The sequence below is a fragment of the Pogona vitticeps genome, chromosome 6 (assembly GCF_051106095.1).
Source record: "Pogona vitticeps strain Pit_001003342236 chromosome 6, PviZW2.1, whole genome shotgun sequence".
Taxonomy (NCBI): domain Eukaryota; kingdom Metazoa; phylum Chordata; class Lepidosauria; order Squamata; family Agamidae; genus Pogona; species Pogona vitticeps.
In genome coordinates, this window is record NC_135788.1 from 88476826 (window position 1) to 88594520 (window position 117695).

A 117695-nucleotide genomic window follows, 5' to 3' on the forward strand; every position below is an offset into this window, starting at 1 on the left:
AAGCCTGGGTTTTCCATCTCTGAACCTCCAGCCCAGACTTACACCAGTCACAAGCCGTCAGGCTGAATGAAGCCCGCTAATCTACCATCTGGGTAGTCTATCTATTGTTGCAGTGGACCTGAGGCTGGAAAAAGATGAGATTGCTGAGCACCCATTATGTAGTTGGTGGGCAATCAACTTCTCTTTAGGCAGTCTGATAGCTGGTTGGGTTAGGAGGGGATGATTATTGAGAATGGGCGCTGTCTTTAAACAATTTTCTTTTTTGTTTGTTTTAAAAAAATTGGGATTTGGACTGCTGAAGCTCCATGTTGCAATCACCACTCAAAGTAACATTAGGTGATCTTGAGTGCACTTTTGTTTCTCAGCCTAACTTACCTCACTGGAATGTTGCAAGGATGAAATGTACATAGTTCGGAGCTTCTTAGGTAAATTTAGGGAGATATGCAGATAATAAATAAAATAAACTCTATACAGCGTACAAGCCCAAGGAAAAATATTAAATATTTGCAGAATGCTCTACAGTGTAAACCTCTGTAAACTGAAGAAGAAATTTCTGTTGAGATATTTAGGGGTTATTTCTTTCTTTGATTTTTACATCACATTACACCATTTTAGGAGGAGATTAATTTACACTGTATTGGAATGACAGTTCTGTGGCATCTTGTTTGAACTTGCCAGAGGCTTAGTTTAAACCAATCCTTCTGAACCTGATGCCTTCCAGATGTTCTTGGACTACTGTTTCAATCATCCCTGACTACTGGCCACAGCTGGAGTTGATCAAAAACATGCTAGTCCAAAACGCCAAGTCAAAGAAGCATGGTTTAGATATTTTATCTTTTTTTAACCTGCTACCACATTCATGTAACAGAACAAAGATGCAACAGGAATTGAGTCAACTCTACACCCATATTTGTGAAGATATAATATTGTCAGGAAAAGAGAGGCCCAAACCCTTCCTCCTCTGATTTGTTTTTTTTTTCTGGCTCTCACAGGATCTTGCAAAACTATAAAGTTAAAAAGCAACATACAACCCCACTGATCACCCCATCCTTGTTATTCAAAATATTTCCAAGGAATTATTATCACATACAGTAATATCTAAAAAGAATCTGTGTACATTTTTTTAAAGAGCAGATTTGATTTTGGGTGCTTCCAGATAGAGAGACCTCCTCATACTATTAGTGGTCAAAAGGCATTGTGCAGCTGTTCCACCCTTCCCTTCCTTTGATGGGTTGGGTGGGGTAGTGGTGGTGGTAAAAGAGAACAATTAAAGAAAAATTATGGGGAAATATGTGAGGGTTAAATACAATTACATGTGGACTCCTCTTCCACCTCAGGAAATTTCATGAATGAGACAGGCATAATAAAAATCTATTCTCCGGAAACATCCTCAGTTTCAGGCAAGTTTTTTGAGATGGGGGAGGGATAGGGGTTATGGAACCAAGTCTCACTCAATGGCAAAATTTCACATTTGACTGGATACAATTAAATGGAACAAACCTGTCCCCTCAAATACACGCACGCAGGCACGTACACACACACCAAAACTTCAAGCCTTTGATGGATGGCATAACACAGCATCACATCACTTATTACTTTTGAGATACTTAACATTTGTCTTTCTCTTGCCCACAATCACATTTGACTTAGGCATCTGGACATGAACACTTGTAACAAAAGCTGTGTGTCCAGTGACTGGTATCCAAGGGAAACAGAATAAAGACTTGAGCATCTTCACTTTTTTCTTCTCTTTGCACATAGACCGTTCATGCAAAACATACAACATTTTAACATGCAGTGTTAAGCAGAAATTTAGCTTTGCACAGAACTTGCTACATGGATTTTGTTTTTGAATGTCCTCCCCCCACAAGACTTTATCATTTGTCACATACATACAAAATCTTCCCTTTTTATTCTCTCCCACCCCTCTTTTCTCCTTCTGTTCTCTCTCGCCTTTTTTTGTCACTCTGTCTAAGCAGCATGATGCCACAGCGACTCTTGTTCTTCCAAACTCCACAATGTTATTCTATCCTCCGCAGCAGAATCCCGCACGCCATCACCCACAGAGAAGTGCTCTGAGTTCTTTCCTTAATAGAGTCCCATGATTGCGATGCCAACGTCTTTTGACGGTCGACGGTCTTTGACCAAAAAGTTGATCATGCTCTCCGATTTGATGAGCAGATTGCAGCCCAGAAAGAAAACCCCAAAGAGCACAGTCAAGGAGAGGACGCAAAGAACTGCAATCTGGACCACCCGGGTGATGAAAAGGTTCCTTTCATCTGGGATCAGGACGGAGGCCCCCCCATCACTGGCAACCACTGTTCCTGTCCCGTTGCAGCAGCCAATCAGAGTGCTGCCCAGATCTTGGGATTGATTGGAATACACCCCTTCTTCTACTAGTGTTTGGTTAAATAAAATCCCATTCATTTTTAAGAAATTGTAATCCACCAGAATTTCCAGAAGGTAAGAGCAACAAGTGAAATCAGAACTGCTTCTTGCAGCTAGCCCTGTAAAGATGCGAAGACTCCTTCACAAGCAGTCGGTCTGTTTCACCCCTTGATTCCTTTTCACTGTCAGCACAGGAGAGTGGAGAGATGGAAAGCGTAGATCAGGGTAAGGAAGGAAGAGCCCTTTCAATAGCACTGCTTTGCAAGATCTTCAGGAACAACAAGGCAATTCCAGAAACCAAAATTTCCAGTCACAGAGAGATGTGTGCAGCCAGTGAGGGGCTGGAAACTCAGGAGATCCACACTGCATTGTAAAGTCTCTAAGCTGCATGATATATATATAAAAAAACTAAAAACACCCAACAACTCATTGGAAGAAGGGAAAAAAACCCTCCACCCCAACAGCTCATAAGCACCACCTTCATCCCCCACCACAGGCAGAGAGCTGTTTGCTCAGATTCCTCTCCCGCCCAGGAGAAACAATTCAATTCAAATGCAGAAGCAGGCAATACCTTTATTGGACGACTGAAAAAATGAAATAGGTAGCTAGCTTTCAGTGGTAGTCCGTCTTCCTCAGGCTCTGCCCCCAAATTTCGTGGCCATAGTTGTTGCTAGTGCCAGGTAACATTTTTCTTAAGGTGAGCTGTATACAAACAGCTTGTGCAAGGTGGGTGGGTGCAAACTTCTCTAAGAATTTATCTCACATCTTCAATTCATATCCACATATTCAATTCAAATAGTTGATGTGCTCAGAAGAGGCAGAGCACTACCAAAATACTTTGGAAGACACCTTCTGAAGAGGCAGTGGAAGACATAACTCCCATCAGATCTATGTGGCTTCTGTGATTTGTGGATGTAAGTGAACCCATCTTTACTAAATACCTGTTCCAGTGACTAGTTGACTACAATATTCCTCCTGAGGTCCGCAAGCAATGTATCCTCTCCTTGCAGTTATGACAGTTAGGACTGCAAAGAAGTTATTTTCCTCACACTTAGGATGCTTCCAAATAAAGCTTTTGTCCTGCACTTGGCCTGCCACAAATTCAGAATTTTGTGGGAGTCCAGATGATGCTGTCTTCCATTTGTAACAGATGACACCGGTTCTGAAAGAATTGCACTGGTTTCCAGTCTGGGTTCAGGCTGTTGATGATAACCTATGAATCCTTGAATGGCTTGGAACATATATATCAACAACAACAACAGGCTGTCAAGTCAATTCTGACTTATTGTGACCCCTTTCCAGGTTTTCCAGATAGGTAAAGGTTCCCCTTGACATTTTAGTCCAGTCGTGTCCGACTCTGGGGGGGTGGTGCTCATCCCCATTTTTCAAGCCGTAGAGCCAGCGCTTGTCCAAAGACAGTTTCCATTGCCATGTGGCCAGCATGACTATGACCCACTGAGGTGGTACCTATTTATCTACTTCCATTTACATACTTTTGAACTGCTAGGTTGGCGAGGAACTGCTAGGTTCCAGATAGAGAGTCCTCAAAAGTGGCTTAGCATTCCTTTCTTCTGGGGGCACCCGGGGACTGTGCAGCTTGGCCAAGGCCACATAGGCTGTGTGTACTCACAGGAGGCAGAGTGGGAAATCAGGCTCCCAACCTCTGTCCCTGGCACCCAATTACTAAAATCTGCTGATCGATGGTGGGGGTGGGGAGTCGCTTCTGTGTCCCACACAATTGATTATATGGGGATACAGGGAAGGGCTTTCTTAGGTATGGCTCCTCATGGAATGCTCTTTCCTTAGAAGCTTCACTGGCACTGACACTAATCTCATTCTGGTACCAAATTAGGTAAAGGTTAAAGGTAAAGGTTCCCCTTGACAATTTTTGTCCAGTCGTGTCCGACTCTAGGGGGTGGCGCTCATCCTGCTCTTCAAGCCATAGAGCCAGCGTTTGTCCGAAGACAATCTTTCCGTGGTCACATGGCCAGTGTGATTTAGACACGGAACGCTGTTTACCTTCCCACCGAGATGGTACCTATTTATCTACTCGCATTTGCATGCTTTCGAACCGCTAGGTTGCAGGAGCTGGGACAAGCAACGGGTGCTCACTCCGTCGCGTGGATTCGATCTTACGACTGCTTGGTCTTCTGACCCTGCAGCACAGGCTTCTGCGGTTTAGCCCACAGCGCCACCACGTCCCCTGGGTACCAAATTAAAACACGATTATTCAGCAAGGCCTTTGGGGATTAAGGACGTGGCTTTAATAAGCTATGGAGGCTTCCTTGTTGTTATTGACTTTAATATATGTGTGTAGTTTTTAATGTTTTAAATTGATTTAAAGTATTTGAATTGTTATAATTGTTTTTATTGCTATTCTCTTGTACCCCAAGATCGCAGAATATACATTTCCTAAACAAACAATTTCTAGTGTGGTGTAGTGCAGTGTTCCCCAACATTGGGCCTCCAGATGTTTTTAGAGTAGAACTCCCAGAAGCCTTCACTACCACTTCTGCTGGCTAGGATTTCTGGGAGTTGAAGTCCAATAACATTTGGAGGCCCAAGGTTGGGGACCACTGATGTAGTGGATAGAGTGACAGACTAAGACTCTGAAGAACAGGGTCTGAATCCCTGCTTAGCTATGGAAACAGGGGAGCAGAAATGGTAAAGCCATTTCCTGTTTATCTCACTTACCTTGAAAGTCCTTTCAGGGTCACTCTACATTCGTTAGAATTTGACAACACAGAACACAAATAAAACAATTTTCATCATTCTGGTTGTCTTTTTCTTTCTGTGGAAAAGGATGAAACAAAATGAAGGAATAACTTACCTCATGCCTTTTGACTGACAGCATTAGGTTCCCTGTCTTGGGAGTGCACTTCAAGCTGAGCACTACTCCGATGTAGGGAATGTTTAACGTCATGCTTCCGGTTCACCATGTGGTCAGAGTTGCTTCTCAGTTGATGGGTTTATTACAGGGAAAAAGTGCAATCATTATTCTTCTACCGCAGATGCCTTTCTCCATGCTTCTATTTTCAGGAAACCTAGACAGCTAGCTTATCCATATTACATTTTTTAAGTCCAATTTGTCTTTTAAATGCAGTTAAAATTCAACTTAGAACAACACTTTGAAGTGCATATTAAAAATGTCCAGCATAAAAATATCTGGAGAAAATGAAAGGGTATAATTAAGAAAGGTAGAGCACACACAATAGCTCAGAACATTAAAAATTCAGGTTTTAAAGAGATGTAAAAGAATAAGAATGATGATGAATTGGCCTTTCTGTGCAGGGCATTTCTAAACCAAGGTTTTGGTTTAGAAATGCCCCGGAATAAGGAACGAATAAGAACACCCATTCCTTGGACCCACCCACTTCTCACAGTGGAGACACTCACAGCAGGACTGCTTAAGAGGATCTTATGATTATTATGGGCTTGTATAGAAGAAGGCAATATTTCATGGCTGGCACATCTGACAGAGTGAGAATGGAAGCTCTTGAATGATTTCTTGTTCTCTCTTTCTGCCCCGCTTCCCTCCAGAAGTTAAACAAGCACACACGAAGACAGGCAGGTAAACATGTATTCACAGACAAATATATCCGTTGGGTAAAGAGGCAGGCAAGAGTGGGATGACTGGAAGCAGCATGAGCCAGAGGTGAGGTAGCACCCTAGCTGCCCTTATGGACGAGCTGCTACTGATGAAACGTTTATTATGTAGAAGGGTAGAACCAGATAGGGAGTGTTTCCTGTGTTGATTTGGGTTGATTCACTGTGGTAGTTCAGTTTGCCAGGTCAGTTCTATTCTCTTTTCAGTAATGTTTCCCCAGGACCGGTCAACATCTTTGAGATTGTGCTTGCTCATTTTATGGGTTAATTTTATTTAAACTTAGACTCGTCAGCCTGGGAAGGCAGCCCATCTAGGAGAAGGGAAACTCTGATTCCAAACCTCCACTGCCTTGTGGCTATATCCACTGATGGAAAAGGCTTCAGGAGTTAACCTCGAGGCAAAATCTGGAGCCGGAGTCCCAGAGGCAGTTTGTGTCGTTCTGGCAACTCCTACGACGTCACTGGAACCAGTTGTATTGGCCCTTGCCTTTCCATTGGACTATTTCAGCGAGGTGGAGAGGGGGGATTTGCTGTTTGGGTAACAGCTTACCCTCCATATTATTCTACCCAGGCTTCATGCCCTGGAGAGGACACTCCAGCTTTGCATACAGCGACGAAACACTAGACGCTGTTCCAAGTCCTCCATATAGAGCACATTACCATAGTCTCTCAAGACTGAAGGAAGCCTATGTATAAAGCATTTTAAATACTGCTTGTTTGTCAAAAGGGCTCCTGGAATGACTAAAGGTGCAACTGCTCTGCACTTTACTCATGGTTTATTCTAGAATTGGCATGGTTCAATTAAATGTACTTTCTGTCAACTATATGACTAATTGCAAGTAAGTCATTTTGCAAGTACATCCTACTAGTTACACACACGAGTGTAATGTAAATTTTGGCAGCAAATTGACACAAGTTAGGAAGTCAGTATAGGCATTGGTTATGCTCCGGGCCATTTGATTCATCAGGTGACTGCAGAGGCATTTAGCCCACAGTTTGATCCATTGAGAGGACATACTGGTTCATTCCTGAAGCCGCTGATTAGATGGTATCTTTGCCAGAATGAACCAGCCTGCCCCCCAGAGCATTCCAGGGGGAAATATTCTATTTGACTTTTTAAAATGATACAGTGCATCTGTGCTGCCCTAATACACTTTTTAAAAAATTCTCACAATGGAGTCAAAGAGGTGTTTCATTCACCATTATCCTGAAGTGGACCTCTTCTGAAGTCTCTTCCAAACACTGGCAAATTGACATTGGGCTGCTGCAGATCATTTAGGGGTTCTTGAGGTCCTTATGTCATTTGGATCGCACGAAATGGCAAACCAGGCTTCCTAGCCACCCTATTCAACCTGTACCAACCGGCTCCAGCCTAGTCATGTAGCCAAACCCTCAGTGTGCAACAGTGATGGTGTCTGTGCTGACGTCTCAATTTATGCATCATCAAAAGTTTGTGTTACACTAGCACTAAAGGACAGTAGAATTTTGTTCCTATGTATATTTATATTTGCCTTTGACAAGGAAGTTTCTCCCCTATACATGCATAAATCTGCTTGGATGTACTTATCACATATAATCACCAACTGTCTTTGAACAATGCTTAATGACTACCCATTAAGATCAGCATTTGTCATCTTCTAAGATGTTAAATAATCCTTGGCAACTATTGTCAAGGCCATATCCTTGGCTGCAAGACCTTCTGTGTTTCTATTATATTTCGTGTAAGTCCTCTCATGTATATATAATTGTTTATTGAGGCAACACTCCATGCATCTGAAGAAATGGGATGTACTCCACAGAAGCTTAAGCTCATATTAAACTGTCAGAATCTCACAGACAACATGCTCTGTGAATATAGACCAACATGGCTGCAGAATATAGAATGTTTTCTAACCTGTTCTCCCCAATACTTCTTTTTAAAAATTCAAATTTTTTCCAGACACCTTTTATATAGATTCCATCCCCTACCACGTTGTTCACGTAGGTATTCTTGTGTGTTGTTAAGTGTCATTGAGTCAAAGTTTTTTGCAAGTGACATAGCACTGAATTGGTTTTTAAAGTATGCAAGAAGTTCACAGAGCTCTTTCTGTTTGACATCCCCTAAGTGAGTTTCCATGACCAAAGGAGGGAATTCAGCAAAGGTCTCCCAAGGCCTAATCTAAATGAAAGCTTCTTCCCCCTGCCCCATAGAGGAAGAGACAGGAGAGCATAAAGAGGGGGATCTGTTTCTGATTTTTTTTGTCTCTTCCCCCCCCCCTAGTTTTCTTCTTCTTTTCTTTCCCTTCAAGGGAGAGATAGACTACATACAGTCACTTGAGGTGTGGCATGGTTTTCTGCCCCCAAACCACTCAGCCCTTGCATGTAGATCCAAGGATCACCCCAAATGACATACATCACCTCTCTGTGACCTTCAGCGACCCTCTTTAGCCTGATCCAGTATGGCCATCTAGTCTCACCCTAACGCTCGTATGTTTCAGTGTAGTAGTGTTATTGATGGGAGAAACTTTAAAGCTGTAGATTCAGTTTCACAATGTGTCCCCCTGCATTCTCTTTGACTCTTGCTTTGTCTTTACTGCTCCATTCTCCTTCCAGAGAACAGAGGATCCTTCTCTCCCCACCTCCTCCCCATTTCTATCTCTCTTCTTCTCTTCACTGTTCTGTCCTTGCATAAATTTTGATAATAAGGCTCTCAGAGTTTGGGACACATTTATCTCCTTCTAGAATGAACATGGCTCAATAGCTTAGGTATCTGGCTGCAGAACCAGAGGCTGCGAGTTCAATTCCCCATTGTACCTCCCGCAAGTTGACCTACCCTGTGTGGCCTTGGTCTAACTGCACAGTCTCAAAGTGTCCCCCCCCCCCATTGACTTGATGGTACATTATTATTTGATTTTAGAATGATTATGGACCATTATTTTTTTTAAAAAATGAAATAATAGCAAAGAAGAACAATCCCTTTGTTCAGTGGGACTGGGATCTGGAAAGGATTAATTTCTAAGAATGCCAAGCTCTGAACTGCCCTTAAGTGGGGTAGATGGAAAAAGACATGAAACCATGAAATCCAATTTGTGGAGGGGGTGGTGGTGGGAGGGAGCTACTTTGCAAAACACACCTATATGGCTGTGCAGCCGTGAATAACCATACATTTTATTTTTAGAACCTACACTCCTGCACAACAGTAAAAGTGCACAGGAACCTATAGCACATAACCTATAGCTGTGAATAACCATACAATTTATTTTTAAAATCTGCACTCTTGCACAACAGTGAAGGTGTACATGTATTTACAGCATGGAACCAAAGAAAGAAAGAGGAACTTGAAACAACTACACGTCCTGCAACTTCTGTAATCGCAATCCTGTGCGTGTGGCTCTTGGTCATGTCATTTATACAGCAAATACCAGATGGTATCTTAGAGGTACGCTTGTGAGATAGCAATGGTGCTTGATAAGGCTACAAGGAATGGTGGCATAGAAACAAACAGGGTTCTGGTATAAACCCATCCAACCAATGTCTTATGTAAAGCTTGCATTTCTGGGCACAAGAGGGCAGTAAAGAAATAGCATGGAAAGACCAAGGCAAACTGTGGGCAAGTTTTTAGGGGAAAAAAATACACACCTTCAAATATACACTGTTTTGCCCAATTTGCTATTCTTCTATTTTTCTTTCTGTTCAGGTGCGGGGGGGACGGACACAGATTGATAACATATATTTGAGGGATACATATCTAGTAACCTTTATGTAATTTCCTAAGTTGCAGTCACCATGTATTCTCAAATTGTTTAAGCTTTCTGGAGAAAAGCCATGCCATAGGACTTATTTGCAAATTATAGAGAGGCTATGATATCTCCACAAGATTGGGTAAAACATATACCTCCTCCACATAATCTAAACAACCTTGGTGATATATGGAATTTGACAATTCCTGCATTGAGCAGGAGTTTTGGACTTGATGGCCTTGTAGGCCCATTCCAACTTCACTTTTCTATGACTGTAATCAAGGGAGTAATTGCCTTATACATGAGTATATATGAAGAAGTGCAGAATGTCTTAGTTCTGAGTACAACTTCCTGAGAATCTTTGTGTTCTTTTTGTAATAGAAATATTCTGATCTCTGAGCCAGCCTGTGCAGCCTTGGGCAAGCTGTACAGTCCCAGGGCACCCCAGAAGAAGGGAATAGTAAACCACTTCTCAGTACCCTCAATGAGAAAACCATGAACAGAGTTGCCATAAATCAGGACTGACTTGATGCCACATCATCACCACCACCACCACCACCACCACCACCATCATCATCATTAAACACCAGGCACAGTCAAAATTATAAAACCATTGAGTGGTATTATATAACAGATACAAATTGTAATCAAAAACCTAAGTATCTGTTAAATATTGACACAGTATGTATGCTGTTCCTAATGCCATTTTTTGTAGCTCTGATGGTGTGATTTCTGAGATCTGCAACTGCTTATAGTACTAGCCACCTAGAGTGGTCGTATTCACCAGATAGGTAGGGTATAAATAAATAAATAAATAAATAAATAAATAAATAAATAAATAAATAAATAAATAAATACTACGTGAAATGTCTTGATATTGTTCCCAAAGCCTCAAAGACTATGGAGATCATTGAAGTGTGTTTCTTCCAGAGATGAGATGTTTCGGTCTCTGTACTTTGTTAGTTTTCCCAATTCTTTATTTTCAACACCGGCATCCCCTGGAATTGCAATGTTAATGATCCAGACATTTCTTTGCTCTATTACTACTATGTCTGGTGTGTTATGCTCAAGGTGTCTGTCAGTTTGGATCCAGAAATCGCACAAGATCTTGACTTCCTCATTTTCTGACACCTTCTCTGCCTGAGGTTTTTTTTTTTCCCCATAATGACCAGTTCACTAATTTTACCAATCTATCATGTCTAACTCTGTAATCTGTTTGTGTAATCTTTGGACATTTACAGATGAGTTGTGATACAGTTGTTGTTGTTGATGATGATGATGATTACTACTGCTACTGCTGCTGCTGCTGCTGCTGCTACTACTACTACTACTACTACTACTACAGTACTACTACTACTATGGATGTGAGAAGACGCTTGGAAGTGCATGGGGAATAGCAGACTAAGTGTGTGAAGAATGCCAAGGCTCAAGAAGCTAGAGGGGACACTGCAGAGTGTTGGACTGGGGCAGAAATTCTCAGTAATCTAGCATCCTTATCTAAAAATTCTGACTTAATAGATGGGCATCAAGGGAATACACTAATGGCTTAGTTTGAGCGGGAATCTGAATCCGCAAGGCCCCCTTCCTTTTCGTTGGCGGTGCTGACCTATGACTTTATGCTGCTGGAGGCAAAGGATGTGACGGGGCTCCTCCCTCATTCCTGGGTCAGAGGGTGACAGGAATCACAGTTAAATCTTAATTTAACACTGAAGACAACAAACTAATTTTGGGGTGCGTGTGCGCGCGTGCGCGTGCGCGTGCAGGACACGCTATGTGTCACATACCGCTTGATAAGAGAGGAGGGTGACTGGGGGCTATCATTGCCACTGCCGCCCCCCCAGTATCTGCAACCTGAGGCAGCTGCCTCGTTCTACTGAAGAGAGGAGGTCCTGCTGATTCGTATGGCAAGCTTGCTGCTCCTTTGTTTTAAACGGTTACAACCACCGAAAAGGGGAGCAAAGCCAAAAAAGGCTTAAACAGGGACCGATTTTTCCCCCTTTCTTTAAGCTCGGGATTTTGTGAAACACTATTTCCTTGTTCAGAGAGTAGCGGGGTGGCGGGGGGTGGGTGAGGAAGCCGTCTCATTTCTTGCTTGTTTTCCAAGCGCAAGAGCGAGTGGGCTCGAGTTCATTTTTGCCGCTGGAGAAAACACCAATAAAAACAAATTCGCCCACGACGTGAGGAAAGAGGAAAGAGAACCTTTGGCCGGCCGAGGCAGACAAAGGTTGTCGGAGCCGGCGGGAAAGTAGAGTCACGAACTCTCTCCCTCCCCCCGCCGCCTCGCTTTGCCCCCTCTCCGGGCGGCGGATCGTGCAAAAAAGCTCCGGGAACCCGAGGCGTCAGACGAGGGCACTCGGTGACCCTTCTGACAGCTGTTTCCTCTCCTCGTCTGCGAGCAGGACATATATTATCTGTCATAGATACAACTCCTCATCCTTCGCTCCTCGGTGCTGGGGGCGCTTCTCCAGCTGCGCCCAACTTCGGTCGCGCTCCGAGCCTCCGGAGACTCCGCACCATGGGCAAACTTGCCTTCCCGACTCTCCGCCCCAGCCTTTGCTTGTTTCTCTTCGCCGCCAGAGTCTGGGGTAAGTCGTGCGCTCACCCGCCGCTCTCCCTCCGCATTGGCGGGAAGTTATTGCCTCCACTTTTCTGTTTCCCCGTCCTCTCCCTCTCTTTCTTCACCGCTGCGCCCCATACTCCCCGGGGGTGATTAATTCCGCTTTTCCATTTTTTTTTTTGGTTGACTCAGCTGAGAACTTTAAAACTTTTGGGGTGTGGGAAACCTTTTTGTTTCCACACTGAGAGCCTGTTTGGAAATTGACCCGGGCAGTTCTGGTCCTCCCTGTGAAAGTGTGGAGGAGAGTTCATTTCACAGTTAAAAATAAAATGGAAATAGTCAAAGAAAACATCTCCCACAGATGTAGGAAGGGGCAGAGAAGACTTTGGCAGAGACAAGGGTGCTTGGGGGACTAACATCTAAGAACACCAAGGGGAACATCAGAAGGTAGAACAGGAATTTTCTGGATCACCTCCTTCCCACCACTCCTTTGTTACTACCTTACTACTCATCAGTTACTACCTTCTCTTACTTTCAAGTAACACATGTTGGAATTACTGATCTTTGGTGACATAAAGTAGTTTAAATAAGCTTAAAACTATTTAAACAATTCATGCCATCAGAGATCAGTAATTCCTGTATGTGTTACTTGAAAGTAAAGGAAGGTAGTAACTAATGAGTGGCGGATAAGAGGTGATCCTAAATAGAATCATTCTAAGTTGTGAATCATGATGTGTTTTGCAAAATTACTGTCCTAACTTTTGATTGTCTGTATTCTATATTTTGAGACTATGATGTGCCTTTTCCATGTTATTTTTCTATTTTTATAGAAATGTTTTTCAGAAATGTAGTAGTGTGAAGTTTGAGTTAGGAGGATCCCCACAGATGATTCTTGGCTGAGAGCCAGGGAAGTTCTATCTGGTTACTTGCAAACAATTCCTGTTACATTTGTGCTGGCACATCCTCCCTCTCTGGGTCCTTCTGAACCATATCAGGGGACACTTACGACTCTTCTCTTACATCATGCGGTATCCTGGCATCCAGCCAACACATACGCCAACCCCTCCTGTGGATCTTTCCTAGTTGAACATGTAAGAATCCTACCCCGTCTGGGGGATTTCTGAGACATTTCAGTTGGAGTTTTGGCTGCTTCATCCCAACCCTTGGGAAAAGTCTCACGGTTCTGTGTGGGTGTCCTGATTGAGGCATAACTTTCCTTGGCTTCTGCTGCACCTCCTCCTGCTCTGGGCTACAGGACTCCTCTGAGGTGCAAACCATTAATGGATCAGCAGAGGCTAGACCAGGAGGGAAGGAAGGAACCAGGGAGTGGGGGAAGCTGTGGGCTGGAATGCAACTTGCATCACAACCAGCATTAACAGTGAACTCCCAAATCAATCTACAGCCCCTGTGTGGGCACTGTTCGAGATTTCAGACGTAATACAAGTTGTGATTAAAACTGCAGCAAAGCCAAATCGTTCTGATTCAGCTCTCCAATGTAGCCACACCCTTACTCCAAGATAGGTATGTCTAAGATTGCAGTCTGTTTACCCAAAGGTTGTTCTTAAACAACAACAAATGTTTCTTTTACTAGAAAGGTGTGTTTTCAAAGTATAGTAAAAAAAATTGTATCTTATCAGATCATAGTTAGCCACCTCCTAAATTTTTTTGTGTACTGTGAAGATGGTAAGGCAATTTGTTCAACTTCTCACTGGTCAGTCTGTAAGTTGAGTATGGTGGTCCATAAGTTTATTCAGCCACCCTCTGTTCCAGACCATAAATACAGTGTGAATGGAAGATACCTCATACAGAAGAGGACCTGGGTTTTCTCTGCTTTCTTGCTGCTGGGCCATTAAACAATCCCTGTGGTCTGTGGGGGAAATCGGCGTACAGGTAGATGCCAGAGAATGAGGGAACCCACTGTTTGCCAGGACTTGGGACAGTGCTTTAGACTCAGGAAGATAATTGAGTAGGCTGAATGTGCTCACAAAGTGATCGCTGGTGGTTATATCATGCTGAGGAGGGCATAGGCTAGTGATGGCGAACCTATGGCATATGTGCCATAGCTGGCACACACAGCCCTCTCTGTGGGCACATGAGCCATAAGTCGCCATAGAGAAATACTTACCTGTCCTCTGATCCTGGATTTTGGTACTCCCTTCTGCTGGTGCAGTGGTCCAGCAGAGGGGTGCAATGGCGACCATTACCAATCTAATCCAGTGGGGGACTGGAGGACCGGTAAGTATTTATTTGTTAATACCACCCATAGGAAAAAAACACAACAGCAAACATTTAACCCTTGCAGTGCAGGAGCAGGTTTTTTTCCTAAACTAAGACCGCAGCATTCGGGTTTTAATTGCAGTATTGGCACTTTGAAATAAATAAGTTGATTTTGTGTTGCAGTTCGGGCACTTGGGCTCAAAAAGGTTCGCCATCAGTGGCACAGGCTATAGGAGAACCATGACCGACAGACAAGGTCAACGTTTGGAGAATGGGAAGGAAAACAAAAAAGGGATGAGAATGTTACATTAATACATTGCTACATTGAAGAGCTGATGGTAGAAAAAGAGTGTACATCTAATAAAATGTACTAAATCACTCAGGCTCAGATCTTGAAGGAACCCTTCCCCATCATTCCCAACTTGGCTACAACTTGGAAGCTCAAGTATGCTGTGCAAATGGTTTTTATTCCTTCTTCCAAATTTGGTCCATTTTCTTCTGAAACATGGGTGTATTTTCCACCAACCATGTAAGAACATAAGAATTGCTGTATGGGTCAGACCAAAGGCATGTCAAATCCAGCATCCTGTTTCCACAGAATCAACCTCTGGGGAGTCTAGAAACCAGACGGGAAGGCAAAAATCCTTTCTCAATCTCCCTTTCCCTCTTTTTCATTCTCTCTCTCTCTCTCTTTATCGGTCTTGTTCCCCTGCTACTGATGCAGCCATCACAATGAGTTGCTGTTAATCATGTTATACCAGGGCATGGGTGAATCACCAGGAAAAAGTGGCTAGACTAATTATACCAATGATAACAGAAGTCCCAACCATGAGAAAAAGAACAAGAAATATTCAGAGATTTGGAAAGCCTTGATTTGTGTTGGTGACTCTCTCCACGCATGAGTTCATCTGTAGAAAGAGTCATTCCTAAGGCCATGATTCCTATAGGCTTCTACCAACAGGTGATTGGGGGAAATGTCATTTCATTTCATAAGGAAAGAGGAGTGATTACCCCATCTGGATCTAGCTGGATGTCTACGCAAAATCAGAAATGTAAATATAAAGACTAGGAGAGGTTGTAATTGCCTCTCCTTGTTCAGTACCTCCAAAACTCTGTCCCTGTAAGCAACCAGAAAAGTTACCAAAAAGTTCTGGCAGTAACCAGAAAAAGTTTGTATTTGACAACTCAGGGCAGAATGTTGTTTCTGATATAGACATTATATTTCTAAAGACTTCCAGTGTTCCCACCCTTTTCTTTCCCACAAGTTTTAAAACCTCACAGTGGTGGTGGTTTTGTTTTTGGGGGTAGCATTTTTCCAGATGATTAGACATTCTGTGACTTGACCCAGCAAGGCCACAATCTAGCTTCATTAGAATAAATGGTTGTGTGTTACCCTTGACCTCAGTAGGATGTAGGTGACGACCACAAGGTTATTATCCTGATGGTTTCAGAGAAAGATGGGAATTTGGGTTCTTTGCATGGTTATCTGTTTCTCCTTCTTTCTGTTCCCTGTTTCTTTATAGACTCCACTCCCTCCCTCTACTATATATCCACATGGCCACTTCTTCATCTATAAACGGTTCCCTACTATCCATACTTGTCATTGAAACAAAAGCAAAATCCAATCTCTGTTATCTTTTGATAAGACAACAAGGCACCCGCCTACCCATTTGTCAGCTTTCAGGGCTATGGGAAAAAATGACCAGGGATGTGAAGTATGGCTGGAGGAGAAAGATTTTGGTAGAAATGGATCAATGGTGTTTTCAGAAACTCACAGACTAAAATCAAATCAAATCAAATCATCAAATTTATTGTCATTGTAAGTATATACATACCCATACAACGAAATCCACACAGGCACCCAGAGACCAGACCCACATGCATACACATAAAAATTCCCCAAACACTCCCCACCTACTAAAAATCCCCCACTAAGAATTACAAAACAGAAGGAAATACCTCATGGAAAAGAGGGAAAAGCTGGATCCCTTAGACAAGCCAACACAAAGTTAATAATAACCCAGGGTGTTAATCAACAGTTTCTCAGAACTGCATAATCTTCAGCCTGTAGGAGCCACAGGAGCAACAGTCTATGAGTCAGCAGACATACGTGGTCATTTGAGGGGGATGTAGCAGCAAGGAAAGGAAAAAAAAAGGAAAAAGAATGAGGAGCAATGAACTACCAGAGTCTCTGGAATACTGTTCTCTCATGCACACAGCCACTCACTCACCCACAACGCGAAGGATAGCTTGTTGTAACTTGTTGTACTAATCACTGTAGGCAGTGTTCATAAACCATTAGGCAGAGGGAGGCAACTGATTCAGATGATTGATTCTGGTGCTGTGAGGGTAGCACTAGGTGTTAAAATACAGAGCTAACATTGCTTTGCTATTTGTTCTCCACCCTTTTAAGTTAAAAAGTTCTTCGTAGGTTTTTAGAAGACACAATTCCATCCCATCAACAGTTATCAGAGCGGTATTTAACTATAACCCTACATGGTTTCTGTACATGGAATGGGAGCAGACATCATGTTATCATTTGCCTCAGGCAGCAAAATATAGTGGGCCAGGTCTGGTAATGTTTTCTGCTGCTTATAACAATTTTTGATCTGGTAGTCCTTGATTCAAATTTGTGAGCGGCTCTACCAACTGTACATGCTATGGCAAACCTAGTTTTCCTCTTATGTGTCTAGTAGTTCAAATTATTATTAGGGTTATTATTTTAAGCTGAAGGGCATAATTTAAGATAAGGAAGATTTCGTTATGTTGATACATTGCTTTCTTCGCTGCTGTTCAGATATTGCAGATAATACCCCAAGGAATGTATCACTCCAGCTATATTGGAATCTGCATACGTAAACTTCTTTAACTCCCTAGATATATTTCCAGATCAGTCTTGCAAAATTTCAAGGAATGCAGAAAATATTATATTGTACAGAGCAAAAATTTCACAATGAATTTAATATCTGGACTTTTCCCCTCTGCACCAGAAACTAATATTTAAAGTGCATACATGTTTCCATTTCAGATCTAGAGACCGGAATGTCAACATTTAGGCTCTTTTAACTGTTATTGGATGACAGCCAAGCATCTTTAACAACAAAACATTCTCAGATCTGGTTTCTGCAGTCTAAATATGTGGAGGAAAGATTCAATATGTTATACCAATTTGCTTCTTGAGGGTTTTTTCTACATGTTCAAGAACTGAGATATATTTGTCACTCTTTAGGGGAGCTGAATCTCAAGATTTATTGTTAGCATTTGAACATGCACACGAACACAGGTGCACACATTTCCATACAAACTGAAGAGGTGAAACTGACTCACTAAAGCAGAAACATATTCAGACTGCAGAAACCAGAAATCATACATTTGGATCCTGACTTTTAAAATATAAGATGCAGATTAGCATATGGAAATTCGATATCTGGGATTTGATTATAGACTAATATCTCTCACAATTTTTAAAGGTCTCTTTTTTTCTTTGCAATTGGAAAAAATTTTGCCTTCACTTCAGTATTCCCTATTTAAATTGTTACTAGGATGAAGACAAGCAGTCCATGAAAAATTCAAAAATCTTTATGTGATCTTAAGCACATTTCCTGCTTAAGTGGTTTCTTATTCAATAGTTTGTATGAGTCTAGGCTTGCTTTGCCATCAACTGACAGATGTCAGAATCTTTCAGAAGAAGGCATTGTGGATAAGTGGATATCTTTCAGTGTGATGATTGTGTAATAGTAGGTGTATGAGTAGGATTTTTATGAGCTTTTCCTGAAAATGAAATGTGTTTTGAGTTATCACTGAAAGGATTCACTGAGAAAGTACAAAGTTCTAACCAGCAAAAGCAGCAACTAAATTGTCACCAGATATCAAGGAGTCCTACACCAGTGAAAGGGGGAAGGTACTTGTGTATCATCTGCTTTGTTGCCGCCAGTCACTCCTGACACCCCTGTTCAGGGTGACAATCCAGTTCTTGTCCGCTTTTTGTGTTTCAGGTAATAACATCTGTGTTACACGAGGGGTGAACTCATGTCAACAGTGCTTAACTGTGAATCCACAATGTGCTTGGTGTTCCAAAGAGGTGAGGCTAAACCAATATTATGTTTACTGTATGTATCTTTTCTGATTTTTTACCTTCAGTTTCTTAGTTAACATCTATGTTTTCTTTTACTTTTGCAACAAACAAGATCCTTCCCTCCCTCTTTCAATCTCTCTCTCTCTCTGATACACATACACACATTCTAACAATTTTATTTATGAATTAGTTTTTGTAATTTTATTTCAGCATTGCATTCTAAACAGGAAAGCCCAAGATAACTAATATTAATAAATATTAAAATCTAATGGAAGGTGTAGAGCAATCATTCAGTTGGTACATGCACCACAGATGTGACATAAAAGTTGAGTTGGGACACTGGATTTTTCTCACAATTCCTAACAATTTACTCTCCCTCGATTCCACATCCATCTGCAAGGAGAGGGCATATCCTGATAGTGCAGTGGTTCCCAAACATTTCAGACTAGCCACTCACTTCATTTACTGACCACTGGCTGCAGCTCCCCTTGCTTGGAGTGGCCATCACTGCCACCAAGGACAAGATCTTGACACCCCTCCCCAGCCATTCCATCTCCTCCCGCATGAATGAATATCCCTGAAGGTCCACCTTCTTTGAGGTCCTGACACAGGAAACTGAGAAGGCCACCTGGAAAGCACCTCCACCAGGAATCGTAGAGATGGGGCAAGGAGAGGCAGGCACACCGCCTTCACTTCTCATTCCTGTTTGACATAGAGCTAGGTTATAAATGAGAGACGAAGTCTCAGGATGTAGAAAGTAGAAATATATATGTGTACACACAGACACACACACACACACACACACACACACACACACACACTCACTCACTCACTCACTCACTCACTCACTCACTCACTCACTCACTCACTCCAATTTATTATAACTGATAAGCATAATAACCCAGAGGGAATTTGCAGCAACTACTGTCACTACACACAGTGCAAGCCCTGGTTTGGTTCTACAAGGGCATCAAGGCACTTTTTAAAAACCACACTAGGATGTCCGCTGCTGGCTGGCCAGTGCTGGGAAGCTTCCCAACTACTGACAGCAATGGAGACATGGCAGCAGAGTCCTTGCCTGCTTGACATGGAGCAAAAATGGCGTTGCTGGAGCTACACTCCCTACCCCCACCCCACCCCGGCCAGAGCAACATTGCCAGGGGGCTTCCCAGATACCATAGCACTGGCTGGCTGACAATGCTGGCTTTGGCGGGGGCAGCAATTCCAGCAGCTCCATTTTCACAATATGTCAAGTAGGTGAGCTGCTGCCTTGACCCTGACAGTGTCAGTAGCATCAGGATGCTTCAAAGCGTGTGTGTATGGGGGGGGGGGGCAGCTGGCAGCTGCTCTATATCCTGCATCAATGTTAAGACTCACATTAAAACAGGCAGTGTAAAAGAGACCATTTCACACCTTTTTGCAGATAACCTGCAGTGAAAAGCTCATTAAAGGTTATCTGCGAACACGTAGTTCCTGCCTTTGTGTCAACAAACTGATATCCTTCTTGGGTTAAAAATGGGTGTTTTGTTTTTGCCACAGTGGAGCTCAAGTTAGTTGATGGGATTTAATGTGTAACGAAAGACTAACATTAAATTAGAACATCCCAACCAAGTAGCTAAACAAGAATGTAATTTACTCTGCCTATCAAAAATAAATATCATATTCTGAATCTATCCAGATAAAATGAACCCCAGCATCGCCTGGTAGCTATACTGCATAATAACATTATCCATACACTGATGCTAACAATAATATGCTGTCAAGTCAACCCTGATTTATGGCAATCCTTACATGGTTTCCTAAATATAAACCATACAGAAGTGGCTTACCAGTCCTTTTGTTGGTGTTCTGAGATGGAGGAGGTTGCTCAAGCCTGCACAAATGGCAGGACTCATAATCCCATTATCCATTCATGCTTAGCCTCCAGATGATTTGGCCCATGCTCACCCAGGAAGCACTGTGGAAGGTCAGTCTCTCAGCCACTGGTTATAAAAATAAAAACAATGAATAGGAACAGAAAATAAATTCAGCACTAAACAGCGGGCTAAGTACAATAAATGCAAACACTAGTCACACAAAAGTCCTTCTACACTTGAATAAACATGTTAAAGTGACATTGGAGTGCAATCCAGGCAAGGCCTGAACAAATCTTCTGGAGTAGATAGTTGACTAAGGGTACAGTTACACTATAAAATGAATTGGGAGATGGATTGAAGACAGTTTAAAGTCACATGGTAGTCATATGGTTTTTGGTTCGGTGTGTGGATCCTCTTTGGAAAGTTTTTAATCCATTTTTAAACTGTGTTGTATCTTGGTTGAGGAGGTACATGGGCTTTTAGAAATGGTGCATTTGAGACTTTATCCTCTACCCACCCACCCTTGCATTGGCTGCCTTTCACAGTGACTTGCTGCTGCTACTGTGGTATTACTTTTTTCTTTCAAACTGGGATAGCGCTAGATCAATATTACAGATAGAACAAAAATAAAACAAATCAGACAGCAAGGTTTCCCTATAACCTGACACACACACACACACACACACACACACACACACACACACACACACACACACACGCACGCACACACACACACACACACACACACACACACATGAGGATAAAGAAGAAGGAACCAGCGACTGGGAGAGGGAAGGCAGACTAGTAAGTGGCAAAGAGAAACTGAGCAGAGAAATTGATAAGATTGGCAACTTCCAGGCTTTCAAAGAAGGGAGATTTTGCCTCACCTAAACTTCCTCTCTCTGCTGGCTCTCTTTTCTCATCTTTTAAAAAAGTTAAGTCATACTCCTGTTTTTCTGATTTTCTCTGGGCTTGATTGCAAGCAGGAGGAATGGGGTGAGGGAGAGCAGAGAGGCTCTGACATGGGTGAGCGCACATGCCTTTCACAGCCACTTGCTGCTGCCACCACCAGTGTTCTTTTTAATATTTGTTTTGATTTTTATTTATTTTAAAGTGGGATAGCACTAGATCAATATTACAGATAGAATATATATATATATATATATATATATATATATATATATATATATATATATATATATATATATATATATATATATATATATATATATATATATATATATATATATATATATATATATATATATATATATATATAATATAATATCAGAGTACAAGGTTTCCTTGCAGCCCAAAACCACTTTACTTAACAAATCCCACAGACAAAATTTACACTGAGAGAGATGTTCACATATGCTGAAATAATTCAAAATAAACTAGTTTCACAAGTGATTTAAAATATATATTTTTAAAAAAGTAATAAGTCTATTATGATTTCTTCTGTAGCTTAAATCAGGAGAGCAATAATTGGCTAGCACCAGGGCCCATCCTTCTAAAAGTTCCTCACAAAAGACATATTAAAGAGAGAGGGAGTTGCTGCCAAGAACAAAGAAATCCAATAATGCTCTTCATTTAAGTAATGAAAACTCAGTTAAAAGTGGAATCCTCTTAAAGTATTTGAAGAATGTTTCTCATGGCTGCTAAATCCCATGTAGCAGAACCTTTTAATTCCATCAGAAATCTCCATCCTCCTTGATCTTCTAAGGCATTTTGAATATCTTCCCAGGATGTTTTTAATTAAACTGATGATGCATCAGATTCAGAGCAGCTTGCTTTTGGCAAGGAGGAAATGGCCACATGTGCCTATGTGTCATACCACCAGTAGTTGCTATTATTCTAGATTTGCTGTTAAAAAAACCCCCTCAGTTAACTAGCTCTGTCTCCATCTTGCCCCAGAGTAAACTACTGATAGTAAACCCATTCCATGCTATGTAAAGGTGTTCCAGGAACACTGAATTTGAAAATCACTTAGTACCAGGCACCATATTAGAATGACACCAAGATTATATTGGAATGCATTGATATATATACACACAAACAAACAAAAAACACTTCTCTTTACTTTGGGGAACCATGCCTGCTCCAGCATTCCATCTACCCATCAAATATTTTCCTTATAAGATTGCCTTTTTAAATTGATAAAGCCCTCTTGTGCCATCTATAGGTGAATTTTGGAGCAAAGTGTTGGGGAGCCAAAACATGGCATCTGGGGGGGGGGGGCACCAGGAAGTGACTGAGTCATTAGTTTTTAAAAGTAAAAAAAAAATGGGGGGAGGATTATGTGAAGATGCTGGGGGACACATTTGGGCCTCTGGAGATGCACGTGATCCATAGGATGTACTTTGTTCATCTCTTGTCTACACTAACTGGCAGTGGCTCTTCATGGTTTCACACAGGAGACCTTGCCAGTCTTATCTGGTGATGCCAGGGATTGAACCTGGTGCATTCTGCATGCAAAGTAAGTGGTAGGTATTGCCCACTAACCTATGGTGCAGTTCATCCCCACTGGTAAGGAATTTCCCCAAGGCTGTTCTAGAGTGCATTTTCCATTCATGCCATCTGACAGTGAGGCTGAGCAGGCATGACTGATTATGTCTCAAATGATTTGAAAAACAACCCTAGGACCTGTCTCAGAATCCTCATACAATATATCTGGTGTTTATTGGCCAATATGCAGGAGGGCTCCTGATCAGACAAACTACGTAGTATGAAAGTTAGCCCTGAAAACAGAAAATGTGAATGCCGCTGTGTTTGCTGACTGGTTGGCAAAGGAAGGGACTGTAGTTGTTTACTGGCGAAAATCCTCTTATGTAGCTATGAAAATGGTAGAACTCCTAGAGGTAAATTGCCCCAAGAAACCAACAGAGGTATTCTCCTTTGCATGAGTCATGCAACTTAGTACGCAACTGATATGTCCATAGTGGCTTCTTAACTTGGGTCAATTTGCCTCCAAAGGTTGTACCATGTCTGCTATGCTAAGATGTTTAGGTAAGATGATTTTGGCCATTGTCTAAAAACAAAGGTGGCAGGGACTAGCAGTACCCAGAATTGTACTGTCTATCCTGGGACTCGACAATTTAATCTTAAAGCTGTAACCCAATGTACGTTTCACTTGGAAGTAAGTTGCTTTTCTCGAGTCACATTAGATGGGGTAGGAGTTTGTAAATGAGGAAACACAAAGATTGTGTGTGTGTGTGTGTGTGTGTGTGTGTTTGTGTGTGTGTGTGTGTGTGTGAGAATATGATACATCATTCATCTGGAGGTTGGCCAAGCATATTGCTGGCTGGATAATATATATAAACATTGGGAATCTATTTTTTTCTTTTTATATGCTTTTTATCATTATTTATGTCACATAGTTATGTTGTTTTTTTTCTTTTTTGGAAGATGCCCAAAGTAGTGGCTTGTCTACTAAATGGGCAGAGTACAAGTTTTAAATAAATAAATAAGTGGATTTAATTTGGATCCAATAAGCTAACAGTATTTGGTGGTGGTGGTGGCAGTGGCAACTTTCTGCTTTTGCTGATCTGATGTAGATATTATTAGGGTTTAGCATGGATGTTTAAGCTGTACATCCCCACCTGCGCACAGCTGACATATTTGTTAATAAACTCAAATACTACAAATAGGAAATAGCCAGTCTCAAGTGACCTCCTTCCAAATACAGATCACTGCTTTGCCTTTGAAACTTTTGGCTGCTTAGGCAAGCAAGGTGAGCACAGCACCTTTTTCTTTGTTTCATATTTCAAATGTGGGGCCACACACTGAAACAAGGACTTGAAACCAACTTACTTGCCCCTGCTCCTTTCAAAGCAGTTTCAGGTATAGCGATTATTAGTAGCAAGTAGGGTTGTCAGGAATAGGGACGTGGTGGCGCTGCGGGCTAAACCGCAGAAGCCTGTGCTGCAGGGTCAGAAGACCAGCAGTCGTAAGATCAAATCCACGCAACTGAGTGAGCTCCCGTCGCTTTGTCCCAGCTCCTCGCCAACCTAGCAGTTCAAAAGTATGCAAATGCGAGTAGATAAATAGGTACCACCTCGGTGGGAAGGTAAAAAAGGCGTTCCCTAGTCACGCTGGCCATGTGACAAGGGAAACTGTCTTCGGACAAGCGCTGGCTCTACGGCTTGAAAATGGGATGAGCACCGCCCCCTTGAGTCGGACACGACTGGACTAAAAATGTCAAGGGGAACCTTTACCTTAGGGTTGTCAGGTAGTTGCAAAAGTGTGTACACATGCATGATACAAAAACCTAATGAATATCACCAGTAGTACTCTTACTTCCTGCTTTGGTTCAAAGCACACAAAGAGTCCAAGTGTTAACACTCACTAATCCCCTTCTCTTACTCCTGGCTTATTGGCACACCAACATTGCACAACTGTAGCATATATACATTCACACTGAGCCAGTGAGCCCTGGTGTCAGCTGGAAGTGGTTGAACCTGGCTCCCCAGGCTTAAAGCCACCTGAAACAAAAATAAAACTGCCTGTTCCTTTTGTTCTGCTCATCCTGAGATGCCAGCTGATACCCTAAACTTGAGGAACAAGTGACAACACTTACAGTTTTGCCTGCCATTTCTGTAGACCAAGTGGCCACTAAAGGAAAAGTTAGATCTGTCCCCATTCTGGCGGTCTGTAATCCCATTTGGGGATTTGTGCTCCTAGTGTCAGGTTCAATGCTGTGCTTCACACTGGGGCTAATTTCTCAATTAACTGCCGTTATCTGGAGCTGGACGACTTCCAACTGTAGGTGGGGCTCACATGACTGAAGGGGGAACAAAGGAACAAAAAATCCCTGTCCTTGTGCAGCAGACGAAGGGGGAAAGTTAGACTTGACACTTTCCTCCTGAAGTTAATTTTCTAGATGTTTTGTACAGATGTACATAAAATCGTACAAGCCCTCACCTGCAGTTTGAAATGTCACAACCCAGGCACAGTTTTCTATCTCAGTGAAAAATAGTCCTGTGAGAATCCCACATGTAATTAACCAATACATTTTTTTCACAAGAGGTCAGCATTCCTTCTACAGCTAGGGATAGAGTTACAGGGAATGTAAATAAATAGATTAACTAGAAAGCCCAGGATTCCCATAGTTCTTCTCTGATTAATCTGAAGTATTTGCCTCTGTTGTGTATCTCAAGGCTTGGGCCTCATATATCACTGGCTGTTCCTTAAAGGAGATCATTGTGGGAGTGTGAGGGCTGTACCGCAAGGCCTCATGCCAAAACATGCTTGCCAGTCTTGTATATAATGTGACTGGGAGAAAAAAGAAAGAAAGAAAAAAGACTGGCTCAGGGCAATACGTCACTTCTCCACAATCCCACAGTTGCCTCAGCATTTTATCCGTGTTCCTAGACAGCAGCTATGACTACAGGACTGTTTTGCCTACCCCTGAGGAAAGTTTCCAAAAATGGCAATATTTTCTCTACTGGGCCCAGAGCTCTGTTTACTGAATGGATGTAACAATTAGCGAAGGAGGAGCAGGCTCTTGCTTCTTGCCAAAAGGCGAGTCACTCAAAGCAAAGTTTGTTACAAGGTTTGTCTTCTGAAGTGTTATTTTAATTTAACAAATGAGAGTTTTCCCTCCCTGGGGACCTCAATTCCCCTCTGTGTGTTAGCTCTATCCCAGAACCCTCCATTTGCTTCTGTCTCTTCTGCATAGAGCAGGGGTGGGCAATTAATTTCTATGGGGGGTACATGAAAAATCTGAACTGTGTTCTGGGGCCGAACCAACTTTACTTTAAAATAAAATGAAACAATGATGTTATTGTTGTTGTTATTTTAAACGTGTTAATCTTCACAAATACTAAAGAGGTTTTTTGCGGTATGCTAAAGATAAGCAACTGATCAACTTTAGACAAAAGCTATAAATGCTTTTGATGTTCAAAACTGTCCGCGGGCCGGACAGGAGCGGCTCGCGGGCTGTATGTGGCCCTCGGGCCGCACTTTGCTCAGGTCTGGCATAGAGGCACCCAATATATATCTATGAATCTGAACAGAATGGAGAGGGGACTAGGTCTCTGCATTTCCCCCTTCCCTGGTTACCTGTCATAAAATAAATCTTCTCCAGTTGTAGAACATAAATCAAGGGTACTATTAACATATTTTGGAGACAGTAGTGGAGATAATTAATTTACAAGTCCGTGTGTGTGTGTGTGTGTGTGTGTGTGAGAGAGAGAGAGAGAGGACATGCCCCAGGGTTACTTAGTGCAAATGATTCCCTCATGGAACAGTTTTAACTTGTGGAAATAATTGGGTTAGAGAAAAGTTTGGTGACACTGCTCTGCTTGGCAGAACTTAGATTCAGGAGCTTCAGGGTAAAATGCTGAAGCCATAAAACTGAACACTAATACTATGGCTAGCCAGAAGTTTCCTTAAGCACAGCAGAAGCACCTTCTATTCTCACCCCAAATCCAGTCTGCCAGTGCCCCATCCCATCCTAAGGAAGTTTTACAGTCACCCCCTCCTCAGTTACCAGAAGAGAGAGGGGAAAGGAGAAAGGTCTGCCTGAGTACACCCATCTTCAGTCCACTCATGCCTTTCCCACAAAAACTCACAAATATTGAATGTTTTAGGAACAGGCTCTCTAAGTGCCATCTGACTGTGTTCAGTTTTGTGTTTTGCCCGGCTGAACTTAGAGTGAGGAGCAGCAGATACTCGAGTTCTTAGTGGCTTATGCAGGGATGTTGTGCATAGTCATAAATCATGACTCCTAGCTTTCTATGTCAGCACAATATACTATTTGCTGTTACAGCTAGGTTTTCCCAAAACTGAGCAACACACATATGTAGTGACTCACTGTGCTAGATTAGAACAGTGTAACATTGGCTCTTCCAGGGAAAGAGAGAGCAGAATGCTGGCTGGGAATTTTGGACAGATTTAGTACCTTTCTGTCTCACTTTTATTTACAGTGGGGTCTTGACTTGAGAACTTAATCCGTATTGGAAGGCGGTTCTCAAGTCAAAAAGTTCTCAAGTCAAATCTGCATTTCCCATAGGAATGCATTGAAAACCATTTGATCCGTATCTGCTCTTTTCCGTCCATAGAAACTAATGGGAAGCTGCTATTCCGCCTTCAACCACTAGAGGGGGATATTTTGTTTCTTTTTTTCTTAGGTCAAGAAAGGTTCAGGGAAGGCAAGGAAAATACAGTCCAGGCAGTACAGTACCAGGCAGTCCGAAGACTGTCTCCCAGTCCACTCTCTAAACGCTGGGAGGAGTGAGGAAGCAGACAGGCACCCTTTTCACTGGCCAACAGTTAACTGAAAGTTCAAATTTTGCACTTTCCCTGCCTCCCACGTGGTTTTTTTTTCAGTTCTTAACTCAAATCTAAGTACTTAAGTCAAGTCAATATTTTCCTATGAGAGTGGTTCTTAAGTCAAAATGTTCTTAACTCAAGCCGTTCTTAAGTCAAGACCCTACTGTATTTTTGCTAAATAAGGCTGGATATTTAAAGTTTTTTTTTCATGCGCATGTCTCCCTATGAGTGTGTATGTGTAGCCCTGAATGGCATTAGCTGATGTCCTTTCCATTTCATCTAGGTAGAATCTCAGCTTGGCAATTTTTAGTGTTTCAGAATTTTGTTTCTGGATTTCATCACAGAGAACCTCACCATGTTGCAGTGACTGCAGAGGGACTGACTATCTCACCACATTTAGAGTCAAAAATGCCATATTCAGCCAATAAGCCGGATAATACTTTTAACTTCTTTTGCAATAAGTTAACATATATGTGTTTACATGAGAAACAAGCCCTTTGCAGGGAGAAAGAAGGCTCTACCTTCTGAGAAGGGATGACTTTACCCCATTAAAATGTTTTTATGCAAATGTTGGGGGGGTCACAGATTACTTGGCTATTATAAAAGGGGGTTGCGACTTCAAGTTTGGGACACTGCTTTAAAATCTTTTAAAAACTGCCTTCATTCAGCTTGGAGGAAAAGTATTATGTTGCAAATGAAGGCACAGAGGTGTCAGGTCACTGAAAACAGTAGATGGCAATCCCAACCTCATGTATTCTAGAAAAATAAAAGATAAAACCTGGGTGCATTTTTTCCTGAGGAAACACAAAATTATCTTTGTCTCATGTTGATCATTTGTTTCCTTTCCGTTATGTCTCCCTTTTGCCTTCCTCACATAGTGTTACCCTTGCTGCACTCTAGTTCCCTTTTAGGTCCTCTTTTTGTGGGGTGGGGAGGGCTGCAGTGTTCCTGCCGTTTACATACTGGAGGAAATGATAAGACTTTGAGGGCTGGTTGGTTCTCCCTGCCCCATGAGCTTTCACAGTTGGTGACAAAATATCACACTGTATAGAGTTAAGGAACTTTTGATTCTAAGAAAAGCCGGATTTCCTGGCAGTTTTTTAGGGGTTAGTGAGGTGCAGGAGACCAGCTTAGGCTTAAAAAAAACTTTGCAGAAGCTATGACCATTGTATGTACATAATTATTGTGTCATTTTCCTATTTGAGAAGTTTTATTTTGTCCACAATAATTGAAATACTTCTTACTGATGGAGTTTGTCCATAGTTTTGATGAAGGTAGAACTCTGCCTTCAGTTTCAGAGAGTGGTTAAAAAATTTAAAAACTGGCAGATGCAAAAAAAAAATTAAAACCACAAGTCTGGCTACAATCAAGCTAATAAGGATGGGTTATATTTAAGACTATGATGCACACATACACGTTATGATTACACTACATATTCATACCCATTTAACTGTTCATGGTTCCTCCCAAAGAAACTGAGGCAGGCATATATAATTTAGTGAGGCTGCTGGGAATTTTCCATCAGGGAGTCGTAGTGTCCTATGCCTCCCTGGACTATAGTTGAACACACTTCAAAGGCAGCCCCACACAAAATGGATTGCAGTAATCCAGGCAATTTGTAACTAAATCATATGTTTTCATAGCGATATCAGACCATAAACAACGTTTGCTCTGCTTTAGCTTGTCCTGCTTATGTTCTTAAGCAATATCAATCAGGAGGAATGGTGCAGGAATATAGTTTCCAGGAAGACGGAGTCCCTCTGACTCCCCCTCTCATAGCACCTCTCATTTTAGAAGTTACAGTGGACCCTTGACTTACAGACGGCTTGACTTACAGACTTTTTGAGTTACAGACTTCTCTGGCCGCAAAATTTAGGTTTGACTTGCAGCCTGAGATTTGACTTACAGACCAGAAAAAAACCAAAATGGAACAAAAACGGCCTGTTACGGGATTAATCGGTTTTCAATGCACTGTAGGTCAATGGAGACTTGACCTACAGACTTTTTGACTTGAGAACCGCCTTCCAATACGGATTAAGTTCTCAAGTCAAGACCCCACTGTACTTATTGACAGAAAGACCAAGATGGCTGGATTGCTGATGTGAGAATTCTTCTATCTTACTGCTGGTCTTCTCCATTCTTTCTCTTTCCCACAGGACTTGCAACCAGGATTCTCTCGCTGTGACCTAAAGGATAATCTAGTTAAAAATGGCTGTCCAGTTAAACAGATTGAATATCCAGTCAGCAGCACTCACCTCCTAGAAGCGAGGCCCCTTAGTGACAAAGGGTCAGGGGATGAAATCACTCAAATGACCCCACAGAAGATTGAGCTCCATCTGAGGCCAGGTAAGGAAAAATATATTTGGTCGACTGACTGGTTTACTTTATGTTATTGATTTGACTTACTTTATTGTATTTCATCTATTATAGTTATATTATTTCATTGTTAACCACCCATAGTAGTGCCTTGTATTTATCTGGCAGTATAGAAGTTGAATGAATGAATGAATGAATGAATGAATGAATGAATGAATGAATGAATGAATGAATGAATGAATGAATGAATGAATGCTTGATTATTTAGTCTGTTGACATGCTGTATATCTATCCTTCCGTATAAGCCGGTAGAGATGTTCATAAGCATAGCTCTATGGTACCAACATGTTAACTCTAGAAGGCCTCCACCTGCATTCCCACCATCTTCAGTTAAACAGATGTCAAGTACAAGGATTTGGAAAGTAGCCTCTATATGAGACTGTGAAGGGGCACTTCAGTTAGAGAAGGTTATACTGGCCTGTAGGATAATCAGTGGGCACATTCACATCACACAACAATCCAAGGATATGTAGGAACCTTGGCCTGCCATGAGCAGGCAGCATGCATTGCTAATGTCTGCTACTTTAATGCTCCTGCTTTCAGTGTGATAAACTAAGCACATGAATCTAGGGTTTGCTTTTGACTTATTACTTTTGTTGGTTGGGGAAGGAAACAAACCTCCCACTGGGATTATTGCAATGTGTTATGTGTGGGGTTACATTTGAAGAGGGTCCAGAACCTTTGATTCAAGGTGTTGGTGCCAAAGCTCCAAACAGTGTAGGATCAGTCTATATGATGGAATACCACTAAAATAATCTTCAGAAGGTTTCTGTGCGTGCTGCAACCATACTAATGCAGAGAGTAGCTGGCAGAGAAAGAGCCTTCTGAATAGTGACTACTATTTATGGAATGCCTTTCTATGAGAGATCCATCTTACATCTTCATTGGCAGCATTTACACACCAGGCAAAGTCATTCCTGATCGAACAGGCATTCAGTTTTTTATATGTATTTCTATCTTTGTTTTTTATTGCTTACATTTTATAGCTTCTAACATATTAATATTTTAATATAGGGATACTATTCAGCTAGTTTTTTTCTTGTAAAGATAGTGATCATATTTTATTCAGGTTCCATGTTCTGGAGGCATTCCGAGGCAACCCTTTATCAGATCTGCTTTGATCTGAATTCCTGCACTGAGTAGGGGGTTTGGACCCAATGGCCCTTCCAAGTCAGTTATTCTATGATTCTGTGTTTTCTTTCATATTTGTAAACCCATTTTGAGTATTGCCAGTTAGGTGATATGTAAAGGTGCCTTTTTCAAACATAGATATGAAAAGTATCTGAAGCGTAAGAAATAATTTAATGAATAACTTTTAAAAAACATACATAAAAACCAAAACAGCGACACTTTACTGGGAGTAAGTGTGTTCTACTGGAACACATAACTGCTTTTAAAGTAACTCTCACAGTAAAGCTGTGGGGTGAATATATAAGCTTGAATGTCAGCTCAAGTGCCGGTCATCCAAGTCCATAAATTGTCCTCAGGGGACATAGGCAAATGTGTGTCAGCTTCTGTCATTGCAGGCCTATGTCAGTGTGAAATGTTTAACCCAACATTTAGAGAGAGAGAGAGAGAGACTCTGGCCTTGAATTTCTGAGGGCAACTGCCCATCTCCTCACGACTAACCCACATATTAACATTTCAGATGACTCCCAAACATTCTCAGTGCAAGTGCGTCAGGTGGAGGACTACCCTGTGGATATCTACTATCTGATGGACTTGTCTAATTCCATGAAGGATGACCTCCGCAATATCCAGAACTTAGGCACCAGACTAGCCATGGAAATGCGCAAAGTGACCAGCAACCTGAGGATTGGCTTTGGCGCCTTCGTTGACAAGCCCCTGTCCCCTTACATGTATATTTCCCCTCCAGAAGCCTTAACAAATCCATGCTATGAGTAAGTTCTCACTCCAGAGGAAGCAAAGTTGATTGTGATGCATTTCTTTTTTTAAAAAACTTTGCAATCTAGAATTTGGAGGGTTCATATCTTTATTCCTTCCTCACTTTTTGAGGCATCACAGTGAAAATGGAGGAAAATCAGGAATGGGGTATGTGGGTGTTCTTTTGCTTGCCGCCTTTGCTTCAATTAAGAATTAATATGTTAAAATCTCTCAAGTCTTAGTTTCACTCCATTTCTCTGAATTCCACCTGCATTCTCATCCTGTTCTTGATTCATATCAGATTGCGAGACTTTGCTTTCTGCAAAGGAATTTTTGTATTGGGGGGAGGCATTTAAAATCATTTGTATTTTTGTATGTGTTTCCCCAATTGGCTGAAACAAATAAGTGTATATTTGTCAATTTTTATGCTTTATTAGCTGTCTGCTTTTTAAAAATGTGGGCATAGACTGGTGAACATACTTCAATGTTTCCCCAATGCACCATAATTTCATTTTAAAACTTAATTTAATTGTGCAACACCAAGCTGATTCTGACATGGCAAAGCATTTTCTAGGCATAGAGTACTCAGAAATGGTATACCTTTCTCATCATCCCAGGACACCCTGGAGCTGTGCAGTTTGCCCCAGGCTACAGAGTCTGGCTCTTCTGCTGGGAGGCACAGTGGGAAGTTGAACTCCCACCCTCTGGCTGTAAGCCAGGTACCCAACTCACTGAACTATCCAGCCTATTTTGTTTCTTCCACAGGCACCCCCACATGTGTAGGTTTTGAAAGTAAGATGTGCTTCATCTTGGAACAAATCTAGGGAGGTGTGAAACAGATGCCTTCATCCAGAACAATGAACCCAACCAAATTCTTTTTATCCCTACTTAAGAGATACATCAGCAATAATGTTCAGCACTGCTGATGTTAATCAGCAACAGTGATTGTTCTGTAAACCAGTATTCTTGATTTAGCTGGTTAAAGTTCAAGATGGAAGCTGTTAAACCTTACCTGTTTTTAATGTCAATGCTTTTAAAGCAATTGTATTCATAGCCACGCCAGCACATCGGGTCTTTAAGAAGGTTTTCAGATAAAGAGCTCCTAGAACAGCCAATGAAAAGGCACTGGGCAGGTATTGTCCTTCCTTCACTCTATGGTTTTTTAAGGTAGGTGAAAATATTGCAGAAGCAGTGAGAAAATACTAGTTACCAATGGGAGGCTGTGTCCTCTGGACTCCTCCTTTCCCCATGAGAACCCAGTGAACGAGGCAGGGAATTTCACAATAAAAACTTTATCTGGAAACACCCTCTGTCAACGCTTTGGGTACACATTTCAGCCTGGTTGTTTCTTGAAGCTGCATGAGTACAGCTGCACAGGGCTTTTGGTTTGTGTGAAATTGCTTTCCATATGGTTTTTGACAATCTCCTAAAATTCCTATGTGGTTTTATGCTGGCGTGATGAATATTTCCAAGCAGTTCTACAGGAAACCACTTCACACACACTGTGCAACTGGCTGCTTTCAGACAACTGCATTTCAAATAGCCAGCTATCTTGTGCATCACAATTTTCACATAAAAAAAACACTGGAGATAATTGTCACATAAACAATTGGAGAACAGTACATTTTCTCAAGGAGAACAGTACAATTGTTGAAAGAGTGTTTATAGGCTTATTTATAGTGGAGTGTCTGATGACAGTGGGCTTTGCCTGGTAGCTTTTTTTCCTTTATTTCACTAACGCCTTTTAATTTGAATGGTTTAGGCAACCTCTTTTTACCTACCTGAATGCTGTGCATTTTACCTGTATTTCTGGCAGTATGAAAAAGCTTTTGCTTTTCTGTGATCTTTGAGGAGGATGCATTGTTGATTTTTGCAGACTTTTATTCTAGTCTTTTCAGCTAATAATAATAATCATAATGTGCACTCAAGTAAATTCTGTTTTCCAGGTAGCAAATACTCAGAAGTAGCTTACGGTTTCCTTCTGGGGGCACCCTGGAATGGCTCTACTCACAGGAGGAACAGTGGGGAACCTCTGGCTATGCAGCCAGATACCTAACCCATTGGGCTATCTAGCCAACATGGGTGGGGTGGGTTTTTTTAAAAAAGGCTTTGAATGAGTAAATAAAAGGAGACAATTTGTGTTCATCTGTGGAGAGTGACATCAATTGATGATGGACGCAGGAAGCATTGCCTTCAGTTTCAGTTGATGCCCTCAGTGATGTCATGTAGCCAATCTCACATGAGGATGCGTGACATCATCATGATTACCCCAAGATACTTGATTGATTGAGGTTACTCTCAAAATAGAAAATTTTTAAAAAATTAACAAGAGAAAAAGAAGAACTAAGAGGTACCAACTAGTTTATTTTTAGTAATAAAAATTCTTTATAATGGCAAACATTAACAGATTTTTCACTCCCTCGGGAAATAGTTTGCTGTCTTTCCCAAAGCGCTATTTCTGTTCACAGAACTGAAATGGGAAAATATTCAGACAACCTTAACAGTAATTTGGTTTTGTCTACTTAGTGCTGGCAGTGTTTCCCTTAGTGTATCCTTACTCCACTGCTACTGTGGAATTCCTGGCTATATGCCTTTAGCTTACAAATCAACCAGTGTAGTATCATTATATCACATTTGAGGGCTCAATGAACACAAGCTCAAGTCTATCTAGACTTTTGAATCCTCTTCTGCCTACTCTTTTGTTGGCAAGAGTCAGCAATAGGGTTGTGCAAATGGTGCTCAAAGTCTCTGATATGATAAACTGCAAATGTGAAAATGAGCTACATCCTAGCTCAATCCTAACTCAGCTCCAGGCTCACCAAAGCAGCCCTCTTCTGCTTAGATAACTAATTTTCAGCAAAGGTCTTTTAAAATAAAGATGATTTGATCTTTACAGTACTTCAGCAGATGTACAGAAATTCTAACTATTGAATTATCTTTGGCATGCCAGTTGTCCTAAATGGAGTTTCCCCAAAAATCTAATTGAGTACTTATGCTTCAGATGGCCATTTTTGAAATGTTGTCTCTCATGGAATATGATGTAGGAAAGTGAATATGGTGTCAGGTCTCATGTTTCCAAGGCCAAGAAAAATTAGTGATTTATTGTCAATCTTGAACAGGTTCACTTGTTTCTACAACCTACATAATTAATTAATGGTACATAACTAACTAACTAATTAATTAATGGTGAAGGACTGAGGATAATGTGGCTGCATTATGAAGGCTAAGTCAATGCAATATGTGATACTAATTGGTTTGTGGTTCAGATAGTATGAAATTTAAGGAGGCCACTTTTTCATTTCTGTTTTCTTGTAGAGTAGTGAATTTATAAGAGGCAACCAATGTTCCCTCTAAACTGCATGTGTGTGCAGCTGCACAGCACTGTATTGCTGCTGCACAGCCGCAGTTAGTCTTGCCTCCCACCCCGTGGCCAGAACTTTGCGTGTGCAAATTTGGGTCTCCACACAGTTCTGGTGGAAAATTAGAAGTAATTAGAGGGATGCATTCCCAGCATCCTTTGCTTTACAATTGCTTCCCGGAAAATGTGCTGGCAGTAGGCAATACAAAATCTTCCTTCCTTCCTTCCTTCCTTCCTTCCTTCCTTCCTTCCTTCCTTCCTTCCTTCCTTCCTTCCTTCCTTCCTTCCTTCCTTCCTTCCTAACTCCACAATGGCAGGAGTCCAGTTCCCACTGTGCCTCCAAAGCTCTCCCCCTCAAAAAGGAGTGGGAGAGTGATAGATTCATAGCATTGAGGCCCAGCTCCATTGCTTCACTTGTCCCTCACTTCCTCACCTGGGACAGAGTAAAACCAGCCTGCACATTCACCTAGCCATCTCCTCAGATTTCCATCTGAGTGAACTTCATTTCTCCTTCTGACATTACCAGATTGCTCAGCCGTCATATCAACACCTAGGAGTAGATTTATAAAATCCTTTGTCTCAGCTCAAGAAAAAGCAACTGAGGTCCATACTAAAAGGAGGACAGTGACACTGGGGAATGACTGAGTACAGTATATTAATTTCAGTTAGGCCCACAGGTGCCCAGTTCATTGCCTATCTGTATCATATAGTGCAGGAATCCCCAACCCCTGGGCTGTGGACCAGTACTGGTCCGTGGCTTTGGAAAGAACGGGCTGCCAGGACAGATGAGTGGCGAGCAGGAGGTGAGTGGCGAGTAAAGCTCCGCCTCCTGTCAGCGCACTCCTATTAGGTTCTAATGCCGCTGCTGATCTAACAGGAGGTGGAGCTTCAATTGCAGCTCACCTCCTGCTCCTGCTTGCCATTTCCTTTATGAGCTTGATTCAAAGCTATCCTCCAACAACTTGCTGCATAACAAGTACCCCCTCCCCGGTCCTTGGGAGAATGGTTTTCAACTAAACCGGTCCCTGGTGTCAAAAAGGTTGGGGACCATTGATAGTGGTTACAGTATTGACTAGACTCAGGAGACCTGAATTAAAACGCCTACTCAACCATGAGCTGTGCTAGATGACTTTGGTCCAGTCACATCTCTCAGACTAACCTACCTTCCATAGTTGAGCAGGTGTTGTGTGCAGAACATAGTTTACATCCACTTTCACCTGACTTGAATTTCTTCCCCACTTGAAGGTCTCTAATATTTACAGTCTGTTATGAAAATTAAGGGGGAGAAGAGAAAAGGGAACCATGTGTGCCCCCTTGTGCTCACTAAAGAAAGCCTGGCCTATAAATTTAATAAATAAAAAGCTTCTTCTCGTGCCTTCCAGCTTGAAACCACCAGATAACCACTGCTTGCCGATGTTTGGCTACAAGCATGTCCTGGCACTTACAGACGAGGTGCAGCGCTTCAATGAGGAAGTGAAGAAGCAGAGTGTTTCAAGGAACCGTGATGCTCCAGAGGGAGGGTTTGATGCCATCATCCAAGCTACTGTCTGTGATGTAAGAATCCACCCATGCTTCTTGGATTTGCCTTTAGCCTAAGAAGATCTTCTCAGTAGGTTATGCATGCCTTACTTCAACCAGTATGCAGAAGAATGCATAGCTCAGAAAGTTACTTTTGGGGAATATAATTCTCAGAATCCCACAAATATCTACCGTATAGGATGTCAAAAAATAAAAGTAGCTCTCCGGAGCTATGGAAAGTTGCCAGTTGGATTTTCCACTACAGGTATCCAGAATCTCCTGGGGACAGCCTTGGTTTGAAAAATCCATTTCTTTATCAGTTTGACTGTTTAATTGGAGCCTTAAAGACAACTCATTTGCACTCACTGAAGCTGAATCTCTGCCACGGGGTGCTTTTTTCTGAGTCTTACTTTTGTGTGGGTATGATGAAGACTAGACATCTGCTTTTTATTTTTTGAAACAGGACAAGATTGGCTGGAGACCAGATGCCTCTCACTTACTTGTCTTCACAACCGATGCCAAGACACATATTGCTTTAGATGGAAGACTGGCAGGGATTGTGATCCCCAATGATGGGCATTGTCACATGGACAGCAACAACTTCTATGAAGCTTCTACTACATTGGTAAAGACTGGGCAGGATTGCATCAGTTATGGGGACAATGCCATTAGAACTGACAGAATGACTTCCATTCCATTTAGGCAATCACCAGAAAACATAATGTATTCTGAATAGCTCATTATTTATTTATTTATTTATTTATTTATTTATTTATTTATTTATTTATTTATTTATTTATTTATTTACTTACTTACTTACTTACTTACTTGTTTGTTTGTTTGTTTGTTTGTTTGTTTGTTTGTTTGTTTGTTTGTTCGTTCGTTCGTTCGTTCGTTCGTTTGTTTGTTTGTTCGTTCGTTCGTTCGTTTAACCTTGGAACCTCCACATTAGAAGTGTAGCATTTTCCGTATTGGCCCAGTACGTTTGTAGGAGGAGCGACAAAAAGTTGTTCCTGCTTTTGTAGAACAGAGATGGCCAGCATGGGACCTGGAAGTCACATTGAACCACTGGCCTTTTTTTGGTTTTTTTTGGTTTGTTTGTTTTTGGCCCCTTGGCCTCCATCACTAAATTTCAATAGGCCACATAGGGGATGAATTATCCATTCCATGCACTAATTGCAGGCCACACTAAGCCCAGAAATGGCAAAAATCAACCAAAGAAGGAAAAACCTGGAAGTGCTTCTAAACCAAGCATGCACTGAATTTCAGCAGTGTGTGCCAGCAGAAGAGAAAGCCTCTGATGGGATCCAAGGAGTGCCAAACTCAGCTCCAGGCTCTCCAAAGCAGCCCTCTTCTGCTGTAAGAAGCCATGCCAGGTGTGCTGCTTATATACCACCCCATAGTGCTTAAAGCACTCTCTGGGTGGCTTTCAATTTAGTTATGCAGGCTACACAATCCCTCCTCCCCGCGGCAAGCTGTGTACTCAGTTTACCTACCTCAGAAGGATGGAAGGCTAAGTCAACCTTGAGCTGGCTACCGGAGCCCATCGGGACTGAACTCAGGTCATGAGCAGAGTCTTGACGCCTTGAGAGCCTCGTGGCGCAGTGGTTAAACCGCTGTACTGCAGCTAAAACTGCTCACGACCTGGGGTTCAAATCCCAGGTAGCCGGCTCTGGGTTGACTCAGCCTTCTATCCTTCCGAGGTCGGTAAAATGAGTACCCAGCTCGCTGGGGGGGGCAATGTGTAGCCTGCATAATTAAATTGTAAACCGCCCGGAGAGTGCTTGAAGCGCTATGGGGCGGTATATAAGCAGCTTTTGCTTTGCTTTTTGACTGCAGTCCTGCAACTTGACCAGTGTGCCACAAAGCTCATGTAGAACATGGCTTACCTCCACTTTCACCTGACTTGAATTATTTCCCCACTTGATGAAGGCCTCTAAGATTTCTCAGGCAGATTTAGAAAATTAAAAACGGATTACTCCTTTCTCCACTCACTGCCCTTTTCAGAACTCCCCACCTTTTCATGGTGCAGGATCTGCTCCCAAACCATTTGTCGCAGCACCTTTTCTGTCCTGGTGAGCATTAGTTAGAGAGCTAAGGCTGGTCCTGTAGTGCCTTGTCCTTTTGCCCTCTGTGTCAACAACTTTAATGACAGGCAGGGCAACAAGAAACTGTATGCTGTGACAGGCAACATCAGCATCTGCTACTGACTTCTCATTGAAAAGATGGGAATGAAGACACTGTTGAGGCAAGGCAGCGTGTCTCCTGCTTATCTGAGGTCCAACACAAATCCTGAATGTGGGACACATGATACCCATTCGATCACTGAAGCTAGAACCATATTGGTCAGTGGCAGAAGGCACCCTGCTCCCCATGGGATGAACAGCATCCATTAACTGATGTGGGAGATCATAAAGGAATGCATTCTCAAAGGCAGTACTGGAATGAAGGTCAAGCCTGCTCCCTGCTTGTAATAATCTCTATTGCTGAATACATTTGGGCCTGTATAATTCTGCCCCTTGGCAATGCCACCAACGGAGTGCTGCTATCTGGTTTCTGTATATCTATGTAAGTGAGATCTGTGGAAATATCATTAGCAGGGATGGGATTTGGAGATTGTTTCGGACAACCAGAATTCACTGATGATCCCTCAGGGTAGAATTCTGGGAGTGAGAGTCCAAAAATCCAAGCATTCTGTCCCTAATGGTTAGTTTTGTGATCATGGTCAAGTTGTTTTTTTAACCGACTGTTCTCAGCTACTTTGAAAGCTTTTGAAGAAAAACCGGATAAAGCAATAGCATAAATAAATAATAAACAAACATATATCCATTTCTCCCATCTCCACAATGTTGTTTTCTCCCCACCACCACCCAATAAGAAATAAGACATTTCTCTATCTTCCTTTCCTTCCCAAGGATTACCCATCTCTTGGCCTGTTGACGGACAAACTATCTCAGAAAAACATTAACTTGATTTTTGCTGTGACTCATTCTATCGTGGGGCTGTATCAGGTAAGAAGTCTTCATTGAGCTTTGAGTATGGTTGTGATGGTGTAGAAAGAGGCAACATGAAAGAAACTCTCTAAATCAGGAGTGAAGAAAAGATTTGCAATAGGCTGTCCAGGATGTTGTTTGACAAGAACAGCAGCAAGATTACCCTACATCGTACTGCTGTAATGAAGAAAACTGAAAGTAATTGTGCAAAAGCACTGTTGAGTTCCATTCAGTTGCAACGCCCAGAACAAATCTTTGGACACATTTCTAGATTTGTATATTTGGCACTAGTGTCCAATTATATAGTTCTTGAGGTTGTCTTCTTCAGGCAAGCTTTTAAGCAATAAGAGTAACAGGGATTCTACAGTTGTTAAACATAGAGATTTTATCATGTGTTTAATTGTGTTTTTAAATTGGCTTTAATCTTGATTTTAATATTGATGCACGTTGAATTGCTTTTTAATGTGTCTCTATAATATTTTAAAACGGTTGATTATTGTATAACTTTAATTGTTATGAGCTACCTTGGATCCCTGTTGGGAGGAAGGCAGCATACAAACAAACAAACAAACATACAAACACACAGTAAGTTGTACAAGTCTGAAAGCTGCATGCCCCTGTCTGAAAAGTGAGTCCTTCCTTCCTTCCTTCCTTCCTTCCTTCCTTCCTTCCTTCCTTCCTTTAATTCCCTAAATAAAAAATTGAAAATAACATAAAAGAGAAATAACAATTTCACTATATATACTACCCACTTTATAGATTGTTACATTTAGGGGGAAAACACTCATTACTTGCGTATCTGAGAGTTACGTGATTTCTGTTGGTCCATTTACTAGAACTGGCACTATTTTCTTTTGCAGAATTACAGTGAACTACTTCCTGGAACTACAGTAGGAACCCTGTCAAAAGACTCCAGCAATGTTTTGCAGCTGATTTTGGATTCCTATGGGGTGAGTACATAACTATGTTATCAGCAAGGCTGTCCTGATCACAGAAACAACTTAAGTAATCATCTGGAACCCCAAAATTCTAGACACAAGTGCCAAATGTGTTCTTAGGCAAAACCACTGTCTGTATTTGCAGATGAGGTGCATCTGAAAATGCAGACATATTTTATTATATGCTATATTTTTTCATATTAGTAATTCAGATAAATAATGCTATTACTCCATACACCAGGGGACCTGACCCAGAGGTTTCAGCTATCAAACTATAGACAGCATTATTATAAAGTGGAACAACTAAGAAATGAAAGACATTACAAAGGAAATAATAACTCCCTAAAATGTTGGAAATATTATAATGCTCCTCAGGAGCATAGATTTTAAGTCACCTTGGATAGCAAACAAACATTTGTAGTTTAGCTGAGAATTGCGATCCTTTATTCACTTTCTTTGTACAGCAGCCAAACAACATAACTGACAGTTGCATTCTAGTGTTTCCTGTACTTTTCTCTTCAAATTTTATTCCAGATTTGGAACAGTTAGTTAGTTAGTTAGTTAGTCAGTCAGTCAGTCAGTCAGTCAGTCAGGTAGGTAGGTAGGTAAAAACAAGTTGTTAACACTTTGTCCTCTGTAGTCTGGTAAAGTCATATTGAGGCTTGTGGGACTTCTGTTTCTTTAATTAAAAGTTTTCTCCTTGCTGTTTTCTTCTTCTTTATTGCTTCTTGTTGAGCACAGCTTTGACATTCATGATGAATCCCTGTGTACACCTATATAAATATTCTATGTAATTAGACAGACAGACAGGCTATATATTTTATTGAAAAAAATCCTCTCTGGCTTGAGTTTCAGATCTTCTTGCATTCTTGCCCCTTTTCAGAAAATTCGTTCCAAGATTGAACTGGAAGTACGCAATTTGCCAGAGGAATTGTCCCTTTCATTCAATGCCACCTGCCTAGATAACGAAGTCATTCCTGGAGTTAAGTCCTGTGTGGGCCTTAAGATTGGAGATACGGTAGGTTGCAGAGATGCGGCTATAAGGCAGTAAGAGTTGTGGAAAACTGGGATGAAATGGCTAACCACAATAGTCTTAAAAGATTCAGAGCAATTGTATCTATAGTCTAGAGTAGAGATGGGTATATTGCTTTGTGCTGGGCTGTCTCCAGTTGTCAGTGCAACACCATAGGTGCCACACACACACACCCCCAGAAGCCCTGATTGACTCCCCCACTCATGAGCCGGCGCATGCTGCCTATCTTCTCGTTGTGTGACTGTCTTGCTGTGTGACTGTGTGCTTCCCTGCACCACCTCCTCCATTAGCCTCCCACTTGAAGGCTGCGCTGCAGGAGTCTCTGCTCCACCTCCTCATCTGAGTGGGAAGCTGCTGGAGGAGGCAGAGGAGGGAAGCATACACTCCTGCTACAATTTGAGATGACCTAGCATGAACTGATTCATGCCCATCTCTAGTCTAGAGACTGGGGAGTGGAAAACTTTATTTTTTTGGATTATAACTCCTAGAAGGCCCTAGCCAACATAACTACATGCCATGCTGGCTGGAAGTTCCTGGAAATTGTAGTCCATACATTTTTTTCTCATGCTCTGGTCTGGAGAGAACTCTCAGAAAAGGCCTTGCAGAAGATGTTTGTGTAAAGTTTTCAACAGCAGTGTATGTTTAATGCATTCATTACAGCATGGAACCTGGTATGTGCCTGTGCATGTTTTCAAGAAAATACTTGCTTGATTAGAGAAAATCTGTCTTGCAGTGCAGAGCAGCATCTCTGTCTTTCCATATTATTAGTTGACAGTTTGTATTTATTTGGTGTGTCTATAAAAGGGCATAACATGGCTGTTATGACATCTCATGCTCAAATGACTATGCACATATGTTTAACATCAGAAGTCCCTAATTTTCAAAAATGATGATAATCTTTTGATTCAAAATGATATAGTTTCAATGTTTTCCTGAAAAAGTGTGTGATCGTTGTGAGTACCTGAGCAGTGCCGCTGCACTAACATTAATCTATGTTAGAAAAATATAAGGTGCGATCAGACAGCAAGGAAGTATCTCGGTCTAGGTCTTTGTGTCCTGTTTCCCCCGACTCCCACAGCTAAAAGAAATTTTATCAGTCTTTTACATATGGTCTGAAGAAGTGAACTTGTTCATGAAAGCTCACATTAAAATATAGCAGTTGTTAAGGTGCCACAACATTTTTGTCTTCTTTTTTAAATATGTTTTAAGCAAGCCATGTGAGAGTATGTGGGAGGGGGCCATCACGCGGCCATTGGCAGCCTTTTGGTCTCAAGAGGAGGGGTGTAAAATCCCAAGCTTTGCTGCAGAGACACTAGAGGCCCAGCCTCAAGAAGACCTGGATCATCTCTCACAGGCATCGATCATCCATTTTTGGACTCTTGTCTACAATTTTTTTGCATTATTTGTGAAAGAGGTGTGCTTAGTCTGAGGAAGTTGATTTTCATGAAAGCTGGCTATTTAATTTTTTTAGTGGCCCAACAAAAGGTGTCACATTTGTGTACTCTTGGGGAACCACACAGCCTATTCCTCGTTTCTTTGGGGAAGTGTCATGTCTGATCATTTTTTTTTAATTTATTTATTTATTAAATTTATACCTCGCCCCTCTAGACCATGTCTACTCATGCTGGAAAGGGTCCCTTTGCTGGAGGTAATCTCCGTTAAAGTGACCTTTCCATCTACATGGAGATTACTACAGCTCGGCCCCCCAAAAAAGAATGTCCCTGTTGCTGGATCAAAAAGGTCCTGCTTGGGCATAGATGAGGATCAGGCTCGTTTGTGATCCCTAGTGTGTTACATGATTGCCAGGAAACAGCTTGCACCCAACCAAAATGCAAGCCATTTCCCTATCTGATCACATCCAAAGACTGCTACATGATTTCTTACAGGAGGAAGATGAATTTTACAGTAAGGAAACACCATACATATAGAAACAGAGATATAGAAACTGAGAGAGGAGAAAGAGGGGATAAGATTATTTTAAGTGTGAGTTTGATCCTTTTTTTTTAGCTTGTTCCATTAAGTTGTAGTGTAAACAGTTCTGCCTGTGTTGCCCTTCCCAGGTGAGTTTCAGCATTGAGGCAAAGGCTCGTGGCTGCCCCCAGGAACAGCAAAAGTCTTTCACCATCAAGCCAGTGGGCTTTGAGGACAGCCTGACAGTCTTGGTGAACTTTGACTGCGACTGTCGGTGCCAGCAGTATGCCCAGCCTGACAGCAACCTCTGTAGCCATGGCAACGGCACCTTTGAATGCGGCATGTGCCGCTGCCATCCAGGCCGGCTGGGCTCCCACTGTGAGTGTTCAGAGGAGGAGTACAGCCCCTCCCAGCAGGACAACTGCAGCCCATCTGGGGGGCTCTCCCTCTGCAGCCAGCGGGGCGAATGTATCTGCGGCCAGTGTGTTTGCTACAGCAGTGACTTTGGCAAGATTTCCGGCAAGTACTGTGAATGCGACGACTTCTCCTGTGTCCGCTTCAAAGGAGAACTCTGTTCTGGTGAGTGGAATCTGCCAGCGTGGGTAGATGCAGTGTCGGAGTGGGCTTTTGAAATCTGAATAAGTGTTGCAGAGTTTTGAATGTCTGGTAAAAAAATTTTTTTTTTTTTTGCTATGCAGTAGAAGCGCAGAGACTCACAGAGAAGAATAGCTTTGAGTTCCCCAGATAGTCCACCCCTTCCTCTTTAACAGACATTTAAAGTCTCAATAGCTCATTCAGAGACATTTGTAGGAAAAAGCATGAAAACATTTCATTACTTAACAGTTGTGAACAGATCAACAATCAACTAACAATAAAGCTGCTTCAGACTAAAGAGAGAGAAAGGAACACTCAAGCACAGAGGTGGGGTTCTCTTTGAATTCAGAGATAGGAAGGAACCATCATTTAGTGCTGGATAAATTGACAGTCACCCCTGCCCAAAAAGGTCCCTCCCAACCAAACAAACTACAGACAGCATGTGAGGTTGTAATAACTCCAGCACATAGCACTCGTCCCCTTTATCTTTCTGGTCAAATAGATTTTGGAGGTTTTCGCAGTGTGCAAAATAAATACTCTACAAAAAGATATTGTGTATGAAATAAATACACTGTTTGACCAGAGCTTGGAAAAATTATTTTTACAGGTGGCTGGGGAATTCTGGGAGTTTTACTTCCACAAGTAACTCGTCCAAGCTCTGAGACAGAAGGATGTGTGTATACTTTGGAAAGCAACACCGCTCGTAAAGCTTTGTAATCTTACATAGAACTTGTTGCAGATCTCCATCCTCAGATTCTGGGAAACTTTGGCTTGCTCTTCAGAGATAATAGTTTAGATTTAATACAGACAAGTGGTGGAAGAGTCTCATAAAATTGTACGGCTTCAATCTTCCTTTTCTCCATCATTAAACTGCAAAAGCATTTTAGAAATGTATGTTATGACTTCCTACACTCAAAGAAATGTTGGCAATGTTAGAACACAGATGAAGCCGTAACCTCTTTTAAGGAAAAGGATTTTGGACTTTTGGATGCCTCTCTAGTATATAAACCCAGTCAAATTGTTTATAGCAATACTTTGTGCACGAATCCAACTAACTGGCCAGAAATAAAGGTGTTCCTAAAGAATAATCATATAAAGTCTGAAACATAGGAGTTCGGATGAGGATGTGCTCTTGCCTTCCTTAAATGGTATCTTTGCTCCACACGTTAAAACAGAAATAGAAATATATAGCCCTCCAGAAATTGTTGCACCACAACTCCCATAACCCATCATTATTAGGTGTGCTGGTTATTCTGATGCAGTTGCCATCAAACAACTGGAGGCCACATAGTACCACCGCTGAACTTTGACATGGTGTTTTGGAATCCTTGGTGTTTGCACAGTAGCAGACTTTTGACTAACACAGAACTCTTCAGACAGATACTACTAACCTTTTAAAAGAAGAGTGCTAGGCAAATTGGAAGCCTTTTCATTTGAGCAAAAGGAAAGATTCCAGCTTTTAAACGTGCAACTATAGTTTTTGATTGTTTGATCCAGACCAGAATTACGTTGGCTTTTCCTGAAGGAGGAAATAAATGTTTGTGTTTGGCTGGCCTATCTGTTCAGTCCCAGAATGCTGGATGCTTGTTTGAGTGACTCAGGGATGATAACAGAAAATGAAGCAACTCTTGTGGCTCTCTGAGCTGAGGGAATCAGCCTTGCCCCTTGTACAGAACCACAGTACGTTCCATTCCATGCGAGTTTCTGTGTGTAGGCTGTAAAATACAACAAGCGTTGTGCAATGTGGCAGTTTGGGGAGTTTACCAAATTTTAATAAAACAGGTAGGCTATTTATTGCTCAACTCAACCATTATGATCTCTTCAGAAAAAAAACGCTCTGAACTTTTATTACTCTGCAAAAAATGCTAAGCCCATTCAGTAGATAAAAAGATACAGGACTTAAGGCCTTGCTGAAAAGTATTGGCCCTGCATCTACCACTGGACTGCAAAAAATGCAGCTCTGCCTTGCATTAAACAGCACAGTACAGTAAATGCATAGCTTGCTGCTGAAAATTGTTTTCTTTTTTACTTGCAAGTAAGCATGTAGGTTCCCAGTCTGTATTTGATCTGTTATGCCAGGATAGGGAAAGGTTACATCTTCCTTCCAGCCATTTTAAAAACTAAATTTGTGAAGGCACTTATGGCAGCAGGTAATAGGAGGGGAGGGGACGTGGTGGGGCTGTGGGCTAAACCGCAGATGCCTCTGTGCTGCAAGGTCGGAAGACCATCAGTCGTAAGATCAAATCCACACGCCGAAGTGAGCCCCCATTGCTTGTCCCAGCTCCTGCCATCCTAGCAGTTCAAAAGCATGTAAAAGTGTGAGTAGATAAATAGGTACCACCACGAGGGGAAGGTAATGGCATTCTGTGTCTAGTCGCGCTGGCCACATGACCACGGAAACTGTCTTCGGACAAACACTGGCTCCACGGCTTGGAAACGGGGATGAGCTCTGCGCCCTAGAGTCGGACATGACTGGACTAAATGTCAAGGGGAACCTTTACCTTTACCTTAATAGGAGGGGAGGATAGTAGGCAGAGTCCACAGTGACCTCATCTCTCCCAGGTATGGATAGAGCAAGGAAGAGTGGCTTTTTTGGAACAAAACTTCGGCCACGCTGGCTTGGGGATTCTGAAAATGATCATCCAAGAATTAACATTTCCAAGTTGTGGTCACATACGAGGTTATATGTGGGGAATAAATCTAAAAGCTTCTAGATTACCGGTAACACCCACCTTTTCCTAGAGACAAATCCTTCCTGACCATACGCTATAAAGCCACACAATTGCCACAAAGGAAGTCGCTGTTTTTAGCTGACCTTTCAAATATGGTCAGAGTACCAGTTTTGAAGTCCAAAATGGGATTTTGTAAGGCTCACTAAGAACTTATGTAATATATGAACATGACCCTCCAAAAAAAGAAATGCGAATTCTGCATAGATTTGCCACTTCTTTCAGCTGGCGCTGCTCTTGAATCCTTAAAAGCAGCCAAAACTGAAGAAATCAAGCAAACAATGATTTTTCTAGCAGGGAAATAGGTGTGGGGTTTTGGGGAGGAAACAGTGTCTACTACATTATATTCTTTGGGCTACTGAAGCGTGTGGTCAAGATAGCAAGGCCGGAAACAAGCTTTGCAACCCAGATCCTGAGATATGGGTTTCATTGCACAACCTGAAATCTGAATATTTTGTATGTCTTCTGTTTCTTAAATCCTTATTTCTGCCATGTGTTTCTATGTTCACATTCTTCCACCTCAGTAGTGTTTGACTAATCCCAATTTCTCCTGGTTCATTCCATCAGAGTCATTAATTCCCAGGCGTGTGACAAACCCACAACCTGTTCTCTGGTGTGTATATATATATGGGTTTTTCCCCCCTCAGTGTCCCTAGTGATTCTTTCCAATCAGCTGCTCCTTTGTCTCCTCTCTTCCCATGATTCATGTGAGTTTCTCATTAACCAGACCTTCCTTATTATTCCTCCCTTGAAGATGGAGCTGCTGCTGCTGCGGCCCTCTGTCCAGAAGTGTGTGGGCAGAGAGGAAGCCATAGGTGGGGGAAGAGGGAGAGATGCCTCAGGGAAAATATTTCCTCCCAGTATTGCAGGGGGGGGGGGCTCTGACCTTTCTCCTGGCCGATGGTTTAACTGCACAAGTAATTTAGAAGCATTAGTTCTCTTTGCAGTCCAAAGAGACTAGCTGAGACTCAGTTCTTAGCTGAGCAGGATTTAAATTAAATGCATGGCAGGCCCTGGTATTTGGCACTAGTGAGGCAAAATATTAAGCCTTTTTTAGCCTTTGCCCTTCCCCAGCCAATGTTTGCACCAGCCAGAGATATTGCTTTTTTATTACTTTTGTATCTCACTCTATCTTTGAGGAAGCTAGAGCAACATAAATGAAAAAGTTTTATCATCACATAAATTCAGGGATAGCTTGAAGGAGAGTAAACTACAAGTTGCCAATCAACTGAAAAGATCGCAATAGCCTTGCTCCTAACCTCTGGACATCTTTTTTGGCCCTATTTTGGGTGAGAGAAAGTATTCCCTACATAATTTGAAGCATACCTGCATGGGTGTCAAGGGCCAGAAACCTTGAGCTCTTTGAAGGAAAGATAGGGGAAATGTTACATATTTTACAGAAAACAAAATCCTGAGTTCCTAATCGCATTCAGGATTTATGCATATGTTCTGGCAAAATCGTGATACATGCAGAGTTTTGACTATTTTCTCTGTACTGCAAATGACAGTCCAAAATGGGAAGTACTGGCTTCCCTAAGGGTGCAATCAGATGGGCATTTGTCCCACTTTTTGGTCTACTGCAGGGATGAAATGGTTTGCTCTTTTTTCTGGTGATCAGACAACATAATTGCTACAGTGAACCAGCCCATTTCCACAACATTACTACTTCCATCTTGCTGGGTTCCTGAAAGGAATTACCACTTTTTGGTATGTTTTGGTTTGTTTCCAGCACATGTGATTGCTGGAAACAAATCAAAGTGAGGTTCCTGCTTTAATTTCCCAGGTGGTTTCAATGTCCCCATATCAGTAGTAGCTTAAACAGAGAGTTTAACCACTTAGCGATATGGGGAAATTGGGAGGTTAAGTTGGGAAATTAAAATCTTCTGTCCTCAGCAAAAGGGCAGTGCTAAGTGTACCACTTAGAGAAATGTTTTTAAAAAACATTGAAATCCTTCTTCCTGAAGCAAGAGGAGACAGAAGGGGACAAGGAGGGTTTCCCCCTTTTCTTTGGCATTTCTTAAAGGTTGGGTTGAGAGCCCGCCTGCAGCTGGATCTACCACCAAGTAGTGATCACTGGTTCTGCCACCACTTCCTCTTCTTCTCCCTTCTCCTACTGCTTCTGCTGCCACAGTGCATGCACACATGCCTGCCTGCAAACAGACAGTTGTTAACAGTTTCTCTGCAGTGGCTTGCACTGACCTGCAACCTCACAAAAGAGGCTTTTAAGGAGGTGGACCAGATAGGATTGTGTGAGGTGTGTATCATATTTGGTTGCAAGGGCTGCACCAAATAGCGTACCAGATCTCTATCTGACCTTAAGCAATCCTGTCCACCCTACCCCAACTGAGCTTGTGTAGGCAAGCCTTTAACAGTCTTCATAGGTATCTGTCCCAAGATGCATTCTGCTTCCTTTTCTTCCTGGAGTTGGGGAGACAAATGAGTAGGTAATTGCAATGCTAAAATGGATCCCTCATAAGAAACCGTTGAGGTTTTTAGCCAGTTTTCTCTCTCAGTTTCCTTACTTAACTCAGACTCCAACACAGGGACATATTCACACTGTGATTTATTTTCAGGTCATGGGAAATGTGAATGTGGTGACTGCGTCTGTGACCCTGACTGGACTGGGACCTACTGCAATTGTACCACCCGGACTGACACCTGCATGTCTAGCAATGGGCTGGTGTGCAGTGGGCAAGGGCGTGGGTACTGTGCCTGTGGCAAGTGTGTCTGTACCCAGCCTGGGTCCTATGGAGACACCTGTGAGAAATGCCCTACTTGCCCTGATGCCTGCACCATTAAGAAGTGAGCAAGTTCTAAAGCTTTACTTTGGTTTTGTAGGGGAAAAGACGCTGGTTCTTGGCATCTGACCCAGAGTGGCAAAGGCTCTGCTTCCTTTTCAGGAGGTCTAAGGCAAGGCCTTAGATCTTAGGCAGAGCTTGGAAAAGTTATTTTTAAAAAATCAGGAATTCCCAGAATCCCCCAGCCAGCATGGCCGTATGTGAGGTTCTGAATGTCCAAGAGTTCAGACTTCTGGCAAAAACTGCCAACTTCCCAGAGAAAAGGAGAGAAAGAGAAAGAAGTGACAGGAAGAAAAATGAGCCATGGACCTTGCACAATTTTTATCTCACTTTGTTTGTGCGACCCCGGGCTGTATTAAGCCATGACCAGGCCTCTAAGGCTTTCAGGTATTTCAGGCTTGCTTTGGCGCTTCAGTCTTCCACCCTGATAAAGCTGAGAACCTGGTCAAAAACCTGAAGGACTCCTAGTCCCTGTGGGGCCCCTAGGCTTCGACCTAGTCAGCCTTAGGAATAATGGAGCCTTGGTTGACAGTGCATTGCATCCACATGTACAGTCCCTCTCCTAGCTGTGATGAAATCCTGAATTAACATTGGTTCTTTTGCTCACCACTTGAGCTTTTGCTCTGTTGGGTTGGTGTTTGGGGGTGTTACCCTGTTTCCCTGAAAATAAGACCTAACCTGAAAATAAGCCCTAGTATGATTTTTCAGGATGCTCGTAATATAAGCTGTGCCCCAAAAATAAGACTCAATTAAGTGAAAGCCCGCCCTCCACCAGAAGAAAAAGGCATGACTGTGTTTGAATAAATGCAGATTGTTGTACATGAAAAAATTAAAACATCCCCTGAAAATAAGCCCTAATGCGTTTTTTGGAGCAAAAACTAATATAAGACCCTGTCTTATTTTTGGGGAAACATGGTAGCTGAAATGTAATAGACATGGTACAAAAGGTAAATGGGTGTAGGCACCAAAAACATGTGGGCACCAACAAGAATTGGTGCCCCCATGTTTGCTCTCATAATGAAACTTTTAAGGGAGCGGAGAGCCAAAATAATGGCTGGTCTCTCAGCCTCTGTGCTCTAGCCAAATGGATCAGCTTCTAACACATGACAGCGCGGGGAGAACAGGGGCCCGCTGGTGGTGGGTCCAAGCCAATGGAGGGAGCCGTGCCCTCTTGGACCTCTCTTAACAGCCACCAGATCAAACGCAAAGAAGTGGCAACTCCCAGTGTGTGATGTGCTGTGGAAGGGACCTGTCCCCTGGCTGAGTGGAGGCCGACCCTGCAGGTCCTGTTAAAACCAGCTCCCGGTGATCAGGAGGGGAGGGGCTAAGAGTGGCTGCCACCTTCCCTTCTGTCTCTGGATTCTCATGGCCTCACTCCTCTTCCTTTTACACAGGGAGTGTGTGGAATGTAAGAAGTTTGACAGGGGGACCCTGAAGGAGCAAGATACCTGCAACCGCAACTGCCGGGATGAGATTGAGTTGGTGCAGGAGCTTGGTGCGTAAGAAACATGGGACTTCTTGCAAGAACTGCAAGGTTGCTCATTATCATCCTCATTGTTCTATTTCGACTGCTGTGTAGACCTCTGCCTATTATTCAGGGTAACTGGTGGATTCTTTTTTAACTACCTTGATAGAGATCAGGTCCTCCTCAGTCATTGACAAATCACCCAGGTCTTGGTTGGGGGATAGCCTTCTTTTCACCTGCTCAATCTGTTGCCTGATTCAGCTACAATTTGTGAATCAATGGGAAGACAATAATATACGTTTAATGGAAATCCCAATGCAATGTAGAGTACATTATAGGAGTCTAAGAAGAAGTGACCAGAACTCAGATAAGTGGAAGGATCATCCTTGTCTGAGAGCACCATTGTGAGTATGCTAGTCTAAGCTGCATATAAGAATATCCCCAGCATCTGTTTCATCATAGGTGTTTTGTGGGAAGAAACGTTCATTGGTTGTTTACCATTGCCGCCCCCTCTGCAGTACTATCAAAAATTAACCCAAGTGTCACCTCCATTGCCTCTTCCACAAGTGTCACTTCCATCTACTCCTGCTGTGCAGGAGCTGCTGCCCCCATCACCATTAGAACTATTCATTTTCATCTGCTGATGCAGCTGTTCCTCGGGAAGACAGTAGATGCATCTTAGTCTAGTGTCTCGGCTGTGAACATTCTACCCTGGGTAATCCTGCTAGGAGTCCAGACTCATAATGGAATCTGGCCTCCTGACAGCATTGTTCTCAAACCCCTTCACATGGAGATGAGACCATGTTACGGTGTGCATTCAAGAATGGGGTGTAAGGATAAATCACTGGACACCAAGGCCAAGATCATCCATACTCTTGCATTCCTATGTGCCACTACGAAAGCTGGACAGTAAAGAAAGTTGACAGTGAAAAATTAAATTTATTTGAAACATAGTGTTGGAGGAGAGCTTTGCAGATATCATGGACTGCCAGAAAGATAAATAAGTGGGTCCTAGATCAAATCAAGCCGCAACTATCTCTGGAGGCAAAAATCCTACTTCAGGCACATCATTAGAACACAAGATTCTCTGAAAAAGACAATAATGCTAGGAAGGGTTGAAGGCAGTGGAAAAAGAGGAAGGCCAAACATGAAAGGAGACCACAGAGTTTAAAAGAGCTGAGCAGGGCTGTTGTGGAGAGGACATTTTGGAGATTGCTCATTCATGGGGTCATAGGATGTCAGAGTAACTTGATGGCACATAACAAGAACATCTGAACCTATGGCTTTAGGGAAATCGTAGGCAATGCCAATTTATGCATTAGGTAAGTAATCTATAGGGTCCCAGGTTATCTTTAAATAAAAGTGGGTTTTTTAAATCAAATTTTGCATAATTGTTACATTTTTTAAAAAATGTACCGTAATTTTAGTTTAGTTCAATTTATTGGTAATGCTATGGGACCTTTTAAACTTATGTCCTAATCTCTTTTATTGATTAGACCATGCATAAGGAACTGAATTCCAAACAGAGCAGGCTCCTGGTGAATGCTGTTCAGCAGTTGCTGGAGCCAAAGCAAAGTGGGATAGGCTGGAAGCATTTCTTCCCAGTGTTGACATTTTCCTGCCAGGAAGAATGCAGTCATAGCTCAGTTCTAAGCTTGTTGACTCAGGTCTTATAACTATCTCTAGCAAAAGAGACCCTCTTATATGGAGGTATTATCACTCCTGTAATTAGACCCAGTCTGCTAAATGCAATTAACTGTGAGAGGGTAAAGGGCAAGAAGGCTAGAAGCAGGCTGCTGCCCTCCAAGTCCTCCTATCTATCATCAAGACAGAATCACTAAAAAATCATCTCACAAAACAGGACCTGACCATGCTCTCTACACTTGCCCAGTTTAAACAGCTATTGCTTGCTCAGAACAGAGACAAGTGGTTTTGTGTTTGAATAGCTATTGCTGCAGCATTCACTTTAAAGCACAAGTAGTTTTGTCCTCCAAGGGCATCACAAACATATTACAGCCTGTGCCTGATGATTCCTTAATGGCTTTCTATGTATTTTCGTAAAGAATCATTTGAATCAGTGACAAAGCTCTGCTGGAGGATGCCCTCAGAATGCGGTGGTGGTGGTAGTAAAGTACTGTTTCTTTTTCCCATCACAACTAGCACAACACAGGTTAAAGAACTAGCTCTCGTCTAGTATATTTCTTTGTATTTGGTGCAGGTCTTTCACTGCCTGTGTTCTAGTCATCTTCCATAGAACCCAGCTTCTTAGGTGAACCAGAGAGCCGACTAAGCTCTGTACAAAAGGAGAGGGGCCCTATAGAGTCAATCCTCTGTTTATAATGAAGAAATCACCTGTGTCAGTAGATGCTGGGGAGGAATGGCACGTACCTTTATCTGCTCCTTCTGATCATCCTCACCCCTGCCTTTATTATTATTTATTATTATTATTATTATTATTATTATTATTATTATTATTATTATTATTATTATTATTATTATTATTATTATTATTATTATTATTATTATTATTATTATCATCATTATCATTATCATTATCATTATCATTATCATTATCATTATTATTATTATCATTATTATCATTATCATTATCATTATCATTATCATCATCATCATCATCATCATCATCATTATTATTATTATTATTATTATTATTATTATTATTATTATTATTATTATTATTATTATTATTATTATTATTATTATTATTATTATTATTATTATTATTATTATTATTATTATTATTATTATTTTGGCTAGAGATAGTTGTAAGACCTGAGCTGACAAACTTAGAACAGAGCTATGCTTGTGTTCTTCCTGGCAGGAAAATGTCAACATTGGTAAGAAGTGCTTTGCTTTGGCTCCAGCAACTGCTGAACAGCATTCACCAGGAGCCTGTTCTGTTTGGAATTCAGCCCCCTATGCATGGTCTCATCTCCAAAAGAGAGATTAAGATTTAAACATTTAAAAAGTCCAATGGCATTACCATTTTCTTTGCATGCTGTGCCCCACCCCCTAAATTATTCTGCTCCTCCTATGATCATCCTATGATCAGAGTTGCAGTAAAATTCAACTGCCAATCCCAAGTAGCTTCTCTGCATGGAATCAGGAGGGAGAGTTATCTTGTCCCTTTGTCTCAGGGAGCAAAAAATGCATTGGGCCAACAGTGGATGCTTAAGAATTATCTTATCAACCAACTGACTCATCACCACATGCCACAGACTGACAAGGGTTTTGATAGGATCAGAGCTTAGAAATGTTATTTTTTCTAGAATCCCTAAATTCCTCTGAATTGGGTGGAGAGGATTCTGGAAGTTGTTCTCTTAAAAAAAAAGTAACCTTCAGGCTCTGGAGAGGTATACCAGTCACAGAAACTGGAAACTCTTCCACAGTTCTTGAGAATCCAGATCAGAATCAGGTTGTGTTATTTGGTCCAATGGGAGTGGGTGGGTGTCAAATGGGCCTACACTCCATATCCCTCACCTAGTAGATTCATAAGATGCCCGCCCCTCTAAACTGGATGATGTCCACAAGCCTCACTCTTACTCAGGGAATGGCAAGATCATGGTAAGCACAAATTAGACGGAACTCCTCTTCAAGGTATTTGAGTCTGTGTTTGATTCAAATCTTCAAATGAACATGAGCTTTTCGGGTGACCCGAACTAAAATGCAAGTTCTCCTTGCATTTAAGTTCTCCTTGCAAGTTTCCCAGTGGATTTTGGGTGACCACTGGTGGGAATACTGTGCTGACATATATAAATTTTTTCTCTGCCCCCTCTTGTAGGTGACAAGGGGAAGGATGCTGTGAATTGTACTTACAAGGATGAGAATGACTGTGTGGTACGTTTCCAGTACTTTGAGGACTCTAGTGGCAAATCCATCCTGTATGTCATTGAGGAACCAGGTGAGGGTAAAAGGCCACTGATAATAAGGTTAGAATGTATCCAGATTTTCTGATGCAAATTTTGGCTACAACCCCCATATATAAAATGTGCATTTTAGAATAAACTATGTTTAAATGTACATAGCCTGAGAGACAATTAATATTTTAAAAAACTAAATGGCATGCAAATTTTCAAAATGACAAATTAATGTAAAAATGGACTTGAATGGAGTTACAAGTAAACATACCTAAAACTAGAATGGAAATGGAAATAGGCTGATTCAGCTATTTCTGATCTCGGCGAAGTGGCCCAGAGTGTTGCCATACTTCATGGTATCAAAGGCTGCTGAGAGGTCCAGCAGAACCCACCTGGGTTATTCTGATCCATCCAGTTTATGACATAAGCTGCTGGCATCATTTGGCACTCTGCCTCAGGCAGCAGCATACTGTATCTTGGGCTGGTCTGGTCATAAATAATTTCTTATCAAACTTCCAAATAAATCTGCTTTCATATTTCCTTTGTGCCAATGCAAGAGCTATTTCCTCCTGTTTGAGAATATGACAGGGCCTCACAAGTCTTAAGAAGGCCCCAAAGAAATCTATAAATCCCCCAGATGGTCCACAGGGCAAACAAAGAGTCAAAGTGAATGTAAATTTGGCTGGTGACTCATGCTACAAGTACTATGTTCACACCTAATTAGTGCTCAGGTAGGCTTTGAGGTTCCTTTCATATCTCCAATTTTCTTGAACAGATCTCTGATTTTTCCCTTTTTATTATTTTTCTCTATGTCTTTGCACTGTTTATTTAAGAAGGCCCTCTTGTCTCTCCTTGCTATTCGTTGGAAGTCAGCATTCAATTTTCTGTAACTTTTCCTATCTCCCTTGCATTTTGTTTCCCTTCTCTTCTCTGCTGTATGTAAGGTCTCGTTGGACAGGCAATTTGATAAAGGACAAAAATGGTAGGGGCCTCACAGAAGCAGAAGACATCAAGAAGAGGCGGCAAGAATGCACAGATGAATTATACCAGAAAGATCTGGATGTCCCGGACAACCCAGATAGTGTGGTTGCTGACCCTGAGCCAGACATCCTGGAGAGTGAAGTCAAGTGGGCCTTAGAAAGCATGGCTAACAACAAGGCCAGTGGAAGTGATAGCATTCCAGTGAAACTATTTAAAATCTTAAATGATGATGCTGTTAAGGGGCAACACTCAATATGCCAGCAAGTTTCAAAAACTCAGCAGTGGCCAGAGGATTGGAAAAGTTCAGTCTTCATCCCAATCCCAAAGAAGGGCAGTGCCAAAGAATGCTCCAACTACCGTACAATTTCACTCATTTCACTCGCTGGCTAGGTTATGCTCAAAATCCTCCAAGGTAGGCTTCAGCAATATGTGGACCAAGGAATCCCAGAACTACAAGCTGAATTTCGAGGGGGCAGAGGAAATCGCTAACATGCATTGGATTATGGAGAAAGTCAGAGAGTTCCAGAAAAACATTTACTTCTGCTTCATTGACTATGCAAAAGCTTTTGACTGTGTGGACCACAACAAATTATGGCAAGTTCTTAAAGAAATGGGAGTGCCTGACCATCTTATCTGTCTCCCAAGAAATCTATATGTGGGACAGGAAGCAACAGTTAGAACTGGATATGGAACAACTGATTGGTTAAAAATTGGGAAAGCAGTATGACAAGGTTGTGCACCAGCTTATTTAACTTATATGCAGAATACATCATGCGAAAGGCCGGACTGGAGGAATTCCAAGCCGAAATTAAGATTGCCGGAAGAAATATCAACAACCTCCAATATGCAGATGATACCACTCTGATGGCAGAAAGTGAGGAGAAATTAAAGAATCTCTTAATGAGGGTGAAAGAGGAGCATGCCAGAAATGTTCTGAAGCTCAACATCAAAAAAACTAAGATCATTGCCGCTGGTCCCGTCACCTCCTGGCAAACAGAAGATATGGAGGCAGTGACAGATTTTACTTTCTCGGGCTCCATGATCACTGCAGATGGTGACAGCAGCCACGAAATTAAAAGATGCCTGCTTCTTGGGAGGAAAGCAGCATCTTAAAAAGCAGAGACATCACCTTGCTGACAAGTCTGCATAGTCAAAGCTATGGTTTTTCTAGTAGCGATATATGGAAGTGAGAGCTGGACCATAAAGAAGGCTGACCGCTGAAGAATTTATGCTTTTGAATTCTGCTCCCACCTAGATCTACTCGGATCACCCGCACGAGCCAGGAGGCTGAGGAGCCTAATGCCGAGGGAGGCCCGGAAGGAAAGGACACGAAACCGGGCCTTCTTGGCGGTGGCTCCTCGCCTCTGGAATAACCTTCCTCCAGTGATTCGTGTGGCCCCTACGCTGGGCACTTTTAAGAGTTAACTAAAAATAGGGTTGTATGTTCAGGCCTTCCCTCCTGTCAATATTTAATTCTTTCTTTATTTTTTCTTTCATTTATTATTTGTTTTATTATTGTATGTGTTATGGACTGTTTGTAAAATCCTTATGTTTTATCGTATACACCTTATTGGAAGCCGCCCAGAGTGGTCGACCAGACCAGATGGGTGGGATATAAATCAAATAAATAAATAAAAATAAATAAATAAATAAAGAGAATAAACCTATCCATTTTGAAGGAAATCAACCCTGAGTGCTCACTGGAAGGACAAATCCTGAAGCTGAGGCGCCAATACTTTGGCCATCTCATGAGAAGAGAAGACTCCCTGGAAAAGACCCTGAGTTTGGAAAACTCAGCAGTGGCCAGAGGACTGAAAAAGATCAGTCTTCATCCCAATCCCAAAGAAGGGCAGTGCCAAAGAATGCTCCAACTATTGCACTCATTTCACACACTAGCAAGGTTATGCTCAAAGTCCTACAAGGTAGGCTTCAGCAGTATGTGGACCAAGAAGTCCCAGATCTACAAGCTGGATTTCGAGGGGGCAGAGGAAATTGCTAACGTGTTGGATTATGGGGAAAGAAAGTGTGAAAGCAAGAGGAGAAGGGCATGACAGAGGACAAGATGGTTGGACAGTGTCATTGAAGCGACCAACATGAATTTGACCAAACTCTGGGAGGCATGGACCCCATGGACCATGCTCTGGTCCATGGGGTCACAAAGAGTCTGACATGACTTAACTACTAAACAACAATAGGCTTTGAGGGGAGCCTGGCCAAACCCTCTGTGGAATGCAGTCTCACATTAGCTAATGCCTAGTTGGAAACCACAAAAGCTGCCACTCTTTTTATGATACCATGGGAATGTTAAGCACCCCACACAAAAGCGGAAAAGAATACAGAACAATGTGGTTATGCGATAGGTGATATGTGACTTTCTAGGAAATTTTTTTAGAAGCAACTTATTCATCTGCATGGCAAAGAAATGACTGCTTGGAAAGCCTTCCAGTTAGTGGCAATAAATTTTCTTGGCAACAATAACCTGGACAACTCAAGGCATAGAAAAGCCTTGATTCCAGCATGTCACTAAAGATAACAATTTTTGCACTCTCATCTAGTTTCCCCCCCCCCCCACCAAACTGTGGAGCAGTGAGCGACAGGCATGGTGAGTGATTTCACTAAGACACTGCAACAATGGAGAAACGCTGTCAGGGCAAATTGAGCCAATCAGTGCATGCAGACTATTGCTAAAAACCACTCAGGGAGGCTTCATTGTCATCCTGAACAGCTTATCTGTTGCTATTGTCTTGTTTTGGTCATGAGAAAAGTTTTGCTGATAATCCACTTGAATTCTGATTCTGTCACTTAAAGCTAGAGGTTCAAAATATCACTTTTCTAGATAACAACTCCTGAAACCTGACAGATCATGCTGACAGAGCGATTCAAGAAGTTACAGTCCCAAAAAATGTATGTTTTGAAGCTCAGTTTAACTCCTTGTCTCGGGCTTTGTGTAAATGATAGCTTCCTTTGTAGTTGGCTGAGCACTACAGTGCTAAATGTGAATTAGAAAGAATATAAGCATAACTGGGGTGGAGATGAAAAGGTGGCGTGTGTTTCATGAAGCTCTTCATCAGATTCTAAAGAGGATCTTCTCTTCCATCAGGGTGTAAAGGAGTCATACTAAAAGTCCTCCTTCTCAACAAAACTTCCTCAAATTGTCCTTCCCTGGCCAGGTTGAGTTTGCAGGCAAATGGGCCAAGGAGAATAATTGCTTGTATAAAATGTTGTAGCACTGACTGACATGTACATGTGTAGCTCTAGATGAAATTACTGCTGTTCTTTTTTCCTTCTTTCATAAGGACTGGATCATGTGTATGTGTGATTACATGCACCAGAGTAGGGATTGTAAGGGTCCACAAAGCTAAGGAAAAGCTTTGCAACTTTGGATCATGATATGGGTTTCTCTTACAGACTGTCCCAAAGGGCCTGATGTTCTGGTCGTTCTCCTTTCGGTGACTGGAGCTGTCTTGCTGATTGGCTTGGCTGTCCTCCTCATCTGGAAATTGCTTATTACAATCCATGACCGGCGGGAGTTTGCCAAGTTTGAAGAAGAGCGGGCCAGGGCTAGATGGGACACGGTAAGAAATATTAGAACAGCTGGATGGTGCAGAAAACAGATCTACATCAATTTCTTTCATTTAGGGTCCTTGATACTGTGAGTCATTCGCATTTCAAATTTATAGTAATTCTATCTCAGTTTTTGGTGCAAACTGAACATTATGGAGAAATGTGTGGCTACCACTAAGCCACAACTCTCCAAGCAGTATGTAGTTGAGAAAACATATGGTTGGCCAGCACTGTATTAGTATTTCTTTCTCCTTGCTCTCTTTCATTGATTAATGCTTGTATGATGTTGGAGGGCAATAATAATGCAGTAGTGACTATATTTTCAATCTTATGTTGCTAGGGAGATATGGGGCATGGGGAATGAATCTCCCTATAGTACTATTCATCAGGACGTGTTACAGTTTCCACTTGTGAGAAGAGAATTCTGATCCTTTGGTGGAGATGAGGATGGGAAGAAATCTTGATTTAGTTGCATGTTTCCAAATACAGTATTACCATTTTCTTCTCATCTTTGTTAATGGGTCAAAAGACTTTGTTAAGGAATGAAAATTAGTGCATATGTTGACATGCAGTTTTCCTAATACATTTTTTCATACATTTTCCTCAGTGTATATAATTTTGTATGCATTTTTCTTCATTGACTAAAGCATTTTGTAGATAATTTTCAAAGATACGCATTTGAATTGTGTGTATTTATTCAAGTATTAGTCAAAAAGAAATGGAGAGGGGGGAAAGACAGAAGCTGCTGTTTATGGTTCCTCCCAAGTGAGACAGTTCTATGAGGTATGCATGTATTTTTGCCAAGTCTCAAATGCCATGAATTGCATAAACTGTTGAAAGATTTTGCAAATGTCAATTTTTTTCCATTTCAATTCAGAGATCCCTAGCTAACTAGGTACCCTGGACTAAAAGTTTTAAGTACATAGAGTAGACACACATAATTAGTAAATGTGAAAAATATTCTGACTGTTTTATATATAGCATTTTAATCTTAGTTTATTGTCTTGTATTCCAGGCCAACAACCCATTGTACAAAGGAGCCACCTCCACGTTCACTAACATCACCTATCGTGGGAATTCTTAAAGGGAAAGAGGGCACTGAAAAGCTTTCCCTATTCAATGTTTACAGAACAGTCCATGCTGGGTTGGCAAATTTATTGTATGTGTGTGTGGTAATTTCAACACCTTTTGCTCAGGTTGTTCAAGGATCTTCACTCTTCATTGTTCCACTGTCCCATGAGATGCCTGCACTAGGATTCTTCCAAAATTCTCTGTTACCTCAGCTTGACCAGAACTGTGGGCCAAATCCATGCACTGAAGGAGAAAACAGGACTTGGCTTCAGTAGGAACAGCAATGTGCAAATATCTAGGGCTCCCAGGGCTCTACAGGATACTGTAGCTGAATAAAATTAGAAGGCAGGATTGCTGAGGTATTATAATCTAACACAGAAAATGTGCTATACTGTAGGACCCGCATATCTGTGAAACTGGTATTTTCTTCCTCAATATGTTAAATATATAAAAAGAGGATAAAAATCAGAAATACGGTACATGTTTCCACAATGTAATTACCAGAACCAGCCACTGGAGGGAGCCATAGACCAGGCTATGTATAGGGTTTGCTATTATCCATGGTTTTTGGCATCCGCAGGGGGCTTGGAACTGTTCCCCTGCCGATATGCAGATCCTGCTGTTATTAAGGTGGAAATTGAGGGGTTTGGAAACAAATACACTCAATATGGAGTATCTGAGCCTGTTACTATAAACACCCTCTGTGAGGACTGACTTGAAACAACCTTACTCGGTGACTTCTGCTCCTGGCTGCTGCCATTCCTTTTCCATTCCCATCCCAGCACAATGGTCTGTGACTGTGTTGGCCATCGGACAGCTTGCAGCAGATCCTTTATAGCTTGTGGACTGTTGGCCAGCATTCCTGATCCAAGGGGCCATGGGAGGCTTATTTCCCATAGATCCATTTCTGGACTCTGCTGAGTGGTGGAAAGATTTAGGAAATGGAGCCAGGGCTAAGAAGCTCACCGTCTCTGGTATGTTGCTGTTACGTTTGTGAACACAGTGGAACTCAATTCCAAAATAGTTTCTGAATGTAAAATTTCATTTCCTGCTATTTCAGAAAACTGCATTTCCTGTATCCATTCCAAACTGAACTAATTTTGACTGTAATTAGCTATATACAACATACTATTTTTAAAAATGTTATTCTTATCCACACAAAAAATAATGGGTATTTGGTTTTTAATTTCTGGAGAGAAAGAGGGGTGTATGGGTGGTGATGCTTTCAAGTCTGTCTGAACACCCTTGGAACCTAATTATTCGTACGTCTGAAGGGCTTGAGTTTGGAAGAAGAAAAGAAGGTACTCTGTACATGTTTCAAGTTTTTTTTTTTTTTTGCATTGTTATATTATTTTGCAGTACACAATGCTGGGCCTCTAGGCCAAATTAAGGCCCAGACAATATTTTACACAACATTCCTCACTTTGATTACATACCTTGATCATGCTGAAGCGAGTTTGAGGAAGCACCATAGCTCCATGGTAGAACACACAAGCTTTGCAGTTAGAAAATCCTCAGCACTTCTGATTAAAAAGGATTCTGAGGCTCCCAAAGGCTTTACTCTCCGAAACCTTGGGACAGCTGCTGCCAGTCCGCATTGACAATGAGAGGATCCAGGAGTGTCATGTAGTACAAAGCAATTGTCTAAGTCCAGGTGTACCATGTAAAGCTAGAATCCCCTCACCAATATATGGTATGTATCCTGACTTTTCATGGGTCTTCCTGCCACTGCAGCCCTCAGAGCCCCTATGGCGGGCAAATTCTCCTTAGCCTCTGCATTTGACTCAGGGAACCAAAGATTCGCCTTATGAAGATGAAGCACTTCAGGGCCTGGATGACCGAAAAGTTCCCTCCAGAATTCTCCCCAAGTCTGTTCAAAGGGGAGGGAACATACTTGGAACAAAACAGCAAACGAACCTCTCGCTTTTTTGTATCTTCATTACCTGACAGGTTTATAATACGGGTAGAAAGATTCCAACTACTTTGCTGAGCTGTAAGCTGCTCTGGCAAGAGTAGATAGTTTTAGGGTGACAGTTTCCACGGGATGGGCCTCTCTCAAAAGCTTCTTGTGGCTGCTCAAATTCTACAGACCCACCATCATTTCTAGAGGTGGGAGCAGGTACAAAATAAGCTTCCCTTTTCCTCTAATTTTTAATTGTCATCCTGCCACTTACGCCGACGCTTCCATTAACCTTTGCTTCCTTCATAGTCATAGGATCCACCCATCAAATCCTGCCAAAGAATTGCACATTTCTGTCACCAACATCCACCTCTGGAATTAAGGAAATAAGACTCAGCACTGCAATTAGCACTGTCTGTGTGACAGATCATGGACTCACTGCTTGAAGACTGAGTGCCTTATAAGGAATTTTTAAAGTTTTCCAGATGGTACCAACTTTAGCTTTTGTATCCATACAAATGCTTATCCCCACCCACCCAAAATTTCCCATTCTATGTGCTTTCCATTCCAGCTGGCATGGACTTGAACTTATACAAGGAGAATTGCAAAAAGTGGGGCTTCTCTTTTCTGAAACCAGGAAGACAGGGCTGTTATGGGTTTGGTTAGAAGCAAATCCATTGTGGCAATGTGATATATATCCATGGCACAAACAAATAAAATAATTTTTTTCTCAGTCCACTTCTTTCATTGGCTTGTCTGATTTCTTTATCTTTTTTTAAAATAAGTTTTCAGTTCTTTTTTTGAGGAGACGAAAGAAAGGGCAGGTGGCAAGAGAAAAGACACTGAGATAAGGACCAAGGCGCTTGAAAAGCCAGAGACTTCTGCTAATTGCTAATTACATGCATTAAAATACTGAGGTAAATCCACATCTGCCCTGTTCAAGCATTCAAAAGCATAAGAAAATATGCGAGGAAGGGAAGATGATAGATAGCTCAGCCCCATCCATTTTCCATTTGCTCTCATGAGCAGTTCTAAACAGGAAAGCCTCTTCAGTATGTCGAGATTCTTCATGCAAGCCAGAGCCACAGACCATCTCAAATCTGGCTTGCGGACGGATCCTCAAAACATGGAAGAGGCTCTTCAGACTCATTGCTGTTCATGTTAGCAAACCATCTGGGAGCGAGTCCTAGCATATTTCTTTACTTGCATGTTAGTTTAACTCATTTTTTAAACTACTGATAAGAATTTCAAAGGATGAATGAATCATTTATTGGGATATCTGCTTTATGAGGCAGGAGCTAAAGTGTTTTTTAAAAAAATGAGTTGGAGGGCATGTCGGCACTTTGTGAAATGATGAATGGCATGCAAAGACAAAAGTCTTCCTCTTCTGACACAAGAACATGGAGTTTTGCAATGAAATTGTTTAGTAGTTTCAGAACAGAGAAAAGGAAATGCTTTTCTCAGCAACATGTAAGTGGTGTTGCATGTGATAGGCTAATGGTCATTAGTTCTAGGTACTCACGACATGCTGCTTCCTATGTGGAAATATCCTCTCTTAGAGTGGTCAGCTGCAAAGAAAGACAAGTCTTCTGTGCATTTGCTGATTGTTTCTCTCTATTTTATGATTCCTTCGCAGCACCTCTGATACTACTATTAGAAAAATAGTGACATCTAGTGTCATTTCATAGGATTTAAGTATATACAAGTAGAATCTTTCTGAAGCTGAGGTCCTGTACAAAAATACAATCTATTTAAATAATAGTATAGTACACAGCATTCCATTGTATAAGTAACAGATGGTTTTTATATCATCCTTTTCTGTGTTCAAAGCATGTCACATACCGATTTTTTAATATAGATATCCCTATATTTTCTGTTTAACTATCAAGATATACGTATAAACAATGTACTATAGGTGATGAGTTGATGCCAATAGAAAACAACTTGCTTATGACCTATTACATAAGTTTACAATGTAGACGAAACCTTTTTAAAGCTATGATACATTCACAGCAGCAATTGGTCTGCAAATCCAAAGCTAGCGATATTCAATCCTAGAGAAAGAAATCTCATATTCATGAAAATATAATTAACAATTCCCATGTATGTTGGAGTTGTGTGTCATGTTTCGAAGATGCAAATAGTTTCAACCACAGAACGCTAGGAGGTACAATTTCATGCTTTGCATAAATATGTTGTGAATTCCTCATTAAACTAGAATGATTTTGCCCGCATGTCGCATTATTTTTCATAATTATTCTTCAGCCAAGTTTACTGTTCTTTGAGGTGCCACAAGTGCCCTTGTTTTTAACTGGCACATAGCCTAAATATTGGTCACTTAAGACTCTGGTCTTATAGCTTTGCCTGTTAGGGTGACAATCAGCTGATTGACAAAGACCAATCCTATTTGGGGGGTGAAGGAGAAGGGTTTGTTTTCTATAGCATTAAGATGTCTTGTTTGAGCAGGTTCTTGCTCTATGACATCATCATCAAGGTGGAACCTCTCATAGAACAGTTACAATCCAGGTGGTGGTGGTGGAGAACCTGGCTTGGTGGGTGGGTGTAGGGTGGGGAGGTGAGGCACTTTCATCACCACCACAGAGCCACTTCCACAAAACTCTTGTGACCTTCCCCTTGCTCAAAAATGGAAGTCCTGAAATCTGCCCCCTGTTCATTCTTATTGTCCTAGCTGTCACTCCAAGCTAGCCTGTTCATTTCATCCTGGGCTATCAGAAATCAACAGGAAGATTGCAGGTCCTTGCAGCTTCTTAGCAAGTGAGTAGTGTTAGAGAAGGAGTTACAAATGGAGAGAGGGTGTTAAATCCAGACTTTGAATAGGTACTATTTGACAAGTACTGTAGTTTATACCCAGAGCATAAATGGACCCTCTTTCCCAGAAGCCTTCAGCAAGCATGGCCACTAGCCATGCTGCCTGGATGATTCTGGGAGGTGTAGTCTTTCACATAGTAATTTTTAAAAGCCTTGCTTAAGTCCTATTGGTTTCAGGGAGTTTACTCCAAGCATGCCTAATTCTGAATCCAGTGCATGGTGCTCTTAAGCATATTTCAAATTTATATTCACCTCCCCTTGGATGGGTGTGGATCTAGAGGAAGGGTGATGCTAATCAAAGCTAATATTCATTGCTTTTCCCTTTCCAGCAGAGACCTCGATGCAACATTGACTTTTTTTTTTTACCTTGGATTTTTAGGGCTTGGCTAACATCTCAGTGAATGTGGAAAGGATAAAACTCCTCTATCATTCCTGAAAAATGGAGATTCCTACGATCACTATTGGCAGGTACTAGACACGGTGTCAGGAAAACCTTGACAATTGCTGAATAGCAACGTACCTCTGTTCTAACCAAGATTAGCAAATTGCAAGCCAGAAAGCCAGATTGTAACTTATAATAGTCCTGTAAAACCGATGGCTCACCAAGTTCAGTGCAGCTTGTTAACTGGGTATTATGGCTACAAACTGATAATCTGCCTAATTGTTTAGGGCAATCAGGAAAAAAAAACAGAAGGTTTCCTTATGTGGCTAGTGGGCTGTGTTCACATTGATGGATTACAACTGCCACTTCTGTAGAAGAAGAAAAATCTTTTTTGGAGTGCTTTGTCACAGCCTGCAGAGATATCCTCATGATCACTTTGCAAATCTTCTCCCTCTGGAAATATAGCCGCAATAGGAAGTTGATTTTGTCTTTTCCCAAATCAACGATAGGCAATGTGTACTATCTCTCCAAAGAGAGCCCTTTATTCCCCCTCCCCGTGTTTTTTTAAAAATAATAAAACAATTGATTTGGAAAAATTCTATTGGTCCCTCTAATGTGTGGATATCAATTTTGCTATGTTTTGAAGACCTATCAACTGCCTCCTCCCATCCAAGAGTTTGGTCACTAAAGATTATAAAGGAAGATTTTCAGCTTTAAAGTGCTATGTTTGAAGAGTAAGGGAGTATAGGAGTGATATGGCCCTCTAAGTTCCACGGATGGTCCTGGGTATCCTCAGAACATCTGGAGGTTGTGCATCCCCATCCTAAATGACTGGGCTGTGATCTCATGAAAAGGAGGCTTTCTGATTTCCTAGATAGGCCAATTCTATGTGTCACCAAGCCCCTTGGAACGTCAATGCAGGGTCATTACTTGGATGGAACAAGTTTAGAGGATGTACCCCTTGCCCAGCCACCCACGCCAAAAACTTCCTTAGCACAAACTTGAGAGGTTAATCCACTGGCTTGGTGTACCACCAAAAGACAGCAGTAGGCCTGGCTGCACGAGCAGGGAGGTTAAGAGAATGTACACTGTCTTAGAACATACATTCAGAAACTGCCTTGCCATCATCATTGTCATCATTGTCATAATAATCCAAAATGACTTTGTTTTCCCCTAGAAACAGAGATGTGAGGGTAAATCAATTTAAATCAGTGTTAAAGGAGAGCTCCTGCTCAGAATAGGTCACTTAGAACCACTTATGATGGGACCCTCATAAAATGGGTTATAGACAACTGTGGGCAACTGAAGCAGATCTTAAAGGAGCCCTGGTAGCCTAGAGTATAGTTTACTACTGAAGGAAACCTCTCTGTGTAAGGATCAGTATGAGTCCCGGCTCAATCAGACTGTAGGGCCCACGAGAGGGACACAGTGTTGTGAGTGGGGTCAAAATGGCAGTTTTTTAAATCATGCACACTGGAATAGTGGAGCCAGGGCTCACAGAATCTGAGGCCTAGGACCTTCTTAGTAGGAGAAGCCATGTCAACATTCACCACACCCTCTGGATTCCCTGATTCCTCTCACTTTAATTATTGTCCCCACAATAGCTGGGAGAGAAGTGAGTTTTCCCAGTAGCAGTGTATTGTTGCAAGATTGTTGTTACTACTGTGGGCTGCCTTGAGTCCTCTTATCAGGAGTAAGACAGCGAATAAATAAATAAATAAATAAATAAATAAATAAATAAATAAATAAATAAATAAATAAATAAATAAATAAATGAATGAATGAATGAATGAATGAATGAATAAACAGACAGAGAGAGAGAGAGAGAGAGAGAGAGAGAGAGAGAGAGAGAGGCATAGCTATAGTACAAAGGGTAATTTGGTCTTAAGGGGCAATTTAGAGCCATTAGCCTTACAGAGAATCTGCTCCTCATTTGTGGAAACAAACTACTTCTGCCTGCCTGCATTTTTAAATTCTCCTTATGGAATAAGGCTATAGGGGCTGTCATGATGAGCACCTGCACTTCCAGATTTACCAGTACACCACTGATCGTGCAGTACCTTTCAGGTGAATATCACCTAAAAAGGACTACAAATAAAATTGTCATGTCAGCAGAGTTATTAGATTGGCCTTGATAATGCCTCTGTTACTGGGAAGAAGAAAAGCTATCTCTGAGATAAAAAACAACAACATTCATGCTTCAGCCAAGTTAGGTTGTGAACAGCAGAGAAGCAAAACTTCTCTCTCAGCTCCTTTTCACACCTAAAATGGTTTCTGTGGAGGAGATGTGACTCTATCATGTTTTGTTTTGATTTTCCACTTTTCTCCTAGTGCAGACTCCAGGGCAGCTCACAGTAAAAGCCTATTTGATAAAAGCCATATACAGTACCAGACAAGTGAAATATAATACAGAACATATTTACAGTTTGGCCATATTTTTGATACTTGCATTAAAAATGTCAGATATTGTGAATTTTACATTAATATTGACAAATACCTTTAAAAAACTGAAAATCAAAATCTGTCATTATTTCATGAAAGGTTTAAGGCCAACCTTATCTCTGTTTTCATAACTGGGATTGTGCTATAAAATATGGATACCCAGTGTGGTATACTGAGTAGAGTGACAGACCATGACAATGACACCTGGATTTGAATTCCCACTCAGCTATGGAAACTCACCAAGGGTGAGAAGTAAAAATAAGGTAAAGGTTCCCCTTGATATTTATTCCAGTTATGTCCAACTCTAGGGGGCGTGGCTCATCCCTGTTTCCAAGCTATAGAGACAGTATTTGTCTAAAGAGAGTTTCCGTGGTCACGTGGCCAGCGCGACTAGACACAGAACACTGTTACCTTCCCACTGTAGTGGTACCTATTTATCTACTCACATTTTTACATGCTTTCGAACTGCTAAGTTGGCAGGAGCTGGGACAAGCGAAGGGAGCTCACTCTGTCGTGTGGATTCAATCTTACGACTGCTGGTCTTCTCACCTTGCAGCACAGAGGCTTCTGCAGTTTAACCTGTGGTGCCACCACATCCCTATAAATGGAACTAGTAAAACCATTCCTTAAATAGCCTATCCAGAAAGCCCTCTTAGGGTCCTTGTACATCAGTTCCAACAAGATGACACATAACACACACTATAACATACTAACTTATTGTTGTTGGTTTCTTAAAGTCAAAATAAAAGATGACTAGAACATCCTCTTATACTGTATATGATAACAATTTAAACAAGTGGGAACAACCCATTCATGTGTTTACTTACCCCAAATCCTGGGATTATGTTATGTGAGAACATTAAGTATGTATCTACACTACAGAGTTATAGTAGTTTGATCCCAATTTACGTAATTGTTATGGTTGCATCCTGTGGGATCATTGATTCTATAATTTGGTGAAGTAGTTACAATTCTTTGTAGTAGTTCAAGTGAATGGCCTAGAACTTACTAACTGAGAATCAGGGCTACAAATCTTAGGATACTATAGTATGGAATCACAACAGCTAAAGTGAAATCAAACTACTACAACTGGGTAGTACAAATCCTTTCCACAAATTTCTTATTAGAGCTCTACAGAACATTCATAAAGTTACTAGGAGATGTGACAGTTAAACAGGATTGAAATGGCTTAAATATGCAGTGTACAGATGCCCAACCCATTCATGTATTTGGCAAAGAGATTTGTGTTAGGAACAATGATGATGATGATGATGATGATGATGATGATGATGATGATGATGATGATGATGATGATGATGATGATGATGATTTCCAAGTAACTGAGGAAGTGGAGTTTGATCCACAAACGCTCATACTGAAATAAAAATTATTCTTCAAAGTTCTACAGCATGATGATGATGATAATAAAGAATTCCTCATCCTCCGCTTAGATTTTTGAGAGTGGCTATGATCCAATGCTGTCACAATCCTGTGTTTTATTCATATCTGTGACTGGGTTTGTCTTTTTCCTTTCCTTAAAGCAAAGCTGAAATTGTACAGGTAGAGGACAGCAAACCTGAAAAACCAAATGGGGAGAATATTGAAGAGAGCAGCAAACCCAAAGAGCTAAATGAAAATGCCCAGGACAGCAGCAACTCCCAAGAGCTAAATGAGCTGGCTGAAGTCAACAGATCCCCACTTCAAGATGCGCCGGCCGAAGAAGAAAAGCCGCAAGGCCCAAATAAGCAGGCAGAAGATAGCAAATCTGAAGGCCCAGAGGGACATGTTGAAGAGGCCAAACCTGAAGAGTTCGGTGAGTCAGCTGGAGAGACCAGCGAAATTCTAGAGTTAGATGAAGTGCCTGAAGACCTCAGACTCCATGACCCTGGTCAGCAAGCTGGAGAAAGCACACTACAAGGTTTAAATGAACAACCCGAGGACAGTAAACCCCAAGATTTAAAAGACTGGGCTGAAGAACAGATGAAGATGCTAGAAGAACAACACCCTGATGAGGAGTCGGTCCTGTCTTCTGTTCCTGATTCTGAGTATGTCAGTATGGCAGAGTGGCAGAATGAACGACTTAGCTCTTCTTCCCCTGAATCCAGGATAGATGAGTAAGTGGCCTTCTGACCTTGCAATATGAAGCCTATGTTGCATTCCTGAGCTGTCTCTTTATTTACTGCTTGGCACAATTATTCTCCTCTCTCTTCAGTTATTATGTGCTCTGAAGTCTGCCCTGCTGCAATATTATTGGTTACTGACAGTGTCATCAAAGCAACCAACATGAATTTGACACAACTCCAGGAGGCAGTGGAAGACAGGAGGGCCTGGCGTGCTCTGGTCCATGGGGTCACGAAGAGTCGGACAAGACTAAACGACTAAACAACAACAACGACTATTTCTACCATAAAGTTTACCATAGAATGTTGCTTTATCATACAGTTGATTGTCATGTCTATGGCTTGGATGTTAGGATAAAATACCTAAAAGAAATTCACTGCAGGGAAGTTTTTTCATCCCTCTTCTTCCTTATGTGGCTACCTGCAAACCCTGGAAAATCACTAGAGAGGATCTGCAATATCTCCACGTTGATAGCAGTGGTAGCTGATGACTCCAGTTTCTGAGGTATTGTGTATTCATTTCAGGTTTTAATCTGTTCTTCACAGGAACTGTCCTCCCAAAAATGTTCAGCATCTTGAATAACTCCCCTAAAGTGTGGGCTAGAATCCAGAATGGATTCACATCACAGCAGAACCTGGAGTCACTAGCGGTGACTGACTGGTAATATGGAATGCTACCAAGAAAAACAAGAGAATCAGCATCGTCTGACTCCCCTGCTCAGCTCCCAGTGTTGGTTGTCAAACAGGATGAGCAGCACAGATGCTGGGTTCCTCTCAAGGAATAATAAGTTCTGCAGTGGAGAAAAATCCCCCTCCCATTAAGATCTTTTCCCCATTGCAACCTTCTTCCATAAGGATACAAATGAACTTATATGCCAGCTATAATACAGTGGTGCCTCGCTAAACGAGCGCACCGTTTAACGATCAATCCGCATAGCAACACGTTTTTTGCGATCGCTAATGCGATTGCATTGCGATGTTTTAGGTGGCTAAACATTGCATTGCGATGATTGGTAAGCGTTTTGCTTACCGATTATCGCATTGCGATGCTTTTTAAACAGCTGATTGGCAGTTCCAAAATGGACGCCGCATTAACAAAATGGCCACCCGCAGCGTTTTCACACCCTGCCCTCGCTTACCGGGCAGCGAAAATGGCAGCTGGATGGAGGATTCCCCGCATAGCAGTGAGTTTTCCCCCAATGAACGGAGTTTAATGCATTCCTATGGGTTCCACCCCCCCCCCCGCATAGCGACGAATCCGGATAGCGACATTAATCCTGGAATGGATTAACGTCGCTATGCGGGGCACCACTGTATTCCCTTCACCCACAACAAACATGAGAAACTGTGTTGGAGGTGGATTGGGATATTACCTGAGATGTTTCTACCTATTCATGTTTGTGCTTGAGCTTGTTTCCCCCTCCTAGCCACAGCAGTGTTCTGGAGGCACAGACAGAAGATAGTAAACCACAAGACCTAAAGGAGAAGACTGAAGAACAAGTGGACACCTCTCAGAACAAGAGTGAGAAGGAACCTTCTCTATACAGTGACACAACATCATGGAAGAAACCCACTAAAAAACAGAAGGATGAAGCCAGTAATACCGAACAGAGGAATAACCTTTACACCAGGTATGCACATATTGTGACCGAAGATTCTCTGTGGTACATGCAGAAGGCCAAGGGGACCTCTTTCTGTTCTTCTGAGGTCAGGGATGGGCCAACTGGGTCTTTCAGCCACTTATGAACCTCAGGGGCATTTTGTCAGCCCAAAGTGTCCCTAAGAGTCATACTGTACAGATAAGGAAACACACAGACACAGACACAGACACACACACAGACACACACACACACACACAAAAGACCCCTATGGTTTTCTTCCTCTAGGAGCAATGATTTCCACTTTGTGGGCCTTGAGCATCAATCCCTTCACACACTCCAAGAAATTAAAAATACAAACTACTTGCTTACTTTGTATTTTTTTAAAAGAAACTACCAAATGACAATTTTCATTTCCATGAGGACTGTGGAAGATTTGGGAGCACAAAGAAGATGCCCACCCCATCTTAGTACATTATGTGAAATTTCCATGGAATTTTTTTCCAAGTGACCTTTGTGAGGAAGACGTTTATTTCTTTATTTCCTTCAGAAACCCACCACCTTTGACCGATCCATTATCCCCCTTCCCAATGAGCAAGTGAGGGTAGTTTTTTGTTTTGTGTTTTGTTTTTGTCAGTGGTAGGGTGTCTGTCTTGTGGTTGGTTGGTGCTTCTGAATGAAGACCACTGAGAACGGCAAACCCCATGCATGTACAGGTCACTATTGAAGAAATTTAGTCGCCTGGGCCAAATTTGGCCCTCCTAGGTTGCCTGAGATGTCCATGGCCTCTTTTCCACGATACTGCCATTTTGTGGCTTCCTGGTTTTTATATCATCTATATCCATCTCCCTCCATTTTAAAAAGTGGAAAGCTCTCTTCTATGGTTTATTTAGCTAACAGTAAGAACTTTACACAAAAATGTCCTGGAAGGTTTGATCCCACCCTTTTTCCTTTGGTCCCGTTTCACCCACTGGAATACGGACCCTGAGAACTTATCTGAAACTAAATTTAGCCCTCAGGCCAAAAGAGCTTCCCCAACTTCGTTACATGCTGTTAGAGACTCCCTCTTTTACCTGGCATTTAAAGGGCACCTGTGGTGAATATCAGGCTTTCACTTTTAAGTGTATATGGTTTGCTCAGCCCCACACCATGCACATGGCATAGGAAGAGGAATATCTGTCAGTTTGGGTTCTTCTAAGTTTGAGATTGCTCGGGTCTTATATCTGGTTTGCCCAACATTTTGAGAATTTTTCTAAACTTATGTTTAATTTGTCCTGCATATTCAGCATTTTTTTTAAAAAAATAACATGTGCAGTTATTTGTGCTTGTGCATGCATTCTCTCTAAAATGTCTTTTTTTTGTACAAAATTGGCCTCATTTCTGCAAGGAGTTTCCCTAATATTATACATTTTAACATTATTTTCACTTCTATACACATTTAATATGTATTTTTGTGTGCATACTTGATGGGAAAATGCCATTGCAAAATTATAGAAAAGCAAATTTTGAGGGAAAATAGAGCAATGTGAACTGAATAACTGACTAAATTTCTCTCCCAACATACAAGCAGACTCTTGTGTTGGCTATCTTTTGACAGACTGGGCAAATTACCAGAACATAGAAGACTATTTTGTTTTAGATCTCCCAGAATTTTCCAGTCACCAAGACCATTGGGATTCTGGGGACTGTAATCCAAGAATGTTATTTTCTTAAAATGTGCAAATTCCACAGTATGATGTACTCTTAGCTCAAGGAACTTAAGTTGAATTGGCATAGAAAATGTGAGCAATGTAAGAAGGCAGATTAGAGCTGGATCAAAATTTGAGGGACTGGAGTAAAGTGTCATCTAGAGCCCTGGTTCTCAACCTTGGATTACTCAGGTGTTTTTGGACTGCAACTCCCAGAAGCCTTCACCACCAACTGTGCTGGCTGGGGTTTCTGGGAGTTGCAATTCAAAAACATCCGAGTAACAAAGGTTGGGAACCTAGGACTAGAGCAGTGCTTCTTAACCTTGGGTTACTCAAGTGTTTTTGAACTATAACTCCCAGAAGCCTTCAGCACCAGCTGTGCTGGCTGGGGTTTCTGGCAGTTGCAGTTCAAAAACACCTGAGTAACCCAAGGTTAAGAATCACTGATCTAGAGCAGTGGTTCCCAACCTTGGGTGACCCAGGGGGTGCTCTTGGACTGCAACTCCCAGAAACCTGGGCCGGCATAGCTGGTAGTGAAGGCTTCTGGGGCTTGCAGTTCAAGAACACCTGGGTTACCCAAGGTTGGGAACCATTACTCTAGTGCATTCCCTTCCTGTTATTAGGCCCTACTAGTGGATTTAACTACCTGTGGTGGCAGGTCTCCACACGAACATGAGCTGCACTGTCCAGCTACCACATTGACTTGGAGGGTATGGCAGAAAGTCAAAAGGATGGTCAGATCCAGCAACCTAGTATGAAGACCACAGGAGATCCATAGCAGTACTCAATACAGGGCTCTTCTGAGGTAGACAGGGATGGGCAACTTTTGAAGCTGGCCAGGAATCAATGTGGCTTTCCACAAGACCATAATGGGCTGCATCCTCTCCAAACCTTGACATTTGAACATACTCCTCTCCACTAATAATTTCTGGGCTACAATCTGAACTCTCTCCTGGGCCTTTTTTTCTTTTTTTCTTTTCTATCCTGAAAAGCTCTAGAAAAATAATATTTAGAGGCAAGTAACATACCCAGAGCACAGGCTTCACAGGGGACAGTTTGCACATGGCCTATAGGCTAAACTTTGTCCACCTTGTGACAAGAGCTGCGAGGCAGCTGCTCTGAAATGACATATATAATTCTGCTGATCCAGCAGGACTACCAATTCCTGTGACGAACTTGCTACTTCCAGTCTTTGTTGCTATCAAGTTCCCAAGTGCCAAGCATCTAGACCAGTGATGGCGAACCTATGGCACGCACGGCACAGCTGGCACGTGAAGCCCTTTCTTCTGGCACTCGACAAACCTTTTGAAGTGGCTGCAGCTGGGATTCCCCCTTTCTCTTCCTGCTCTGGGTCCTTTAACTTCCTGTCCATCCCCATGATTCCCCCTTTAACTTCCTGTCCGTCCCCATGATTCCCCCTGAAACTGTCACTTCTTGTTCCGGTTCTGGTCTTCCAGGCGGCACGGCAGCCACTGGTTTCTTCCCCACCCCCTCATTTTGGGCACTCAAGCCACTGATCTAGACAAATGAAGTAGAAAAGAAGCCTTCTATAATAGACTGCCCTTTTCAATTTCCCACAGGCCAGTGAATATACGGAACCGAGCACCTGGAAGGCCACCACTTCAGGGATTTCTTTCTCAACAATTCAAACCCAAAACTGCCGATAAGGCAATTCAGGTGAGAGAGCTATAGTTTACGCAAATAGCCACTGGATTAATGCTAGACTATACCTGATATAATAGCATTTTCACAGTTCAGGAAATCTAGCCAAAGGGGTCAGTGCAGTTAATAAAAGTGCCAAACTGAGTGACACTGAGTTGTTAACAAGGACCACTGTATGCCAGTATCTAAAAATAAAGATTGATTGATTGATTGATTGATTGATTGATTGATTGATTGATTGATTGATTGATTGATTGATTGATTGATTGATTGATTGATTGATTGATTGAGCATTACCAACGACATGGTGGTGTTTAGCCTGATGAAGTGGATTTTTCCCCATGGAAGCTTGCAGTTCGTTTGATATCTATATTTTTAGTGGTCCAATAAAAAGTATCACCAGCTCTTTATATTTGAATGATTTTTCAGTGTAATTCTTGATCTGGCAATTGTCCTTTATGTTGGATTACACAGTGTAATAAGCTGCTCATGCGGCGCTTGCCACTACCTGGAACACAACCACCTCAGAGAACTATCATCCCCAGGGTATCACCTCCTGCTGCCTGTGAGAACAAAGCTACTCAGGTGAGAGCCATAACACCTGGATATAAGAGATTTCTCCCTAGGGGTCATACCAGCTGGTTTCTCCCTTAATTTGTCTTCATTCCAATCCCCTCTGTACATTGTCCTCAGCAGTGGTTTTCCGGAATGGATAAACAAGACCATATGACTGATACTGCTCTCTCCTAACTAAGGATTCCGCCCCCCCCGTCATCTTCTCCAAGATGCTTGATGGTATTCTCTTGGGATTCCTGAGAGTTGCTTTGTTTCTAAAAACACTGGACTATCTTGGGGCAGTATTAATGTTGTTAGTCACATCTCCAATTGGTTTCTTTCTTCTCTGTTTTTAAAAACCAAAAAGGAGGGCAAGGTATGAAGAGGAATCTCTTTCAGCCTGAATGTTGACTTCAGGGTCAAAGAAGTTCACAGGGGCCACATTCTGTGGGAGCATGGGGGCCAAAAGCAGAGGAGTGAGACAAAAAACAAACCCAGCTTATTTTCGCTTAAAGGTCTTACTTCCATTATGTAATGCCAGTTTCAGACTTTTAAAAGGGGAGAAACTCTGTAAAAGACCCGAGAGACCATGAAATGATGGTATCCAGTGGAAAGTGTCAGGGAGATCTGGGAAACTCCAGACTGTCATATTTGACATCCAAAGAGATGCAGAGTCATCGCCAAGCTGTGAGCTTCTCTATGGCTGTACCATCATCATTTTTCATGGCGAAGAGTGTACTTGCATGATACATAATAGTTGTCCTACATAGGGTCCATAGTCTACATTTCTCGGTTAAGATCTTTCATCACTGGGGACATTGTTTAATTGTAGCTTTGTAATGTGGGTAGTTTTACAATTAGAATATTCCACCCCTTTGGAAAGAGGATGACAACTGTGGTCCTCCTGATTTGGTTGGATTACAACTCCCAGCATTATTCACCATTGGGGGTACTAGTTAGCATCGACTGGGACTGCAGTGTAACAGGATCTGGAGAGCTACAAGTTGCCCTGTTGCAGATCACTGGCCTGTTGTTGTTGTTGTTGTTTTCCTCATCCAGATAGCTGCTAGAAAGAGAGACATTTCAGCTGCCATTTGCTATGATTCCACATGTGTGTGTGTATATACAGTGGGGTCTCTACTTAAGAACGTCTCTACTTAAGAACAATCCAACTTAAGAACAGCTCCATTTGCTAAATTTTGCTTCTACTTGAGAACAGAAATCCAAGATAAGAACAGGAAAAAAAACCTTTCCTGCTCTTTTTTTAACCTTAGGTCATCTTAGGTTAAAAAAAATTCTCCCCCTAGTGGTAGAGTACGTATTAACCAGCTTTGCATTAGTTCCTATGGGAACTAATGCTTTAATGTACGAACGCACCTCTACATAACAAAAAAACAGCCAGAACGGATTAATTGGTTTTCAATCCATTCCTATGGGAAATTTTGCTTCAACTTAAGAACGTTTCAACTTAAGAACACCATTCCAAAATGGATTAAGTTCTTAAGTAGAGGTTCCACTGTAGTTTCTATGGACGGAAAAGAGCAGATACGGATTAAATGGTTTTCAATGCATTCCTATGGGAAATGCAGATTCAACATAAGAACTTTTCAACTTGAGAACCACCTTCCAATACGGATTAAGTTCTTAAGTAGAGACCCCACTGTATGTGTCAGTGTCTGATACCATATCTTCAAGCATTGAATTATATATTTTTAACTGAGATCACTCATGACTAGATGCCAATGAAAGGTTCTCTTTTACTGCAATCCCATCATGCTTCTTCACTCAAGATTAACAGGTGTTATGGCTAAACATGTGCTGTGGTCACAACTCCACCATCCTCACCACCAGATTTCCCAGTCCTTTGAGAGGCTCCGTAAAAGGCCGCCTCCTTTAGTCCTAAAGAAAAAGAACGAGGACAAGGCGATTGTCCAGGTATCTCCAAGCAAGACCAGCCCACCCAACTTGTACAGCGAGAATGGACACGTGAGCAATGGCAATGGAAGCATGCGCCAGAGCGGCGGAGGCATACACAAAAGGAGCGGAATCTTGAACAAAGGGATTAGCAGTCATCCCCAAAAGCGAGTGGCAGCCAGGTAGAAATCCCCAGTGCAGTAAGACAAGCCTCTCTTTTCCCACATCCCTTCCCTTATCTAGCATTATTATCAATTTGACTCTCAGAAAATTAATATTCTCCCCTATTTGAGTCCCATTTGATTGGGAGATGCCACCAATTAGAGCAGCTCTTTCTCCCTCTGCTTAGATGACCAAACTGTCCGGGTTCAAGGCAAACATTATTTAGCACTTAAATATGGAGAGTGTTTTTGTGCTCCTGACATTATTTATTTATTTATTTATTTATTTATTTATTTATTTATTTATTTATTTATTTATTTGACTTGTATACCGCCCCATAGCGCTACAAGCACTCTCTGGGCGGTTTACAATTTAATTATACAGGCTACACATTGCCCCCCCCCCCCAGCAAGCTGGGTACTCATTTTACCGACCTCGGAAGGATGGAAGGCTGAGTCAACCTTGAGCCGGCTACCTGGGATTGAACCCCAGGTTGTGAGCACAGTTTTAGCTGCAGTACAGCGTTTTAACCACTGTGCCACGAGGCTCCTCCACTAGTAGAAGGGGCCCTCAGGGAAAAAAAAAGCTTTCTGGAAATGTCCCAAAGATACCAAAGTCTCAAAAGGATAAGCATTATGCCCATTAGGCTTCATTTGTTTAATTTGGTCTTTACTTCACATTAATTTCCCCTTCACTTCTCGATGGGTCTGAAGTAATTCTGTGAATTCTACACCAAATGAGATTTGTAGATAAGAAATAAATATGGGCTGAGCTTTGTGTTCCCCTCATTCTTGGTGCACCTGGAATTGCCCTTGGCAAAGGCTTTTCAATAAATTGGTTCTTAATTTTCATAGGAGGGTTCAGTCATTCAAGATAGATTCAATTAGTCCTTAGGTATTTTTGGCCTGGAGAAAGATGGCTATAGCAATGGTGCAAAGGCTCCCACATCACCTGTAATGAAACCTGCAATTTCTGATGAAGTAAAAAAAAAACCTCATTGCATGTTTATGCTTGCCTCTAGCGGTAGACGTTTAGGCATCTCTTGGAAGCCATATAATATCCGCTCCACTGCAAAAGGCTGAAGTTATAGATATTGCCCAGAGTGGTATAGAAACAGCCCTGGAATGACAGCATCCACGATGCGTCAGGTTTCATGTAAACGGGAAGGGAATGAGAATTCAGGTGGCTGCTTAGTGATCATCATCCTTGCTCTCTCTGCAGTACTGTTGCATGGGCTTCGTCCCCGACAGTGAAGAAGGGAAAGTGAGTATTCCAGACTCTTTCTTCTTGTTTTTCTTGATTCCTGTTTCCTTTTATCTTCATTTTTTTTTGTGTATCTTCTCATCTCTTCTGGATCTTCTGGACCTGCTCCCTTTTATCTTGTCAGCCTTTCTGTCACATGTTTTGCCTCTGTCTGTGTCTGTGGGGTGGAAGTGGGCATTATTTCTACCCCTCCAATTTGCCTGAGACTGAGGAGAGCATGGCTTTAGCTCTTGAAAATCAAAACGACTCTGACGTTTGTTAGTTCCTGTGTGGGGGCCAAACTATAACACTGCAGATAACCTGTCATTAGAGCTGAAGTCACATTAATGAGGCAGGCCTTTGGGGGCTGAGAAATCAGACTTGTAAACAAAACTGTGCTGAGCTCCCAAAGACCATTGGAAAAACAAAGCAAGATATTCTGGATTATATGGTATATACAGTATATATAAAAAAACTCCTGCTATGATGATCTTATGCTTTCTCCAATAAGGAATTTCACTTCTAATAGATTATTTTTAACATATATTTTGATTCTGAGAGGAACAGAGAAAGAACAAAGAAGAGAGGGTAAGAGGAAAGGAGATGAGATATTCAGCAATGTATATATGGTAGGGCAGTGATCCACAGTTGCTAAAGAGTAGGAGTAGCTGGTTCTGTGCATAACTGGCCAGCAAATAAAACCTAACACCATAGAGAAAATTGAAACCATTAAAATCCTGATATCTTCTGCTCTTTGATCTGATGCATTGCAGTTCTGTTTTGCCACAGATCAGCAGCTACATTGAGACTAAGCAAAATCATTATAGGAATAAGCTTTTGCTCTTGTTTTGGCAGGAGTAAGGGACCTAATGTTGTCTATAATATCTACTTCAATGTCTGTGATGGGTGGAAAGGTATTGATCGAGAACATCATATAGGAACTTCCTGGGAAGGTAATTCATGGAATATTGCTTTAATGGAAGGGATCCGTGAAACCAAGATTTGGGTGAGTGGGTGGGAACCATCCAGATACATGAATTTATCCTTAGGTTTACTTATTTTATTATTTATAACTTCAAAAAAATTGTAACATCACAGATTAATTTTAAAATAACTTATTGTTAGGTTTCATTATTTTGTTATTTACTGTATAAGTTCCAAAAAGACACCATAATAAAACAACAAAAATAAACCTACAAAGGCCACACATTTATGTAAAAAACCAGAAACAGAAATACATTCAATTGATCTGGTTCCATCCATGCTCAAATGTCAACAGTGGCTGTTAATGGATGTTTTTTTTATATATGAATGGATTAATGAGCAATGGTCATGCTAGCTGGAGGATTCTGGCATCTGCAGCCCAGAAACTAACTTTTGCAAACCTTAGATGAGGTTCTCACTAGGTGATAGATTGGGGTCAAGCTAGGTCATATAACTAGATCTCTTCAAGTGCTCTCCCTTGACAATTGTCCAGTCGTGTCTGACTCTAGGGGGCGGTGGTCATCCCTGTTTCCAAGTTGTAGAGCCGGTGTTTGTCCGTATACAGTTTCTGTGGTCATGTGGCCAGCACGACTAGACACGGAACACCATTTTCTTTTCATCGTGGTGGTACTTATTTATCTACTTGCATTTTTACACACTTTTGAACTGCTAGGTTGGCAGGAGCTGGGACAAGCGATGGGAGCTCACTCTGTTGCATGCATTTGAACTGCTGATCTTTTGACCTTGCAGTCCAGAGGCTTGTGGTTTAACCCGCAGCACCACCATGTCCCAAGTGCTAAAAGACATCTATTTGTCATAGTACGTTATTCTTATTCTCAGCCGCTCAGAGTGGTCTATTAGATCAGATGGGTGGGATACAAATTAAATAAATAAATAAAATAAATAAATTATTCATAGTACGTTATTCATAATCTTATATTCTAATCAGCATCGTTTTTTGATTGCGCAACAAAAAGTAAACATAGGCTTTATTTGTACATCCTGTTGCTGGTCTGTGTATCTTTGAGGAAATCATGTTGCAGGAGCAAAACATTGGGCCACTGGTAGTTAATATACACTTCCTAAAACATCTGGTTTAATCCTTATCTCTTTTCCTGTGATTCTTTTTTCAGGCAGCTTTGCGTTTTGTTTGTAAAAGCAAGCTCTAGCACTAGTTATTCTTATCTTTCCTTTCCAGAAGGTGTAGAGTGGGTGGGACTCTCCAGAGCCTGCATAGTTTTCAGCAGCCTTAAATCAGGAAAGATTCATGTCAGTAACCTCCATCCTATCCTTGACGTTCTGGGGGTCTTAGTGACCAGTGAGGAAATGTATCATGCTCTCAACTTCGTCAATGTGAATGGTATGTGATAAACCTGGGCATCAGCCCTGCATTTGCATTCCTTTTATTGCTTGTATTTTAGAAAAAGCTCAATATGCCCACAAATCTTGCTGAAGCCTGTGAGATATATGAAAAGTGTTACACATACTAATCTTAGCCAGCAGCTGCTTTTGCCAGGGTATTATTTAAGACAAAATGATGGGATGTGTGTGTCTAGAATCACTGGGAGATCCTGAAACCACACTGCATGCCTTGGTGGGCCCCTTATGTACAAAACACTTTCTTTTAACAGGTGGAATGGACATAGGTCTGAAAACAGATTCCTTGTTACCCGTTTATGCTTCCCTTGGTGAGACATCAACCTATGTTAGAGCAGCAGTTGGCCTATGAAAGACAGCAGCATACAGCCCTACAAATATGCACATGGCATTTACCAAGCAGCTGTAGAAAAGACAAGAAAGTCACATAAACATTTTAAATAAGATTGGAAAACGTGTGAGGATTGGAAGCAGGTGTTCAGTGGGTTATGATGTCACAGGCAGCTGCCAATGGCTCCACCCATTGGTACAAGCAGGTATCTCCCATTGAAACCGAAATTTACAAAATCAGAACATTTTGACTCAAAAGAGAAACCTGTGACTTTAAACATATGTTAGTGTGCAATTCTAACCCCTGATCCCGGAGCTGGTTAAAACTCATTGGAGGAGACCCAGCATCAATGGCAGAGCATTGTTTTGAAGGCCCCTGGAAAGTAAGGTGCCGAGGACAACTTCAAAAAGTTGGAGTTCTCAGGACTGCTTCACCATCAACTTGTGAGGTTCAAGGGCCAGGCTTATGATAATGTCAGGTTAATTCAAATATTTCCCCTCTCATTTATTTCAGTGGGAAGCAAAAATTATAAAAGATGGAGAACAGCCAGAGAAAAATCAGTTCAGCCACCTCCAATCGGGCCACTTGTGAAGTAGCAAGGGCTCTGGATGCTGTAATGGGTTTGCAGCCAATTTGCCCACCATCACTCCTATTACTATTTAGGATTCTCCTACTTGACAATATGTTGCCTGCACAGAAAACACTTGCTTTTGTTCCTATTCTATAAATACTTTCCATTCCAGTCTGAGAACAACACAGCAACCCACAAAACTTAAAACGAACTCAGAAATGCAAACTTTACCAAAAAGATGTATACATTTTCAATCTGGAACTGTTGAAGTTCAGTATATAGTTTTCTAAAATAGGCACCTTTTTATTACAGAGGGTGATTTAAACTATTGTATTATGATGTATATATCTGATTCAATTTACCATAATCATATAGCATATTTCTAGCATTTTTCATCAATGTATTTTACTGTGACTTAGTACACTTTAAAAATCATCTTATTATTCGTCCACATATTGATTGATTGATTGATTGATTGATTGATTGATTGATTGATTGATTGATTGATTGATTGATTGATTGATTGATTGATTGATTGATTGATTGTATTTTTACCCTGCCTATCTGGTCAGATGACCGCTGTTGCATTGTGTTACGGTATGATCTAGGTTTTTTTAAAAAATTAAGTTTCATAACTTACACAGTTTGAAAATTTCCAATATGCTACTTTCAGTTTCAGCATCCAAACCATAAAGGTAGAAGATTTGGAATTATATCCTCCTGATCTTCACATCAGCACAAACATATCAGGCAAAATTCAAACAAAAAACAAAAGAACAATTTTTTGCCTGTTATGCTTTGTAGAAAAGGAAAGAAAGTCACATAAACATTTTAAATAAGATTGGGAAACTATTGTGAGGGTTGGAAGGTGTTCAGTGAGTTATAATGTCACAGGCAGCTGCCAATGGTTCCACCCACTGGTACAAGTAGGTCTCTCCCAGTGAAACTGAAATTTACAAAATCTGAACATTTTGACTCAAAAGAGAAACCTGATATGGCTGTTTTTTTTTTTTTTTTTGCTGGATATGCTTGCACAGACTAACTTCCAAAATTACATCAACAGAAACACTCACATAGTGAAAGCTGAAAAGCATTTCCCTACTCCACCTGAGGAGAAGGAGACACACAAGATTGAAGTTCTTTGTTTGGAAATGCAGAGGTTTAGACTATGAAGGTACCTGAGAACAGATAATCTGAATAGTAATCTTTGGGACAGGTGAGGCACCAAACTGGTTCCACCTGTAATAGAAAAAATCTAATTTTCATCCTTCTCCATGACAAATCTTCCTTTTCTTCCTTTCTTACAGAATCTGGCAACCTGGATTTCACTGAATTCCTAGAAGTTGTGAACAAAACCTCACCCTTTGCTGAAACTGATGGTATGAGAAGAAAGCTTGGACGGGAAGAGGAAAAATTATTATTATTATTATTATTATTATTATTATTATTATTATTATTATTATTATTATTATTATTATTATTATTATTATTATTGTTGTTGTTGTTGTTGTTGTTGTTGTTGTTGTTGTTGTTGTTGTTGTTGTTGTGGTGGTGGTGGTGGTGGTGGTGGTGGTGGTGGTGGTGGTGGTGGTGGTGGTGGTGGTGGTGTTGTGTTGTGTTGTGTTGTGTTGTTGTTTTGTTGTGATTGATTTGATTTGATTTGATTTATATACTGCCCATCTGGGAGCCAGGGCCACTCTGGGCAGTTTACAGCACATAAACAACCAACAGAGTAACAAAATAATACATATACAAAATAATAATAATGCAATTCAGGCATAAATCAAAGATCATAAAGGGCAGCCTCCATGTCATTGCACTGCATGTGTTTTTCACTGCCCTCATCCTTATCAGCCACTACCTCACTCACTCTCATTCTCTCTCTTCCTGCATTTACTAAAATATATCTCAATTCCATTTTGTTTGTTTGTTGCCAAATATATTATGACTTATATTTTTTTTTCTGGGATTTCTGCTGATTTATTTCTAGCAAACACAGCTGCACTCAGCCAGAACTATATCCCTGGTTGTCTGGAAATTTTTCTTTGCTTCACTCCATGAAGAGGAAGATCTAGGTAAAAGAACATTGTTCAAGACAGTTTGTTCTGTCTATCCAAGTCCCATCCACTATAATATACAAGCTTTACCAAAAAAGACAGGTACATTTGAAATCTGATGACTTCTCTCAGTGGTTTAGTTATTCGGCTGTGGAGCTGCTAGAGGATGGGAGTCCGATTCTCCACTGTAACTCCTGAGAGAGGCTGAACTTGATGATACAGAGAGTCCCTTCCAGCTCTGCAGTTCTAACATTATAACTACAGGTATTGTCTTTTTTTTCTCGTCCTGTAATTGTGAGTACTGTAATTTTCTCTCTCCCCCCCTTCTCTTCTTTTCTCTTCCTGCAGCCCTTCAGAACACGCTTCGGGCTTTTAGGAAGATAAACAATGGCATGGTGAATGTGTATGATTTGTCATCCGTTCTGAGGGACCTGGAAGTTCATCTTAGCACTGAGGAAATACAGACAACACTGGGACACACACGGCTTAGTAGTGAGTATGTCTCAGCTTGCCAAAATATTGAGTTGTATGGCCCAGTACAGATGGGATATTGGATTGGAAGATTTAGCCAAACAACACTTGAAGAATGTCTGGTTACTATTTTGCTGTTTGTGACGGTACTGGACTGGAAAATCTGACCAACTTACCATAGATGTTGACCTCAGCAGAAGTGCCAATGTGATGCATTGTGTCCAGTTGTGATTCCTACTTAGCTTTCCAGTTTATCTTCAAATCATTCCATAGCTCTGGTTGTAGACCATGTTCCTTGCTTCACCGGTTTCTCAGTCCTTCTTCCTGCTTCACTCCTTCTTCTGAACATGTATTATTAAAAACAAATAAAGCTGACTGTGACAGACAGCCCTAGTGTCTTCCAATCACACTTTAGATTTGGGAAGCAGTAAATGTGAATGTTTTCTGAGACAGAGAAGGATGACTGGAGAAAGTTGGAATGTTAGGGGAGTGACTGAAAGATACGACAATGATCCCCCTAAAGCCTCATTGTTTGATCATTAGTAAGCGGCATTTTTAATAAACCTATTGTTTCTACAGCTTTTCAACAATCTTATTCACTGGATCATTTTGGCCTATGATCTGAAAGTTAAGAAAGTAGGCATGAATTCACGTTCCCCAAGGACAAAAAAATCCCACATCCTTGCAACCTATAAGAAAAGACCCCAGCCTGAAAGCACCATTTATTCTCATATGGAAATGCCTGAAGGCCAGGTTTTAGATACGGTAATACCTTCAGCCAGTGGATGTATTAATATAGGATGAAGTGCTCATCTTTGAGATGACCTCCTCCAGAAATCAGAAACACTGTTTTTTAATGTGATCGATCGATTGATCTATCTATCTATCGATCGATCTATCGATCTCTCTCTCTCTCTCTCTCTCTCTCTCTCTATCTGTCTGTCTGTCTGTCTGTCTGTCTGTCTGTCTGTCTGTCTGTCTATCTATCTATCCCACTATTCTGCATAGTTAAGAAAAAATGAAAACAAACACCTTCCCAACATAAACAAAACAAATAAATAATAAAGGCCAAACCACAAACTCCAGAGGCAATAGCAAACAAAATTCAGACTCATGGCTCAACATGAGTATCAAAGGGGGGAAGATGTTCTTGAAAACCTGTTTGAAGAATCTGGCTTTCACACACCTTTCCTGAAGGTCAAGAGGGAGGGAGCCAGGCATCTGTTCACCAGCAGCATCTTTGATAGTGTCAAAGCCATCACTTAGAAGGCCATTGTTCCTGGTGGTTATTTTCTGGGCCACCCTTGGGGTGGCCACCTGCAACTGCAAGCCCGAGTGGAAGTAGATGATCTTAAGGAGATACATTATTACTCTCAGAATCAGACCCTCAGACTCATAGTTGCCATTCTGGCTGGAGATTCTGGGAGCCGGAATCGAAATATTTAGGTTTTCTAATTTGTGACTAGCCACATGTAGTTTTCCAATGTATAGGCCAAACTAGCATTTGCTTTGGAACCAAGAGAAAGCTATTGAAGTTACTCAATTTCCTTTTTTTCCCCCCCTCTGTGCATAGAGAATAAAACAATAGACCTTTCAGAATTCATGTTAGCTGCAAGGAATCTGCAAAGAAGTCTTGAAAAAGAAGAAGAAGGTAAAGGTATCCAATAGATAGCTAACCAGTCTGGAATCGCCTGCCAGTCCCCTTCTCTGTCTCATTCTTGAAGATGCATAAGAAACAATGCTCAAGGTTGTGATTAGACATTGGGACAAATATAAAAACAAATCGCAATATTTAACAAATATTGCTGATTTGTCAGATATTGGTTGCTTTGTATTCTTGAGGCTTGCCCAAAGGGAATCCCACCCACCCCATTTACAAAGATGGAGGGTATCACTTTGGTCAGGCTTCCCCTGTCCTTCTATGCTCCTGTGGCGTAGACAGGGGAAGCCTGACTGAAGGAATCCCCCCCTGCTGTCTTTGTAAACAGTAGGGGGAGGAATCACTTTGGTCAGGCTTCTCCAGTCCATGCTGGGGGAGGGGGGGTGAATCCATTGAGTCAGAATTTCCTTGTCTTTCTATGCCCCTGACCAAAGTGATCCCTCTCTCCACTGACTTTGCAAAGACAGTGTGTGTGTTGGGGGGGGATTGCTTTGGTCAGGCTTGCCCAAAGGGAAGCCCTCTCCACTGATTTATCTCTGATAAATCTTGCAAACAAAGAATATGCTTATGTCCTGAAGACAATTGTGAAACAAAGCAAACTAAGCTGTCAATTATGGGAAATGAGAAAAGCTCCTGCTGTGACAATGACACACAACATCGGGCGCTTAAGGAGTTCCCTTTTCTAATTATGGTTATTTGTAATGCGTAATTTAGTGCAAAGACTGAAGTGGCAAGATCAGTTTCCCTACTCTTAAAATCAGCTTCAAAGGCACTTGGTGGGGTGATGGTGGTGAAAGAAATAACCTAATATCTGAAATGTGGCACTCTTCAGTCTGTCACCCAGTGGCATCTAGGCGTGACAAGAACTTTAACAGTTATAGGCATCTCTTCAAAAATCTTCTAATTTTAAGCAAGCTTAGCACAAAATCCCTGCACATCTGTCTGAAATAAGGCAGGCTTTATTTTTTTCAGAAGGAGACATTATGTCTACAAATTTTGGGGAAATGTGTTTTTAGGGTTTTTTCATAGCATTTACTGTATTGGTTTTCCCATTATATTTAATGAGGCAACATTTGAAACTTTGGGTTTTCTGAGTGCAGTGTGACAGGTGTGGTCTGAGTTGAATCCACGGATCTATACTACCAAAGCAGGATGGATTTAATATAATTGTATATAGCTGGGATCTTTATTTTGATTACCTAGGATTTCTTCATACTTCCAAAAGCTGTTCATGTTTCCAAAGCAGGCATTTGTATGTCTAATTTTGAGGAACTCTTGCTGTTCTGCAGAATATCTGGTCAGGGTGTCATTTACTTCTCCTGACAGTGCTCCAGGATGAATACACCACTATGGGAAAGAGACCTTTTCAGGATGTGACTGAGCTTGTCAGTGCAGAATCCAGATGGAGAAGAAAATACCAAAGCTACTTGGATGAGGAGATGGCGACCTCCACCTCCTTGTCTCCCTGGCTGGCACTGATGGATGTACATGATGATATCTGTCCTGCCCTTTCATGGAAACCTGTATGTGGGAAAGCTGACCTAAAAAACTCCAACACTGCCTCCACTATACTTAATGAAGAAGGAGAAGATAAAGAGAATACCATCCCGGGAGAGAAAAAGTCCGAGTCGGACATCACTGTCCAAAAAAGTCATAGTCTCACCAGCCCTCTACATAGTAAACAAGGGGAAGAGGAGGACCATGACATCACAGAAGTTTCAAAATCCCAGTCAGATGTTATTGACCACACAGATCCCAGCCCTTTACCCTCAATGCCTAGTGCAGAAGGGAAGCGTAAAAGCCATGACAGCGTAGAGGCACTAGAGTCTCAGTCGGATTTGAGACTCTCCAAGGAAAACCGTCCTCCTCCGGAGGACACCTCTATAGCCACATGAAATGGCTCACACAGGTGCTCTTCGCAATCTGATACAGGGGAAATTCTGTGTATCTCTTATTGCTCCATCCTCCTAGGCTGCCATCTTCCTTTCCAGAATGGTTATCAACTGAAAAATCTTTCTCAGGTAGGGAAAGAGGGATTCACATTTTCGTAAAAATGTGACCACAGTAGGGAGGGGAATAGGGCTGTTGTTGGTAGATTGTAAATGACTCATTGGCAGACTTCAATAAAATCCAACAGACCAGTGTGGTTGCAAGGTCCTTTCTGAACTTAGCCTGTTTGTTCAGTGGTGTTGTAACCTTTGTACAACATGTATTTTGAAACCAGTGGAAACATACACAAACACGACATTCACTTCACTAGAATTTTTAAAACTTGGATTTCATACTGCGCTGGCTTCTTGAATCAGTGAAAAGTTGGGAGGGGGGAACAAAGCCTTCTAGAACCTTCTGCCCAGATGACTCACGTAAGCCAGCCAGTTCACATGCCAACCCATTATTAAGCACTCCAATTATATGTAGGGTAGCCATTGTGGTGTAGTGAACAGATTGTTGGACTAAGACTTAGGAGACCTGGTTTAAATCCTCATTTGGCCATAGAAACTGATGGGGGGAGACAATCATGAAATGACTTCTTAAATATCTCATGTACTTTGAAAACCCTATGAGCATGGCCATAAGTCAGATGTGACTTGACAACACATAACACAAGCTTATCACATGAGTTTGGCTCCTGGGACTAGGACCAAACTGCTGAAGTATTATTTTAAAAAATCAGAATTTGAGGCTCTACATTGACCCAGGACAACTGTTTAGCTCTGAACTTTACAAAGAGAGATTGAGGCAACAAAGGAGCACATGGAAACCAAACAGTAGAATTTCACCAAATGTACGCACACCCAAACACACATTAGGGCTTTGCCCCTCATTCTCGATGCCTGGGGTACTGGTAAATGCACCAACATAGTTATAGCTGCATGTTTTTCATGGCCCTGGACTCAAGCTCTGAATTAGGGTGTGTGTGAATCATTTGAGATTGGGTCAATGCAGTACTGTTAGGTGAGAGGCTGGTCCATATTTTTGATGGTGAAGCTGATCAGAAGCCTGCCAAGCCCAAGCCAGGACCCTCACGATTGCCTTTCCTCAAGCCTAATTCATTCAAGGAAAAAAAAATACCTTCCATGCCACCTACCCAGTGTCACAGAGAGCACATGACTTGGGAAGCCAGGGAAACGAGGAGAAGCACTTGTTTTCAGGCCCGTGAGTAGGGCATTCTAGAATTTCCTGAGGCAGGATGATGGAGTTTCGGAAGAAAGGACTGGTTGGAGAGAGTCAAGATTCTTCAGGCCACCAGAAGATTTTCAGCAAGTGCCTTACCTGGAACTGTCCATGGTGCTGCAAACACCAGTCTGTCTGCTTTGCTGTCCCCTGCACTCTCTAAGAACATTTTGACCTGATAACATTTCACATCACTTACCCAGGCAGTCATGGAGTATAATAGCATAAGGAGTATAATAGCATAAGTGAGTAATTTCAACAAAATTAAAGGGAAAACAGCATGTATCAAGGTCTGCTATGTCTCTTGCAAGTGAGCAACTGTGGCTGTCCAAATGGAAGATCAACAGCATGGCCCTTCTTATGTCCAAGTTATAGGTCATCCAGTCTGAAACATGCATGAGAATCTGGAGATTTAACTCTGTATTTGTACTATGCCAGGTAAGAATTTCAAATGGTTTTCCTCTAGCAAAAAGACTGCTATACAGTACTCTCTCTGCAGGCAGTTTGCCCAGGTTCTCTTGCTAGGTCTTGACATGCTAATGGTTAACTCACCAAGTATTCCCTAAGAGTAATGTGCTTACTTGACATATGGTTCACTTAGGCTTAATCCCTCAATAATGCTGTGGTTTCATTTAACAGTAAGAAATCTACAGTTTCAGCCTCCAACGAAACTCATTCGTAGGTCATTATCCAGGTCTTCGGAAAATCTGGAGGCCATAAACAGTTTTCTAACCAACTATTACAACTATATACAGGGAGCTTTCTGCTACCTAACCCATCTCCTGTGGTTCTTTTGCATATTTTCTCGATCTAAAAATGCTACCTTCCTGAAGCTGGTCTGCATGCATTATGCTGGGATGGAGGAAATCTGTGGTTCTTCAGATGTTGTAGGATCCAAATCACATCATTCTCAGTCCCCATAGCTAAAAATCTGGGTGATGTAATTGTAGTTCAACTTGTAGGGCCACCTCCCCCAATTGGCTTAGAGCAGGGGTCTCAAACTCAATTTACCCGGGGGCCACTGGAGGCAGAGTCTGGGTGAGGCTGGGCCGCATCAGATTTTCTGCCAAGAACCCAAGGAAGCCCGGCGGCACTGTTGGAGGTGCTCTTCAAGGACGGGCTGGGAGCGAGCTCTGCTCTCAGGCATTGCATAGCAGCGGCTTGGGCGCTCAGGGAAAAGGGCCGGCAGCCACCTTGCTCTCCCCCAAGACAGTGCCTCTTGCACCCTCCATCCGGAACTGCAGCCTGCCAGCCAGCAGACAGGTGGGCTGGCTGCAGTTCTGTATGGAGAGTGCAAGAGGTGCTGTCTTGGGTGAGAACCAGTGAGCGAGGCAAGGCTTTTTTGACTCTTGACAGCAGAGGATGTGTGGGCGCTTCAGGGGGGCAGGCAAGGTGGGGGCCACAAACTATCATCCGGCAGGCCGCAAATGGCCCCCGGGCCACATGTTTGAGACCCCTGGCTTAGAGTATATTGTGATTAAGTTTCTTTTTCCTTTTATTTTTTTGAACCATAACCCTGTGGTTTGGAGATTCCAATACATGCAGGGAATGGAAGGAAGAAAAGGTCCCTACACTTCCAAATGTCAAAATGTTTGCCTAGGCAAAGCTGAGAATGATACCTAAAATTATAAATGGTTGAACAATTAAACTATTTCCTCAAGAAACTGGGAAACCCTTTTTCATTGAGGATTCCAGGAATATTTCCACAATATTTTGATTTTGGCCTTTATTGAAGTTGAGTTATATGGAGCCCATAAAGGTCCATCTGATTCCATGACACTGTTAGTCCTCATAATTATGTAAGAGGGTTCACAGGTGCCTGTTTTCCTTTCCTGCCTAAGCATGTTTTTTTTTTAAAATGCACACATACTTCATGGGTCACCTCAATACACTATGACATCACCAGACCGGAACTTCTCCAAGCAACAGCTGGAATCAAGTCAGTGGGAGAAAACGTGCCACAGAGGAGGGTTGCATGTCCATCTCCAGAGAGCCAATTCCACCAAACTCTCCTGGCCCCTCCTATCACCCTGCTAAGCTCAAAACCTGAGACCTCTTCCATGGTGTCAGAGGAAGGACAGATATCCAAGAACTCTGACTTGCACATTTTGATTGCCCTGTATGTCCTACAGTCTCGTCTTTTTGCTCAGGTCCTCAGACATTGCCAACAGGCTTGCTAATCCCTGCAGCTCCTTGGCAAGTGAATTTGTCAAGATCTAGTAAGGGAGGAGTCTTGCCGTGAGTATTTCTGTTTGCATCTGTTTTGGTGGCCGGAGGAAGGGCTGGTGTCAGAGGTGGGCAGTGACTTCTGTTCTGTTTGCAGCTAAAATGGAGTGCGTCTTTCACCTTCCCATTGTCTCTTCATTTTAGATGTTTATTTTTATAGGGTTTAACAGACATTGCCACTGATGTTAAAGAAGCAAAACCATTCCAGTCCAGAAGAATGGAGGTACTGGTCAGCAGCAGTGACAGGTAAATTATTTTAAGGTCACAGAAAAATTTAGCCTATTGATTCCTTTGGTTTACATTTTTTTAATGATTTCAGTTGTGTTTTTAAGGACTATGTAATATATTTTGCCATTTTTGCACCATAATTTAGGTTTTTCAAATCCAATTTTTTAAAATTTTAATTGATACTTCAGTCTCTCTTTTCTCCCTCATACAGCAATTGATGCTATACTGTATATGAAGGCGGCCACATGGCATGAGTGACAGAACTCCTGTACCTTTAACAATTGAGCAGAAAAGGAAATTACAGTTGCATGTCATGAAAAGTAGACCTGCTGGAATTTCCTGTTGAGAACAATAATAAAAGTATAGAACCCGTTTACTACATTTCCTGCAGCCACCCTAGATGTACAGTAATTTTGCATTTCATAGCCATTTTGGAGTAGACAACATTCCATGTTTGGCCATACACATGCTTTTGTATTATTAGTTTTTGCACATTTGAGGACTGATTTCTGCCAGGCAATGTACTAGGTCTCAAACATACTGAGCTCTAGACTGTTGGTAGTCTTGTGACCTCCATAAAATGCTAGAAAAGCTTGTCATAGTTGGAACATGATGGCTAGGAGGGGACCATGAAGTCAAACAAAGTCATTCTGAATTTCACATTTGAAAATGTTCATATTTAAAAACTCAATTCACAAGGTGGATAGAAGTTTTAACATTTTCTTAAACATTTCTTAATGTTTTCTTTCAGTCTTCAGGCAAAAGTGGCACATTTTTTAATGAATTAAAATTGGTGGGACATTTCACTTCATTCATACCTGAAAAGGTTTATTTATTTAATTTTAGATAAGCCATGTCCTCTGTTTTTTGTTTTCGTGTTGCTAGAGTTTCTGTTCTAAGCAGGAATCCTTTAAGAGGGGTAGTTTTTCTGGGGTTCTGCACTAGATGGTATGTTCAGTCACATATTGTATATAATGTAGAGAGAGAGCAGAAAGGATTCCCTGTATACATCTTATGTGATGACTAGAGTGAGGACAAGTTCCTCTTTTAGGTCTGCAGCTCCCTGAATCCCCCAGGCAGTGTGGCCCCTAGTTGCCAGTGGAAAGATTCTGGACCCTGCAGTAAAAAAAAGAAAGAAAGAAAGAAAAGAAAAAAGAGCTTATCCAAGGGCATACGTACACTGAGGAGCAACAGGCTCTATCCTGTGACAGGGTTAAATCTGCAGTGTACCCATATAATGAAAAATTGAATTTTCCAACAATACCCAGTGCAGAAAAAGGGCCAAATAATCCACATCCACTAGAGCCTAACTAGAGAGAATCACAGCCAGACCTTAACATGAAGTATATGCCACATTAATACATCATCATCATCATCATCATCATCAATAACAACAACAACAATAATAATTTTATTTATTTATTTATTTATTTATTTATTTATTTATTTACTTGCTTACTTACTTACTTACTTACTTACTTACTTACTTACTTACTTACTTACTTACTTACTTACCACCCGTCTGGCAGGCAGGACCACTCTGGGCAATTTACAGCACATAAACAAACAACATAGTAACAAAAGAATACATATACAAAATAATAATAATACAATTCAGGTATAAATCAAAGATCATAAAGGGCAACCTCCATGTCATTGCACTGCATGTGTTTTTCACTGCCCTCATCCTTCGTTTAGTCGTTTAGTTGTGTCCAACCCTTCGTGACCCCATGGACCAATAATGTGCTGTCAAGTCAATTATGACTTATGGTGACCCTTTTCAGAGTTTTTTTTTGTGCGTAGAGAGTACTCAGAAGTAATTTATCATTCCCTTCTTCTTGGGGAGCCCTAAGGCTGTGCAGCTTGCCCAAGGCCACACTGGCTGGCTTTTCTCCCTGGATGAGGAGTGGGGAATCAAACTCCCAACCTCTGCAGCCAGATACCTAATTCACTGATCTGTAAAGTCAGCTTTTGATAAGCCATGCCCCATTTTCCATGATTTATGTTCTTTGTTTTTCCCAGCAAATCTCAAGGCCTAAAAGAGGAGACCAAAGAGGACAGCATATCTGAAGATATAAGTGAGCAACAGATCAAAACTCCAAGTGAGCGGAATGAAGAGGACACCATATCTGAAGACATAAGTGAACGGGTCAAGGAAAGCAAGTCCCAAGAGTCAAATGAGCAGGGTGAAGACAATGGCATATCTCCAACTGAGCAGGCCGAGGACAACAGATCTCAGGACCTAAAGGAACAGGATGAGGATGAGATGGAGGACAAGATCAAGGCACTCCTGGAGACATCAGACCAGAAGTCCCAGGAAGCTGAAGAAAGTTCACCAGCACACATTACTAATTCATTGGAGAGGAGCACAGCTGATTGGAAGGATGAGCTGTCTAGCTTTCTTGCTACTGAGCCAGATACATCTACTTACTATGACTCTCTCAGCTTAGACAAGTAAGGACACAACTTCTTAGCAGAAGACGACCTAGTAGGAATTCCCTTCCAAACCTTGGGCTAAGAGTTGTGACCTTCATGTTAAGATACTGTGCAAATGCCTTCAGTTATACAACAATTTCTAGCTTTTTCGTAACTGCATTCTCAACTCCTCATTCATTAAAATCCTAAGCAAAAAGGGATTTCTGGAATAGAGCATCACTGACACATATAGCAAGTGATTTGAACTGGGAGCAGTAGGTCACTAAAGTGTGTTTTTCTTACATTTATCTTTTCTAGATCTGCATGCAGATAGGTACTGTTGGGTGTCCCTCCTTTTTCTGAAATCAGTTCCTATTTTCTTGCTTCCCTCTCTTAGTTACTAATCGGTACTATCCCAAAATGGATTCCTGAGATAATAAACAGCCTTTTTACCTTATTACCAATTTCTAGAATAGTTATCACTGTTCAGTAGTCACAAGTTCAGCATTAGGTTACTGTGCTCAGTTAATAAATTACATGTATAACTTCCACATTTCTGCCCTGCATGTCAGGCAGTAACTCAAGACTAGAGATGGGGGTATTTGTATTTGTATACGAATATCCCCCCACAGGTGGAAATAACATGTCCACCCACCATTCTGCCACTGACACGAGCTCAACAGAGCCTTCCTATCGTGCTGTTGTCCACAATAGATTAGCCACTCCTGGCAGGAGACAGGATGACAACCTTCTCTGCCAGGTCGCAGAGTGGCTAATCCATTGTGGAGAACGGCACAATAGGAAGGCTCTGTTGAGTGTGTGTAAGTGGCGGAATGGTGACTGGACAGTCCAGCCCCATGGGGCCGGACCCTTGTTATTTCCACCTGTGGGGGATATTTGCATACGAATGCAAATACTGTACCCCCATCTCTACTCAAGACCTTTGAAAATTACATTCATTTCATTTTTAATGCCTGCCTTACCACAATATCAAGATACGGTGGCAATTGTGCTGTTTGACTGTCCTCCCTTTCTTAATATGGATTTGTCATTTATGTCTGCAATGGGTTTATTTTCCTTTCCCCCCACAGCAAAATGGAGAACCTACTACATGGGACAGATTGGATGGATTCTCAAGTGGAGATGCCAGCTGAGCTTCACTTTGGATACGAGGAGGAGCTTCCTTGCTCCATAAAGACGAAGTCTAAGCCAGGATGGAAGGACAAAGTAGTAGCCAGCTGTCCCATCACAGAATGCAAGCTGTCCTTTCATGATTGCTGCTGCTACAGCGCAGCTGAGTAAGTACTAGAGATAGCATATAGCAGCTATTACATTTGAGCCAGAGTGTAACAAAAATACTTTTGGGGCTACAAATCCAATAATCCACAGTCAGTATGGGAATTATAGTGAAAAAAGAAAAGAAAAAGTAACTCTGATCTCAGGCTTTCACCGTACCAGCATACTGTCCTGAATATGCCTCATCTCATTTGAGTGCAGAAGCTAAACAGGTTCAGGCTGGGTTAGTATTTAGATGGGAGACCACTAGGGAGTAACAAGAATGTCCTGATGGGTCTAGGAAAGAGTCCTGCCTGGATGTCCAGAGAGCCACTGTTGCCAGTTAAGAGCTGACAGGACTGGGCTGGATAGACAGACTGATAGTCTGGCTCAGTACGAGGCACCTTCCTCGTACCTCCAAACAGCCTTCCCTTCACTGCTTTCCACCACATTGTGGCCCTTCTCAGTCAGCTTTAAAAACAAGAAGTCTCACATTGCTTGTTTTTATTTTATGAACCCTTAGGTTTTCCACTCCTATATTGTTAACATCTTGCCATCTATTTTCTGAAACTCCTCCCTCCCCTCATTCCTTAGTGAACAGAAATGACTTCCTGTTGAATATGTTATATCCTTTATTATAACTGGGAAGATTTTTGCTAGCAGGTTGATAGGCCTGGTGGATATTCCAGCCTATGTCAGCTTTCAGGCTTCCCTCAGAGAGACAGTCTTGAACTACAGCATGCAGGGATAAGATACTGAGCTGATGGTAATGTCATTTGTTACCACCCAATCTTTTTTTCCTATTCCACTGAGCTTATTTTCAATATTGACAGTAATGGGGCAGGCACTTTCCTCCAAACCATATATTAAGAACTATTCTAACCTGGCTTTGTCTTGAATGGGCAATTAAGACCCATTAGCTTTACAAAGGAACTGCTTCATGTAGACATCAAAATTGTTGGAATTAGTCTGTTGACACAGAACAACAGTGCTGACTGCATTTTTTAATTCCTCACAACAGTCTTGCTAATGCCATTCTCACCTGACTGTCAAACTTTACTCCTACATCCCTGCTCAAAGAAAGCATTAGTCAGGAAATAAATTGAAGAGGCCAGTACACACTGCCTGCTGTGTTACTATTTCTCCACGTCTTCCTTCCCCCAGGCAGATGATCAAGCACAGCCCACTATATCCTCCTAAGGCACCACGTCACAAAAACTTTGCCCAGAAATATGAAGCCAAAAAATTTCAAAGAAGTGAGGTAAGAATTTACCACCTTCAGAAAATATTGAAGTTTTCGATTTCCTAAGAATCAGCAGTTCTTCAATGACAGTTTGTTTGTTTGTTTGTTTGTTTGTTTGTTTAATTGAGAGGATCAGTAACGTCAATAGCATGTACCAATCTATACTATGTATAGAATATTCGCAGGGTCTAAAATTCCCAGAGTTCTTTCAGCCAGCATGGTTACTGACCCCAAAGGTAACTTTTGTGAACTATCTTAACTTATTTGGAAGACTGTAGGTCCATTATCACTTCTAAAATAAGGAGCCAAAGGAGAGTGTTAGGGAAATAAGATTTTTGGGATCTACTTTATTTCTGTACTTTTTCCTCAAACACAAACCTTAGAGGGCCAGCCCAAGACATTCTGTTACCAGAGGAAAGTACCAAAGGCTCACAAGTTACGTAAAATGTGTGTTTGCTACAGGAAGCATAAAATCCCACAAATATTTCTGAATCTATAACCTACCAAAGGGAACCTGAGGCAAAAGACACGACCCTCAGAACCAAAGGGATTAGTGAGCCATATTTATGTGAAGATAGGGGGCTTGGATATTCCACCTCTTCCTGTCCAAACTCTTCAACTGAGAACATCCCGCTTTCCCCCCAACCAGATCAATTCTGTCTCTGAGAAGCTGCCAAAGCAAAGATATCACCTGGGTATAACAAGGAAGAAAGAGTGTGCAGGATTCACCAAGATTCAGCTGCAACGAACATCATCATCAGGCTCACACAAAGGAAGTGTCAGGTAACAGGGCGGCTTGGAATACCATAAGTAATATGACAGGTATCTGCAATGAATGTTGAGCTTTGGGGCCTAGAACACCTGAGGACATCAGGCAACCATCTGCCACACTCATGTGGCCAAGGACTGAATTCCGCCTCAGCTTCCCCACCAGCTGGAAAACCAAGATGGAGATGAATCTCTATTTTGTTTTCATTAAATTTAGAGTTTTTGTTCATTTCTGTTTTTTGCTTTAGCACAGGAGCCATGGCAAATGACATAATAAAAAACAGCACAATGCAATCCAATATAAAGGGATTTGACTTGTGTTTCCATTCAGGCTTAAAATGCACTGTCTAAATTTACTATGTCGAAGCATTAAACAATAATGGTCACAGCATACAACAAATGTAGCCATAAAATAGTGGTTCAGAAAGGAAGAAACCTAACTATATTGTATTTTGGATCCATGTGTCATTTTACCATACAAATTTGCTCAGCTGATTTTTTTTCCTAACATAGATTCAGTTGTGAATCTGTGACTTGACTGGATCTATCCAAGCTGTAGCAGCTTACACCAGATAAATAGGAACTACGTACAGTATAAGGAATGTGCCTCGTGGCGCAGTGGTTAAACTGCTGTACTGCAGCCAAAACTGTGCTCACGACCTGGGATTCAATCCCAGGTAGCCTGCTCAAGACTGAATCAGCCTTCTGTCCTTCCAAGGTCGGTAAAATGAGTACCCAGCTTGCTGGGGGGGGGGGGCAATATGTAACCTGCATAATTAACTTGTAAACCGCCCAGAGAGAGCTTGAAGCACTATGGGGCTGTATATAAGCAGCACGCTTTTTGCTTTGCTTTGCCGTAAAACTGTCCTGCTGAATTTGCTAATTAAATTAGGTTGAGTGCCAGGAAGGCATACAGTACCTTCATTTTTAAACAGCCTTTTCCCCAGTTAAAGTGAAAACTGTGCTTATTTTATTTCCAATCTGCCAGACTTCAGCTCAGCTTCTATGGCAACAGAGGACTCAGAGAGAACTTTTGGAAGCTGCAGACTTAAAAGTGTGCTCCACGGACTGGACACAGACTATTGATCAAGGACTAGTCTGAAAAAGTCTGTTCTGTATAATTTGTTTGTTTAATTTTGTGTGGGATTTCTGTAAGACATGCTAATTCTTAACCTATTTCACAGATAAGGTCTTTTCACACATTCAAAGGAAGCCATGGGGCAGAGGTGGGCAAAGTGTAACACCCCTCCAGATGTTGAAGTGCTGTAGCGAGTATTCCTCACCATCACTGGGAGTTGCCATCGATCAATATATGAAGGGCCACTCTCTGCCCATTCTGTCACAGGGGAAACAAGAATGGGACCATGAGTGCAAGCATGAAATGGGTTCATTTGAACTACAGAAGAGAGCGCCCACAAGTGGAGCGGGATGCTTGGAAGGCCCTCTCGGCAATACTGACAATCCTGTTTCTCCAAATGCCTGACCAAATCCTAACTTTATATGCTTCAAGCCTATACCTCCTGCCAACCTAGCAGTTCAAAAGCATGTAAATGTGAGTAGATAAATAGGTACCACCTCGGTGGGAAGGTAAACAGCATTCCGTGTCTAAGTCGTGCTGGCCACGTGACAACGGAAACTGTCTTCGGACAAACGCTGGTTCTACGGCTTGGAAATGGGGATGAGCACCGCCCCCTAGAGTTGAACATGACTGACTAAAATGTCAAGGGGAACCTTTACCTTTACCTTTTTATGGCCTATATGCCTGTCTGGGTTTTAATTCTTCAACACAGAGAAAGCCTCCCGGCTATGTTGACAGCAGCCAAAAGCTCTGCCAACTGTAAGAACCAGCCATCTTCTTCTTCCTGCTCCTTAATTGGTTGGGAAAAAAATTAGGAAGCTTCTATTCATGACCAGACTGTTGAGGCCTCTGGTACTAGATCTGAAGAATCTCGGGGTCAAGGCATATAGTGGCAGCTTCAAAAGCAGCAAGAATTATGAGGTAATTAAATGTTGGCCTCTCAGAAATACAGTTTGTGAAATCAACATGCAAATGGAGGCTGTTGTTTCCACCCAATGACAAATCACCAAATGAAAGCATGTTAGCTTGCAACTTGGAAGGATAATCACGTCAGAGGATAATTGTATGTATTTTATTGCTTATGTCAGCTCTGCTTCTAATTGTGGAACTCCTTGTTTCATTTGTTTCGGGCCTGAATTCTGGATCCAGAGGGGGAGCAAGGAGAGAGAGAGAGAGAGAGAGAGAGAGGAAGAAAGAAAGAAAGAGAGAGAGAGAGAGAGAGAGAGAGAGAGAGAGAGAGAGAGAGAATGTGTGACAGAGAGAGAGAGATTAAACTAATTGTAATGGTGTTCTGTGCTCTTCTCTTGGCAGGAGGAGTAAAGTCTTGTATAATCTTTACACAACATTCTGTGATGAGGGAGAACAATTTGACCCATGCCTTGTGCCAGGAGCAAAAGGTAATTAGTGATGAGTGTTTCATTGTGAACGGAAGTGATTAGATCCATCCATTCTTTTTCTGAAGATAGCTGGGAATATGTTTACTGCCAATGCACATACAGAATGTTCTTTTGCACTGATGTGGTTTGATAATGTCACCTTGCTACACCGGTGGCAGAGGCTTCTGAGGTTTCAGGGCACACGTTACTATTCCAGCAAACACTTCGGAGCTGCCAAACCTGTCATGTACAGGTAAGTTCAGTAAAGAGCTTGGGCCTAAATCCAATTGTTAGTCCCAGCTAGAGTAGACTCGGTATGGAACTGCCAAGTCGGCACTTGAATGAGTTTCATTAATTCAATGGCCCCACTTTACCTGGGACTAATAACTGGCTTTTGGCCCTGGGGTCCACAATTTGAAACAAATCCCAGCTGTAGTTCGGAGGACATTTGTTAGGAAAAACAACATTATCTTTGGCTTTCAAGGCCTTTCTTTGCTTTTTCAGGACTCTCCAGGGCTTGTACCATTTTCAGTGCCATCAAGAAGGGAAGGATTAACGCCAACCACCTCCTACTTACCTTACACACGCTGGGGATCCTGATGGCTGGTACTGAAATGCACGAGGCTCTCCGATGTGTCCCTGTAGATGGTGTGTGCTAATTTTCCATCTCAGATATGTTTTTTTCCCCCACCAACTATTACTTTAGTTAGACCGGTTGTTCCCAAACTTGGGTCGCCAGATACTCTATTCTTGAACTGCAACTCCCAGAAGCCTTCACCAGTAGCTGTGCTTGTGAGGGTTTCTGGGAGTTGCAGTCAAATAACGTGCAGGGACCCAAGGTTGGCAACCACTGCTTTAGACTCTTTGGAAACAAGGAGAAGAAAATGTGGAGAGATAGTTATGGTGGACGGAGCATCAGACTAAGACTCTGGAGAGCTACCAGAGGGGAAAATTCCTGCTTGGCCATGGAAAGTAATTGGAAAGTGGCTGGGAATAGAAAATCATTCCTTGAACATCCCACATACCTTGAAACTCTGTTAGGATTGCCATAGGTTAGATGCAGTGGTCCATGTAGCATGCAGGAGAAAGTGCACTGTGCTTAGAATTAAAATCAATAGAGATTAATATCAGTAGAGAATAACCAATTACAGTGGTGCCTCGCAAAATGAACGCCTCGTGGGACGAAAAACCTGCAAGATGAATGCTTTTTGTGATCACTGTGGTGCCTCGCAAGACGGCTTCTTCTATGGCCGTGCTTTGCAAGACTATTTTTTCCCCAAGACCTATGCCTCGCAAGATGAAAATAATTCATTCATCTTGCGAGGTTCCCATAGGGTTTCCTATGGGAAACTGCTTTTCACAAGATGAAAATTTCGCAAGACAGCGCTACTCACGGAACGAATTACTTTCGTTGTCTTTCTTCCAATGAGCTCATGGTGGTGCAGAGAGTTCTCTTGTCCTCACAACAACAACTCTGAGGTTGATCAAACTCAGAGAGTGTTATTTCCCCAAGGTCAAGCCATGAGCTTTATAACAGAGTATGGATTTGAACCCAGATTAAGTACAGCTTTGAATCCAGAACTACCCACGTCCCACTCCAGCAACCCTACACAATCCAGGACACTGGGATATATCTGACTAACTTACTGTTTGTCTGTCTATGCACAGTTAAATCAACCCATTTGTGCCATTACATGTATGAAATAAAAAGCTGGGTAAATAAGAAGCTTACTGAATGTTCAAAATTTATATCCCCCCCATGACCTATTTAGGTATTGGTGCTCAGATATATCAAAAACTAGTTACACAATCACCAGTATATACTTTACAGCATAGAGCAGTGCTGCTGCTTGTGTTCATAACACCAGATCAAAGTTCCAGTGCAAATATATCCACAAATTGATAGCCAAACCTTACTACCACTGCCTATTAAAGGAGGAAATATGCAAAAAGATAATGATTTTAGGTTATTGTTTTTTGAGCTGGATTTAGAGCCTGAATTAGAAAATTACCTGAGGTGAATTTGCATACTGGCTCCCTTCTACATCTTTTACCCATTTGCCTTGCCTCTTCTTCCCACCACAGCACATGGCAATCTGGATTTTGTTGACTTCCTGGACATTGTGAATTGCATCTTGCCCTACACAGAAACAGAAGGTAGGTGGCAGGAAACAGAGGCAATGAGAAAAGAAGGAGGTTTCATTTCAGTGCTTGTTACTACGCATGGCCTCCTTGCCCAACTCTTCACTTTCTGCCCATGTTATTTCTAGGTCTCCTTTCATGTTCCTATTTCATTTTTTTCACTTAATTTATGCACTGAGGCTGTACATGACTAGACATCTGAGGGCAAACACACTGGCAACACAGCAAGCCTCGCTGAGAATTTGGAAGGCTCTTCCACTCCACCAGCAAAGAAAAGCATAGGTGAGGGAAATCACATACAGTAAATGGTGGAGAAACAACCAGGTGCTTCCCTCTATCTCTTCCTCTTACCTGTGCTTTTCTTAACTGCTAATGGGTTGGGGTTTTTCGCTCCTCTTTTACTCTCTCTCGGGCTTATCTCAGCTTGGTTTGTGTGTGTTTTCACAGCACAGCCTGAAAATAAATATTTCTCCTTTAGCAACTCTTAGAATCACACTACTAGAGCTGTAGTTTCTAAAAGTAACTTTTCTGAGTGCTGATTACAACCCTAACCTTTTTACATTTTTGTGGAGATACACCTCAGTGTGTTCTATCTCCAATAGTAGATGTGCCATTGCTACGGAAGAAAAAAACATGGCATCGAAGCATGCAGGGTTCGCAGGATATTTATTCTTATTTTTGATCAGTTTTGTACTATAAAAAGTCACCTATATATATCTGCTTAAATTTCTAAGTCTTATCAGTAACATTTTTTTTAAAATTGCATCTTTTAGAATGGTTTTTTTAAGTATATGCATTTGGTTTTTTAAGTTTACGCATTTTAAAGTGTCAACTATTATGTGACTGTTTTGAGAGAGTGTGTGTGTGCATACGTGTGTGAACAAAACAGCATGAATTCAAAAAAACAGATTTTAAAATTATCTTCCACAGCTGCCATATGAGGCAGGCATCATAAAAGCCTTGTCTGAAAACTCTGCTAATCACCACAACTCCAAACCTCATCCCTCCTTACAGAAATGGGCAAGTATGGTTTTCCAGATGATGTTAGTCTACTACTCACATCAGCCCAAGTCATCAAAACCAATGGTGTGGGATGCTGGAAGCTGTAGCTCAACAACATCTGAACAGCTACATTTGTCTAGGCCACAGTTGAGGTGATCTGTTTCCTAGGGTGTATGCTGTGACTCTGAGGGCTAGCTACCTGCACAATGAGATCTGTTGACAATTCTGCTTCAGGTTGGCAGCAAAACATGGCCTGCTTTCTTCCTGTCTTACTTATCAAGACAGAAGGGGCTCAGTTCTTACCTGAATCGTTGCCTGTTGTGGTAGAATCTTGTGCCAGAAGAAGGTGTCTACTGTAGGAACATCTCAAGTTCCATATCTCATTTGTGAGTAGAAGAGATAAAGGTAAAGGTTGCCCTTGGCATTTAGTCCAACTCTAGGGGGTGGTGCTCATCCCCCTTTCCAAGCCGTAGAGCCTGCATTTGTCCGAAGACACTTTCCATGGTCACATGGCCAGCGCAACTAGACACGGAACACCATTACCTTCCCACTATTGTGGTACCTATTTATCTACTTGTATTTGCATGCTTTCGAACTGCTAGGTTGGCAGGAGCTGGGACAAGCGACAGGAAATCACTCCACAGTATGGATTTGATCTTATGACTGCTGGTCTTCCAACCTTGCAGCACAGCTGGGGTTTAACCCGCAGCACCACCACATCCCTACTGAGTTAAAGAGACAACAATACAAATACATTGATAAAGGGATATTATTGAGATGAGATAAAGAGTTAAATCTGGTGGTCAGCCCCAGTTAGTGTAGACCCACTGAATGAATAGAACTTGTTAACACTAATAGATCTCATTGATTCAGTAGATCTGCTATAACTGGGCCTAACAACTGGATTAAAACTTTATTGTGTAGACTTATCCTTTGTACTTTTATTTCTTCTTTTTTATTTTTTATTAATTAATAACACAAACAGACATACAAAACAAACACAAAACACATAATTGGGGAGAATATTTTCCATATATCCATCTAACATACAATACTGACTGCATGTACCATATTCACCTACTTAACATCTTTAGGCCAAATCCACTTGATATATAATTCTGACTACATAAACCCCAATGATTAACATACATAAATTGTCAATATATAAACTTAAACCTGTATGGATCTTATATTCAAGCCCCTCTTAGTTGCATAGACCAACTATAGTTCATGAATTACTTAGTATCTTTATGTTTCTGGCTTTTATTTCTAAATACCTTGAGGTGAATGCATCCATGTACTTGGAGCCTAGTACAAAGTTGTCACAACAGAAAAACGATTATAAGTCTACAGCCCAAGAACTGGCTGTCAATTTCAAGTCAATAAGTGAAATTCATATCCTACAATCAAGCCCTTTCTTCTGGGCTTTGGGCACTGCTTTGACTTGCTTTGTCCTCAAACAGCAGCCCAACACAAGCAAACATTTCCCAGTCATTTTCTCCCCTGGCTTAATTACTTTCAAAAGCTTCCTTCTCAGTGATTTCCATTTACTGTACCAACTCACGGTCAACTCTGTCCTCTTCCTTAGTCATTCTACCTACAGTCCTCTTGCCTTGAAGATCATTATATCCTAGAGCTTTTTCCCATTCAGTCAGCTGGCCCAACACAGATCCTCTTCATCTTTGATGAAGTTTTTAATCCCAGCTAAGTGGTCATCTTTCTCTTCCCTTAGCACAACTGGTCTGGGGGCACATTTGGCTGCTGAAAGTTTTGCTCCATGAGCTGGAATGTTCATGAAAGGTCTGTGATATCACAGCACTTCCACCAATCTGTATAAGTGGCTTGAACAGCTGAAATAATTGCTGGAAGTTTAATACAATATAAAGAATAAGGTTTGAGCCTGCTTAATGCTATTCTCCTAAAATATAGCAGGGCTGGGATAATTAGTGCAAAGATGGTTTCCTTGGGACTGTCTGTCCATCCAGGTTCTGGAATTTAAGGGAGCAGTCATTGTTTTGTGCTTCCCGACTAAACTCATTCCTCTCCCATGCGCTTCTTGCAGCTCTCCGGAATGCTCAGAAAATTTTCAGAAGGATAAAGAGAGACATGGTGTACGTTGAGGACTTGGAGACAATTTTGGCATCTTTGGGGGTCTCTCTGGACTCCAAGATTATAGAACTAGCATTGGGATGTATTCAGATTACCTGTGAGTATTCCTCAACATCAGCATGTGAACAAGGGGCATTGCATGGTGTATTAAAGATCCCAGTGCATCTGGTATTAAGCAGAAGTTGTCAGTAGGTCTCTGACTTCTAGAGAAGAATCTGATGGTTACTGGTTTCTCAGTCCAGACTAGGGAAAGAGAAACCTTGCTGCCTGGAAAGGTGAAGTGCATTAGCCTCCAGCTTCTTCTCTCAAGCAGACTAAAATCCAAGCCAGAGATGAATTGCTGGCTTCCCTGGTTTATTTAGGCAAGCCTTCCCTCCAGCCACTTCTTGATTTATTTTGTCCTTTCATCTTGAGTTCTTGTCTATTGATGTATTATATTTTACATTGTTTGTTTTATATGTTGTTAGCCGCCCAGAGTAGTCAGTTGACTAAATGGGCGGGGTACAAGCTAAATAAATAAATAAATAAATAAATAAATAAATAAATAAATAAATAAATAAATAAATAAATAAATAAATAAATTCTCTGTTATATACTGCATAGAGCCCGGGCGGGGGGGGGGGGACTAACCAGAATATTTGTTCCTAAAATGGGGGTGTGGAAGAGTTGAAAGAGAGAGAGAGAGGGAAATCTACAGATGTTCTAGGAAGACCTTGTTTCCATACTGCTTTTTCTGAATGGAATCAAATTAACTAACACAATGAACAACAACATGTCTGTTGGTTGTTGTGGGTTTTTCGGGCTTCTGTTCTTTCTGTCTGTCTGTCTGTCTGTTTGTTTGTTTGTTTAAAATATTTTTACCCCACCTTTCACCTTAAAAGGACTTAAGGAGATTTAGAACATTAAAAAGACAATATTTAAAAGCTAATAATAGTAATTATACAAATATTTTAAAAGAATTGAAGAAGTATATTAAAATGATTAAAAAAAAATCAAGACTAGAAACACATTTAAAAGCAGCAAAGCACCACAATCCGATCTGAAAAACCCTCTCAGGCTGCTAGTCACTAAGGAAAAGCCTGTCTGAAGAGAAAGGTCTTTGCCTGTTTCATCATTTAGTCGTTTAGTCGTGTCCGACTCTTCGTGACCCCATGGACCAGAGCACGCCAGGCCCTCCTGTCTTCCACTGCCTCCCGGAGTTGTGTCAAATTCATGTTGGTTGCCTCGCAGACACTGTCCAGCCATCTCATCCTCGGTCGTCCCCTTCTCCTCTTGCCGTCACACTTTCCTAACATCAAGGTTTTTTCCAAGGAGTCTTTTCTTCTCATGAGATGGCCAAAGTACTGGAGCCTCAGCTTCAGGATCTGCCCTTCCAGGGAGCACTCAGGGTTGATTTCCTTTAGAATTGATAGGTTTGTTCTCCTTGCAGTCCAGGGGACTCTCAAGAGCCTCCTCCAGCACCACAATTCAAAGGCATTAATTCTTCGGCGGTCAGCTTTCTTTATGGTCCAGCTCTCACTTCCATACATCACAACAGGAAAAACCATAGCTTTGACTATTCGGACTTTTGTTGGCAATGTGATGTCTCTGCTTTTTAAGATGCTGTCAAGGTTTGTCATTGCTTTCCTCCCAAGAAGAAGGTGTCTTTTAATTTCGAGGCTGCTGTCTCCATCTGCAGTGATTATGGAGCCCAAGAAGGTAAAATCTGTCACTGCCTCCATATCTTCCCCTTCTATTTGCCAGGATGTGATGGGACCAGTGGCCATGATCTTAGTTTTTTTGATGTTGAGTTTAAGACCGTTTTTTGCACTCTCCTCTTTCACCCTCATTACAAGGTTCTTTAGTTCCTCCTCACTTTCTGCCATCAGAGTGGTATCATCTGCATATCGGAGGTTGTTGATATTTCTTCCAGCAATCTTGATTCCAGCTTGGGATTCCTCCAGTCCGGCCTTTCGCATGATATATTCTGCGTATAAGTTAAATAAGCAGGGAGACAATATACAGCCTTGTCGTACTCCTTTCCCAATTTTGAACCAATCAGTTGTTCCATATCCAGTTCTAACTGTTGCTTCCTGTCCCACATATAGGTTTCTCAGGAGATGGATAAGGTGGTCAGGCATGCCCATTTCTTTAAGGACTTGCCATAGTTTGCTGTGGTCCACACAGTCAAAGGCTTTTGCATAATCAATGAAGCAGAAGTAGATGTTTTTCTGGAACTCTCTGGCTTTCTCCATAATCCAGCGCATGTTAGCAATTTGGTCTCGAGTTCCTCTGCCCCTTCGGAATCCCGCTTGTACTTCTGGGAGTTCTCGGTCCACATATTGCTGAAGCCTACCTTGTAGGATTTTGAGCATAACCTTGCTAGCGTGTGAAATGAGTGCAATTGTGCGGTAGTTGGAGCATTCTTTGGCACTGCCCTTCTTTGGTATTGGGATGTAGACTGATCTTTTCCAGTCCTCTGGCCACTGTTGAGTTTTCCAAACTTGCTGGCATATTGAATGTAGCACCTTAACAGCATCATCTTTTAAGATTTTAAATAGTTCAGCTGGAATGCCATCACCTCCACTGGCCTTGTTGTTAGCCAGGCTTTCTAAGGCCCACTTGACCTCACTCTCCAGGATGTCTGGCTCTAGGTCAGCAACTATATTGTCTGGGTTGGCCGGGATATCCAAAACTTTCTGATATAATTCCTCTGTGTATTCTTGCCACCTCTTCTTGATGTCTTCTGCTTCTGTGAGGTCCCTTCCAGTTTTGTCTTTTATCATGTCCATCTTTGCACAAAATTTTCCTCTAATATCTCAAATTTTCCTGAACAGATCTCTGGTTTTTCCTTTTCTGTTATTTTCCTCTATTTCTTTGCATTGTTCATTTAAGAAGGCTCTCTTGTCTCTCCTTGCTATTCTTTGGAAGTCTGCATTCAGTTTTCTGTAACTTTCCCTGTCTCCCCTGCATTTTGTTTCCCTTCTCCTCTCTGCTATTTGTAAGGCTTCCTTGGACAGCCACTTTGCTTTCTTGCATTTCCTTTTCTTTGGGATGTTTTTTGTTGCTGCCTCCTGTACAATGTTACGAGCCTCTGTCCAAAGTTCTTCAGGCACTCTGTCCACCAAATCAAGTTCCTTAAATCTGTTCTTCACTTCCACTGTGTATTCATAAGGGATTTGATTTAGATTATACCTGAGTAGCCCAGTGGTTTTTCCTACTCTCTTCAGTTTAAGCTTGAATTTTGCTATGAGAAGCTGATGATCAGAGCCACAATCAGCTCCAGGTCTTGTTTTTGCTGACTGTATAGAGCTTCTCCATCTTTGGCTGCAGAGAATATAATCAGTCTGATTTCGATACTGCCCATCTGGTGATTTCCATGTGTAGAGTCGCCTCTTGTGTTGTTGGAAGAGAGTGTTTATGATGACCAGCTTGTTCTCTTGGCAAAACTCTATTAGCCTTTGCCCTGCTTCATTTTGAACTCCAAGGCCAAACTTCCCTGTTGTTCCTTTTATCTCTTGACTCCTTACTTTGGCATTCCAGTCCCCTAGAATGAGAAGAACATCTTTCTTTGGGGTCAGTTCTAGAAGGTGTTGTAAATCTTCAAAAAATTGTTCAATTTCAGTCTCCTCAGCAATGGAGGTTGGTGCATAAACTTGGATTATTGTGATGTTGAAAGGTCCGCCTTGGATTCGTACTGACATCATTCTATCATTTTTGAGATTGTATCCCATTACAGCTTTACCCACTCTTTTGTTGACTATGAGGGCTACTCCATTCTTTCTACGGGATTCGTGCCCACAATAGTAGACATGGTAATCATCTGATTTGAATTCACCCATTCCTGTCCATTTTAGTTCACTGATGCCCAGGATGTCAATGTTTATTCTTGCCATCTCCTGTTTAACCACCTCCAGCTTCCCAAGGTTCATAGATCTTACATTCCATGTTCCTATGCAAAATTTTTCTTTGCAGCATCGGACTTTCCTTTCACTTCCAGGCACGTCCACAGCTGAGCGTCCTTTCGGCTTTGGCCCAACCACTTCATTAGCTCTGGGGCTACTTGTACTTGTCCTCCGCTCTTCCTCAGTAGTATGTTGGACGCCTTCCGACCTGAGGGTCCCATCTTTCAGCGTCATATCTTTTAGCCTTTTGTTTCTGATCATGGGGCGTTCTTGGCAAAGATACTGGAGTGGAATTGCCGGTTCCTACTCCAGGTGGATTGCGTTTAGTCGGAACTCTCCACTATGACCTGTCCGTCTTGGGTGGCCCTGCACGGCATAGCCCATAGCTTCTCTGAGTTGCTCAAGCCCCTTCGCCACGACAAGGCAGCAATCCATGAAGGGGCTTTGCCTGTTTACATCTTTTTAATTGAGATTGACATCCTAAAATAGCCAGGTATAACAAAATCTCAGATTTAAGTCAGCCACGTCAAATCAAAGTTAGACATACCTAAAAGACCCTTCTCACTCCGTTGGTTTGGGTGACCAAGAGAACTGGGCATGGGTGAAATTCTTTGGTGAATTCTGGACCTCTGTTTAAGAAAGCTCTACTCCACACCCTTAACAGTCTCTAAGCATGGACTAGGGAGCTCTAAGCACATGGACTTTCCCATTAAAAGACTTTCCATTCCATTTGTAGGAATCCTTTCATTTTGCTTTTCATTTTGTTACAGGGGATGGGAGACTGAACATCTCAGAATTCCTGAGAGCTGTGAGAGGATCATTAAGTCACCATAAGGAACTGGGTAAGTGCACATGTTCCATGAATTAGATTGGGGGGGGGCGCAATCTGAAGCAATTTTATAAGAGCATGTGCAGACATTATGCCTGAGCAGGGTGTATTAACAATACATAAAGGGCATTCAATTCATCCCCCCCCCCCCACTCAGAGTCTCTCTGGCCCAAGCTGATCTCTCACCTGTCTTGCTAATTTAAGTAGAAGATCTGAAGGCAGTTCTTATTCATGTTCATTTAAACACAGACTACCGTTTTTCTATCTGTGCTGCCAAGAGTGCTGTTACTATGGAGTGTGTGCATATGTGTGCACATGCATATAGAGGAATCTCATTCATGCAAACATTGGACTCCTCTTCAGAACTCCCTGTTCAATAGGGAAAAGTTGCAGACTGGCAGAATGGGGCTTCTGTGTGGTGGGGCCAATGTAGGATGTGACTTTGAAATGCCAGGGGGGATTGAGATACACATGCAAAACTCACCCTTTGAACATACAACCAGCAACATCCAAATAAAAGGGGAAAGGAGGACAAGCTAAGAGGGAAGAATAGAACCCATTGCTCTCAATCTGCAGAGCGGCCTCAAGCCACACAAGCAGACAAAGGACACATGGTATATCAATAATCTTCCAGACAAACGCACAAGAATGAGGGGGAATATCAGCATCCAATGTCCTCTGGAGTAGCATAAATTTTATAAGCAAGACTCAAGCTTGAACTTGGCATGTAGCTCCTAGCTAGGAAAGGCTAGGAAGAACACATTACTTTCAATGTGCCTTTAAAAGATTACAGAATGTGCTTTGTGGTTCAGTATCTGGTGTAGCTAATTTCTTGGGTCTTGCACAGTCTGGGTTGTCTTTTGCGTTACCCTAAGCACATTGTTTTTCTGATTGGCTTATATACTGTGATTGCTCCAGTAGAATTTGTTTCCATCCCTACTCCTTACAACAAAGACTAATAACTGGAAGAAGAAACTAGTAATTGCCTATTCGCTTACAGTCTCTGGAGTTGGGTTGGCCATGGAATGGAATGGCTCTTTGGGAATTTTTGTAGGAAGCATTGTTGTTCAAGAGGTGTATTGTAGGTGGTATCCTGTTCTGTGAAGCCCTCATTTCAAACTGAACTTACTTTGCTTCTCTCTGGACCTTCTTTAGATGAATACACCTCTTTGGCGATGAGGCCTTATCAGGACTTCACACACTTTGGTGACTCAGAGTCTTCCTGGAGAGGAAAGTGGAGTACACTCAACAGAGAGATGCCACCTGGTCACACTGACCTGTTTACCTTCCATGATCCACATAAAGAGGTTGACCTTGCCCAACTACAGAAGGAAGCAACTAAGTCCCAGAAATCTGATGGCCTAAGAAAACCCAGAACTGCATCTCTCATGCCTCAGACAGAAGAGAAAGATAAGCTCTGTAAAGTCTTTGAGTGGCCAAAGATCCAACCACGTCTTCGCTATTCAAGTCAAGATACTTTGTTCCCACTTAGCTCCACACTATGCATTAAAGAAGAGACCCCTTCCAGACACCCAAAAACAACAAGCTTGTCACCAAGTGTGGGCCAAAAGGCTGTTCCTGCTCCTTCTTCCATCGCCCAGAGTGTCAACTACAAAACTTTCCAGCAGAAGATGAGAAAGAAGTTGTCCTTCCAAGAGAATCTCCCAAGGAGATATGGCTTTGGAGATTACAACCGTCAAGTATCAAAGTCTAACAAGCCTGGAGGAGAAAGGAAGGTACATTCAGGAGGTCAGTCAGCCCTGCAAGGTGGGTCCTGAGATGTTGCCTGTTCAGTGAAATACACTCTTGAGCCTGCACATTTTGGAGAGGTTTATGTGGTTGATTATACCAGGTGCCAGAAAGAGGCTGGCAGGTTTCTGGGCCTCTAATTTGCATTGTTTTGAGCAGTTTTGTACAGAGAGAAGAGTTTATATTTATATATAATTATTCTTTTCAATGGCGGTAGGATTTTGTGTAAGGGGATTTAGGGTTTGGGGGTAAGTATGGATAGGGAAAGGGTAAAATTCCAGAGATTGAGATAGTACATTTACATCAAGTTATACAATTATACTAGAAAAGGAGATTAAAAAACAACAACAATTTTTCCACCATTACTATATTTACTAATCTATCTTTTTCCCTACTTGGATCTTCACATTCTTTTTTAGTCTATGCTTTCCAGGCTATCTTTTGAGTCTAATTATGAAAATATTCCCTATATATCCACCAAACATAATAAAACCCTCCTCCTGTGTTTTATGTTTCCCACACTACATAAAACATTTTTATATATTTTTGAAATATTTTTATAAACATTTTATTAGTTTTTCAGTCTATCTACATTGTTTTGTGCTTGTCAAACATCGTGTTACATGCTTTGCTTACAATTATTTGTTTTTTACATCTCAGTGTCTTCCCGGTTGTCCCCCCAAATTCCAAACATCTTTCAAACATTCAAACCATTCATGTACAAATTTTAGTATATAATATGACTACTATCATAATATTACTCTCACATTATATAATATTCTAAAGGCCTTCTAATAACATTCTTATTGAAAGTAGTTCCAGATCCATGACCCAGCTTTATATCTAGTTTAGTTTACCTAAAATAAAAAACCACCATATTCCATCTTTATCCTGATTAGGTCTCCCTTATTTCAATTTAATTCTCTTTTTTAATATACAAAGTATACCCTTTAACGATTCCCGATGTTAAATATATACATATTTTCAATATTAAGGGGCCCTTCCTTGTTTTCCCCTTTTTCATCTTTCTATGTAATTCCCTCTCTGATTTCTCTTTTTACATTTAGTATTTCTGTGTCTCTAAGCATTCTGTCATCTTTCATGTCCTCTGAAACCATTTTGTACATCTGATTTATGTCCACTAACTCTTTATGTACTTGGTCTATCTTCAATGAATCTTCCAGGCTTTTCCTCTGATCCAAGACTGACATTTCTCTTAGATTAATTTCCTCCAGCTCCTGTTTTGATTGGCATACATCATCCGAAACACTCTCATTTCCTTCTTCGTTGTTCCCTGTTGTTTGCGGGCTATAATTCTTCTGATGCTGATTAGATAGTTTTGTCTCCTGATAATGGGATCTCACTATTTCTAATATTGTTTGAAGGGTAGATTTTATTTCATTCCAAAATTGCCCTTGTTGTGCCATTCTGTTCCAGCTGCCCAAGTGTTTAGGCTAAGATTCAAGGTCCCCAAATATTTGTATCCGTGGCCTGATGGCCTAATTCCACAGGTTTACGAATATCCACAGCACAGTTTTTTTTAAATGTTCCACTCTAGGGTTAATTTGTCCAGCCAGACACAGAAAAAAAAGTCAAATAGAAGTAAACAGATTCTGAGGCTTTAAGCAACAACAGTGTAGTCAAGGTTACTCCTCCTGGGCTCCATGCCAAAAGACTTCAAATAGTCAAAACCATCTTTCATGTCCTCTGAAACCATTTTGTACATCTGATTTATGTCCACTAACTCTTTATGTACTTGGTCTATCTTCAATGGATCTTCCAGGCTTTTTTGTTGTTGTTGTTAATTTTGCTGTTTTTATCCCTTTGCCTTCCCTTAGTACTCTCCTCTGATCCAAGACTGACGTTTCTCTTAAATTAATTTCCTCCACCTCCTGTTTTGATTGGCATACATCATCTGGAATACTCTCATTTCCTTCTTTGTTGTTCCCTGTTACTTGCGGACTATAATTCTTCTGATGTTGATTGGATAATTTTGTCTCTTGATAATGGGATCTAACTATTTCTAGTATTGTTTGAAGGGTAGCTTTTATTTCATCCCAAAATTGTCCTTGTTGTGCCATTCTGTTCCAGCTGCCCAAATGCTTATAAACAGACATTCAAAGTTTCCAGAGTCATTTCATCTTTTTGAAATAATTTTGTTGGCATTGATATCATCTTTAAAACATTTTATCTGCATTTTCTTTAATAGTTACTGGTTTTTAGTTTTATTTCAGGAGAGATGTCAACTCCGCATATTGTCTCCTTTTCTGTCTTATTTGCCATGGAATATGTTTCAAGATCTTAATTTCTTTGTCTTTTCTATTAGGTTCCTTGCATTGTATATTTCTTAAGACTTTATCTCAAAAGATCTTTCTTGTAAATTTAACATGAATTACTATGGGGAGATTTTTAGTCCTGGTGTATGCTATATTAATTCTTCATGCTGTGTCTATATTTTGTTGAACATCCTCCCGTCGCATCTCCATGAGTGATACTAAATTGGTAGTAATCACTTGCACTGTATCTTCTTCTTTTTGTTCTGGTAGATTCTGGAATCTAAGTATGACATTGGCTCTTTCCATTTGTAGATTTAACAAAGTAATTTCATCTTGCTTTCTTTCCTGTTTTAGCTCTCCCATATCTGTATACAAGGTCTCCAGCCTTGCTTCTGTTCTTTTTTCATGTCTCATCTATTCTGGCTATTTGTTTTTTATTTTCTGTTATTTGATTTTTAATATCAGTCATTTGCATCCCTAAATCTTTGATTTGAACATAGCTGAGCCATCGCTCCTTGTAGTTGCTATAGCTCTGTTGACAACATATCTTGAATACTCTTTTGCCAGTCCTTAAATGAATCTTGCCTCAATATCCCACTGAGATTCTCTTCCTGTGATGGTGATCCTCCTTGAGTTCTCTTTTTTCCACAGTTTGTCACCATATTGATTACCCCCCTCTTCTTAAGTTAAGTAAATAAAGGATGCTGTTTAAGTTTTCTGTCAGCAGCTGTTTTCTTTTTCTTTAATGAATGCTGTATAAATCTTCTTTCAGCAGATGTCGCTGTAACCTCACTTTCCTTTCTCAGTCTTATCCCATTTCACATCCCATTCAAGAGGGAGGTGGAGCTTCCCTCCTGGTAGAAAGTTCTCACAGTTGCCAAGTCACAACAATACAAATTTAAGGATCTGCAGTGTTTTGAAGTAAGTAGGATTTAATATTGATATTTTAAATAATCACGGGAATGAGGCTTTTATCTTAAATTGCTCTACTTTTGTGGCTAGGTAGTTTTCTCCTTCTCGATTTCTCTCTCCTCTTGTTCTCCCGATTAGAGATGGGAGTATTCATATTCGTATACAAATACTAATATTCCCCCCGCAGGTGCAGATAATGAAGGTCCAGCCCCCAGGGGCCAGATTGACCACTCACAATTCCGCTGGTACCACAAGCTCCGCAGTGCCTTCCTATCTCTCGGTTGCTCGAGATGGATTAGCCACTCTGCAACCTGGCAGAGAGACTCATCATCCCACCTTCTGCCAGGAGTGGTTAATCCATCATGGTAGGCTCATTAAATCAATGGGGATTTGGTGGGTCACCTCCTCCATAAGCTCCATTTGTTTGAATGAGTCTACTCTAACTACTACTTACTATGCTAAAGTAAGTCACAATTAGAGTAGACCCATGTCAGACAAAGGAGTTGATTCACCAAACCTCCATCGATAAATCATTCTAGTATGATTAAGAGATCATCCCCAAGGCATATTAACATTAACATATTAAGCCACAGAATACCACCTGAGAAAATATAGAGGAGCTGCTAATCTTAAAGATAAGGAAATGAAGATAAACAAATAACTGTGCCCTGATTTCAGAAAACAGGTCACAGGGTAGAAGCCATGTGATCAAAAGGATGGCCAAAAGACTCTTGTGAGGAGCACTTTCAGGACAACTCTACACATCCTGTTTGATATATGAGAAACAGCAATGTTATACTAAAACAAATCTGTAACATACAGATTTCATAGAGTTGTGTTTCTGTATCTTTCAAGATCTATGTATATGAGTCTGAGAACCCTAGCACAAAACCCTTGTTCTCATAAATGTGTGAAGCAGCCTTCTTCATGGGTAAATGATGGTCACTCTTCACAGGAGCCAGTAGTGTGTGGACACTGGTGCTTTAAGACAAAACCAGCTAATAAATGCACATCCAGAGAAAACAGAAACAAGCCCAGTTTCTTAAGGAGTATAAAAAGTATGATATACACCTAAAGATATAAGTTAGCCTTCACTTGCTGTTCAACTTTCAATTTTCAAATGAAAAACATCCTAGGTTTGAACCTCTGAAAAAGGATCAGTCAGGTCTTTTTAAAAATATTCATCAACAAAGTATTGTTGTGAGCATTGCATTAAACAAAGTGTTGTTGTGAGCATTGCATTAAATTTAAATAGGGTACAGTTTTCTATAAGACTGCTTTTTGGAGTGGAAAGATGGTCTGCTGAACTGCAACCCACTCCACAATGATAGTTTTCTGTGCTAAGCAGAGTACAATCCATACCCTTCCTTTCAATTAGATCTGCAGACCAGGAGGAACTCTGTGGACCATCAGATCCAGCCCTTTTCAAGGAGGCAGCCAGAAATCTAAACCACTGAGCTATCCAACAGTTCTCTTTACCAAGAGATGGGTTTGGACAGAGATGGGCACAAAGCACTTTGAACAGTGCCATCTAAGCCATCAGTGGGGTACCACAGGCACTGCACATTCACTTTTCCCACCCCACCTCTGTCACCTCTCCCAGTGACCTGCCAGTGCACTGTTCCTCTCCTCCCCATCAGGGGATCTTCCTTTCCAGCAGGAGCACAAACTTCCCTTCTCTGCCTCCTCCAGCAGCTGCCCACTCAGGCAAGGAGGTGGGGCAGGTATTCCTACAGAACAGCCTATGAGTGCATGCCTGCTGGAGGAGTCTGTGTGCCTGCTGGAAAGGAAGATTGTGCAACGGGGAGGGAAGGAAGAGCACATACTGGCAACTCAGTGGGAGAGTTGGCCAGGGGTCGGCTGGGGAAGATGAATGTGCCATGCCAATGAGTTAGATGACATGGCATAATGTGCATCATGCCTGTCTCTACTTTGGATAAGGCAGTACTCCACACTGTGACCTGCCTGCTTTGAAAAAACTGTTGCAGTAGCATTATCAGCACCTCACCTCCTCTGATTCCCCAGATGTTCTTGGACTGCAATTCCCAGAAGCCTTCACCACTTACTGTGCTGGCCAGAATTTCTGGGTGTTGCAATCCAAGAACATCTGGGGGCCCAAGTTTGAGAACCACTGCTCTAGATAAAGGGATGTGGGTTCTGGGTGTGCATCCCTTCCTTTAACTGTATCTTCAAAGGTTTTGCTTCTATGTGTCCCAGAGGGACTGCAAAGCATGAAGGAACTTTGTCACATTATAGGAAAGTTCTGGCAAAACATCTTTC

At 41.6% G+C, this 117695-nt stretch overlaps 4 protein-coding genes and 1 long non-coding RNA gene across 5 annotated transcripts; 4 read left to right on the plus strand and 1 right to left on the minus strand.

Moving 5' to 3' along the window:
• Positions 1-12017: 12017 nt before the first annotated feature.
• Positions 12018-63422, plus strand: ITGB3 (integrin subunit beta 3). The gene is made up of 15 exons (XM_073004160.2): positions 12018-12298; positions 18483-18568; positions 29850-30039; positions 31718-31970; positions 36694-36865; positions 37293-37454; positions 39745-39840; positions 40683-40772; positions 41644-41778; positions 43854-44283; positions 49601-49829; positions 51220-51320; positions 55093-55212; positions 59558-59724; positions 60729-63422. The coding sequence occupies exons 1-15, from the start codon at positions 12229-12231 to the stop codon at positions 60795-60797; spliced, it is 2370 nt and encodes a 789-aa protein (XP_072860261.2). The 5' UTR covers positions 12018-12228; the 3' UTR covers positions 60798-63422.
• On the minus strand, positions 15163-20548 carry LOC144583625 (uncharacterized). Its single transcript, XR_013537528.1, has 2 exons — positions 20392-20548; positions 15163-16577 (listed from the first exon to the last, which is right to left on the minus strand). It is a non-coding gene; the product is annotated as an uncharacterized LOC144583625 (long non-coding RNA).
• Positions 63423-78939: 15517 nt separating the features above from the next.
• Positions 78940-89983, plus strand: LOC110081359 (uncharacterized). Its single transcript, XM_078377812.1, has 6 exons — positions 78940-79299; positions 81461-81622; positions 83849-83920; positions 84947-85090; positions 86643-86720; positions 88056-89983. Exons 2-6 carry the CDS (start codon positions 81589-81591, stop codon positions 88622-88624), a joined length of 897 nt encoding a protein of 298 aa, XP_078233938.1. The 5' UTR covers positions 78940-79299; positions 81461-81588; the 3' UTR covers positions 88625-89983.
• A 1281-nt stretch (positions 89984-91264) lies between these two features.
• LOC144583722 (uncharacterized) lies at positions 91265-94815 on the plus strand. The gene is made up of 3 exons (XM_078378224.1): positions 91265-92141; positions 92290-92375; positions 94380-94815. The coding sequence occupies exons 2-3, from the start codon at positions 92347-92349 to the stop codon at positions 94813-94815; spliced, it is 465 nt and encodes a 154-aa protein (XP_078234350.1). The 5' UTR covers positions 91265-92141; positions 92290-92346.
• A 1055-nt stretch (positions 94816-95870) lies between these two features.
• Positions 95871-114866, plus strand: LOC140708222 (uncharacterized). The gene is made up of 9 exons (XM_078377811.1): positions 95871-96070; positions 97212-97308; positions 97940-98073; positions 100448-100533; positions 101017-101160; positions 102598-102669; positions 105719-105862; positions 110420-110491; positions 111634-114866. Exons 1-9 carry the CDS (start codon positions 95898-95900, stop codon positions 112254-112256), a joined length of 1545 nt encoding a protein of 514 aa, XP_078233937.1. The 5' UTR covers positions 95871-95897; the 3' UTR covers positions 112257-114866.
• Positions 114867-117695: the final 2829 nt, after the last annotated feature.

Excerpts from the sequence above, each read along its gene's own strand:
- LOC144583722 (XM_078378224.1), top strand. The coding sequence starts at position 92,347 with ATGGAGGTACTGGTCAGCAGCAGTGACAG. Across the intron at positions 92,376-94,379 it reads CTGGTCAGCAGCAGTGACAG|CAAATCTCAAGGCCTAAAAG; the intron begins GTAAATTATTTT and ends TGTTTTTCCCAG.
- LOC110081359 (XM_078377812.1), top strand. The coding sequence starts at position 81,589 with ATGTATCATGCTCTCAACTTCGTCAATGTGAATG. Across the intron at positions 85,091-86,642 it reads GGGACACACACGGCTTAGTA|AGAATAAAACAATAGACCTT; the intron begins GTGAGTATGTCT and ends CTCTGTGCATAG. Across the intron at positions 86,721-88,055 it reads TCTTGAAAAAGAAGAAGAAG|TGCTCCAGGATGAATACACC; the intron begins GTAAAGGTATCC and ends TTCTCCTGACAG.
- ITGB3 (XM_073004160.2), top strand. The coding sequence starts at position 12,229 with ATGGGCAAACTTGCCTTCCCGACTCTCCGCCCCAGCCTTTGCTTGTTT. Across the intron at positions 18,569-29,849 it reads GTGCTTGGTGTTCCAAAGAG|GACTTGCAACCAGGATTCTC; the intron begins GTGAGGCTAAAC and ends TCTTTCCCACAG. Across the intron at positions 51,321-55,092 it reads TGAGTTGGTGCAGGAGCTTG|GTGACAAGGGGAAGGATGCT; the intron begins GTGCGTAAGAAA and ends CCCCTCTTGTAG.
- LOC140708222 (XM_078377811.1), top strand. The coding sequence starts at position 95,898 with ATGGATTCTCAAGTGGAGATGCCAGCTGAGCTTCACTTTGGATACGAG. Across the intron at positions 98,074-100,447 it reads TCACACAAAGGAAGTGTCAG|GAGGAGTAAAGTCTTGTATA; the intron begins GTAACAGGGCGG and ends TTCTCTTGGCAG. Across the intron at positions 101,161-102,597 it reads CCGATGTGTCCCTGTAGATG|CACATGGCAATCTGGATTTT; the intron begins GTGTGTGCTAAT and ends TTCCCACCACAG.